The sequence below is a fragment of the Podarcis raffonei genome, chromosome 11 (assembly GCF_027172205.1).
Source record: "Podarcis raffonei isolate rPodRaf1 chromosome 11, rPodRaf1.pri, whole genome shotgun sequence".
Taxonomy (NCBI): domain Eukaryota; kingdom Metazoa; phylum Chordata; class Lepidosauria; order Squamata; family Lacertidae; genus Podarcis; species Podarcis raffonei.
Genome location: NC_070612.1, coordinates 14602906 through 14723468, shown reverse-complemented (window position 1 = coordinate 14723468; position 120563 = coordinate 14602906). Strand labels below are relative to the sequence as shown.

The window sequence follows — 120563 nt, the reverse complement described above, 5'->3', positions numbered from 1 at the left end:
CAACATTTATGAGGGCCAGAGAATCTCCATCCCTACAAACCGCCCAGATCCTTGGCCTCATAAGCCTTCCTGAACTTTCAGGCCTGCCATTCAGGCTTGTCCCTTGGCGCCCAGTCAGGTAAACAAACCACCTTAGCTTGACATTCATGGTTTGTTTCTCTGTAAGGAGCCAGGATTCATTAAGCCAGCAACAAAGTTTGGGTTGTTAGGGACAAACCAACCGCGATCCCTAGTTCTGACATCGCACCAAGCGGCATCCGGCTGGTCCACAATATGACATATTAAGCCAGGGTTCTTGGCTTATCATCATGGTCAAACTTGGCCTTTGTACGAAGGGAAAGCTTTTATTTTTTCCCTTGGAAAGCATAACCTGTCAAGAAATCGCTGTGGCTTGGGGCGGGGGGAAGCTACATTGAGACAGCATTGATTGTGTGTGTGTATTGTGGTTCAACGAGTACAAATGTCTCTTCATAACTTCTGGATGAGACTCTGGGAAGCGCTGCATCCATATAACAGCTTGGACCTGAGGAGTGACTCCTCTTTTCTGGCCCAGGAACCACATTCAGCCTTGGCCAATCCTTTGGGGTCTGCATATCAGCAGTGGGTGTGGCGAGCCACCCACTCTACCTGGAAGACAGGTAAGGCACACAGGCCCCCCCGATCTGTGAAGATGAGCTGAGATGTGGGGATTATCACACCACATCATACATTCTATGATTTATTTTTGCTGCTGCCAAATCAAATTCATAGGTGGTGGTTGGAGCGTAAAACATCACTGGGAGGGGGCGGTTCTTGATCAGGCCTGCAAAATGGGGGCTAGCCACCCCCATCCCAGCTCCTATAAGCTGAGGCTAGTTTCAGCTGGAGACCTTCAGTAATCAAGTTGTGCAGGCAATGTTTTTATATCTATGTGCATAAGCACTGATGGTTGTGCAGTTCTACACACAAAAGGTGCAGAGCAGAGTATGTGCAAATCAATGGGAAATTCTGTGCTTTGCTCAGTATGGGTAATTGCAAACTGATGTCAGAGAATGTGTGAATCGATCAGAGGTGTCTTTTTACATTGCTCAGTTGATACACATAACTTGTGTGCAAATTTTGTATGCTACTTGGGGAATTATTCTAGGGGAGAATGTGAATGTTACCTGGTGAGCATTGTCCGTTTTGCATATTCTCCACGGCTGTGCTATGCTTGGTACCAATGTGATCTGGACATGGTAAAATAAAAATCCACTATTGATGACCTCTGCATATTCTGCACACCTCTGGTTATGTGTACAGCCATTGGCATTCGCAAACCTACATTTCTGAAGTTGGGTTAACCACAGTGTGTGTGCATGGAACACATTGGAATGGATGTGTCAGTTTGAAAAAAGCAAAGGTTCTGACCTTCTTTTTACTCCTTTGCCTAGTCCTCAGACCTTAGTTGGCACAAAAGAGTCTTTGAGAAAGAGTATTCTTGCAGAGTATTGCTGCTTTTATTCTTAAAAAGTCTTCTCCAACCACGACCGACAGCTTTTACACACACCAAACGCAACCAGCTTTCTACCATTCAACCAAACCAGGCCACTTACCCACAGCAGGTGCCGTTTGTCCTCCAATGGTAACTGCTCTACTCCAGAAAGCTGCCCTGTTGAATCTAGACTATTGTGAGGAGCGAGTGCTCTTACCATTTCCCTCCGTTGCTCCTGTGTGAGGAGCCTTGTCTCTTTTAAACCAGCGTTCTTGTCTTCACGGAGGGCTTCCTTCTCTTTGAACAAGCGGGAATATGAGGCCGTTCTTCAGAGCTGCGTTATAGATCTGCTTATCGCTTTCTAGCTGTCAAGCCACTGTGGTTTTTGTGGTATTTCTATGGATGCAAATTGATCTGGATTTAATTCATGTTGTCAATTAAACTCCAAATGATCTATTAGAGCGTTTTTTCTTTTTCAAATGGTGGTGAACACGCAAGACTGCTGGTGGCAAGTTTCTACTGCTGGTTCTTGGCAGGCAGAAGATTATGAATTTCCTTGAGTCAAATAAATAAAATGTTGGACTCTCTGTCTCTCTCTGTTTTTTTTTAAAGAGTAAGTATGGATAGGGTAAGGATGCAGGTGGCGCTGTGGGTTAAACCACAGAGCCCAGGACTTGCTAATCAGAAGGTTAGCGGTTCGAATCCCTGTGACGGGGTGAGCTCCCGTTGCTCGGTCCCTGCTCCTGCCAACCTAGCAGTTCGAAAGCACGTCAAAGTGCAAGTAGATAAATAGGTACCGCTCTGGTGGGAAGGTAAACGGTGTTTCCGTGCGCTGCTCTGGTTTGCCAGAAGTGGCTTAGTCATGCTAGCCACATAACCCAGAAGCTGTACGCCGGCTCCCTCGGCCAGTAAAGTGAGATGAGCGCCGCAACCCCAGCGTTGGTCACGACTGGACCTAATGGTCAGGGGTCCCTTTACCTTTTATGGATAGGGTGAGGAAGTACGTTTTATGCTGTGGGATACGATTAGGAAACTAATCCTGCTCCCACATCAGTAACTAGTTTTGCTTTAGAACCAGGATGGGAAAACGCTGCCTCTCCCAGATGTTTGACTTCAACTCCCATTATATGCTCTCCAGGCCTGAGGAAGAAATGGGATGAAGGGTGACTGAAACCCACAAATCAACTCACCAGCCTAATCTTGTTCATAGTTGCCACAGCCCAGACCTGTAAGCCTGGAATGCTCTCCCGAGACAGACAGATGCCAACCATGTCGTAACTGTAGACATGAGCAAGCTTCGGTTCTGGGTGGTGGGAATTTTTATGTATATAGGATGATAAAGTTCCGTAAAGCTTCACATTGATCATAATTTATAAAGCACACATCTTTGCAAGGAAAAGCTAAAACAACAACAAATATATTATTTACACCTCACTCTGGGTGGCTGCCAACAGAATATTAAAAACACAATAGAACATCAAACATTAAAAACTTCCCTAAACTGGGCTGCCTTCAGATGTCTTATAAAAATCAGATAGTTGTTTATTTCCTTGACATCTGATGGGAGAGCGTTCCACAGGGCAGGCGCCACTACCGAGAAGGCCCTCTGCCTGGTTCCCTGTAACCTCACTTCTCGCAGTGAGGGAACCTCCAGAAGGCCGTCGGATCTGGACTTCAGCGTCAGGGCTGAATGATGGGGGTGGAGACGCTCCTTCAGGTATAGTATTTGATATAGGGAAGTTGTGGACTTTCCTTGCTTGGAGGTTTTTAAGCAGAGGTTGGGTGGCCATCTCTCATGGATGCTTTAGCTGAGATTCCTGCATTGCAGGGTGCTTATCTAGATGACTCTTGAGGTCCCTTCCAACTCTGCAATTCTATGATTGTAGTAAAATCTCAAGTGCTTTACAAGATGTTTTTAAATTATCAATAAAAAACAAAAAAAATAAAAGAGATTAAAACTCATCAATAGGGATAGGCTTGCCCAAACAAAGCAAGCAATAAAGGCACCTGCCTAATGTCAATAGGGAGTTTCAAAGTGCAAGTACTGCCACACCAAAAAGACTTGATTTCTTACATCTGCAGAATGAGCATTGTGTAGAATCTGTAACTGATGGAATGGACGCGTGTGGGATAAGTTGATCCCACAAGTAAACTGGTCCCTAGCCACTAAGGGCTTTATATATACGTACCAATACTTACACCTTAACCTTGGCTGGGATGCGGGTGGCGCTGTGGGTTAAACCACAGAGCCTAGGATCAGAAGGTCGGTGGTTCGAATCCCCATGACAGGGTGAGCTCCCGTTGCTCGGTCCCTGCTCCTGCCAACCTAGCGGTTCGAAAGCACGTCAAAGTGCAAGTAGATAAATAGGTACCGCTCCGGCGGGAAGGTAAACGGCGTTTTGGTGCGTTGCTCTGGTTTGCCAGAAGCGGCATAGTCATGCTGGCCACATGACCTGGAAGCTGTAAGCCGGCTCCCTCGGCCAGCAAAGCCAGATGAGCGCCGCAACCCCAGAATCATTGGCGACTGGACCTAATGGTCAGGGGTCCCTTTACCTTTACCAAACCTTCGCTTGCTAACAAGCCAGAAGTGCAGAAAAGATGATGGCAATGCAGAACACACAAAACCAAAGGACTGCACTCTTTCGTTCTACCTCTTCCTCAAACCCCAACAGACAGCGCTTGGACGCTCATGCAGATTGCTTGGCTGTCGGCTGAGAATCTGCCCAGACGTGAAAACTGAAGTCTTAAGTTTTGTGGGAATGTTATAATGGCTATAAAAATTGATTGGGGTTTTTATCTCCGTACCAAAGAAGGGAGGAAGAATTAGCTGGCATTAACGATGAGGCATCGTGTTTTATCCCACGGTAGCAGGAGGTATTTAAAATTCAATTTTTATGTATCCTTAACCTCAAGTGGGATAATTACCCCAACCTGTTTGGTTTGCTTTTTGCTGTTAGCCCATAATGTAGATAACAATTTTCCAGCTTCTGGCAGGCAGATGATGATGGGGAGAGAAACACGGGTGGTTTTTGATTAGCAGGGAGTGTATAATTAGCGCAGATGCTTTCTTTTGCCACATCTATTTGGCTGACGTCTTTTCGGTAGCCTTAGTTTATAATTGTTTATATTTGCACCTGAAAAGGATGGCAAAGCAAATCCTTGAGTGCACTGTACGAATTGCCCAGCCTAATCACTAAATCTCTTAAACTTACTCCATTGTAAGGCAATATCAGGGTATTACAGCTTTATTTGATAGTAGGCTGAAGGCGCATCAGTTTTGAGGCTGCGTGGGAAAGCGAAGCTCTGCTAGCTGTAGAGTGGAACAGAAAGTACAGATAGGAATGGCCATTGTCTTGGATGACTTTAAAGGGGTACTGGAAAAATTTGTGGAGCATAGAGCTGGCAATGGTTATTAATCACAATGGCTATTTACCCCTGGTATCAAAGACAATAGCTGACTGCCAGCTGCTAGGGTACCCAAGCAGGAGAATATTACTGGCACTTGTGCCCTGGATGTAGGCTTCTCACAGGCGATTGGCAAGTGAGGGAACAAAATGCTGGACTAGACAGACCTTTGTTCTGATCCGGCTGGGCTCCTCCTCTTCTTTTTATATACATTTTTATTGATTTTTTAACATATCAGTTCCAACAGTCATACAACATATCTTCTCATCTTATACAATGTTTTAGACTTCTGTCAACACATCTGATGATTTTCCGTTCTTTATCACTTATTCTGCATTTCTTAATTTCTATATTACATTTAATTGTCCTTAACTAATAATTCTTTTCATTGTCTTGTAATATTTCAAATAATCCACCTTACAAAACTTATTGCAGTCTACTAGCGTAATCTGTTCATCACAATTACTTTTCAAATAGTTCATATATTTACTCCAGTCCTCTAATAATCTCTGATCCTGCAGGTTTCGAATCCTGCCTGTTAATTTATCTAATTCTGCATAGTCCATCAACTTCATCCTCTATTCTTCTTTCGTCGGTAATTCTTCTTGCTTCCATTTTTGTGCCAATAATATTCTTGCTGCTGTCGTTGCACCAGCTGGGCTCTTCTTATGCGTTCTTTGCCAGTTTAAAGGCACATGGATAGAGTCTGCCTAATAGCAGCGCAAGCTTTTGTCGTGCTGGTTTATTGAACTCACTCAACCTTAGGTTTTTGCTTCTAGAAACTGGTGCGTCATCATCAATATCATTGAAAAAGACCTGGTGTAAAAACCAGTCATATACACATAGAAAATGTGCAGCGTGACATGCAACTTTGATGCAAGTGATGTCTTCACTCATTTATTAAAGCACAAATAGCGAAGCCGCATGGGTTGCCTTCACTGCTTGTCTTTGCTTGGGAAAAGCAGGCTGAACTTCTGATGCTATGTCGTTTTCCAAACGTCAAAGGCAAAACAAGTGTGTGTTTTTGCAATGCGCTGAAAGATCCTTGTTGAAGGATGCAAGCACAAGCAAGGACATAAAACCATTGGCTTCTGGCAGAACCATCAACAGCCTGTAAGACCCCAATTGGGGCAGCTGCTCCCCCAACATCCCTGCAGCTGCTAAAGACCCATAGGAGCCAACTCCTAGGGGCTTAGGTCCTTTGGCCTCCCCAATAAAATATGTGAGGGGGCCACTGTGGCGATCACAGAGGGTCCCCAAACATTTCACCATCTATTGATCCCTGTGCCACCACTTTATTTCTCGCTGCCACCACCCAGGACTTACCTGGTACAATACTGAGTCCAGTCAGGGTTAAATTGGAACATAAACTTCTGTTTATTTATTGCAGTTTAACAAGCGTGTGGTTTAGTGGTTAAGAGCGGTAGTCTCGTAATCTGGGGAACCGGGTTCGTGTCTCCGCTCCTCCACATGCAGCTGCTGGGTGACCTTGGGCCAGTCACACTTCTTTGAAGTCTCTCAGCCCCACTCACCTCACAGAGTGTTTGTTGTGGGGGAGGAAGGGAAAGGAGAATGTTAGCCGCTTTGAGACTCCTTAAAGGGAGTGAAAGGCGGGATATCAAATGCAAACTCTTCTTCTTCTTCTTCTTCTTTCATAAACAGTATCGGTCCATTACAATCATTGGGTGCCTATCCAGACCTACAACTTCCGCTACCTGCTCTCACTCACTAAACCACCTCTCAGATATTTACTTGTCTTCCTAGCCCCTAACTGTTCCTGACTCAGCTTATTTCTTGACACTAACTCAACCTACCCACAGACTCACTCCCACTCCAACCAACCTCCCAACGAACTCCTCCCTTCGCCCCTCCCAGAGCTGGTTTTATAGTCCCTCTGACTCCACCCCCCAGGTTCTGATTGGGTAACCCGTTTAACTATTTCACCTCCAGCACTCTCATATATTAACGTCATAGCCACCCCCCCAAGATGATGGGCATTGCCATTCAAATGGCGCGTGTGCACCATGTCATGTGATCGATTATGCAGGGTGGGGCGCCCCTGGCCTCCCCCCCATATTTTATTCAAGTTGCCCCAGACCAAGGGCCACATATCCCATTGGCTCCCAGTTGGCCTGAGAGGACTCTTGACTACTCTGCATTTTATATCTTAGTGTTTTAAAATTTTAAGGCACCCTGGGTTCTGTGAACTGCCCTGTCGCCTCTGGGTATAGGGCCGGTATATAAAGTCAATAAATAATAATAATAAATAAGGAAAACAGTGAGCCTCAAAAACCTCACTTACACCCATCTGAAGCTGAATATTACGTGGAGGAGATTAGCAAAAGGTGGGCAAGCTATTATTTGCAGAAGCTTACCCTCCTCCGTTACTCTGTGAGAAACACCTAACGTGCTCCTGCAGAGCACCCTTTGGAAACGACGGCCCCACACAATTTCCCATTCCCTTATCAAAAATCAGCTGAAACCCAAGGACAGCATTAACAAAGAGCTTTTTTAAAAAAAAGAAGAGGAGAGGATGGCAAGAGGAGGAGGGGGAAGGGAGAGCAGGCAATTTGACCTTGTCTCAAATGAAAACCCACCCACAACTGTTAATTTATTTGGTTATCTATTAACAGTCTCTAGGCAGCTTAGTTTTTACGTTTAAAATTAAGTGCTTGATTGATTATTTTCTGGAACAGTGATGGGATGTTGTTCTATACTTAAGCCAATCCATTAGTGAGCTCTCATTACTGATCTCTGGCATGTGTGTGTGTGTTTATGTAGAAAAGGCATGGAGGGTGAAGGGAAGACCAGGGTGAGCTCAGATTCAAGATGCTGTATGGATTTGATTAGCCATTAAATGCAGGTCCAACGTGAATGTATTGCTGTATACATGCATGTGTGTACATACGGAAGACCACGCACATGACCCTGTGATCCTCATTCATGGCTGCATACAATCACAGCAAATTAACCATAAAATGCTTCTTAAGGGCAGAAGATAAGGACCTGGCCTTTCAGGCCAAAAAGGCTTTCTGCCCCTGCCCTAGGAGAAACCCAGCTGTAGGTCTGTATTAAGAGCCATGCCACAGAACTGCATGAATTTCTGTTTAATAAACCTCTTACATTACCAAGACCTATAGGGAGTCTGAATCTGTAGGCTAGAATCAACAGGCTGCATATCTGTTATTACCAGGGTTGTGAACCTCTTTATATAGTAGCCTTCTTAATCGTTTCTTCAGATTTACAGTGGGACCTCGGTTTACGAACTGAATCCGTTCCAGAAGTCCATTCTTAAACTGAATCCGTTCTTAAACCTAGGTGCGCTTTCCCTAATGAGGCCTCCTGCTGCCGGTGCGCTTCCACCGTTCAGCTTCCGTTCGTAGACCGAGGTAACGTTCACAAACCGGGACAGTACTTCCAGTTTTGCAGAGTTTGTAAACCGAATAGTTCGTAAACAAGACTGTTTGTAAACCGAGGTACTACTGTACTAGTTAATTTTGGTTTATCTGTTATTATCAAGCTTTTGGCGTGACATTTGGGTCTCTGCATTGTTGTTTTTTCAAAAGGTCGTGTATATACTTCCTGAGGAGTATTTAGATTTCTGACTAATTTAATTCTTCTGTTATAAAAGGCTCGGTAGGCCTATGGGCTAGAGAGCTGGGCGTGCCAATGACAGAGATCCCTTTGCATTAGAAGAAGAAACTGTTTTTAAACTACATACCCACACAGCCACACCCCTGCAACAAATTGTCTTCACATTCAGTTTCTGCTTGAATCTAACATTTCTGGGCCATTTCAAATTTCCACAGAGCTTATTTTTTCTTGCTGGTAAAAAAAGATTCTCAGCAAATGTTTAAGACCCACTCTCCTGATTAAGTGACAAAAATTCAGTATCAAGCCTTAAAAGTTTGCTGAAAATTATGCTCTTCCCAATGCCCTCGGAAAGGAAATCTAGAATGGTAGTATATTTAATTCCCCTGCAAGAGTTCAGGGAAGAAAAATCTTAACATTTTGAAACTCTAAATATTATGATTAGACCATGTTTACCGCTCTATGGTGGTTCCTTTTATACCTATTTTTTTCCCTTTGCCAACCAACGCATAGCAGATGAATCAGCTGAAGGGAGATATAGGTACTTCTGGTCACTAAGGCCACCTGAGCCTCACATGACGATTCTGGATCCAGGAGTACACCCAAACTTCAAATGTGGAGTAGTCTGGGTGTTCTGAAAGTGTACGTAGGAATAAGCCATCACTATTATTTCCTTAATCCATGTGTAGTGAAATTTGCTTAACTGCAGACTGAATTGTCTCACGATGTTGTATGTAAGTCCTTCCGTTCCATCCATAGGCCGAACCAACGTATAGAGGAAAGTGGAAGGTACAATTCACATTTGGTTTGTGATTCAGCTGAGAGAATTACTGGGCAATGCTAATTGCATTAATTAAAGATAAACAGGGTTTGAGCTTTCTGTTGATCCTAAAATGGGGGTTTATTACGAAGCTATTAAATCCAGTCAGGTCAGTGTGGTGGGTAATGGAGTGTTGAATCTTCCACCATGCATGCCCATATGGGGAAAAAAATATGGACGTAACAGTTCTCAAACTGTATTATAATCAGAGAAGGGTGACAAGTGAGAAGTCTGTAGAAAAAAAGGATTTGATTTGCTCAATATGGAGATGAGAAGAACAGTTGATAGTAGCGGTCAGTCATTTTCTTGACATCATAAATTGCTTCCTTTACTCTTGCCGTAAATTATGGACAAGGCTAACCGCATTAGTTAAAGGTACAACAAACTGGATATGTGTTGTCTGTTGGTCTTGAAACTAAACTAAACGAATCCTAAACGATTTAGGCCTCAACCCTATGACCACTGGCCTGGGACGAAGACCTATTGGGGCTTACATTCATTGTGTTGTTGGTCAGCTAGTTGTCCAGCCTCACAAAAGCCACTAGATTCATCTGGGAGGAAGCAGGCAAGAGATCCTTTAAACAAGAATGCTCTGAGATGCTTCGCCTTGTCACAGCTCTGAATCTGGCAGCTTCCCCCTTTATTGCAGGGAAGAGTGAATAGTGGACCCGTCTGGCTGTCACAGGCCTAATCATGTCAATTCTTCCCACTCATCACATCACAGGCTGATTGGAAAATGCTTGCCCGCTGCTAAGAAAACACCCCACTTAGTCTTATTGCATCCAGAGAAATCTCAAGGTGCTACAATACCCGAGTTGCAAAAACCCAACCTGCACGGTGCCCCTCCACTGTGGTACAATATGCAATGGTCAATTTGTTGACTTAAAATGGCACCTTCCTCACCCTACCTAATGGTAGAGGCTCAGCTCTGGAATTCTCCTTTCTCCGCTGACAAAGTACAAAGTAATCCCTTCCAGAAGTCCGTTCTTAAACCAAAACCGTTCTTAAACCGAGGCGTGCTTTCCCTAATGAGGCCTCCCGCCGCCGGTGCCCTTCCACCGTTCAGATTCTGTTCTTTGACTGAGGTAAAGTTCTCAAACCGGGACACTACTTCCGGTTTTGCAGAGTTCATAAACCGAATCATTCATAAACAGGACTGTTCTTAAACCGAGCTACCACTGTATTTCTGTAATATTTATTGGAACAGGATGATGAAAGGGATGACTTAAAACAACAAGGAATGACGCCTGGGTAATCTCATTCACGGAAGGCCAACATTAATATCCTTCCAGCGCCAGGTGAAGACCTACTCTTTCTTCCAGGCAACAGAGAGAACGTTTCCTTCCACCGCTGAGCATCTTTCTCCCCATCAAACCACAGCGAGGAAAGGCTTGCAAATTAATCGTGCTTGTCAGTCACAGCTTGGAGAGCCTTCCCCGCTGTCCCACGCCACCAATTTGCTTTTGCACCTCACCGAGTTGGCTCGGAGGGTCGTCCTCCCCAGCTCTGTTGCAGCTCCCTCTCCCCTTGCGACACCTCGCCCCACACCTCCCTCCCCCGGTCCCCAATACACAAGGCGAATTTAGATTCAGGAGCGAATGCCGGAGAGAGAGAGAGCGTCATTTAATTTGTACGCCGTGCCCTGATTGAATGGCATTCTTTATTGTGACCGCGCAGAGATGGATCGTCTCTCAGGGCTTCGCAGTCTTTTATCCTCTGGAGTTCAGAGGTTACATCAAAAACTGCCTGCCTGCTGCCTGAGGTGACCTATGAACCGCAAAGGCCAGGAGGTCATGAGGCCAGTGAAGAAGGCAAAGGCACCGAGAGTGTCATCCCCATTGTTCTCGAAGGAGAAGAGTTTAAGGCTGCACCACATGGCTCACACTGGGTGGAATAACGAGAAATGGCACCCACAACTGCCTTGTGATTAAGAACTGGCGTTGAGCCTTGGGGGTCACTCTCGCACCCCGCATATATTCTTATAAGCATCCCATTTTAATAAGAATGTTCGTTCTTTTCTGTCATGCTTTTCGTATCTGTCTAAAGCCAATAACACAACATTTAATTTTTTTATCTGCTTCGCACATGTACAGAAACGGTTCGCCGAGGTGGTTAACTCTCTAGGGTGCTTTTCTCCTTTTTTGGTCAGGACTGTCCAGAGCTTGATGATAATAAAGGAGCCATCACTCCCCGTCAGAGCGATTTTTATGTTCTTTTAAGGATGGTACACAAAAGCAGGGAAAGAAACGAAACTCTTTTAGCAATTAAATAATAGTAGTAGTAGTACAAGGAATTCGGTGGCACCATAAAGAGCAACAAATTTATTGCAGCATAAAGTTTTGCAGGCCAAACCCCACAATATACTTGTAGGCCTTTAAGATGCCACCATGGCGTTAGTTTTGCTACAACTGACTAGCATGGCTGCCCGCCAGGAATCTTACGAATTAATCCTCTGCCTCGTGTCTCAGGAAGAGTTCTGCCACCAATTTTGTTTTCCCAGCCACAAGTGATGGATTCCCACAGAATACACGTTGTTATGTACTGAGCTGAATCCTAGAACAATAGGATCCAGAATGCAGCAGTCTGATTGGTCCGCAGGGGCCACCCAATCCAGCTCCAGGTGGAAGTGAATCAGCAACCTGATTGGCCTGCATGAGCAGCCAATGAGGCTTCTGGAGGAGGTGAATCCGCAACCTGATTGGCCTACAGGAGCAGCCTGGAATTAGCCAATCATGCAGGGCCCAATGTGTAAATAATGTATATATAGCTGGACATTTTGGGGAAAGTTTCATTCATTGCTACTATGAGCTGAATAAAGAGCATGAAATTCACACTCGACTTTGAGTATATTTCACACGTGTTGCTTCAAACAGACATTTTCTTCGTTCTCTTTACTTTCTCATGGTTCCCTACCCCCTCCCCTTCCCAGTCGCTTGATATAAACTAGATCTCAGCAGCTTCCATGCCTATGTATGTGGCCACACTGCATTACCTGCCTGATTCTTACAAATGCATAAACACTTTGGCTAGGATCCATTTTGTGATGTTTGCTGGAGCCAACCTCAAAAGCATCCTTCCTTGAAATACTTTGATCTCTCTCTCTCTCTCTCTCTCTCTCTCTCTCTCTCTCCCTCTCCCTCTCCCTCTCTCTCTCTCTCTCTCCGTCAGGGTAAGTAATGGCTGTATGAGAATTTTTCAAAAGAAAAATAGTGCTGATTTGCAATGTTTTTCTTCAATTTCCTGAACAGATAATATACATAGCATTTATTTCGTGCTTTACTATGAGCTTTTTAAATTGCAGCAACTTTAATAGATACTACTGCAGCTGGAATTACCATGGCTGCTGGCACCAGACTCGGCCTCCAATGGATCTTTGTTAGAGGATTTAAAGTACATTCATTCCAAATACAGGGACTTAAAAGAGTCCTATATGGTGGTTGTTGTTTTTTATATCACTACCTCCCTGACTTGGAAGTGGTTAATTTGTACACCTGCTTCCTTCCTTCCTTACATTGCTTTCCTTGGATGTGATATCTTCTTTCCCAGGGAACTTCATCCTGATTCTCCATTACCGTGGTAGACGCAAGCTAACTATCATTTATTTCTTTATTAAATATCTAGCCTGCCATTCCTCTCAAAGGAGCCCAGGGTGGCAAACAACAAGTGATGAAAACGAGAAAAACATCCCTTAAAACAATTCCAGTGCAGATGCAGACTGGGAAAGAGGAAGTTCTTCAGTAGGCACTGAAAGGATAACAGCAATGGTGGTTGTTGTTGGCATCCATCTTTCTTGAGAGACAATGGAGTGCGCCTCCAGGGGTGAAGTCAAACCTCTGTGTTAGAAGCACCAAAGTGACCTCCCCGGGGTGCAAGCCTGGAGAAATATACTCGGAGTCGAGAGTGAATTTCATGCTCTTTATTCAGCTCATAGTGGTGAGGAGGAATGGAAGTTCCCCCAGAATGTCTGCTTTATATACATTATTTACTTAATGGGCCCCACATGATTGGCTAATTCCAGGATTCACCTGTAGGCCAATCAGGTTGTGGATTCACTTCCACCTGGAGCTGGATTGGGTGGCTCCTGTGGACCAATCAGACTGCTGCATTCTGGACCCTATTGTTCGAGGACCAATCAGACTGCTGCATTCTGGATCCTATTGTTCTAGGACCAATCAGACTGCTGCATTCTGAATCCTATTCAACTCAGTACATAACACCTGGGCAGTGTGTATGGAGGTTTTGGGGGTGCCCAGATTACAAGACCCGCCCCTCTCAGCCTTGCTGATGTGGTCCAAAGGAAAGCAGAGCAAGACGTTTGGCTGCAGGAGTTGCCAGAAGGAGGCATATAAGGCTTTTTTCAACCATCTTAGGGACGGGTTTGTGTAGGGTTTACTTCTTAGCCTTTTCTTCTCCCATAGATATCCCAAAATAAGCAGTGCCTATCTAAGGAGGAGATACCATAGTGTGGATGTCACACCTACATTGTGCGGAACCTGCAGAGCTCAGTGATCAATTTGGTATATAAGGGATGAGCAATCTTTTTAGGCAACTAAAAACAGATCGACACTACGCCTCTCAAGCATATTCAGTGCACGTTTAAGGCACATGACTCCCCCCAGAGAATCCTGGGATATATTCTTTGAACTGGAGAATCCTTGACTCAGCTTAGTCTTCTAAGCACTACACTAACAGACCCTCCAAGTGCCCCTATTTTCCAGAGACGTCCCTGATTTAGAGAAGCCACCCTGGTTTCTGATTTGAGCCCAGAATGTCCCACTTTCCCTTAGAACGTCCCTATTTTCATCGGAGAATTGTTGGAGGGTATGGAGTTACCTGACCCCCGACCCATCTGAAGGCAATCCTGTATAGGGAAGTTTTTTTAAAAAATGTTTAATGTTTTATTATGTTTTTATATATGTTGGAAGCTGCCCAGAGTGGCTGGGGCAACCCAGTAAGATGTGTGGGGTATAAATAGTAAAACTATCATTATGGAATGGGACGGCTCTATTTTTATCGGAAAAATGTTGGAGGGTGTGCACTAAACTAAAGTAACAAAACACACCAACATTTCTCCTTCTCTTGTACAGTGGTACTTCGGGTTAAGTACTTAATTCGTTCCGGAGGTCCATTCTTAACCTGAAAATGTTCTTAACCTGAAGCACCACTTTAGCTAATGGGGCCTCCTGCTGCTGCCGTGCTGCCGGAGCACGATTTCTGTTCTCATCCAGAAGCAAAGTTCTTAACCTGAAGCACTATTTCTGGGTTAGCAGAGTCTGTAACCTGAAGCGTATGTAACCCGAGGTACCACTGTATATTATCAGAGCAAATGTTTCCAGTTTACACAATCTGAACCTTTGGTTCTCACCCACTCAATTTTCCTGGGTAACTGGGCTGTTCCTTAGCGAGTACTGAGGTGCTTTTTACTATCCTCCCACCCACCCACATATTGATTATGCCCCTGCCCCCCACCATCAGCGCTGATGTGATATTCCCTCCCTGACCAAAGATCTTATGAGGTTCATTAGGCCCAAACAGATATTCCTAAAAGCTCTTTTAAGAGCTATTTGTCTTACAAGTAATGGGGAGAATGAAGTAGGGTTGCAGTAGAAGGAGGGAGAGAGAAACTACCCTCACTGCTCAAGCAATGGACTAAAAAGCTTTTTAAAAAAGTGTCATAATAGTAACTATTACGGCTTTTTAAAAACACAACACAGCCACCCCCAAGAGGATTGAAAGCAACCCAAGCTTCAAAACACAGCGAGATGTCATTAGAGGGGGGAGGGACGACTCTCTCAACATCGGTTTCTCATTTTTCTATTCATAAATTCTGTTCTTCGAACCTCCCTACCAGTTTGCTAAGTAGTAATATATTTTTTTAAGTTGTTGTGAAAGCTCATCAGCATTTTAGTGCAAATCACTCTAGATGTAGACATTTTCGCATGGAATTTTCCCTAATACAACACCTCTTTTTTTTGCATGTTATATTTTCACTAATATATGCATTCCTCTCGTGTACACATTTTGCGTGCGTCATTTGGTTGGAGGATATCATCAAATCTGGGAAAGCGCAAAGTTTGAAAGATAAACGCAGTTTGTTTTGCGTATTGTTTCAGGGTATATGAAATAAGGAATTTGCACTGCAGTGCAAACTGAACCAAACGTTTACCCCATCCCTAATTCGAGGTGAGAAAATCTACTTGGAATAAGAGCAGCACTACGCTCTGTGCCTGGCTAGCATCTCAATACACAGCAAAATAAAACAACTACCAGATAAAGTGAATCCAAACACATTTAGTGGAAGGACTTTGAAGGACTGTGCCCCCCGGTGCTCCCAGAGATTTTTATGGACGCCTTGGGTGTTCAGAATTTCCCAGTAAGCCAGGCCTCAGCGGAGTACAAGGGAAGTGTCTCATTGTCTCACTACAAAAATACATTACAAAAAATTAACTTCTGCTGATTTATGCCAAGGCTTCAAAGATCTCTTCGGAAATGCACGTGGAGGCACATTTACACTCCCCAGAGGTCCGGAAAACCTTATACAGCAGCAGAAAAGCAAAATACGTGAGTGAAGCTGAAAGCTTAAGAGCAGCGAGTGCACAGCCGTGTCTGAAAAGAGCCATTATAAATAGAAATCTCTCCTCAAACAATATCCCCTGGCGGTCGTGATAGTGCACCTAACTCTGTGCCAAAAGCGCTTTGAAACGCATGAGTTTGACCAAACTGCGGGAGGCAGTGGAAGGCAGAAGTGCCTGGCGTGCTCTGGTCCATGGGGTCACGAAGAGTCGGACACGACTAAACGACTAAACAACAAAGAATGTGTCCTTTTATTTAAAATGCACCTCTGGGTTATTTGTGGGGCCTGCCTGGTGTTTTTACATGAGTAGAATGTGTGCTTTTTTAAAAAATGCATCTCTGAGTTTTTTGTGGGGCATAGGAATTCGTTCATTCCCCCCCTAAAAAATGTAGTTTGGCCCCCCACCAGGTCCGAGGGACAGTGGACCGTCCCCCTGCTGAAAAAGTTTGCTGACCCCTGACTATTGTGTATTGTAGTCGCCCACTCTGCCTTCTGTTGGCTTCTGAAACAGGCAGTGATGTGCAACAATCTGTTGCCCTTTGCGTTTTTGAGTGGACTTGCATAGGATTGCACTGTTACATTTAGGCAGTTATAGATTTTTCGGGCACTGCAATCTCGCGCAGCCCTGAAAGAAGCGCATCTTTTTCCCCCTGTGGCACCCCAAAATGCATGTTTTGAGGGACCATGCTTTCAAAGAGCACACCCCCTCAAAACAGAATGCCCCATCATTGGAAGAGTTGAGGGGTATGCGCTTGCATACCATGTTGTAGATGTGTCACACTTGGTGTCGAGTAGGAGGCTAAGTGGACCATGATTAACCATCATCATTAAAGGATGAGGTGCTGGAAAGAACACTATGGACCACAGATGACTGAGCTTACTCACAGAAAGGAACTCAGAGTTGTTCATCAAAGATGAAACTTTCCTTTAATGTTGAGTCATGGTGAACACACATTTCAGGACTGTGATGTATGCAGAAAAGGCCAAGATATCTCTGAAACAGAGGCAGAAGACGATGAAGGCAGACTGCTTTCTGACATGGCACACAGAACAATGTGAAACTTTAATAGGATCACACAGAATGGTACTTTGTGTGCCTTTTAAAATTGCTCAGGACATCCAACTGCTCAAAAAATGACAGCCAGACTTTTGCCTAGTGCTAGATGATGAGAGCATATTATTCTGAGTTTGTTCAAGCATCCAGCATCTAGCATCACCTGGGCTTGGTTCAAAACTTCAATATTGGCCTTCAAAAATGGTCAAGGTGTTGGTTTACCTCAGGCATTACCCACTTGCTTCTATAGCAACAGCCGGTCCTGCCATTAGGCAGAGTGAGGTGGTTGCCTCAGCAAATTTTGGGTGTCACGAAAAAACAGAAAATCATTCGTTTAAAATGTATTATTGCATTTCTATTGCTAGTAAGCAGGGCAGTTGCTCAAGTACCCTCGTAACTTGACTATCTTTGGCGCTATGTACTGGAGTGCAGATGGTGCCATTTGCTATTCTGCCTCAGGCAGTAAAAATTATTAGACTGGCCCTGCTGCCTGGACTTTAATGTTTCCAGAATCTCTGCTCTCTTTGTGCCCTCATTATAGGTGGCTAAGCGAGTGAGTAGATAAGACAGAGCCTGCTTGATAGAGACTTTGGACTGCCCTCCCTGTGGGGTTCTCACTTGGTTCCATCCTTCCCTGTTCTCTCTTAGAAATACATTGCTTGAACTGATTTTATTTTTAATTCACAGGCTGTCAATGTCTAGGTCTGCTCCTGCTTTAAATGACTGCTATATTAATTGGTGGGTTTAATATTGCCTGTTGTATTTCTGTTTTCTTTTCTGAGTTGCTCTAGGTGTTAATCTGAATAGAAAAGTGGGGTGGAAGTATGATTGAATAATAATCTGCCTCTCAGTTTCCTCACTGAGAATGCGGTTCTCACAATGATATAGGAACATGGGAAGCTGTCTTATACTGGGTTAGAGCACTGGTCCACCTAGATTAGGACTGCCTGCACTGGTTGGCAGTGGCTCTCCAGGTTTTCAGGCGGAGAATCTCCCCCAGCTGGGGATTGGGACCACCTGCATTCATAGCAACTGAGCTACAGCTTCCCATTATAAACCTTTGAGTCCTTCTAGGCCATGCACTTATGCTTACAGGGATCTTGCCTAGAATATCTGTTTCTCTCTTTTTTTATATAAATAATTTTTATTAACTGACCAATCAAATCAAATCAAATCACATAAATTCCGAATTACAAAGCCGAATTTTAAATTTTTTGTTGGGGGGACCCATATTTCAAGTTCCGAAGGGGATTCCAATCATCTTCTTGCTGCTGCGTTAATATCCACAAATCTGTCCAAATAATGTTCATAATTCTATCCAGTCCTATCTTGCTGTTCTCACATCTCATCTTGTTCGTATATTTTTCTTTTTTTCTTTTTGATCTCTTCTGATAATCTCCTTAAGCAGGTAAACACCAGTTATAATCCTGTGCGAATTTTCCGTTCGTCCAATCATCATGTCGAGATGGTTTCCATATATCATCACTTTCATAAATAAAAGCACTCTTTCCATCATCAGTCTCGCAAATCTGTCGCCTTCTTTAGTTTCTCTGAGGAGGCTCACCCACAATATGAAAACAAATCTATTCCTCCTCCCAGACATAAGTCTTTCGACAGAACTTGCCAAAATGGCGACGCTATTTTTTGCTGTGTCATTCCAAAGCTCTTATACTTTCCACGGTCTCCTTAAAACATGCTTTGGTTCGAAAATTATCTCCACACAGTCTTAAATCCTCAGCTTAAGTCATTTAAACGGCATTTCTGACTTGTGACTTGTGGGGGGGGGGGATTCTTGGTTAATCACATAGAGAAAAGAAAGGAAAGTCCCCCCCCCATCCAGTCCCATTGCCGAACATACCAAGCCTTGGTGTGTCTTCTCATAATTTATTCCTGTTCCTCCGACCCGTCTTGTTTCTCAGAGATCTCTTCGGTTAGCAGTCTTTACTCCCCATTCTTCCTTGAAATATGTGCATTAGCTTCCTCCTAATTGTTTCTTTTGAAGTTGCTGCAGCTAGAGGCGCGAATCAGAGACAGCGTCCAGGAGCGCCGAAGTTCGCACAAGGGCTTTCTGCCTAGTGCCCCCATCCCCTCAAATTCGGGGGTGGTATAGGGCACAGCAGGCAAGGGCAGTCCCCCCCACATGCTTGGGGGGGGGCGGGAGGCTGTTTACTCCCATCACAGCCTCTTAATTACCTCATGTGGGTCAGAGAGATGTTGTCAGCCATCTTCCGATGCGCCCCTAGTGGCCCCCTTTAGAATACCTGTTTCTCGATAGATAGAGATAAGGATTGATTAAATAGACAGATAGATATAGATTGGTTAGATTTCCTTGAAGGTTGAACCAAAACAGTTGCGCAGAACAGAATTGTAGAGTCAAAAGGGACCTTGAGTGTCGTCTCGTCCAACCCTCCAGAGCATGTTCAACTCAGAAGTAAGCATGCTCACCTGAAACCTCTTATTTGAGAAAAACACATGATGCTGGCTGCCTTGTACCCCTGAACTATGGGGCCTTCCCTGGAAGATGGACCTGCCCCCTCTGTTTTCAACAAGTGGAACTCAGCCAGTTCTTGGCATGTTTATGTGGGAGATAAAGGGGAAGGCATTGCCAAGACTACCACCGTTCTCATTTCCTGTGCTGAAAACACGTGGGCACCAGCAAGCACACCCTTATATGAGAAGGGCCTCTGAGATACGTTGTTTTCTTGCCATCGGTTGGTTCAGCACACTCAAAACGTGCTATGCTCCTTCGTTGCGTTTGTCATAAAGTGGTAATTTTCCCACATGGCAACGTAATGGAACAAGAGGAGTAATGGACCTTTCAGAGCTCTCTCAGTCGTTCACTCCCCCCCTCCCCTTCCTCCCCTCTCCCCCCCTCCCCTTCCTCCCCTCTCCACCCCTCCCCTGTCATTTTTAAGGATGATGCACAATGTGTGAACGCCACCCACAAGTGAGGCCTAATTACGTTTCTTAAGTGAGCATGTTGCATTTCGGAGGAAGTCTTAAACGAGCACTTATGCAGTAATGCTCCAGAGTCCGCCGCTGCAGATTTTAAGGCCCACTATGTATCCTGGAGGCTGTGCTGAGCTGGTCGCGGACTACTCCCACAAGTACTTTTAGCACAGAGTTATTAGACCATTATGGCCGACGATTGTCTTTTACTGCCTTGGATCTCGTCTGTTGTCAGACGTGAGGAAAGTGATGTGTAATCCGATCCAAAAGGCTCTTGTTTGTTTTAATCTACTGTTTTAATATATTATGGCTTCCTGCCATTATAGCTTCTCCAAGAGATGGACCCTGGAGTAATTGGGAATGGTTTCTATATAGGCCGAAACGTATAGCTTCCCGCCCCTCCCCCTCTCGTTCCCTACCCACCCCCCACTCCAAATGGCCATGTACCATAAGAAGGAACACTCCTCTTGCTCTCTTGTAGCTCTTACGCAGAGCAGGAGATGGAAAGGCATGTGGTGGATGCTTGTAATGGGCTGTGTGGGTTAAAAGAGCCCCCCACACATTATTGCGTAATGCATTATGGCTGTGGGCCTCAGGTCTTCCTTAGGCTTCTCCCAGCCGTGATCTGAATGTGTCTTGGTTAACATGACTCTGTTCCAGTTGTAGTGGATCAGGACCAGACAAACGCCATTTTAGGCCAGTACTCTGAGGCGAGGAGGTCACGGATTGCTTACTCTGCTTTTTTTTTGTAATCCCCACCCCTATCTTTGAAATGCACTGTCAAGTTGCGGACGACTCTGGGGTTTTCGGTGCTCATCTCGCTTTACTGGACGAGGGAGCCGGCGTACAGCCAGCATGTGGCCAGCATGACTAAGCCACTTCTGGCAAAACCAGAGCAGCGCACGGAAACGCCGTTTACCTTCCCACTGGAGCGGTACCTATTTATCTACTTGCACTTTGATGTGCTTTCGAACTGCTAGGTGGGCAGGAGCAGGGACCGAGCAACGGGAGCTCACCCCGTCATGGGGATTTGAGCCGCGACCTTCCGATCAACAAGCCCTAGGCTCAGTGGTTTAGACCACAGCGTACATTCGGGCAAATAACATGCAGTAATGCAACGTCTTAGGGGAATGTTCTTTGCAGAAATGCATGCATTAGGCCAGATTGCGTACAAAAATGTGTATATTAGCATAAATTCACACTAAAACGCTGATGCTTTTTCACGAAGCAAACTGAACTTTTGCGTTAGGCCGGCACCTTCACTGTACTCTTTTCAGAACCTGCTAAAAACGTTTTTGTTTAGAGAAGGCTACCCATATACGTGGAACGTTGGTGTGACTTTTAATCTGTTTCGAGTCTATCTCAGGTTTTCATTTTTTAAAAAACGTTTTAAAAAGTTGCTTCTAACTGTTTTTACTGCTAAATTTATAGCTTTATTTTTTTTGTAAACCACTTTGAGGTATTGCTTTACAATGAAGCCGTATATAAATTTTATGAAGTAATTAAAATGTGAATAAGCTGAAGACTGCAAAAGCGAGAGAATGGGAGAAACCGGAACTTGACATATCTGTCCATTCCTTGTCTTGGTGCAGCCATGTTTTCCCACATCACCCTTGTTGTGTCTCCTGGTACATTCCTGCAGTTCTGCGCTGCCTCATGATAGAGACCAGGCTGTACGGTTCCTTTTTCCCTACTGCACAGTTTCTCAAAATGGAGAGTGCTCAGAATATGAAGGGGCAACTATGGAGAGCACCCAACCTTACTTCGCCCAAGATTTGGCTTTAGGGCTGGTACCAGGTTTAGGAATACCCAGTTTATTTATGTAATGTCATTTAATTTATGAATCACCAAGCCAAAACCAAGCCAAACCTCATCATCTCCCTTTCTCCTGATACCAAATTCTAGACACGTCATCAAAACTCTGTGTTTGTGCTGCATTTGCATGGAATATGCAGCCCTACCTTTGAGGGATAGTGTGGTAAATCAATTAATAATAATAATAATAATAATAATAATAATAATAATCGTAGTACTTTGAAATAACTAATCACTCCTCTGAATACATATTTCCGTATAGGTGTTTAATAATTTGCGCTGTTGTTTTTTCTCTGTTCAAGGTCAGAATTGTTTCTCGTTTCTTTAAAATAAAATAAGAGAGAGAGAGAAAGCGGTTTAACTTGAAATAATCATGCAAGATCTTCTCGGGTCAAAAAGCAGGGAGGGCAAGTTCATAAGAATAGACTGATTGCACGAAGTGAAGTTAATCTGGCTGGCACAGAATGTAAAATGTTAATGGAGAATGGAGTATAAATGTCATGACCTTAAACTGATAGAAACAACCGTATGACAGAAATGTAATTTTTGTCTTAGAAGGCTTTTTAAAATATATTTTATTGATGTTTGCCGGCCAAGAGGGAAAGGCATTTCCTGTGTGGTAAATGAATGCTTTTCTCCTCACAACTCCTTGCGGTGTTAGTGAAAATTATACTTGCAGTCCCCTGAGCTGCACCTTGATTTTAAAGAATACAGAGAGAAGAATTTGAGTGAGATTATAAGGTGGCACTGATGTTTGCTTTTTTGGTAGGAAAACATGGTTGGGAGGCGAGAGGAATGACAGAGGGATATAAAATTATGAACGATGGGAAGAGTGGGGGAAATTCTCACTGCCGCACACATCCTCCACTATAGGACAAAATCGGCAATACAATCGGGATGGGGATCTCCACATGACACATAATTAAATTATGGAACAATGTAGGAACATAGGCAGCAGGCTAATACAGAGTCAGACCCATTGGTCCATCTAACTAGCCTCCAGTCTTCTGGTCAAACTTGGCCGCCATTTTGAGCATTGTGACACCAGAGGATTGACTGGTGGGCAGCCCCGTCTACCTGCCAAATTTGGATGCTAATCAGGATTTAGCCCATGAAGCCTAAAAGGTTGTCTGGTTATCTCAGTCCCCTTGGAATTGCTAGGGATTCGACAGTTGGGAGAGATCCAGTCCTCTCCTGGAGCACGTTTGGTGAAATTGCCTCCTAATTTTGCTACCTGAATTGGCTGCAGAATTTCGGGTGTACTTATTCCCCCCTAGAGTTCCACCCAGTACCTCCTTGCCACCCATCCCTGACAGGTGTTTAGACCTGCAGAGCTTGGGAAATGGTGGATCTTCTGTCACGGATTCTGCTTCCTTTACTAAAGCTCTCCAAGAGCGGAGCTTAAATCATCCGGGGCGTGTGGAAATAATCACACAAAAAGCGTTTCACATCCATCGGCTTTTAAATACATACATTGTGGGGAGACTAATTAGACTCCAAAGTCTTCGTCCTAAGTGGTTTATAATGACAACCAATCTAAAGAAGCCTATAAACATCCCAGAAAGATTTCCTGTCCAATCTCTTGTCTCCCTGCTGGCAAAGAAGATAATATATTTTGTGTAGGGTGGCTGCACATTCCCATGCTCTGGAGAAAAGAAGTGCAGCTCTTCACAGTGTGCTGCTGTTACCAGATACACAGATGTTTTCTGTGGATGTTTGTTTGTTCCACTTTAGCGATAAACAGCGAGATTTCCTGGGGAAAGCAGCAGAATGAAAGAAAAAGCTCTCAGACTCATGTCCAAAAATCAGAGGACAAGTGTTAGAGTGGGCGAGCCCTTCGTCATGTTCACTAATGTCAGTGGGTCTACTCTAAGGTTACCAGATTTTTTTCAATGAATCTGGTGACACTTCAACTTCCTACTAAATAGATGGATTTTGTCAGGGGACTGTCCCCGGGAAATGGGGACATCTGGTAACCTTAGTCTTGCTGTTGTTTAGTCGTTTAGTCGTGTTCGACTCTTCATGACCCCATGGACCAGAGCACGCCAGGCACTCCTGTCTTCCACTGCCTCCCGCAGTTTGGTCAAACTCATGCTGGTAGCATCGAGAACACTATCTAACCATCTCGTCCTCTGTCGTCCCCTTCTCCTTGTGCCCTCAATCTTCCCCAACATCAGGGTCTTTTCCAGGGAGTCTTCTCTTCTCATGAGGTGGCCAAAGTATTGGAGCCTCAGCTTCAGGATCTGTCCTTCCAGTGAGCACTCAGGGCTGATTTCCTTGAGAATGGATAGGTCTGATCTTCTTGCAGTCCATGGGACTCTCAAGAGTCTCCTCCAGCACCATTAACCTTAGTCTACTCTGACTAAATCTTAGTTGAATGCCACTCATTTTGTTGCCTGACTTGTAACAACAAGCGGCACCTCTGCCTGCTAAGGTGCGTATTATTATACTCTCCTTCCTTGGAAGTTATGAAGTAGAAGTTGGACGGCCATCTGCCATGGATACCTTAGCTGAGATTCCTGCATGTTTAGTCTCCATGGGGCTGTTTTTGGAGCTCCGTTTTAAAACTTTGTGTGCTTCTGGAAACTGTGGGGCTCCCCTGAGGATGAAGACACAATCCCAAAACGGTTTGCTCATCTGAAGCTGAATTTGATGTCTTCTCCGCACAGCTAGCAAAGGCCATTTTATTTAGAAACTGAGACAGGACATTTGTTCATCTAGTTGGAAGATGAGAATGGCTACCAGCCACAATGGCTACGTCCTGCCTCTTCTGTTGGAGGTAGTAAGTCTCTGAATGCCTGCTGCTTGGAATTGCAGAGTGAGGAAGAGTGCTACTGCACTCAGCTTCTGCCTGCAGGTTTCTCATGGGCTCCTGTCTTACTCAAGTCAATTGTATTGCTTGTGTTTTGAGTGCAAGAGACATCTTTGTACTATCAAAGTACAGTGGTACCTTGGGTTACAAATTTAATTCTTTCCGGAGGTCCGTTCTTAATCTGAAACCGTTCTTAACCTGAGGTACCACTTTAGCTAATGGGGCCTCCCGCTGCCACCACACGATTTCTGTTCTCATCCTGAAGTAAAGTTCTTAACCCGAGGTACTACTTCCGGGTTAGGGGAGTCTGTAACCTGAAGCGTCTGTAACCCAAGGTACCACTGTATGGCTATTGTTTTGGGAAAAGGGAGGTTCATCCCAGTTTCTTGTGTATTTTGTGTTTTTTTATCTTTCCATATGAACCTACCCATCATCTTCTGAGGCCCTCCTTCGTGTGCCTCCTCCTTGTGAGGTCCAGAGGGCGGCAACACGAGAACGGGGCCTTCTCTGCAGTGGCTCCCCATCTGTGGAATGCTCTCTCCAAGGAAGTTTGCCTGGTGCCTTCATTATATACCTTTAGGCGCCCGGCAAAAATGTTCCTTTATAACTAGGCCTTTGGTTGATCTAATTTACATCCTACGCCCTTTTAAAATGTGTTTTGTGTGGGGAAGGGAAGCTATTGGGTTGTTGTTTTTCTTTTTATTATGTATTTTGTGGTTTTATATCTTGATTTTGTTTTGTGAACTGCCCTGAGGACCCCCCCCCCCCGGGTATAGGGCGGTATATAAATTCAATAAATAAAATAAATAAATAATAAACAAATTTGGTTGTTTTGTGTTGTGAACAGCCCTGAGATCTGCGGGTATAGGAAAGTACAGTGGTACCTCGGGTTAAGAACTTAATTTGTTCTGGAGGTCCCTTCTTAACCTGAAACTGTTCTTAACCTGAGGTACCGCTTTAGTTAATGGGGCCTCCTGCTGCCGCCGCACGATTTCTGTTCTCATCCTGAGGTAAAGTTCTTAACCCGAGGTACTATTTCTGGGTTAGTGGAGTCTGTAACCTGAAGCGTCTGTAACCCGAGGTACCATTGTATACAAATTTTAACGATGACAACAACAATCCGGTTAGTCCTGTGAGAACAGGATGCTGGACTAGATGGGCACCTGACCTGATTCAACAGTGTTTTCTCATGTTTTTATGCTCATTATTGCCCACACTCATTGGCAGACAAGAGACTCTGCCAGTCCCTGGAGATGCCAGGAATTAGACCCGAAACCTTCTGCAGGCCAATCAGAACCTCTACCAACTAAGCTGGCTTTAATGTGAGCGTGTGTGCCTCTGCCTCTGTGCTTTATTGATTCTGCTGGCTTGTTTGTTTTTTATTAATTCCGCTTAGTTTTTGTTTTTATTGCTCTTCTGTGTTTAATTTATGTTTGTTTTTCTTTGATATTGCTCTGGCGACTGGGAGTTTTGTTAAACGGAAGGGCGGCACAGAGATGCCTTAACGTAAACAAGTAAAATAAAATAAAAGCAGTTTGCCTTAAATCTGGGGGCTCCGTTTAGCTTTCTTGGATGAGAGGTTGGCGGATAAATTGGCCTCTTTAAAAGCTAGCGAAGCCGGTCAATGCAATAAAGGAATTGCATCTTGAGTGTGAAGAAGCGATTCCTTTTGTCCATCTTGAATGGGCTGCTAATCAGCCCGAACAATTGTAGATCTGGGCTGGGGATCCTGTGGTCCTTCAGACATTGTTGGAGTCCAGCAGCCAGCACTGCTACTGGCTAGAGATGGTGGGAGTTATAGTCTAACTATAATAATTATGGGACGCAGGTGGCGCTGTGGGTAAAACCTCAGCGCCTAGGACTTGCCGATTGCATGGTCGGCGGTTCGAATCCCCGCGGCGGGGTGCTCTCCCATCGTTCGGTCCCAGCGCCTGCCAACCTAGCAGTTCAAAAGCACCCCCGGGTGCAAGTAGATAAATAGGGACCGCTTACCAGCGGGAAGGTAAACGGCGTTCCATGTGCTGCGCTGGCTCGCCAGATGCAGCTTGTCATGCTGGCCACGTGACCCGGAAGTGTCTCCGGACAGCGCTGGCCCCCGGCCTCTTGAGTGAGATGGGCGCACAACCCCAGAGTCTGTCAAGACTGGCCCGTACGGGCAGGGGTACCTTTACCTTTACCCTTTATAATAATAATAATAATAATAAGAAGAAGAAGAAGTTATTATTTATACCCCGCCCATCTGGCTGGGCTTCCCCAGCCACTCTGGGCGGCTTCCAAAAAAATATTAAAATACTGTAATACACCAAACATTAAAAGCTTCCCTAAACAGGGCTGCCTTCAGATGTCTTCTAAAAGTCTGGTAGTTGTTGTTCTCTTTGACATCTGGTGGGAGAGCGTTCCACAGGGAGGGCGCCACTACCAAGAAGGCCCTCTGCCTGGTTCCCTGTAACTTGGCTTCTCACAGTGAGGGAACCGCCAGAAGGCCCTCAGCGCTGGACCTCAGTGTCCGGGTAGAATGATGGGGGTGGAGATGCTCCTTCAGATATACTGGACCGAGGCTGTTTACTAACACCATCTGGAAAGCCAAAGCTGGTAGAATGGACTCTACTGCTTCAGAGTACAAGTCACATTATTGAATGCTTTGCTGTGTTATAAAATACACACAAACTTCCTGTACCTAGCAAAGCGGGGTGAACACCCTGGCCTGCAACATTTCTCCAGTATATGCTTAAAAAAAATACATTGGAGTTTTTGTTTGTGTCCATAAGACAGCAATACAAGTGACACCTGCAGTCTGGAATAGTACATTCCACTCTACCCCCCTCCCCTCCCAAATTATCACCTTATCCTGCTGCATGTATAAACCCGGCCTAATATTGTTCCCAGTGGGGTGGTTGTTGGAATGAATGGAAATGTTCAGAAAGGATGTTGTCAATCAAGCCGCACAATGCAGGGCAGGGTAATTAATACAGTGAATTGATCCCATCAGTTAATTGCCACTTCAGATCCTCTTAATGGCCATTTGGTTTGCTCCAGTCACCCACTCCAGAAAAATATGAAGTGGTTTCTTAGATTTAGTCAAGTGGCTCAGAGTCAGAAGTGACAATTGGTTGCAGCCAGTTGAACTGCCATCCATCTCCGCGGTCTGTGCTGCTTAACACCAGGTCAAGCGAAATATAGGCTCTGTAAGTATCCAAAGTCTACAAAACTGAACTCACAAACGCAAGGGCAACAACAGATGGGTCCTTCTGGTTGCTGGACTAGTAGAATGTCACTTATGCGTTGCCAGAAGAAGAGGAAATGTCACTCCAAAAATGGGGACACAGAAGATGGAGCAAACCTTTATGGGAAGACATGCAGAATGGTTGCCCAGCTGAGGTGGAGTTGCTATGTTAGCTTCCCAGCAGATCGGGTCCTCCCTTAAAGAGGGCACGTGTTGCCGTGAGACCTGGCAACCAAACCCTGTGTTGTGGGTGGGTACTATTGGCTAGCCACAACACCCAATTGGTAGGTCCTTCGATGCAGGGTTTAATCAAGCTAATGGGGCGCAGTCCAAATGGTTCGAGGGACCTATTTATGCCCATGCACGTGACCCAGAGCTTCCTCTTTCGGTGCATGCATAGGAACACCCGCCCACCTCTCCCTACTTTTAGGGTTATGCTCTTGACCTTGCTATGCCGCCATGTCTCGTCTGTCATTGGGACAGGGAGACGGCAGGAATTTCCTCACTTGGCTGATTGGCTGGTGCCATTTGGGTTTCGCCTGCCGCGTATCAAATCGTCACAACTTGTAAGGTTGTGGATAGGCTCTGGTTCAGGTGATAGGGATGGGAGAACGCTCTCGCCATCCCTATGTGAAGGGTATTCCATTAAAGGAATCCAGGGACTCGATGGTTTGGTCAACCCTGTGAGGGGGTTGTGCCCGTGCCTGAGTCCAGGGGGACTTCTGGGTGGTGTACATAGCCTGTTCCCAGCTTTCCGCCTATCCGGGTGTTCACCCTAGGCTGACCTATGCTGGTGCCCTGGGTCAGTGCTACCTGCAACGGTGCAGGGAGCTAGTCGAACCAGAGCCTATGAAACCACTCACTTGCTGTAATCAATAAAGTTGTAGCCTAAATTCTGCCAAAAACCAAACCAAAATTTGAGTCATGTGTGAATATTTAAGGGGGAGGTTTAAAGGTCTGAACACGCAAATGGGCAGCTGCTGTTTACCAGGCGGAAGGGGGGGATGAGGCAGTTGAGAGGTCAGCATCATGCAATTGCACCACCAGAGACAATCCTGATGCTCAGCATTGTTCAGGTTCCTCAATGGGCCAAATCTTGTGCCCCTGTAACCAAAGCACCTGGCTGGAGCCCTGCCCCACTGGACCAGGTTTACACAAGTCATCCTCTATGGCTGCTTCTGAGCAAACTGATCTCATCCCATGCCACATGCAAGGAGTTGTCACGCATGTGACCATTGTTCCAAACCTGTGTTTCTCCTAGCCTGATACTGAAGTCTTACTTTCTTCTTCTTAGTTGAAACTGGAACCACCTTTCAAGACGCAAGCCCAGAGTAATGAAGAACAGCCAGCCAGGAGCACAGAACACAATTGTGTCTCTGAGTGAGTACTTTTGGGGTGATTGGAGGGGTGGCTTTTTATTATTCAATTAATTTATTTCTCATGGCCTGCTCGTGTACCCTGGCACACCAGCTTGGGAAGGATGCCTTTAAATATTGCTTCGGCAGGTTAGTATGAGCCGCTGTCAGCCCTGAGACCAGTTGCATCTAATGTCAAAGGGAAATGGACTTAAGGTCCTGTCTATGTATTTGTGTGTGCGCGCTATTTTTCCATTTCAGTTGATAACAGAGGAAATGGCTTCTCTAAACGCTTTAACTTTTTTTTTCCTTTTAAAAGAAGCAGCAACTCTGAGACACAAAGGGAAAGTTCACTCCTAAGTGCTTTCCCTTGTTTGTTGATGCAATTGCATCTGTTCTACTCTGCGTGAGGCCACTCGAGAGACAAATGCTGGACTTTTCCATTCAAAGTAAAATGAAGGTCAACGGAATCCATTGTCAGAAAGCCTTCAACTCTCTTCTAGGTAGCTAAAACACTTTTATTGGGGGGGGAGAGAATTGTGTCTACATTGGATGGTTTCGCTCAACTCTTAAAAGATAACTATCCCAGTTATATTTGGATTCTCCGAAGTGGTTGCCCTTTTATTCCTCTCTCTCTCTCTCTCTCTCTCTCTCTCTCTCTCTCTCTCTCTCTCACACACACACACACACACACACACAGACCTGTTGGACTTAATGATTTAACAGTCTTTCTTTCTAGAGAATCTTGGATTGGGAACTTGTGAGGAAGGTCAAAAGCTACACAATACACTTAGTACATACTGGTGGCATAGACGCCATATTTTTAAACCACATTTAAAGCACTCCCCCCAAGAATTCTGGGAATTGTAGTTTACCTCTCAAATAGCTACAATTTGCAGCACCCTTAACACGCTACAGTACCCTGCAATCTTTGGGGAAAGTGGAATGTGCCTTACATAGGCTTGCAAGATATGGTTTGGATGCAGACTTCGCCTCAGTTTCCCCCCCTCCACTTTGGACTAGACACCCCTTCTGCTCCCTTCCAATTCTACAATTCTATGGTTCTAAGTGTTGCAAATACTGTGTGTGGCAACCCCTGGAATTTTTCATCACTCAGGAAAGTGAGGCAAGCCCTTTGGGAGCAATAATAACAGAAACTCCGTACTGACGCTATTCTCTCTTTTGGCCAGTTTCCCGCTTCATTGGGATGAATTCTGGACTAAGCCACCTTATGCATACATACTCAACCCGGCTGAATTCAATGGGTGTTACTCTCAGGCAGTGCTTTTTTTCTTTAAAAAAATGTTTAGGGGGTACTCTCATTTTCCTACTCATATTGAAATACTGCCCCTCAATGAGGCCAAACTTCGATTCACTAAATGTTATGGGGTACGCGTCCCCCTGCGTCCCCCCCCCCAGGAAAAAAAACCACTGCTCTCAGGCATTTGTGTTCAGAAATGCAGCCTTATACAGTGGACCCTCCGGATACGAGTTAAATTTGTTCCGGGGGTCCGTCCACAACCCGAAAAGTCTGTAGGCTGAGGTGCTGCTTCTGTTTGCCGTGTTCGTAACCCGAAAATTACGTATCCGGAGTGGTATGTAACTAGAGGGTCCACTGTAGAATTGTGGGTTGCATCCAAACCAAGTTAGCTGAACTTAATTCCCATTGAAATCAGTTGGGTTGAGTTAGTCCTGACGTAATTCCTGTTCTGCTGGCTTCAATGGGAAGTAACTTTGCCTGAATGCAGGCCTATGTTCATTCCCACCAGCTCGGCTTTGTAGCTTTCTAAAAAGAGTTTGGATTTGATATCCCACTTTATCACTACCCGAAGGAGTCTCAAAGCGGCTAACATTCTCCTTTCTCTTCCTCCCCCACAACAAACACTCTGTGAGGTGAATGAAGCTGAGAGACTTCAGAGAAGTGTGACTAGCCCAAGGTCACCCAGCAGCTGCATGTGGAGGAGCGGGGAAGCGAACCCGGTTCACCAGATTACAAGTCTACTGCTCTTAACCACTAACAACATTTGGGCATAACTCAGTGTCTACAATGATTGGCAGAGGCTATGCAGGGTTTCAGGCAATCGCTCCCTTTTTGTCTTGTGCAAGGGGATGCAACAAAATAAAAGTAAAGTAAAATAAAAAATAAAAAAAGAGTAGGCATTCTTCATTTATTCAACTTTGACAAACCATACGTGTTTTTCTCTTTATTTTCACATCAAGAACTATAAATTAAGACTTTGACACATATACAGTAATTTGTTATTAAGGTAAAGGATGTCTGTTGGCACAAATAATTGAGTAAAAACCATTTAATAATAAAATAACATTCATTCTGTAGCTACTTTTATTTGTCTTGAACACTCGATTTAACATATCACCTTCACAAAAGAAAAAAAAAACAAAAACAAAAACAAAAACAAAAACCCAAGACATATAATGGCATTATAAAATATACCTTAAATTACAAGTATTCTTGGCAAAACTTAGTAAGCTGGACCACCCGCTGTTTGGCGAAACAGCAGCTGGCATTGCCATTCTCTCACATACCCCTTATTTCCTTTGGATCGAAAGAAAAAAATAAAATAAATGCATTTGAGTGTTATGCAAACATTACAACAAACGGCTGCATTTTGGATAACTATGGTTTGTGAATCTGTTAGCATGACTGGAATTCACTTGAAACAGATATTTGGTTCGGCTTATTGCGGAAGAACATATAAAGCTTTTGGGAAGTTTTTTTTCTTTTTCTTTTTAAACACTATTACAATCATTAACTGTCTTACAAAAAAACCTATTTAAAATCCTTGTATCCAGTACCATCTTTGGCAGATAAATAGGAAAACAAAAATAAACAGACTATAGTACAAAGCTTTCGTTTATCACAATCTACTTTTATAAGGCCAAATAAAAATATGTTCCTTTGCACTAATGTAAAGCACACGTCCAATATATTCTTAATGACAAAAGACATAGAAACACACTACGGATGTTAATGTTGGACGTCGTCTTGTATAGCAGACTGCCGTTTCCCACACACGGCCTATTTCCTAAGTGGCACTCTCCTAAACATAGTAAAGTGTACTTAGCAGTTTTTTTGGCTTTATGGTGTGGCCGGGTGGATGGGTTGAGGCAGAAAGTTTGCAAATGGGACCAGTAATGAACCCAAAGGAGATCCGGTGTGCTAATGGCAAGCCAGTTCTGCCACATACTATGGTTTTGGTTTTGTTTTAATTTGGTCAAGGCTGTTTCAAGTATTGTGTGCTACCCTTGACAGGAGAGTGTGCTGCTGGGATTGGGCCAAAAGGAATTCCCCTCATAGCCTGAGAGTGCACCCCATCGTTCTTGTTAAACCACAAGGATTCTGCAAAGCACTCTTGCAAGGAGCTGGCCGAGACAGATGCAAGAACGCGTGCTTGACATCCGATAATGGCAGGCCCAAGGTCTACCCTGCCTTTGAGGTTGGTTCCAAAATGCTGGGCCAGATCTCGTGGGTGTCCAATTTTTGCGTTCGTGGTTGGAATCAGCGAAGGTGCCCCAACCAAGGACCAAAATCTATTGCTGCCCACCCTCCTTAGCAAAATGCTTCTGAAAGCACCGAGTCAGAATACAGCGCACAGCATTCTTGACCTGTCTCCAAAATATACCTTCGTAAATATAAGCCGTGGCACCCTACTTTGTCCTGTAAAGAAGGCTATCCCCATTTTCTTTCTTTCTCTCTTTTTTTGGTGAGGTACAAAACAAAACGGACAAACACCCTTCGGACACACTTGAAAAGTGAAATACAGTTGCATAGGCAAGGTAGATGAGTAGCTATTATAACCGTGTTGGGTGTGTGTTTTTTATTGAATTTTTTTTAAAGGCTGAACTACCAAAAGAGCCTGTTGTCAGTCACGGCAGACAACAAGACTTGAACAGACCCTGCTAATTCCGGTGGGGTTTGGCCCATGCCAAACATTGACCACCTTGTATACACCCCAAGAGAAACAACCACTGAACCATCAGTTTGGTGTTCATTTGCAGCAGAGCTAAGGGGGAAGTCGCTGCTCTTTCTTCTTCACCTTCTCAGAATCGCTATATAAATTTGCTATAATATTTCATGTATTGCTGGAGATTTATTTTATTTTATTTTTTAACCATAAAGCCAAAGGAACTCCTTTTGTATTGGAAAACAATGCACAGCTGACTCATATTTCCAATTAAGAGGTGTCAAAGTACCCACATATAAATGACATTTGTCTTAGAAACAGGGAACTGCCGACTGGCCAATCTTTCTTGTTAACATTATAATTTGAATCTAATTTGGACTGGGTGTGGGGTTTTTTTCTCTCCCCAATGTGCACTGATCTAAATGCATATTAGAACGGAAATACCTTCACTTTGCAAACCAATATTTCAACTGTATGAGACAGAACTGTGCACATTTTTCACAGTCTAAATGCAATGTATACACAAACTGTTTCACAACCGCTAACGGATAACAGGCTCTCATGCATAAATAAATTTCATCAAATGAAAGGGAAACATCTATTTCCAAATGAAAAAGAAATTGCTATTAAGAACCACAATGCATTACACTGCTAAGTTTTTTTTCTTTTGCCTCATGCATCAAAATTATAGCACTGAAATTATAGCAGTTGCTAATTATAATACTACACCGTTAACACAGAACAATTAATTGTTCAGACCAAGTAGCACAAATGTAGAAAATAAATCATACTTTTTTTTCTTCTTCAACAGAGCAAATTAACACAGATTGTTTCTTCAGCAAAATATGAAAAACTGTAAACTTTGGGCTCATTCTGCAACTTTTCCCAATCCAGAATAAATAAAAATCCAAAGGGAAGAAAGACGGACATACAACTTTAAGCGCACCTTTTTTTTCCTGTCTATTACAAAAGCACAACCTAAAACGTATAAAGCTTTTTTTTTATTTCTTTTAAATCACAGTTACCAAAATGAAACAAGTGAATAATTTATTACATACGCTATAATAACATTACTCTAAACACTATCATCTATGAGGTATATCTGAGAAAATTCGGTAAGGAATTGAGCGGTCTGCGTTGCCAACATGCCCATGGTTATATTTTAAAGCTTTGGAACCATGAAGAAAGAGAGAAGAGAGGAAGAGAAGGAGGGGAAAGGAGGAGGAGAAGAAGAAGAAGAAGAAGAAGAAGAAGAAGAAGAAGAAAAGGACCTTTGGTATTATTATTACAAGTCATGTTCTTTGCAGGGTTGCATTGCAAAGCACCACAGTACAATAAGCCCACCAGTTACAATATGGCGGCCCAGTTGACGCTGAGGTATTCACAGGAAGAATTAAAAAAAAAGCACAGAGAGGTCTAGACTGGCAAAATCGTTGCTTTGGTTCAAGCAAGGCACTCATCCTGTGGTAAGTTCACACTTTGCACGTGAAGCATGAGTCTGATAGGAAATGTGGTTTGCCATCAAAGGGCCCTGCCAATTTTGCATCATTTTCTGTGTCCAGGCTCTGGGACTTCCTTCGACGTTCCCTTGCAGGGCGAGAGGTCGACGGAGGGCCCGGCCGGGAAGGGCTCAACACAAAGGATCAATCATTGTCTTCCACACATGGAAGGCATCCTGAGAATTATTATAGCTCTATGTTGAAGGCATATCGCCATACGCAATGTAGAAAACTTTACACAATAGGAGTCAAGAAACTGGTGGCGGTGGGGGGGGGTGAAGTACGTCATATGGAGGGGATGGGAGGAAGGAGGGGAAAGGAAGGATGCGAAGGCAAAAAGGAATCTGTGACAGGATTGGGGTTTTGTTGTGTTGAACTGACAAAGGGCACAGTTTGCACGTCAAAAAATCTATGCCAATCTGCTAAAACCTTGTTGGAAAAAAGCAAAGTGGAGGATGGAAGAGGAACCATAGTTATTATTATTAATTACATTTGTATACAATATTGTCTCATTTTACTTTTTGTATATTTTAATCTGCTGTAAGATGTCTTGGATCTTTCTTAGAAATAGGCATTAATTATAATAATAATAATAATAATAATAATAATAATAATAATAATAATAATTAAACCTAGGCCTCATCTGCGCTATACATTAATATACTATTATAAACAGCCATGGCTTACCCCCCCCTTTTGCCTCACAGGGCTATTGTTTCCAGGGTGGGGTTGATTGTTAAACAAAATCTGGGAATAGGTAAAATGAGCTTTGCAAATTTTTAAGCTGGGAAATGGCAGAATAGCGCTGGTTTAAGCAGTATTCTAAGAAGCAGGGTTTTCCCCCCCTGGGACAGTGAGTTCCTGCTTCAGATGTTCTTTTTGGGGAGGCCAAATTGGTGATGGCTGGGAAAGGACCTTCTCCTGCCTCATTTTTATGGAATTCTGAGCCCAGGGAAAACCTGGAAGCAAGTTCTCCTCAGAGTTTGTGAGGAACTTCTAAAAGCAAATTTCACAAGGTCTTTTGAATATTTTGGAGTACAGGAAGTTGCCTTATACTGAGGCAGGCCATTGCTCCATTTACCATTTAAACTATACTGATTTAATCTGCCTGTGGTTTGCTTTTTCAAAAAATAATAATAATAATCAAAAGATGCATATTTGTGATTTTTTGTTTACTCTCTCTTCTTATCCCTTTAAACTGGATTTCTAGCAGAGGACCGTCCTGAAATAAATGACTATGTATTGTAAACTAAGACACACAGACAACCTGAGTATGCCAGAATCAAATGGTGTCAACAAATCTTGGGTGAAGTCCCTCAGATATTTCCAACAAGTATTTAGCAGATAGCAGAAGGAGAAACAACAACGGCTGAGGTAATTTCCTAGGAACAACAAGAATAGCAATAAAATATGACTCATGTTCAACACTTTTGCCTTCTTTACTTTGTAGATCCCACAGCTTGATCTCAAACACATCTACCCTGATCCTTGTGCAGAAGCTTGCATGAGAATCAAGCTCTTCAGTGAAGTGGGCCGTTCCTTGCATTCAAAGAGATGCCTTGTTGAGCTTCTGCTGAAGGTGAAACATGGAGGTGCTGCTGATGGTGAACCCTGGAAGCTTGTGTATGCAGAGAAGCCCACATGGCTGGAGCTCCACCTCCAAAAAGCCACAAGCCGGAAGAACACTGGGCAAACTGAAGGTAATAAAATGCATAGGTTGATGGTCCAGCCACAGTTGCTCTGAAGTAAGCACCACTGGTGTTAGTTGGATTTACTTCCAAGGAAGGGTATACTTTAGGGCATCCTTCACCAACCTGCCCACCCTCCCAATGTTTTGGAATACAGTTCCCATCATTCCCGGCCATCTGGGGATGATGGGAATCGTAGTCCAAAACATTGGGAGGATGTTGGGTTAGGCAAAGCCTGCTTTAAGAGTATGATTTGGTACGTTTAGCACATTCATCTCTTTGACCCGGATCCTAAACACACCTGCTTGGAGATTGCATTGTTCTCAGTGGAACTTACATCCAAGGATGTGAATCTATAATCACAGTCTTACACAGAGTCTGAATGCTCCCCTCAAGTGAGTCCCCTTAAAACTGGTGCACTTGCTGCATGTCTGTGAACAAACCAAGCTAAATTATGCTGTGTCAGACCATTGGTCTGGTCCAGCTAGCTAGTAGTGGGCAACATTTTTGATCTCCAAGAGCTGCATTCTCTCAGGAGTTAAGCTGCTACCAGCTGTTACCCATCAATTGTAATCCACAGTAATAGTTGTAGTGTATCTCATGCTTCCTTCAGCAGTGATACATTATTTAATTTTAACGGGCGATGGCAGTGGTTGAACCTGCGCCCTTCTGGGTGCATAGCCTGAGTCCTAGCACCAAGCGACTGTCTCTCCCCATCGGTCCCAGGCCATAGTCCCAATCAAGTTGTAGTCATGGGCAACTAGATCCAGTAAACTTAACTAGATTCCAGAAAGGGACTCACATTCCCATTCAGTTGGCTAAGGCCACTCCAGCATTCCACCCAACATTTCTCTGATGAAAACAGGGAAGTCCTATTCCACAATAATAATTTTACTATTTATACCCTCGCCCATCTGACTGTGTTGCTCCAGCCACTCTGGGCGGCTTCCAACATATATAAAAACATAATAAAACTTTTTTTTTTAAACCTTCCCTATACAGGGCTACTTTCAGATGTCTTCTAAAGATTCTGTAGCAGCTTATCTCCTTGGCTTGGAGGTCACGTAACTCCATACCATCCAACATTTATCTGATGAAAATGGGGGTGTCCTAAGGAAAATGCGGGACATTCAGAAACTGGGACGGCTTCTGTAAATCAGGGACTGTCCCTGGAAAACAGGGGTACTTGGAGAGTCCGCTCCAGAGAGCGCGATGCTAGATTTTGTACATCTTTCTGATTCATTCCAGAAAGGGATGCACGCTGCCATCCTTCAGTGTAGCAAGCCTGAGCGTCATGATGCAAAAATTGCTGGGCAATTCCATCAGCTACAACACCCCTCTCTTTTCTGCATGTGGATCATTCTTGCTGTAAGAAGGCAACTGTGCCTGAGATCAAGCCGTGGGTCTCATTTTTTTTGGAGGCGGTGGGTAGGGACTGGGGCAGGGGGAAGAGGGGGTGGCGGAAGGATAAAACACAGAAAATGACTTTGTCAGAATTAGCAGTTCCCTCTGATAACGGTGTTTGTCGGGACAGAGGACAGGGCATCTGAGTTGCAGCTGTACATACTGGATGTAAAGGAGGAAAAGTTAAAACTATAAAGAGCACAAGCAAAATGCAGACCGCACAGAGAAAGAAATCTTTGGTATCTTTGGTATCATCAACACGATTAAAATTACAAATGGAAAAAGTCAGTGAGGTAGCCTCTTTGGTTCTCACTAGAAATAGAAAGTTTTTTTTTTCCTTTTTCAGTTTTTTTTTAATCCTTTTAATTTTTATTTTTTTTACACACACACAAAGTTCATTCTTGGAAGCAGCTACTTTAAGGGTTTCTCTCTTTTTAGGTTTTTTTTATTCGTTTATTATTATTATTATTATTATTTTTTGCTTGTTGTTATTTTATATTTTTTCCCCCAGCTTAAGTTTTTAAAAAGCCACAAAGTTCAGGCAAAGTGTTGCAGTGTCTTGGTTTTTTTTTTCTTTAAAAAATCCCCTGTTGTTCCTGAATGCATGGTTTAGACAAAATATTCCTTGCTTGTCCAAAAAGAGAAAAGGAAAAAGAAAAAAATCATCACTCTGTTGTTCTGACAGCAAATAAGTTGTAGTGCTTTAAGTTGATTTCATAAAAAAAATAAAAATATAAACTATACAAGGGCACCTGCAGTAGATGCTGAATAAGTTAAATAAATAAGTTATATTATGAAGGCTCTTATGTGCCATAATAATAATAATTAAAAAGGTATCCCTCACTGTTTGTTTTGGTTTCATTATTTTGAGTGAGGTGAGGAGGAATTAAATTAAATAACTTAAGGGTCAATCATTTTATAAAACCATTGAGATTGATTATAAGAAATAAAGCATGCTCCAGTTTAGGGAGAGGGGTTGGGGACAATTTAATATTTTTGGTACCTTGTTCCCCCCCCGCCATGTCTGTAACAGAACTTTACTAATACTCCCTCCCTCCCTCCCCATTAAATTTATGTGCTAACCTCAGATTTGCATCTAGGATGCACTACGATTCTAGGATTGATAAATAAGAGCGGGGGGGGGGAGCAAATTAAGTCTAACAAAAAGGCCCAACCCAGCAGAAAAGGCTCTTGCACACGACCCATTGAAATCTGCGGCAGTAGCATGCGTCCATGCTCCTGCACAACTTTGGTTCATTTCAGTGGGACATGTTTGGGAGCACATCCAAGTGGGCTGCGACCAAAATAACCAGCAACGTCATCAAAATAATCACAAAGGGTAATCAACAGAAGCGAGACCCTACTGTTTTAGCTCCAGCTAAAGTTGCATCCGAAAATCCAAGATGGCGCCCTGGCTCCATTGGAACCAACAGAAGCTTTGGTCGGAATGAAAATTTAAGTGGAGCTAAGGCTTTCGGCTTAGGTTTTGATCTCATCAAAGTAAATCTTATGATCGATAACCACCAATATAGCCCCAACATTATCAGGAAAGAAATAAAGGCTTTGAAGATGACTGGCGTAACTTTTAAACAATAGCAAAAATAAGAATTCCCATAATAAATATAGAGTAGGCCAAGCATAATCTATATAAAAAAAAATCACAAAATACTTAAATATGGTGACAAGCAAGAAAAACATCAGAATTTTTGTTCCCCCATAGCTATGTCATTGCCACTTCTCCTCTTTTTTTTGGGTAAAAAAAAAAGGAGGTTGCTATTCCCGTAAGTCGGTCTGAGCTTTACGTTTTGCTGGTTTTTGTCCTCCATAGGTCTTTGGATTTAGCTTTAGTTAAGAGAGATCCAGTATAAAGCTATTCAACCGAAGTAATCAAGCACATTCTTTGTTCCTCCACAGATGATTAAACAATATCCAAGGTTTCTTGAAAGTTGAATTCATCTTGGATGTGCCCATGAAAAAAAAACTCCAAGTATAAAAGGTAAGGAAGATGTTGGGATACTATATCGCTACTATTTGGTGGAGCAGAACACACAAAATGAGCAGTACTCAATGCATTTATACAGAAGTTTAAGCCAAGACATTAAAAAAAAATTAAAATCTTAACAATGGCTGCCATGTCTCCAAGATGCCCTTGTCATTCGATGAATGGCAGGTGGCAAAGTTACATAAATGTTTACCAACAGTGCAACTGCAACAAAGGAAATATGGCTGGGACAAGTCAAAATAAGACCACAAGAGGTTAGGAACAGAAGCGGCTGTTCGTAATAGGAACAGAGACACTGGATAACTTCAGAGAAGGAAGAATGTGTGTTATACGTTGAGTAGAAATCACCGGCTAAACTGTTGGCAGCCGTTGGTGGAGCTACAAATGGCATGTCAAACATTAACCACTTTCTTTCGTATTCATATAATTAAAACAGAATATGCGTCTCATGCCTGAGTAGATATACCAGATGACAGGATTTGATAGTCTGAGATTATCCCTTTTCACCAGTATGACCATTATGCCAGAAATGCTGTCAGAGTTCTTTTTAGAGTAAGACCGCAGGTAAGTCTGAATGTGTGTGTCTATATATGTATATATCCATGTGCAATGGGTACACACACACACACGGGAACACATCATTGTGGATAAGGTATAGTTTATCAACACTTGGGCACTCCAGTCCTAGCAAAGCACAACCTTAGCAACCTTAATTGTGTGCAATGAATCTGCTCTCCACATGACTCTTTCTCCTTATCCCTAGGGATTCCTGCTCTGGAGCTTTGCCTTCCAGGGCTTGCCATGTGTGTGTGTGTGTGTGTGTGTGTGTGTACATATGTGCACACACACATAATGCCAGTGCTGACCTCAGGAATGCAGTTCAGTGCTGATAAATACTTTTGATGTTTCAGACTATGTGGGAAAACCCAATGAGATACATGCATGCTCCACTATTCTGAGTTTTAATCTCTCTCTCTCTCTCTCAAACCTGGAGTAAATGGAAGACCTAATGTGTGATGATAAACAAAAGTCACATCTCTGACTTGCCCCCAGGTAGCAGGGGGCTAAGGATCTCTAAAGGAAGTTTCTCTGTACTTTCCCAAACTACCCTTCATGGGATTTTTAGGGGAAGCCCACTATAAATTTGTAATGTAGGTATGCCTTACTGCAGGGATGGGGAGCCTCAGTTTTGCTGGATGAGGGTGGTGGGTTTCTCACAATAGCTGCAGGGCCACAAGTTTCCCATTCCTGATATTGCTTTGCCAGTGCAATCCTATACACACCTACTCCAAAGTAAGTCTCACTGAGTTAAATGGCACTTTCTCCCAAGTAGGCGAATGTAGGATTGCAGCCTAAACCTTTTGCCTTGTAAAATATTTTCACGCGGATTTTGCTTGGGTAGAAAGGGAGGTCCTAGTTAAGAAGAACATAGTCAAAATGCAGAGCTCTTGCATCAAGTGTATCGTTTGTACTGAGCTGTTGCTCAGTGCAATACCAGCAATTATCCTGAGCCCTGGTGCCTCTAAGTGCTTGGATAAAACTGAATTCCACTCCCCTTAACATGCAAAATCTGTGTCTTCCGCATTTCTTGTTTTTAACCTAGATTTCCTGTTGTTGTTGACTGTGACTTCTTTGCCTGCATATAAGAGAAATGGAGTATGGAGTCTTTCATGACTTGTGACTCGCATAGATTACAAGCCTCTTTGGACAGCAATCTTAGCACTGAGATGTTTATAATGTTGTCTAGCCTTTCCAATAGATAACTGAGTGCTTTCTGCCCATTGCTTGTCTGTATGGTATGGCTGCAATTGGATTTTGTCCGCATCTTTGACAGAGTATGGCGGGATTTGTTCTAATACTGCCTCAGTGGGTGTTTCTAGCTCAGAGTTTTCCAAACTTGGGTCTCCAGATGTTTTGGGACTACATTTCCCATCATCCCTGACCTGCTAGCTAGGGATGATGGGAGTTGTAGTCCAAAAACAGCTGGAGGGCCAAGCCTGGGAAACCCTGTTCTGGCTCAAGGAATAGGGGAGCACTTAGTTTATCCCTGCCTTACCAGAGTTATGTGTGTGTACTGTCATGCCAGTGCATGGGGGGGGGGGCAGGTAAATTTGGAGGGAATTCCCCCCCCCCACTTTGCTTGATTGTTTATAACACCAATGCAAAATACTCTTTGGACAAAGGCAGACTTCTGCAATTTAGGAAATCCCTCCTGTTGCAGCCGTTTTCACTGATGCAAAGACTCTGCAAGTGACTGAGCATAATGTGGCCTTTTCCCTGTAGCATCTATGGCAGTCATCCCCAAACTCAGCCCTCCAGATGTTTTGGGACTACAACTCCCATCATCCCTAGCTAACAAGACCAGTGGTCAGGGATGATGGGAACTGTAGTCCCAAAACATCTGGAGGTTCAAGCCTGATCTATGGTCTCAATTGACAGGATTGGAGCGCTGGCCATGCTTCCTAAAAAAATGATCCAGAAACATCTTCTGCAGTCCAGAGTGTGTCTGATGGTGTGAGCACCTGGATATTAAAAAAAAAATAGTTCCCCACATTCACCAACAACTGGAAAAAGGCAATATAAATGGATTCAATCTGTGTCACTCTAGGGTTCCTGAGAAGTCTTATCAGGGCTTCCTGGATACCTAAGAGCAGCCAGCATGGCAGACAAGCATTCCGAGAAAGACAGCTTGCTTATCGCTGCTAATGTTTCCCTGCAATGTACACACAGCCACAGGGGAAGGGGCGGCTGTAATATAGGGCACATTCTCAGTTCATGTAGGGCAAGAGTGAGGCCTGACAGTCTTGGCCAGTGCTTGAACTGACTGTGCTGCCTAGGAAGTCCCCCAGAATCACCCATCTCTCCCTGGCAAGCAAAGGAAAAACAGAGAGCAGTATTTGAAGAGGTTGGAAATGGCCTTTTGCTCTTCAGCTGAAGTACCATGTTCATCCCAATAAGAGACTGTTAGACGTCTGAGACATATGAGCAAATCAAATGCAAGAATGAATCAACAGCATTGCATAAGTGAACATTCTTGAATAGAACATGACCCAAGATGCAAAGTGTGTATCTTATTTTGGAGGGATGGGCCACATCTGCTGATGCCTGCATCTGACCATACCCGGACTTTCACATGCACCTCGTGATCTTTTTCATTTGCACAAGAGGCTTTGCAAAACTCACTCAGTGTTGATGTTCTGTGACCATTGAGAAGCCACCGTGGCAATGGTTAGACCTCAAGCCAGGCTTTCAGTTTCTGCCATGGAAATTCTTAAAACAATTGGAAGGGGAAATTTAGGTTTTTGGCTCCAAGACTTTTAGGGCCAACACTCCCTTCTGATAAAAGCAAAATCCACCTCTCACACCAAAGCACTTTGGAATGAATTTTGGATGCTTTTCCTTTATATCTTCAGGTTAGGGTTTGAAAAGACGTTTCACCTTGAACTCTTTCTCATGGAAGAATCCAAGTTTGTTCTACAGGTGAAACAGTTCCAAATTCTTTCTTACAATGAAGTTAATCATAATTATGATGTTATTGTTATAGTGATGGATCTGAGCTGAGAGCTTAGTCCAGAATTGTTAAAGGGGGGGAGGAGTTTTGCTACCAAAGTCTAGCAATACTAGCAACAATTTTAATGGGTGTGGATGATACCTGCAAGTCAACATCGCCAGCTCCTCATCTGGCTTAAGGTATTGATTCCCAAACAGCAAATCAACACCCCGCAGAGGAGCTGGAGGTGCCTTAAGGGTGGTTCCCCTTTGAAGTGGGATGACTGGAGGTGGATTTTGCATATAGCGGTTATGAAAATTTCATTACTAGCTCGAATTAACAGAACACAGGCTCTCAATGGAGACAGAATACCATTGGTGGGTCCGCAATATTTTAAAAGTCACCAAGAATAGTGTTTCTCAACCAGGGTGGTGGTGTGTTATTACTTAATATGCTTTCAATATTCTGGGTTCTCCAAAGGAAGGATTATCACTCCACTCACATTGATGACTGAAAAGGGTAGAGTCATGTCCTGAGTTCAGAGAGGGAGTTCTCCCAGGAAGAGTGAATGTATATGAATCTGAGGGAAGAAGCTGTATACCATGGATGAATCAGAGCTGTATACTGTGTGAGCAGGAGCTAGGCATAGGATTGTTTGGGCCTGCTTGGTGGTGTGGGGACCAAAGAGCTAGAAGGTCTATGATTTTCTGATTTGAGAAACACTGGTCTGGTGGGAGAATCTGGACCTGAGTGGTCAAGACTTAATGGCCATGTGCAGGACACGGGATAGTGAAGTTAAACTGCCCAAAGATCTGACAAAGAACTAACTATTCACTGTCTGGATTATATGTGTCAGGCTCCTTTCCAACAGTATGGGATTCCTCAAGTATGAAACAAGAACACATACCATTCATTTGCATTCACAAAAGTTGTCCTCTGACCCCTGTCTCCTAGGTTATCATTTAAAAATCACATAACATATGCAACCCCACGGAGCCAAAATTATCATTTAAAGAGTAAGATGCTTCTCCACTCCACACACGCACAACATCGGGTTGGAGAAGATCCATTAGCTTAGTATCCCAACATCTTATACTTGGAGCCCATGGAATCCTTTGGAAGATTCCACGTGAGAGCAGAAATTGGAAAAAAAAGAAAAGAACTTTTCAATATTAAAAAGAAAAATATCATCCTTTTTGTGTGTTTGTTTTTTGTTGCTCAAAAGAAACAGAATCAATTTACCTTTGCACAGATCAATCGTGCTATACGCATATTAGCTGTGCAAGGGGGGGAAGAATGAACTGAACTAAAAGTCGTGAGAAATCCTCATCTTTGGTATTGTAGCTGTCGAGGTCTCGGTTGCTCTGTTCCTTGTTCTTTTGAAAAAACTGCATAGGCACAAATTAAAGACAATCTTCAACTTTAAGATTACTGAGTTGTCAAAATGAAGCAGCAATCCCCACAGGCTTTTCCATTCGTTTCCTTTCTTGTCAACCCTTTCTCTGAACTCTGCTTCCTAAAAATGTCCCAAGATGTCTGTCAAAACACAGTGTGTTAGCATTGGTTTGTTTCCTGACGTGCTTCCTTGGTTTGGTTTTTTTTTATTTTTTATTTAAATTATTATTCATTTCTTTATTTTTTCCCCCCCTAAATGGAACAGTTTGTTGCAGAAGAAGTAGGTGCAGAAAAAGTTTCTTTGGTTTCGATTAAGTAGTACATAAAAGAGTCTCAAGTGTCTTTAAAGGATCGTTACAGCATTTGGCTTGCTTTTGAACACTCAAGTGGTGTTCCGAGGAATGGGGGGCTATTCACTGGTGAATATGCACATTGAGTGACCATAGCAATTCTGATGAGAAAGATGGCGCGTCTTGTGTGTGGGTGTCCTTAGGTGAACACTGTACCCTAGTGAGATTAAAAGTTATCTTTGATGCTTCACTTGAGAACACTGTCTCTTTCAGCTCACTGGACAGGTGAACTGGAATAGAGCCGTACATTGACTGGTGTTTACTTCTAACATATTCAAAACCTGACTACACTGATGACAAGGACAATGGTGATGACGATGAGGTTGGAAAATGGCAAGTTATAATGGTCTTTGGCTTGCAATATCCTGCATCTTTGGTGTGTTGCATTCTTACATGAAGTAATGAGTGGGATGCTTTTTATCCATGGAAGAGACTTGGAGTAAGTGCTCCAGTGGTCAGTGACGTTATGAAGGCATTGGCTTTATTTTCCTGCCTGGAAACACCAACTAACTCAAACACAGAATGGATGTGGCCAATAATAATAATAATTAAATAAATAAGTGAAGGGATGAAATTGGATGTCTCATAACTGTTTAGGACATATTCACCATTAGTGGTTTTTTTAAAATATAAAATAAAGTCTAGAGCATTTCAAGTGTTGCATTTGCTCTATCTGTGGTAGCATCTTAATCTGGCTTCCTGAGTGTGTGTCTGCACTATGTACAAATAGAAATTGTGAAGACCTGCAAAAGTGTGCTTGAAACCAATGTGTTCGCTAACACCCCCTAACTCCGAGCACGTCTTGTAAGAACAGGCAAAGAGTCCAGAGCTGTTCCTGTTTTCTGGTGTCTTTGTGCTTGATAGTTTGGGTTCAAGGGAACCGAATCGTACTGATCCAAGACCTTATCTCCATTGACATTCCCCCCCCCCCGTAAGAGAAAGCAAGTCGGATAGTTCTGAAAATGTTTAACGTAACAATGCCTGAGTTTCTAAAATAACCCCCCCGTGTTCTTAGGTCTAGATTAAGTTTGTGCTCAGTACTTGTATGTTTCAATGCTTGTGAGCTTTGGTATAGTAGTGTGGAGAAACTAAGCATGTTGGAAACAAAATAGGTCCGGTGTCTTTGGATTTCCTTTGGTGAACAAATCTTAGCAAAGTTGGTGCTGTCTTGTTGACCGATTCCTTGGCCCTCGAAGCTGATGAATATTTTCAGCTTCCGTTGGCTCTGCCATGATAACCCTGGATTAATTTGGGTCATGCATGACCTACTTATGTTTCAGACATGCTTAGTCTTGCCTTTTAATGTATTTTTGACCTGCACTTTTTTTTTAAAAAAAGAAAACCCTAAAAACCATTGAAATAAAATTAAAATGCCCTGTGTTGTAAATCAGTATTACTGTTCTAAGAGGATTGTGCTTTCAAATCACCAGTGAAGGGCCCCAGTAAGAATCCATTCCTTTCCATATATATATTAGTTGAGTTGTGCCCAATTTAGATTCTGATTTTCGATCATGCTTTGGTACAAGTGGTGGAGGTTGAGGAGGGTCCCCCGGTGCTCAAATCATCCTGCCATTTCTCGAGGCTCCGCCTCCTAGCATTCATGAAGAAGTTACTGACAGTGGTAAGTTCCAAGCCCAGCTGCTGAGAGATGGTGATCTGCATTTCTTTGGACGGACGTTTGTTCTCTTTGAAGATGGCAAAAAGTGTTCTGCGTTGGAGATCAGTGAAAACCAGACGAGATTTCTTCTGGGAGTTGTTCCTATCTTTGTTTGGTTCTTGTTCTTTGCGTTTGCACGCTTAGGAAAGAGAAACAGAGAGAGGAGAGAGAAAGGAGAAGAGAATCAATGCATGCATAAGTACCAGTCAACTGAGCAGGTGATACATTGAAAACATTGATGAAGCTGTAGAGTAGATGTAAACTGTTCAACTTTTATTGTGCAAATTGCAGAAACGTCAATATCCAACCTGCCCAGGCCCATCTTTTCTGACTGGGAGTGACTAATGCAGGCGAAGTGCATAGTAAAAACCATCTCCGTTAATACACAGTGTGTAATTAACCAGGTTGGCATTAGCATATAGGCAGACTATCAGGGCTCTGCCCCTAGGAATGGAGGAGAAACTGTTCACGTTTCAAAGGGAACCTACCCTATCCTGTACTTTCCAAAACAATACACAAATAGCCATTCTTTGAAATTTGCACTCCTCTGAATTTTGCAGCAGTGAATTCTCCAGCCAAGTAATGTGTAAAGGTAAAGGGACCCCTGGCCATTAGGTGCAGTCGTGGCCGACTCTGGGGTTGTGGCACTCATCTCGCTTTATTGGCCAAGGGAGCCGGCATACAGCTTCCGGGTCATGTGGCCAGCATGACTAAGCCGCTTCTGGAGAACCAGAGCAGCGCATGGAATCGCCGTTTACCTTCCCGCCGGAGCGGTACCTATTTATCTACATGCATTTTGACGTGCTTTCGAACTGCTAGGTTGGCAGGAGAGGTAATGTGTTCAAGAAGCATATCAAAATAACAAACAAAAGTGAATTGTTTTAGGGGAAACTGCATTGCACAAATGTGTATATTAGGCAAATTTGAGGAATCGCACAATTTCAGTTTCTCATTTTTCCGGCCTCAAATTCAGTTATCCAGATTTGCACATTAGTTTGTGGTTGTTTGGTTTTTGCTTTTTTTAAAAAAGTCATTGTGAAAATTCAACAGCATTTTAATGTACCTTGGTTTGCAAACAGTCTGGTTCGCATACATTTTGGATTACAAACACGTCAAACCCGGTAGTGCATGTCCTGGTTTGTAAACTTTTTTTGGGATTACAACCCATTTTTTTTTGGATTACGACAAAAAAAAATTGGAAGCCTCATTGGCGAAAGCGCGCCTTGGGTTACAACCTGTTTTGGTTTACAAACGGACCTACGGAATGGATTATGGTAAGCCAAGGTACCACTGTATTTTTTCCCTAATGTGCCCCTTCTTATCCCATTTCCCCTAATGTAATGCATTCTACACGTCCTTTTCACCAATATGTGCATGTCTCCCCACACTTCTCCCCAGTATGTGAATTTTGTACACATTACTTGGCTGGAGAGCTGCATTGCAAAATTGGGAGAAGTGTGAATTTTGAAGGGCGGCTGCATTTCAGTTTTGTGTATTGATTCAGAAAGTGCGAATTTAAAAGGTCCACCTTTACATGTGAGCCAAATCAAAATTCCTCCTTCCGAACAAGCTTTTTTCATCTTCCATGTGACAGCCCTTAAGATATTTTGTGCCTGTAACCTCTCAGTCTCCTCTTTCCCAGACTAAACATACCCAACTCCCTCAACCATTCCTTATAAGACTTGGTTTCCAGACCCTTAACCATCTTGGTTGCCTTCCTCTGCACATGTTCCAGTTTGTCAATATCCTATTTAAATTGTGGAGCCTAAAGTTGGACACTGTACTCCAGGTTGGGTCTGACCAAGGCAGTATAGAGTGGGACTATTACACCCCTTGATCTGGCCCCTGTACTTCCATTGATGCATCCTAAAATACCATTAGCCTTTAAAATTAAATTTATATACTGCCCTCATTATATACTGTAACATAAAAACACATAACATATAAAGACATAAAAACACATGCAAACAAAAACAATAACTCAACCTGCCCCCCAACACATTTAAAAGTGTGTTAAATCCCAATCACTAATTTCTATGGACAGATTCACATCTTCCTCACAATCCTAAATAAAAGCTGGGCATTCACAGATTCATGGAAACGAACACGGAGAAATCTATGTTCAAAACAAAGTGAAAAGCAGGTCTTACAATGGATTGTGTTAATCCCTTGGGAAGAATTACCGCAGACACAGTTAAATCATTGTATTTCCAAAAGATATAGCTATTAGTGTTGGCTTACACTACTGATTCCTTCCTCCGCCCCCAAAATTAAGAGACCTGATTATCTGAACGCTGTAGGATATATTCCCCAATGGAAGCATTTCGCTCTTTTCCTACAAGGTCTCTTCAGGAGACATGCTTCTCTGCCTGATTCCTACAGCTGTGGGTTTGCTGTCCCTCAAATCCAGCCCTGTGTTAGGCTGCAATCCTAACGCCACTTACTCAGGAGTAAGCCCCACTGAATTCAACAGGTAAAAGTAAAAGGTAAATGATCCCTGGACGGTTAAGTCCAGTCAAATGGGGTTGCGGCGCTCATCTCGCTTTCAGGCCGAGGGAGCAGATGTTTGTCCACAGACAGCTTTCTGGGTCATGTGGCCAGCATGACTACACCGCTTCTGGCGCAACGGGACACCGTGACGGAAACCAGAGTGCACAGAAACACTGTTTACCTTCCCACCACAGTGGTACCTATTTATCTGCTTGCACTGGCATGCTTTCAAACTGCTAGGTTGGCAGGAGCTGGGGCAGAGCGACGGGAGCTCACTTTGTTGCAGGGATTCGAACTGCCGACCTTCTGATTGGCAAGCCCAAGAGGCTCAGCGTCACCCGCGTCCCTATTCAACAGGACTTACTTGTGACTTGCTGTGGTTAGAATTGGCAGCCTCGGGGCTCCTCCAGATGATCTGTTTATTGGGCATTCATGCAGATTTGCAAGCAGAAAGCTTATGCAGAGATTAGACTATGTCTGGTAATTACTGAGCGTTTATTCTGATTTGTTTGCAGAGCAGTTGCATGACAATGAGAAGCGGCTATCCTGATTTGCTTGCAAGGTGTTCGTACGCCTTCCCGTTCATCATTCATTCATCATTTTTCTAAGCTAAAAAAAGCATGCTTTTTAAATAGTGGTGAATCTGTTGCACTAGAGCCCCAGAGCACTTCAAAGTGCTTTAATTGCACAAACCTAGTATGTTCTCCAATCCCTCCTACAAAATAGCGACGGTTCGGAGGCAGCCCTAGTCCATAATCTGGTAGGCAAAGTATAGCATATTCTTGAAGAAAGTGAAAACGGCTGTGAAATGAATCCAGAACAAATAACTCTTTTAGCATAGCGGGTCAGGCAATCTTGACCTAATATTTTATATCTACTCCCATGAACTCTACAGTACTATATTTCCTGCTCTCCTCGGCAGTACTATGCTGAGTAAATGCAACATTAATCTGCTAAGTTAATGCACATGGTTGGAGACAAAGCTGAGCCAACATAATTCTCCTCCCCTCCTTGTTTTGAGCGTGGAAAAGCCTTGCCAAATGCACATTTGCAGAACTGAAGTTCCCTGGATGAAATGTGGAAAGCCCCTGTGGAACATCTACACTAGGCATGGCCAAACTTGATCCTCCAAATGTTTTGGGACTACAGTTCCCATCATCCCTGACCACTGGTCCTCTTAGCTAGGGATGATGGGAGTTGTAGTCCCAAAACAGCTGGAGGGCCAAGTTTGGCCTTTCTGATCTACATGTATTTCAAAACCAAACCAAACCAAACCAAACAAAGCCCTTTGAGAAACTGTTTAGGTTCAGTTTAGACACTAGCAGAGCACACCAAACCTCCTTTACACATGGCTGGGGATGGTTTGGATTGGGTGAAAAGCATTCTTCTGTTGGGTCTCGGTGTCAGCCTTCTGACATCACTGGGCATGCTGCTGCCTTTTATACACATGCGTGCTTCCGTTCCCACATGATTAATCCATGAAAATGGCAGGAAAGAACTGTCTGCTGGAATGCCACCCCAAATCGTGCCCCATGGTATGGTGTGTGACAACTGTGGGGAAATTACACCGTGGAACTCCTACAACATTCTGGCTTAACGAAGTTGCAAACATTTCTTTTTCTTCTCTGGAAGCAATCATCGTGAAAATGAGTGCAACACATCTGCTAGATTTCAAGGAGTGGCTTTTCTGCGAAATATCACATAAAATGCAGGAAACATCAGGTGTGGAAACACTGGGGAAATTGAATGAATGCTGTCTGAATGCAGCCTTAGGCTGCTTGTTGAAAGGGTAAACTCTTCAGCAGCTGCCCAAAAGACAACAGATAGCGTCTTTCTAATATTAAAGGGGAGGGAATTCCAAGGGCAGTAGATGCCACAAGACTAAAGGCCTGGTTCCTATATTTTATGGAATGAACCTTCTGATAAGATCTGCAGGATCCCCCTGCAGTGACTGATTGGGCATATAAGGGGCTGGATCAGGTGGAGGAAGCATGTCTGCAGCAAGTGTTTAGATGCAGGATTCCTCACCCAGATAAAAACGGGCCCAAGGCAGATTGTTTCTACATTATTATTATTATTATTATTATTATTATTATTATTATTATTATTATTATTATACATGCTCACCCTAACTGGATAGGAATAACATGCCCATCAACAATTCCAATTTCACCATCCTGGCTTCTGATTGGATGTCCTATTTTTGATGCCAAGCTCTCATGTGAGTCAGCTGGCTCCTCATATGCATCCTCATCCCTTGATAAGACTCAGTTCTATGACTTTTATGACTCCAGCCCTTAGGAATAACAACAGCAACAACGACAATAAGTGGAATAGTAATAGTACTAGTAGTAATAATAATGGTAACTACTAGTACTAGTGGGACGGGGATGGCGCTGTGGGTTAAACCACAGAGCCTAGGACTTGCCGATCAGAAGGTCGTCGGTTTGAATCCCTGCGACGGGGTGAGCTCCCGATGCTTGGTCCCTGCTCCTGCCAACCTAGCAGTTCGAAAGCACGTCAAGGTGCAAGTAGATAAATAGGTACCGCTCCGGCGGGAAGGTAAGCGGCGTTTCCGTGCGCTGCTCTGATTCGCCAGAAGTGGCTTAGTCATGCTGGCCACATGACCCGGAAGCTGTACGCTGGCTCCCTCGGCCAGTAAAGCGAGATGAGCGCCGCAACCCCAGAGTCGGCCACGACTGGAGACCTAAGGGTCAGGGGTCCCTCTACCTTTACTAGGGCTAGTAGTAACAACTAGTAGTAGTAACAACTACTAGCAACTACTACTACTAGCACCTAGCAACTACTACTAGCCAGGGGCAGAGGAAGGGGGGTGCAGTAGGGGCAGTCTACCCCAGGTGTCACCAGTGGGGGGGGTGACAAAATGCTGGGCGGCACTTACCACGGGGCCTGCAGCGTGCCCGAGCCATGCGTCTCCGCACTCCGCGCTGCCCCAAACAGTCCCCATGCCGCCTCCCCCTCAGCTGTAAGGCGGCTGAGTGGAAGGAGGCAGGCAGACTCTTTGGAGGCCCCACGGAGCGTCCTCCCCCAGCTGGCCCCACCCCTGGGAGCAGGGCACACGTGCTGCCCCAGGTGCCCGATCGGCTTGCTCCACAGCTGCTACTAGCAACTACTAGTAGTAGTATCAGTAGTACGAATAGCCCTGCACACTTAAGAGAGTTTCTGTTCACATTATCCCAAACTTCTTTTCTGCCTTGGGAAGGAGAAAGATGAGAGAGAGAAGGTAACAAGCTGCTCAGGAAGCTTGCAACCTTTCCCTTTTCCAAAATACTCATTCTCTACTGGAACAAATCGCTGCTGATAATCAGTAATGTGACATCAGCAGCCATCAAGCCAAACTCTGCCCTCATCTCATGCTTAGTTGCAGTCAGTGCAGGACAAAGCAAAGTCAGGGGCTGGAAGCAAATGGTCAAGAATGAGTGTATGCAGAGAGAAGCAGGAGCCAGCAGTCCCTAGCACCATTATAATGATGGCTTGTATTTGTGGCCTCATTTTGAGACACATTCCTACAAACGGGTGTTACTACTAAGTCACTATCATCACAAATGTTATTTCAGTTACCCTTACAGTTACCCTTGTAAAGTAAGCCAGTCTATTGTTATTCTCATGTAAGCATACCAATACCTGCCTTTGTCTTTCTGGAATCTACTGGATTTTTCAGTGTATAAGATGCCCCCTTTTTTTGGGGGGGGGAATTGCCGCCATTCCCTCTCCCACCTGACCACCACTGCAAATCGCACGCCTCGACGACCAATTGTCTGCCCACTTGCTGCCGTCAGCCGCCAATCGCCCGCCATATTGCCGCAGCAGCAGCCAATCGCAAGCAGGCCTTGCCACAGCCACCAATCACACACACAATTGCCGCAGCAGCAGCCAATCGTCAGCAGGCCTTGCCACAGCCACCAATCACCCGCCCAATCGCCAATCGGATTCTCCAATTCGCGAATGCCACCAATCGTCCGTTCCTCACCTACACTATCTGTGTATAAGACGACACCCTAAAAAAACATCGTCTCTTATACATGGAAAAATAAGGTATTTTCACTGTCAACTCAGGCTTCAAACATGTGAAGTCCTACTGAAGGCAAGAGTACCTCTGAGCATATGAAGAGCACTTTGCCTGCACCACTGAGCAATTACACCTCCAAGATGAGCAGTAAGGACATCCTAAATGACAATGTTGTGGCTTTTATCAAGTTTCATTCTTATTTTATTTTACTTACAGTGGGACTGCCTTATAAAGTTCTTGGAGCAGTCCACAAGAAGAAATAAAACAACCTAAAAGTCACAAAACCCACACAGAGTTGGAAGGGACTCAAAGGGTCGTCTAGTCAAAAACCCCAACCCTCAACAAATGGCAGCAGCAATATGCTCTTTTGCTAAGAATAAAAATGGTTCATGTCTAAAACGGATTTAAAAGGCCTGGGGAAATAAAAAAAGTATTCACCAGACACCTGAAAGTGCCAGATGAGCCTGATATTGCAAAATGAGGGGCCACCACTGAAAAAGACCTTGCTCCATTGCCGTTGTTCCTAGTTGTACTTTTCATGAGGCAGGAGCTAAGAGAGGCTTTTTTAAAGGTTCTAATACCCCCCCCCCCAAATCTTAAACTGTGTATGTGGAATAATTACTGGTTTAATAGGGTCGTATGAGATTTCTTCCCCAACCTCAACACTCCCCCCCCCCATTTCTTTTTGCTTCACTTAGGTTATTTATTTATGATGCCTGTCTCCAATATGGTCCCGCAAAAAGCCAAGAGAAGTTACGGAATATGATCAGGAGCTCTTACCTTTTCACTGTAGTTCCTAAAAGGTTTTTTGGGAGGTTATTTTATCACATCACTAATTCATGGCCTTATCCTTCTCAGTAGTGAACAATAAATAATGCAAAGGTTGAATGCGTCTCGATGCGATTCGGTAAATACTTTCCTCCAGCTGTTAAGTTTGCTCTGGAAAAGGAATTGTGGGGGCGTCTTCTCTGCCCTCCTCATCTCCCCTTGCCCCAATCACTGAATTTGAAATCACATCTCATGGCTGCAAAAAAACCCCAGCACCACACTACACACCAGAAATACATGTTTGGCTAAGTGTGTGACATTTGCACAAGGAATCTTGAGGGTTTGTTTCCGGGCAGACTGTAGAGTGCGCTGGGATTGAGGCAGGAATGTTTGAGGATAGAAGCACAATAAATTACCTCGCGATGAGCCTAACACACATAGTATTGTCCACACTGACTGAAGAAGAAGAGTTTGGATTTGATATCCCGCCTTTCACTCCCTTTCAGGAGTCTCAAAGCGGCTAACATTCTCCTTTCCCTTCCTCCCCCACAACAAACACTCTGTGAGGTGAGTGGGGCTGAGAGACTTCAAAGAAGTGTGACTAGCCCAAGGTCACCCAGCAGCTGCATGTGGAGGAGCGGAGACGCGAACCCGATTCACCAGATTACGAGTCTACCGCTCTTAACCACTACACTACACTGGCTCTGACTGACAGCAGCTCTCCAAAGTTTCAGGCAGGAGTCTTCCCAGCACTACCAGGAGATGCTAGAGGAATGAACCTGCAACCTTCTGATGTATACATGGTATATTACACCAGTACAGATAGCAAAAATGTACAAAACCGGGTCAAACATATGTTGGAAATGTAAAGAGAAAGAAGGGATTTTTTATCATATGTGGTGGGAATGTAAAGGTAAAGGTCAAGGGACCCCTGACCATTAGGTCCAGTCGTGGCCGACTGGGGTTGCGGCGCTCATCTCGCTTTACTGGCCGAGGGAGCCAGCGTACAGCTTCCGGGTCATGTGGCCAGCATGACTAAGCCACTTCTGGTGAACCAGAGCAGTGCACAGAAACGCCGTTTACCTTCCCGCCGGAGCGGTACCTATTTATCTACTTGCACTTTGACGTGCTTTCGAACTGCTAGGTTGGCAGGAGCAGGGACCGAGCAACGGGAGCTCACCCCGTCGTGAGGATTCGAACCGCCGACCTTCTGATCGGCAAGTCCTAGGCTCTGTGGTTTCACCCACAGCGCCACCTGCATCCCGGTGGGAATGTAGAGAAGTTAATTTTTTGGGGGAAATGATATATAATGAATTGAAAAAAAATGTTTAAAATGACATTTGTAAAAAAACCCAGAAGTATTTCTGTTAGGGATTGTAGGACAAGACCTGCCAAGAAAAACAAAGAACTTATTTATGTATGCTACAACAGCGGCAAGAGTCTTGATAGCACAAGGATGGAAGAATGAGGAAATCCCAACGAAAGAACAGTGGCAAGAAAAATTGATGAGCGACGCAGAGTTGGCTAAATTGACATACAAATTGTGGGACAAGGACAACTGTGACTTTAAGGAAGAATGGGAGCTTTTCACAATTTATCTAAAAAGACAACAAAATGAATTGGACTCCATGGCAGGTTTTGAATAAACATACACAAATTTATTAGTTGATAACATGGTAGATAGATAATGTAAGGATATGTAACTTTATAACATGCAGAGAATAATAGGTGCTGAGAAATCAGAGAGAGATGGTGAGGGAAGCCTCGGGGGGGGGGAGGGAGGGTTTGAAAGGGGAGTGGGAAAAAGGGGGAGAAATAATGAATATGATATGTTTTGATAATTTGTTATGTTGAAATTGTTAATAAAAACTTTTTTAAAAAAACAAGAACCTGCAACCTTCTGCATGTTGCAAAGGAGATGTTCTGCCATTGAGCTATGGCCCTTCCCTGTATTATTGCAGACAGCTCTGAGTGCAGACAACCATCGTCCCAAGGCATAACTTGCTGCAGTATACACATAGCCACTTTGCATGCCCGTCCCCCTTTATGCTCCCTCCTATTAAATGGGGAGGATGGTTATTTTTATATGTGTATCACACAGCTGCATTTGACTGGGGTTTGAAGATGCTGACAAGCATTTACCAAGTATTAAAATGTACTGCAATGGACATAGCCCTATCAGCTTCCTTCCTTCCTCATAATATTTTTAGATTGTGGTTTCATAACAACTTTGCCATTCAAATCATTTTAAAAGCATTTTGGGCAGGATTCAACTAATGAGTCCTGCTAAGCAGAAGTGGGGCTGTCCCCTGCTCTCTTCTCCCCATACGCCCCACAAAATTATCTTGGGAGAACCCCCAGAATGTTGTGCAGGGGGAGGACAGGGGAGATTGTCCCGTCCGGCAAAGTAAAATGCTTGCACTGATAGAACGATTGCCGTAGCGCTACATTTAATTCCTCCATTTATATGTTTTTAGATATTTTAAATTGTTTTTATCATTACAGTGGTACCTCCGGTTACGAACTTAATTTGTTCTGGAGGTCTGTTCTTAAGCCGAAACTGTTCTTAACATGAGGCACACTTTTGCTAATGGTGTCTCCCGTTGCTGTGTTGCTGCCGATGCACGACTTCCGCTTCTGGGCTAAGTTTGCAACTACAGTGGTACCTCGGGTTAAGTACTTAATTCATTCCGGAGGTCCGTTCTTAACCTGAAACTGTTCTTAACCTGAAGCACCACTTTAGTTAATGGGACCTCCTGCTGCTGCCGTGCAATTTCTGTTCTCATCCTGAAGCAAAGTTCTTATCCCGAGGTACTATTTCTGGGTTAGCGGAGTCTGTAACCTGAAGCGTCTGTAACCTGAAGTACCACTGTAGAGGAATCTACTTCCGGGTTAGCAGAGCTCGTTACCCGAAGCATTCATAAGGAGGACGGTACGTAACCCAAGGTTCCACTGAACGCACATTCACCCAGAAATCCACATGTGCCCATGGATCTAAACAGGTTGGCAATTCCTGCTTTAAGCACTCTTGAGTGTGTGTGGACCAGTCCTACACTGGCTTCCAAGCACAATTCAAAGTGTTGGTGCTGACCTGTAAAGCCTTTTTCGGACTTGGTCCTGCATAACTCCATCGTTTAGCCCAGACACTGAGGTCCAGCTCCAATGGTCTTCTGGCTGTTCCCTCACTGCAAGAAGTGACCTTACAGGGAACCAGGTAGAGGGTCTTCTTGGTAGTGGCACCTGCCCTGTGGATTGCCCTCCCATCAGATGTCAAGGAGATAAATAACTATACAACTTTTAGAAGACATCTGAAGGCAGTCCTGTATCAGGAGATTTTTAATGGTTGATGTTTTATTATGTTTTTATATGTGTTGGAAGCTGCCCAGAGTGGCTTAGTCAACCCAGCCAGGTGTGTGGGGTATAATCATAATCATAGGTAAAGGTAAAGGGACCCCTGAGCTTTAGGTCCAGTCATGGACGACTCTGGGGTTGCGGCGCTCATCTCACTTTACTGGCCGAGGGAGCCGGCGTACAGCTTCTGGGTTATGTGGCTAGCATGACTAAGCCACTTCTGGCAAACCAGAGCAGCGCACGGAAACGCCGCTTACCTTCCCGCCGGAGCGGTACCTATTTATCTACTTGCACTTTGATGTGCTTTCGAACTGCTAGGTTGGCAGGAGCAGGGACCGAGCAACGGGAGATCACTCCGTTGTGGGGATTCGAACTGCCGACCTTCTGATCGGCAAGTCCTAGGCTCTGTGGTTTAGATTAAATTAATCTTTTGTAATTTGTGGGTTAAAGGGCCAGCTCTACCATAGCACCAAGTGAAGCGAGTTGCTTAGAGTAACATCATTTGGGTACATTTCAACCAGGGCAGCCACAGTTGTTAAATCCCTGTTCCAAGGAAGCACGCCAAATGAAGGAGACAGATGGAGGTGGGCATTGATGTGTGAAAGGATTGGCCTTTCTATGGAGGGGGGGTGGGCAAGGGGCATGGCTTGGCGCTTTGGTTCAGGAAGCAAAATGTCTTGGACTATCACTGCTGAGCTGAGCTGTCTCTGGGATGGATTGTCTTGAGGCTGTCCCTGGAAGGGAATAAGGAAATGTCAGCTACTTGCCAGGGAAATTTGGAAAACGTTGTTGAGGAAATCTCCGAAAGGCTCGGAGGGACGCTCTGGTGAGGCACTCAGCAAAATCATTAGCATTCACGGCCAGAGAAAGAAGCTGCCATTGCATCAGGTGATTTCTCAGAAGCAAAAGCCTCGAGAGATAGAAAAAATAGAGAGGAAAAGTCATGTCAAACAAGAACATTTTTAGTTCTTACCAGACATCTAACAATGCAGACTCTGGTAACTAGAGGACAAGAGACCGGCTGCGAAGATGAGTGATGATATGGAGAGCCCACTGCCAGGAGAATTGAGACAGAATCTGGTATGTTCCCCCAAACTTGCAACATATGCATTCTGCATATTGAGCCATTTTTGCAGGCTGGGAAGATTTTGGAAAGCTTGCACAACCTTGTTAACTGGCATAATGTGTGTGTGCCTCTGCATGTGTATAAGGCAGAATTGGCTGTCGAGATTAGTCTCTGTTCAGAGTGGCAGGCGTTGCTTCTTGCAGACCTTCTGTGGGACCTTGTTTGTGACCTACCCCACCTGCTAACTCAAGGCCTTTTAGGGAGAGAAGGGGACTGAGAAACCTGCAATCCTTCCACAGAAGCAGCTAGAGTTTCACGCCAGGAAGTACAGGTCCCATTTTGCATTTCTCAGAAAAGCTGCAAGTGTGTTGAATGGCTTCTGCAATCTGCTTTGACCTAAAATTTGGATCTGAGAACTCTGCTGGCCAGATTTGGGTTTGACCCAAATGTTCCAAGCAAAAACCTTAATCTGACTCATCTGGGCTTCTTTACAAGCAGCACAGACCCTACCATTAGGCAGAGTGAAGCAGCCACAACTTTGGGTGTCATAAAAGAGCAGCAAATTGTTAGTAACTTCACTTTCTTTTTGTATTTTTGCTGCCAGAGAGAGAGAGAGAGAGATGCAACATTTTGTGCAACCCTATCATGTCTTCAAAAAAACGAAGATCATGGCCACTGGGCCCATTACCTCCTGGCAAATAGAAGGAGAAGAAATGGAGGCAGTGAGAGATTTTACCTTCTTGGGATCCATGATCACTGCAGATGGCAACAGCAGTCACAAAATTAAAAGACACCTGCTTCTTGGGAGAAAAGCAATGACAAACCTAGGCAGCATCTTAAAAAGCAGAGACATCACCTTGCCAACAAAGGTCCGTATAGTTAAAGCTATGGTTTTCCCAGTAGTGATGTATGGAAGTGAGAGCTGGACCATAAAGAAGGCTGAAGAATTGATGCTTTTGAATTATGGTGCTGGATGAGACTCTTGAGAGTCCCATGGACTGCAAGAAGATCAAACCTATCCATTCTTAAGGAAATCAGCCCTGAGTGCTCATTGGAAGGACAGATCCTGAAGCTGAGGCTCCAGTACTTCGGCCACCTCATGAGAAGAGAAGACTCCCTGGAAAAGACCCTGATATTGGGAAAGATGGAGGGCACAAGGAGAAGGGGACGACAGAGGATGAGATGGTTGGACAGTGTTCTCGAAGCTACCAACATGAGTTTGACCAAACTGCGGGAGGCGGTGGAAGACAGGAGTGCCTGGCGTGCTCTGGTCCATGGGGTCACGAAGAGTCGGACATGACTAAACGACTAAACAACAATAAATCATGTCTTCTCTAACTTGCATTCCTCTAAACCGAAAAGTCCCAGATGCTGCAACTTTTCCACATAGGGGAGTTTTTTTTAATCCCACAGAGTCATTTTGGCTTCCCTTTTCTGAACCTTTTCCAACTCTACAATATCCTTTTTGAGGTGAGACGGTCAGAACTACACACACTGCTCCAAATGCATTTGTGTTCTCATATTATTTCACATCACTTCTAATTTATTTTTTAAATTTCTTCATCCTTAGGCTAGTTCGCACACGATGAAGTGCTGTGCAGTGCCCTCCCAGCTGAAATATGAGATGCCCCATCAACACTGGCATTCCGCTGGCTCCTGAAAGCAAACTTTTTAAGGCAAGCATTCTCCTGGTTTTATTGTTGTAACTGGTCCTTTTATCTGTTTAAACTGCTGTCCTTTCAGATTGTGTGTTTTATTATACGCTTTAATGTTTCAATACTCCAGTGGAATTGTTATTGCATATTTTAATTATAGGTATAAAATGCTCAGGTGCCATTTTGGCACATAAGGCACAGCAATAGATTTGGGTACATTTCAACCAGGGCAGCCGCAGTTGTTAAATCCCTGTTCAGTGCACTTGAATGGCAGGCACTGAAAAGTGCTGGGTTGATCTGAAACTTCTACCTGTGGCCTATTCGTCATGCCAGGAGACCTGAACTTGTGGTCCTCCTTACGCCACTGGACTACAACGCCCATCATTCCTGGCCAACATCAGCTGGCAGGAGCTGATGGGAGCTGTAGTACAACAACACCTAAAGAGTTTCCCACGCCTGATGCAAGCCATCACTTGATGCTGCAGTCATCAGGTGATGTACATGCATTTGTCAATGAGCCCCAAGATTTCTCACTCTTGTTGTAAGCCATCACTTGATGTTGTAGTCAGCAAGTCATGCACACGAGCAAGTCAATGGCAAACACCCCCGTTGACTGAGAGGCGTGACAGCAGGTTTGCCAGGGATGCAGGAGGAAGCAGCTGCATATCTCTTTGCAGCAAGTCAGGGTGACTGTGTTCAACTAATTGTGCAATCCATTTCTTAACTCTGAGCAAAGCATCATAATGTCCCCTTGGATGCATTATGGAGAAGTGATCAGATCTGTAATGAGGAAGAGTGATTAATGAATCACTCTATATGTATGAACTGGAAAGCTAGTTCAATTAGCGTGAGATCCTTAATGAAACAGGCTTGCAAGCCTGCCCGATGCAGAATACTAAAAATATTCGCACTTAATGCTGACATTAAAAGTGTTAGCATTTTAGTTGATCCTGTTGCAAGATTAATGGAGGGCAGGGAAGTTCAGGCTTTCTTAAGCTATCTGTTGGAGCTGTCTGAAGCTGGAGCTGCTTACACATGCAATTCCCCTGATCCAGTAAAAGGAAATCCCTGCATGGAAACCGGGGCATCATTTAAGGAGGACAGAGGGGAAGCAGGGCCCTCCCTTCCCCTTGTTTCTGATGTGATCATTCCTCAGCAGCATGGATATTTCACTGGTTCGACACATTAAGTGGCTATCTCTACAAACAATTAAATGGGCACATATCCTTGGTGCAAGGGGTAGCTGTGGTGACTTTTGGTTCATCACCTTTCAACCAATTATTATGAAGCTTTAAAAAGCAACAATAGCAAGTGCTTTTAAAAGACACCACTTTTGCTCTCCCCATTTATTTTTTTAAGCACTCTCTCTCTCACACACACTAAAACAACATTATACACCTTTTTGTTTCTTTGTTAACAAGCTCACATCTTATACAATTTCCTACTTCTTTCACAGGTCATGTCTCAAGTTTGCATTCAAGCTGCCAAGTTCCAATATGCTCAGAAAGTCGCAGTCTGCTTTTGGTGAATTTACCACTGGGTGAGTCGGTGTTACCTACAGCCCACATTATTTGGAGATCAGGGGCCTTTCCAGAGCCGGATCTGTACCACAGCCAATGATCTATTAGTGCTGTTGTCAAGAGCTATGTTGCGGCCCTCTAGTTTCTCGCATCAAGAAACACAAGAAGGGCCTTTACTCTAGCCAGAAGCTTGCTCTTGCTGGTTTTGGAAGGAGCATTTGGAAAAGTCCCGTATGCTCAGAGACTTTGCGCCTGCCCATTAGGGGAAATAGCAAGCCCCAAGCATTTATTTTTTAGATGTCCCTTTTATGACGAGATACGCAGAGATACCATTGACCCTCAGCTGGAGAGGCTTGCTAACCTTTCGAATAAGTCTACACTCAATTTTCTCCTCTTAGGCAAAGACCACAAGACAACCTGGATGGTTGCCAGATTCTGTGTGCAGATTTGTGGGCGCAGACCACCCCCTGAAACAAAGTAGTTCACTAGGAAAACAATCAAAGTCGCCCTCCATGGTGGCAGGGCCAATTTGTATGGTAGCCCAAATTTTAGGTCTTTATGTGTACAGTGGTACCTCTGGTTGCGAACGGGATCCGTTCCGGATCTGCAACATGAGCAGAATGCAACCTGCGTGTGATTCGCCGCTTCTGCGCATGACATCATTTTGCGCATCTGCGCATGCACGAGCTGCAAAACCCAAAAGTAACCCTTTCCGGTACTTCCGGGTCACCGCGGGACGCAACCTGAAAACGCTCAACCTGAAGCAAACGTAACATGAGGTATGACTGTATATGCGTTTATCTCTTATGTGTATATGCGTTTATGTCACTGCCAAAGAAAACCAGGGTTTGCCATGCTTCATAGAATTGTAGAGTTGGAAGCGACCCCCCCCCCTCCAAGTGTCCTCTACTCTAGCCCCCTGCAATGCAGGAATCAGGGGCAGGGAACCAAGGGCCATGTTCCTTTGTGTGCATCCTTCCACAGCGGGTTGGGGGCATATGCCAGTGGTGAGCAAGGCCAGAGGCAGAAGCGGGAAGAACGAGAGAGGTAACTCTGAACTTTGCATAGAAGGCTACACAAAAGCCAGAGGTGTTCTACATGACCTCCTACCCCAAATATGCGTCATCCATCCAGACAAACAAGAAGCATTATCACCATCCAGGGGCTCTTTCCAGCCAGGCAGAAGAATATAGAGAGGGCATGAACCAGGGCCAATAAGAGGGATGGTCTAAGCAGAGTCCTGAAGGCCAGGCAGAAGTTCTCCACCCATCTCACCCTTTATTCTTGAGTGCATCCCACAACAGGCTGTCGGGGATTGGCAGGACTCTGCAGAGAGTGTGCCAAAAGGAAGGGACCAGGGGAGTGACTCAGGAGAGGGGACCAGTGATTTGTAGGGTGTGATGCCACTCACAAGGCAGGAGCCAGGGAAGTCCAAGGAAGGCACACAGGGATGGGTCAGTAGATTCCCCACCTTCCCCTGCACCACTGTCCCATAGAATTCTGGAGGTGAAAAAGCAGGATTCAGATTTCAAAATAAATACATACAATTAAGCAAGTCAAGGCATAATTTTGGGAAACTGAAGATAGAAAAGTCATCACACAGAGCATGTTCAAGGGCAGAGGAAGGGGGGCGGTGGGGGCAGTCTGCCCCGGGTGTCACCACTGAGGGGGTTGACAAAATGCCCGGCAGCATTCACCGTGGGGCCTGCAGCGCGCCCGAGCCACACGTCTCTCCTGGGAGTGACGCGGTGGCTTGGGTGCCCGCCATAGCTGTCAACGTTTCCCCCTTTTAAAGGGAAATTCCCTTATTCTGAATAGGATTCCTTGCAAGAAAGGAATCACATAAGCCTCAATGCAATTTATAAGCATACATAAGCCTCAATGCAATTTATAAGCATACAACTAAAAACAACTAAGATAGAAACACCCAGGGCAGAGACCTAGGAATGAAGCGCTCATCGGGTTGGTTCGCACATCACTTAAAACCACAGTTATGCCTAACTATGATTTACAAGCGAATGTGCAGCACACAGGTGCACAGGGGAAAAGCCACAGCCTCTTCCCTCTTCCCTTCTTTGCTAGCAGGAGTTAAGCCATGGTTTGGCTCAGCATGATGTCCAAACCCAGGTTTATGGTTTGCCTCTCTCCAAACAAAACACAGGCTGTAACCAAGGCTAGCTCACCAGTCCTGGAGAGAGGCAAAGCACAACCCCAGGCTTGGATAGAATGCCAAGCAAAACCATGGTTTTAGCTCTTGGTAGCAGCAAAAGCGGGGGGGGGGGGACAGCAAAGTGGCTGCAATTTTCTCCCCGTGAACCAGCATGCTGTGTGTTCACCTTAAAACCATAGTTAAGCTTAAAGTGTAGTTTAAAGTGGCGTGCGAACAAAGCCAGTGTGATCGCAGCAGTTTGTGAAGTGCTTTGCCCATCTGGTGTTCCTGCTGGTGCATTTCCACCATGCTGACCTCCCCACCACCTCAGCCCCCCTTTTCCCTCCTGGGAAGAAGAAGAGGAAGAGGAGAAGGAGGAGGAAGAGGAAGAGGAAGAGGAGGAGTTTAGATTTGATATCCTGCTTTATCACTACCCTAAGGAGTCTCAAAGCAGCTAACAATCTCCTTTCCCTTCCTCCCCCACAACAAACACTCTGTGAGGCAAGTGAGGCTGAGAGACTTCAGAGAAGTGTGACTGGCCCAAGGTCACCCAGCAGCTGCATGTGGAGGAGTGGGGAATTGAACCCGGTTCACCAGATTACGAGACTACCGCTCTTAACCACTACACCACACTGGAAAGCAACAGTAACCCATTCACTGGAATGCTATCACAGCAACACCCTCCACCCAGCGAACCGCTTTTGAAGTGCAGCCATATGCCTAAAACCCATCAACCCTCAACGGGATCATATCCATAGCCAATACATTCCTAAGTCACTCTGCATTTTTTGCAAGGGAAAGGCTTGCATATTGGTTTATTATGTGTTGTTTTCTGCGTGTGCAGAGTGCATCTAGCTCAGCCGAGTTATCTGCCCAATGGAACTAAAAAAGAAGAAGAAGAAGCAGTTTCTCAATTTGATTTCAAACAGACCTCAATGTGAAGAGAAATTCAATTACGCCCGTAATGCTGAACACAATGAAATGACTGTCAAAAAGGGGCTTCCAAAGGTTTAAAATGTTTTCCTTTTTTCCTCTAATTTAGTTACAGCAACCTCTTGTATATCTGTGTTAGTACAATCTCTTAAAAAGTAGGCCCCAGAAATCAATTTGATTACCTCTCTGAATTAAGTATGCACAAATGAGAGCAATTGAGATCGATATAAATTAGGTTAAGTACTCCGCTGTGTACAAAACCATTATGTAACAGGGAACAATTGGAATGAAGACACAAATAAACATAGCGTAAGGGGGGAGGCTAGGACGGTAAACATATTTATCTGCTTATTTCCGCCAGGTAGTTGCCCATTAAGCCTGCCTGTTATTTTTAACCTTAGGAATACCCTCTAAAGACACTTTACACATCACTGTAAAACAGGCATTCGGAAGCCGTTAGTCAAGCCAGCAGTCCTCCTACCGGCATAGACGTTTCCCATCCCTGGTGGGTGCTGGAACTTCAAGCTGATTTGGTGACCACTGGGAGACAGTAAGCCCAGTTCAGACATTGCCCTAGGGAGAGTGGTTGCCATGCCAAAGTCAGCTCAAGTTGCACTGGTGACAAGAGAGGTTTCCTACCATATGGGCCACCCAGATTGCATAGGTACACCAGCGCCAGGGATGTAAGAAAGCATTGTTTTCCCATTCCACCACATGCAGCGCTGTTTCTAGTGCACTGCAGTTCATCTGCCACCCAATACTACATCATTCGTCTCACTGTCCACTGTGGTGAAATTACATAGGTTACACTATTTACCGTATTTTTTGCTCTACAGGACACACTTTCCCCCCTCCAAAAATTAAGGGGAAATGTGTGTGCATCCTATGGAGCGAATGCAGGCTCCTTGGCTTCAGCGAAAGCAACGCGAAGCCTCCAGAGCGCTCCCTCTGCGCTTCGGAGGCTTCGCATTGCTTTCGCTGAAGCCTGGAGAGCGAGAGGGGTCGGTGCGCACCGACCCCTCTCACTCTCCAGGCTTCAGGGATAGCTGCCTGAAGCCTTCGGAGCGCAGCGCAAGTTCCTGCTGCGCTCCGCAGGCTTCAGGTTCCTTTCGCTGAAGCCAGGAGAGCAAGACTCTCCTGGCTTCAGCAGAGAGGGAGAGCTGCGCAGCGCCCCTTCAGCCAAGCGGGAGGAGAAATGGAAGGGGCTCCGTTTCTCCTGCCGCTTTGCTGAAGGGGCGCTGAGGGGGAGAATTTTTTTCGCTTGTTCTCCCCCTCTAAAATAAGGTGCGTCCTATAGTCCGGTGCGTCCTATAGAGCGAAAAATACAGGAATTGCATAAATTACATTGTTGTTACTTTACGCCATTCCATTTGTACCAATGCAGACAAGGAAAGTGAATGCCAATGGGGTGGAACATAATTAAGTAACATTTACAGACCGAAAGCAGAAGCAACAGCGAATAGCAATCTTATTCACTGGGTTGATTTCAGTTCTGGGCATGGGATGAATATGCAAACACCGACCCTTCCCACTCCTGCTTCCATTTCCACTGGAATTTTCCAACATCTCCAAGTGGTGTGGGTGTGTGAAGTTAGCCACAAATATTTCATCCAGTCATTCTTTCATTATTAAAATGCATATTCCATCTTTCTTGGTGAAACACCCACCAAAGGCAGCTTATAAGAGCGAACTCAGGTGGCAAGTGCCGACTAAAAAAGAAGCCCAAACTGGACAACAGAGAAATTAAGGAGTGGCATCAGCATACTCATGGTTTTCAAAATATAGACTGAGCATGCTCAGTAGTCTAGCTTTGGTATGCTGGGTGTTCATAGGCAAAGAGAAATGGAAAACCAGGTGGGAGTTGCCATGGTTTGGCTGGCTGGAACCCTGATCAGGAGCACGCACCTTACATACCCTTCAACATTTTTCTGATGAAAATAGGGACGTCAACAACAACAACAACAACATTTTAAAAAACTTCCCTATCCAGGGCTCTCTTCAGATGTCTTGTAAATGTTATACAGCTACTTATCTCCTCAGTTCGTGGGGCTCATAACTCCGTACCCTCCAACATTTCTCTGATGAAAATAGGGATGTCCTAAAGAAAAGTGGGACATTCCAGGATCAAATTAGAAACTGGGATGGCTTCTGTAAAATAGGGACTGTCCCTGGAAAAGAGGGACACTTGGAGGAGCTGTTCTTAGGAGGCAAAAATGTATCACAGTGTTTTGTTGCAGCAACCTCCTTTGTGTACCTTATGCAAGATAACAGAATGAGATAAAATATAATGAAAGCATAAACCAGTCTCACTAGACAAGGCTACGTGGAGCAATATCCATACATCTGAATGACCTACAATATTATGGGGAACATCATACTCTTCTACTTCCCAGTAGGGTTGCCTACTGGGCAACTTTTGGGGGGGGCAAAGTTGTTGAGCTTTTTTTAATTTTTGGCAAAACTTGTTGAGCTTTTTGTGCAAAATTGCAGAAATAAAAAATTCTCCTACCAGGTCCACTGCCCTGCTATTCCCTACTGATCTAGGCCTTTACACCTCATTACTGTATGCTAGTTTTTTGGGGATTTTTACACTGCAATCGCCTCTCTCCCTCCCCATTGCCCCCTGAGGTATAGTAATCTGAGTGCTGTGCTAGGACATGGGGGACCAGAGGTCAGATCCACACCTGGCTATGAAGCTCACTGGGTGAATTTCATCCAGTCCCTGTCTCTCAGTCTGCCTCGCAGTGTTGTGAGGATAACCCATGTACCATTTATGCCATCTTGAACTCCTTGTGGGTAACATGGGGTATAAATGCAATGCTAAATAAAATAGAGGGCATTGCTGGTTCAGGTGTCTAATTTCAAGCAAGACTGCAGAGGTGCCAGCCAGATGCTGCTCCCCATCTGTCTTATAGGAAACTGTGTTGTGCTACATCTGAAGATTTGCCAGTTTAGTCCAAGGGTGGGGAAGCTGCAGTTCTGCAAAGGATGGACTCCACCTTCCATTAGCTCTGGCCAGCGGTGGCAGACCTACATTTTTTGGGCCCTGAAGCTTGAACTGTTATGGGGGTCCCTTTGCAACCAGCAACGAGGTCTGAGTAACCACTGTTATCTCCTTCAGCTGTGTTAAGATAACCACTGTTATCTTCTTCAGTGGGGTTGTTCCACAACAGATCACCACAATTTTTGGGTGGGGAAACACACCTCAAATTTTGATTAAAATTGCTATACTGAATTACCGTATTTTTTTGCTCTATAAGACTCACTTTTTCTCTCCTAAAAAGTAAGGGGAAATGTGTGTGCGTCTTATGGAGTGAATGCAGGCTGTGCAGCTATCCCAGAAGCCAGAACAGCAAGAGGGATCACTGTGCAGCGAACCCTCTTGCTATTCTGGCTTCTGAGATTCAGAATATTTTTTTCCTTGTTTTCCTCCTCCAAAAACTAGGTGCGCCTTGTGGTCTGGTGCATCTTATAGAGCGAAAAATACGGTATCTCATATTATGTGAAGCACATTCTACAAAATACACCTTTTCTGATTTTTCTAGCAATCTATTCACATACTGTTTCATCCTATGAGAGTTTCCTTGCAATACCATTTTCTAGAGGCAATAGGAATAAAGAATTTAAGCACTCTTGCCATGACATTCCACTTTTACAACGTATGTGCTACTGACTCTCAAACTTCGGGATTGTTGACATATATACAACAAGAAATTAAACAATTTGAGACATGCAACCCAAATTGGGTCTACTGGACCTAATGTTTTCTTAAGCAATGTAGATGAAAGTCGCTTCTGGAGCCCTTTCTGATTAGGAGCCTTGAAGCTTGAGCTTCATTCGTTTCATAGTAGATCTGCCCCTGCTGGCCAACAGGGCCAATGGTCAGGGATTATGGGAGCTGGAGTCCAGCCACATCTGTCAGGAACTCAGGAAGCTACCAAATGGTCCATCAAGCTCAGTTGTGCCTACATTGAGTAGCAGAGGCTTTCTAAGGTGTCTTCTCCTAGCCGGAAGGGATACACAGGAAGTTGTCTTGAACTGAGTCTGACCATTGGTCCAAATAGCTCAAAACTGTCTATGCCGATGGGCAGCGATTTTCCAGGACTTCAGACAGGGATCTTTCCTACTTAGAGGTGTAAGGAATTGAATCAAAGATCGTCTGCATGCAACGCATGTGCTCTAACTACGAGGAGCTTAGTTAGATGTCCCTTTCTGAACTGCTGAAGAGCCATTCCCAGCCAGCTGCCCTCCAGATGGTTTGGACCACAACTCCCAGCAAGCATGAATGGACCATAAATGGAAGCTGCAGTCGAAATATTCCACAGGGAACCAGGTTTGCAAAGACGGTTGTAAGTTAAGGCCCTGAATCCAAAACAACATTCACTGTTCCTGAGATGAAGGTTATCTGGTGCCATTCTGAACATGCTCAAAAGAAGTGAGAGGAAAGAGTAGATTAAGCTTCTTCTTCCATTCCCATTCTGGAGTGTCCAAAGCTGTTCTCAAATAATAATAATAATAATAATAATAATAATAATAATAATAATAATAATAATAAAAAAATTTATTTATATCCTGCCCTCCCCAGCCGAAGCCGGGCTCAGGGTGGCTAACAACAATAAAATAGTACAACATTCTAAAATCATTTCATTATAAAATTAATTCAACTCAAATTGATGGCAAACATTAGGCTAATGTTCTGTGAAGATTGCCAAAGGAGGGAGTCAGGCTGTGCCCTGACCAAAGGCCTGGTGGAACAGCTCTGTCTTGCAGGCCCTGCGGAAAGATGTCAGGTCCTGCAGGGCCCTAGTCTCTTGTGACAGAGCGTTCCACCAGATTGGAACCACAGCCGAGAAAGCCCTGGCTCTAGTTGAGGCCAGCGTAACCTCTCTGTGGCCTGGGACCTTCAGGATATTTTTGTTTGAAGACTGTAAGTTCCTCTGTGGGACATACCAGGAGAGGCGGTCCCGTAGGTACGAGGGTTCTAGGCCGTATAGGGCTTTAAAGGTTAAAACCAGCACCTTAAACCTGATCCTGTACCCCACCGGGAGCCAGTGCAGCTGGTATAGCACTGAGCAAAATGCTCTGTGCAGCTATGGAGCAACTTGGGTTGCCCAAAATGCCCTATCTGTCTTTTCTCTCTCTCTCCTCGACACAATGTGCACATCACCACTGGCCTGATGTTCTCGCTACCTCATATTTTCACACCCCAGCAGCTTGATTCTGCATCTCTCACCATCTATCAACTGCCCGTCATTCTTCTTACAGTTTAAATCAATGAAAAGTCTGGTTGACTATCAAATGAGAGTGCAATGCCAGACACTCTTCACATGCAAATCTCTGCCAGAGATCAATTGGAGATCTGAAAGCAGCGGGGGTGGAGGAGTGGGGTGGGGGTGGGGGGTCAACCTGGCAGGAACAGGCTTAGACAAAAGACCCTTCACTTCGACACACAAACCTGTTCTGCTTTCAGGACTTGAATGGTATTCCCTTCTGTCAGAGCAGCGCTGAACATGGATCTTTCTTTCTTTCTTTTTTTGACAAAAGGGTGAGCTAACATCTGTCTGGAGACCCACATCATGTGTATGAACATGATTTCAGTCGATATTACCTTTTGCAGAAGATGCTAAGAATGTTGTTGTTGTTATTATTACATATCTCCTAGTACGTTTCTGGGCACAATTCAAAGTGTTGGTGCTGACACTTTAAAGCCTTAAATGGCCTCGGCCCAGTATACCTGAAGGAGCGTCTCCACCACCATCGTTCAGCCCAGACACTGAGGTCCAGCACCGAGGGCCTTCTGGCGGTTCCTTTGCTGCAAGAAGCCGAGTTACAGGGAACCAGGCAGAGGGCCTTCTCAGTAGAGGCGCCTGCCCTGTGGAACGCCCTCCCATCAGATGTCAAGGAAATAAACAACTACAGTCGTAGCTTGGTTCTCAGACAGAATGTGTTCCGGGAATCTGTTCGACTCCCAGAACAGTTTGAAAACCAAGGTGCGGCTTCTGATTGGCTGCAGGAGCATCCTGCAGTCAATTGAAAGCCATGGAAGCCGAGCCAGATGTTTGGCTTCTGAAAATCATTCAAAAACCAGAACACTCATTTCCGGGTTTCAGTGGTTTGGGAGCTGATTTGTTCGGGAGCCAAGGTGTTTGAGATCCAAGGTACGACTGTATCTGAATTTTAGAAGACATCTGAAGGCAGCTCTGTTTAGGAAAGTTTTTAATGTTTGATGTTTTATCGTGTTTTTAATATTCTGCTGGGAGCCGCCCAAAGTGGCTGGGGAAACCCAGCCAGATGGGCGAGGTAATAATAATAATAATAATAATAATAATAATAATAATAATAATTATTATTTTCCTGCCCCCTCTACAGCTCCTGGATTCCCTTGAGGTGCAAGACGGAGTGGGATGATTAAAGCACTTTCAGGGATGGGATTCCAAGAGCCACTGTGCCCAGTGATGTTTTTGACTTCTTGTCAAATGTCCCGCTTTTCCTTAGGACGTCCCTACTTTCATTGGAGAAATGTTGGAGGGTATGCTGATTATGTTCCGATCCACACATTAGTCTAAGGAACTTGGGTCAGTTTAAATCGCTTTGAATCAGAATGGCAAAGAACTGATTTCTCAAGCATTCGTGGTTGCATCCAATACAGTGGTACCTCGGGTTACAAACTCCGCTAACCCGGAAGTAGTACCTTGGGTTGAGAACTTTGCCCCAGGAGGAGAACAGAAATTGTGTGCCGGCAGTGCGGCGGCAGCGGGAGGCCCCATTAGCAAAAGCGCGCCTCAGGTTAAGTACGGTTTTGGGTTAAGAATGGACCTCCGGAACAAATTAAGTTTGTAACCCGAGGTGCCACTGTAGCAGCTTTGCAGTTATAAAGTATAATTCTACTTTCCCAAGATGGGGGGGGGGATCCCATTTCCTCCTGACCATACTGCTCTGAAGGGCTCCCCAACCCCCCAGGATAAGCTGTTCAGGGTGTATTTGGAGAGGTGGAGGTCCTGCAGTGGGGAAGTGGAGCTGATGGAAATTAAACATAAGATAGAACTAAAGATGAGCAAATCTATTTCAGTTTCTTATTTCACTTCCTCCCTATTAGTTTGCACAGGCTTTTTTTTCTCCATAAAAGTCCTCATAAATGCATTTGTTTTTGTACACATTAAGTGGCTGGTGAACTGCACTGCAAAATAGGGAGAGGTGAACATTTCGAGTTTCAGTTAGCATGTTGTTTTGGAAACTGTGAATTAGGTAGGTTTGCCTTTACAGGTTACAGACTCCGCTAACCCAGAAATAGTACCTCGGGTTAAGAACTTTGCTTCAGGATGAGAACAGAAATCGTGCTCCGGCGGCGCAGCAGCAGCAGGAGGCCCCATTAGCTAAAGTGGTGCTTCAGGTTAAGAACAGTTTCAGGTTAAGAACGGACCTCCAGAATGAATTAAGTACTTAACCCGAGGTACGACTGTAAATGTGAACTCAGCTGATTTCCTAAACAGATCCCCCCCCAATGTCTTCTCCCTGATAGGCAAGGTCCCAGGGTACAGCCTCAAAGCAAATGAAGCTATCACCTTGATCCAGCTAAGCGGGTCTGGATCCAGTCAGTGCCTGGATATGTGACCCTGGGGATGTTTTACCCTGTGCAAGGCCAAAATTTGACATCCTCTCCAGTCTCGCCCCAGCCTATAAAAGATGAGTAAGTGATGGCCTTTAAGAATGAGGTGTGAGGCTCTGGCAGTGTCCTGAAGCCCTTCTTCCTCTTTCCCAATGCCCGGTAAGTTAATGCCCAGCTTTAGGAAGGAGGTAGGAGGACTCTAGGACCCTGCCAGGCAAGTGCTTACTAGGCTTTGAGAAGATGCCCTCCTTGGCTGCATGTCAACTGTGGGTGAACCAGTGGCGCTGCCCTAAAACCACCTCCGGTGTGACTTCCTGGGTCCATAATTGAAGAAAAGATAGGATATACATGAAAAAAGCCGATAAAATTACTCTCCACCTGCAGAAAGCATCATATGATTCCATACCCTGCAACACTTCACCGATGAAAACAGGTATGTCCTATTCCATAATAATAATAATGATAATAATGATAATAATAATTTTATTATTTGTAATCTGATAGGGTTGCCCCAGTCACTCTGGGCGACTTTCAAAATATATAAAAACATAATAAAACATTAAACATTTTTTTAAAAACCTTCCCTATACAGGGCTGCCTTCAGATGTCTTCTAAAGATTGTATAGTTACTTATCTCCTTGGCTCGGGGGTCGTATAACTCCATACCCTCTAACATTTCTCCGATGGAAATAGTGATGTCCTGAAGAAAAGTGGGACATTCCAGGATCAAATGAGAAACTGGAAGGGCTTCTGTAAATCTGGGACTGTCCCTGGAAAACAGGGACACTTGGAGGGTCTGTGATTCTCTGTGTTGCTAGTTGTGATTGACTGAATATACACAAAGTGTGCAGTGACTAAATATTATCCATTTGTTAAACACAGGAACTGGCTGGTTGCAACTGTTGTGAGGACAGGAGAGCCAGTGGGTTTTTCATCGCCCTTTTGTCCTTTCCTTCTTGCCCTCTTCTCTTTGCAAAGGATGTTGCCTCAACTCAGGGGACTCTTATTTCCATCTCTTTTAGGAGGTGCATTTCTTCAGATACCTTTGGCCTGCCTGCTGCCCATGTGCACCCCTGTGCAATATGGAGAATGAGGTGAGAGAATTCCTTGTTTTCCCAGTGCCAGAGGGTTTGTTTTTAATATTTTTAAAAAACTATGTTGAGAAGGTGTTAATATGGCATTTGTTCCAGTGAAACCAAATAAACATGAAACACGAAAACTTGCGAAACCTGTTGAAATTGCAAAAAAAAAAGGAAAGGAAAAAGGATCCCAATCCTGAGCACACGTTTACGAGTGGCAGGGCCTAGCATCAGTGCCCACATCAGCATAAAGAAGAACACCACTAAAAAACTAAGGAAACAGAAAGTCCCAACCAAAGAAGAATGGATAACTAAGATGATGGAATACAGTGGTACCTTGGTTCTCAAACACCTTGGTACTCAAAGAACTTGGAACCCAAACACTGCAAACCCGGAACTAAGTGTGAACTTTTTCCGGAAGCTGAAGGTACTCCATTTTGAGTGTTATGCTTCCGATTTGAGTGCCACACTTACGTTTTGAGTGTTACGCTGAGTTCTGCCTGTTTTTGCTATTTATTTTGTGTTTTTGTGGCTCTTTTTTGTTTTTGTGACTGTGTGGAACCCAGTTCAGCTACTGATTGATTGATTGATTGTGTAACTGCAGTACATTGTTTATTGCTTTCATTTTATGGAACAATAGTCTCATTAGATAGTAAAATTCATGTTAAATTGCTGTTTTAGGGGTTGTTTTTAAAAGTCTGGAACGGATTAATCCATTTTTCATTGCTTTCTATGGGAAAGTGTGCTTTGGTTTTGGAACGCTTTGGTTTTGGAACAGACTTCTGGAATGGATTAAGTTTGAGGACCAAGGTACGCCGAAATGGCAAAGATGACAGTGAAGATCAGACACCAAGATGATAACAAAATTTTAGTCAAGAGTGGAAAAAATACCTTAAAGACCACTGTAGATACTTAAAAACATTAGCAGGATTGTTATAACACTTACAATGTAATATGACTTAAAGTAAAAAAGGAGATAAAGTGTATTAGAAAAATGTAATTAGATGCAATAAAAATAGGGGGAAATTGGAAACCAGGGGGTGGGGTGGGGTGGGGTGGGGTAAGTCCGAGGGATCTAAGTAATCCCAGAAGTGCAGAAACTGAAAATGATGTGAATGTATAAAAATATTGTTAAAAAATGAAAATGATTTTTAAAAACAAAACAAAACAAAGGAAGCAAAAAGGGGAGGCCTCAGTATGCTCCTGAAAATGACTTTCTAACAAATAATAACCATTATAAAACAAGAAAATACCCCATGTGTTTCAGTTGTTGACATCCTTCTAAGATTAATGTTCTCCTATCAAGGCAATGTCACTAGGACTTCCCACAATGCCCAAATGGAATATTGCTCTGAAGCATTATGGGAAATTCCTAAGAGCAGGTGAATTACAATACTAGCAGCTGCCCACCACCCCATAAATCCAGGGCAGGAGGGTGGTAGAGCCCCAGTCCCACACAGGTCAACATCAAGAGATCCCAAGAGGATGGTCAGGCCCCAGCGGCTGCCCAGGAATGCCAAGTGTTGATGCCAGACCTACAGCCGAAAGCCCATTTCTTCACTGGGGGTTTGAACAGGCTGCGTGCAATGCAACCCAGAGCTACATAACATAATATTTAGAAAACCTTGCGTGGCAGATGTGCCTTCTGCACCTTGCATGGTTCACAAACAGCTCCAAAAGTCTGTTCCCAATCCTGGAAGACACCCAAGTCTTGAACAACTAAAACAAAACCAGATATATCGCTTTGTTCAAACCGCCTGTTTTAATGGCTAAGATATAGGGCAGCCTTTGCCAAGATGGTGCCCCCAGATGCTCTGGACTACAACCCCCATCAGCCCAGATGCTGGGAGTTGTAGTCTAGAGCATCTGGAGGACACCAGTTTTGGCAAAGACGGAAATAAACTTTCTTCAGAGCACAAGACGGTACCAAGTGTATTTTATATCTGCTTTCCAATTAAGTCTACAGAGCTGCCAAGCCCAAAACACCTTGTCTGTTCCTTCATTATTACATGTACCCATCATTAGTGATACAACATCATCTGGGAGAGGGAAGTCACCCAAGACTTTTTGCTGCCTGAGTCAAAGGCCAAGGTGCTCCTGCCTTTTCATGTGTGGAATTCAACTTCATTGGCATCTGAACCTTACTTCAAACTAGCAGCAGAACAGAGTCTGAAACTATACCTGGTTAGTTTAGAGCAGGTCCAGGGAAGCCTTTTCAGCCCTAGGGATGTGTTCCTTAGTGGACAACCTGACTTAGAATCGACTCTGAGGGCCATCCCCCTGCAATGCAGGAATTCCAGCTAAAGCATCCATCCAACCTCTGCTTAAAAACCTCTAAGGAAGGAGATTTGCAAGATTTTAGGTGGAGGACATTCCCAGCCCTACCTGCAGATGTTGGGAATTGAACCTCATACCTTTTACTTGCAAAGCAGATTCTCTTCCTCTACGTTTCTTAAATTTCATTGCCTTTTGGTTGTATGGTTTACTTAATAACACACAAAAATACCCCTAGGTATGAAAGACACCTGGATAAGTGGATTCCACTCCATGAAAGCTTTTGTCACAATTATAGTCTTTAAGAAGGTGCGGAACTCTTGCCTGGCTTTGGCCAGAGCACCTACAACGATGGTTTGATTGCTGGGCTCAGGTAAGACATCAGATCCACTGTGGTTTGCACTAATCAGACTTAAGAACTGAATGCCATGGTTTGCGTACAGCAGGAAAACTGTGAAGCAGAGCTGTTTGCTTTGGTTTAGCTACGCCAAAACCACCCATCCCATTGCTTAAAAACATAGACAGCCCAACGACGACTCAAAACCAAAAGTGGGAGTGCTGTGTAAATAACGTTGCAACGGTTATTGTGGCATACACAGACATACACATGGGCACACAATGATACTCTTAACCGCTCCCCCTTGCAGTTTAACCTTGAACATCTCCAAAAGCAGGAATTTGGACCTTGCTAAATCTTGTTGCAACGCACCGAAAATAAACATAACTTTGTTCCTAAACTATTAGTAATGTTTGGCATGGAGTTGCCTGGCTCCCATTCTTAGGCATGATGCTGCACCAGCTTTTCCTGTCAGCAGGGGTGAGGGACCGGTGGACAAATCAACCCATTTCAATTTCTCATTTTGCGAACTTTCAGTTTCCCCCATTTCTGCATCCATTTGTAACATTTTCTCTTACAAATTCCGACAAAGATCCATATACATTCTTGCACAGAATGCACAAATCGTAAGTGCAGCTTTGCACACATCTGGGTCTACTAGAATGTAGCTTCACACATTATTTTCACTAATGCATGCATCCTTGCGCACACTTTTTGGCTGAAGAAATGCATCACAAAATTTGGAGGAGTGCAATACTCACAGGATGACTGCATATCGGTTTGCTTGTTGACTCGGGAAATATGAATCAGGTAGGTTTGCATGAACCTGCAACCTGAACACATTTCTTTCTCCCCCATCTCTACCTGTGCCCTGCCCTCCCTGATGCTGCCAGACCATGCCTTTCATAATCTCTATTGGCCAAGCTGGCTGCAGGTTGATGAGAATCCAGATAACTTGCAGGGCCACAAATTCCCCTTTCCTGATCTATTGAGATGCACTTTAAAAGCACATGGTTCAGCAGCTAGGATCCATATTCAACTTATGCAAGCATTTTGCTCATCAACCTTGAGGGCAGGGAAAATGCAGAAAGACAGCAATGTTTGTAGATTGCAGAAGAGGGTCTTGCTGCCTTTGACTCTTTCGGTGGACTATCATTGTTTATACAGTAGGCCTACTTGACCCTTGACCCCTGGCTTCTGCAAATAGCCAACAAATGAGAAACAGGTTAATGACACTTGCTGGAATCCCTAATTGCATAAACAAAAGGCTTGCTCCATTCTAATAGAAACACTTTTTATTATTCATCGGTCTGAGTATCCCCCTGCCTGCCCTCTCTCTCCAGGTTCTGCCTCTCCTCTGCACGTCAGTCGTTCCAGTATACCAATTTATCCAGTGGCAAAAGAAAAACCTGCTTCTTATTCATAGAGTCATAGAACTGTAGAATTGGAAGGGAGCACAATGGTCTAGTCCAACCCCCTGCAATGCAGGAATATTTTGCCCAATGTGGGGTTCAAACCCACAAGAATAAGTAGTATTTTACAAACAAAATAAAAAACAAAATTTTATAACCAAGTAGTGTGAGCCTGTCTTACCACTTCCATTTCTGTAAACAGAATTCATTCTGGCACTGCCCCAGAAATGCAGCTGTTTGCCTACCCTGGATTTGATACAGCACCTCTGTCTCATTTTTTTTTATTTGCTTTGCAGGAGCACACAGACCCTAGGAACCTGGCTTTGTGGGCAATTAATCTGAACCACATTTGAACTCTGGCCTTTGAACTCTTCAGAATGGTGATTTTGCTCAGCTTTCCCCAACCTGGTGTCCTCCAGCTACTTTGGACTACAATTCCCATCAGCCCCAGGACTGTTGCTCTTCTGTTCCTGGTTGAACTGGTTTTGCTGGGTTTTAAAACAAAAAAACACCAGCCCTGTTAACCAGACAGCAGAACCATTTCCTGACAATTTCATCCCTCCCACTTCCTTGCTTGCTTCTTGTCCAACTAAAGGACCTTTGGCCTAACAAGGCAAGGGTGCCTCTGCAAAGCCAAAGCTGGAGCCAGCTTAACGTTTCCTTCCATGAGAATTACCCCAGAATGATTTCCAGAATATGTTGCATCAACTAAAAAGCCGTGCAGTTTGTGGAAAGATCCCAAAACAGGAAGAGGTGGCAGGGGTCTAGGATCTTCTGGCGAAGGCTAGCTCAGTGGCTTGCCTGTCACGGGCTACTGGGAGAGCCACTGGCTTCCACTGGCTGTGCTGCCCTGTTCATAAGGGTTTCTGTTTGTCATTGGCTTTGCTGCTCTGAATCTGGTCTGAGAAGCATGTCTTCAGCATCATTGGCTACCCGTCCCAGTTTGGTGTCATCTGCAAATCCGATGAGCATCCTCTCAGTACCTTCCTCCAAGTTGTTTATACAGATGTTGAACAACAAGTGGCCCAGGACAGAACACTTGTCACTTTTTTTCCAGGATGATGAGGAACTATTAGTGAGCACTCTTTGGGTTCGGTCAGTCAACCAGCTACAAATCAGCCAAAATCAGTTAACTCGTCCAGCCAGGGGCGTCTTACCCATAGAGGCTAGTGGCGCGGAGCGCCAGGGCACCAAGTTCTGGAGGGCACCAGGGAAGAGGCAGAGGCTGGACGTGGTGCCAGCTCACCGCCCTTACCCTTCTCCACCATGCTGCGCCAAAGCAGCGCCATACCCAGAGCCTCTGTCTGCCATGGCCACCGCGGCAAGAAGCAGCCAGTTGAGCTGGGAGGCACCGCATTCAGCCTCCGTCTCTTCCCCGCTGGAGGAGCCGCCCAAACTGGGGAAACTGGGGGTGGAGGAAGCTTTGCACCGCGGCACTGGATATGCTTAAGATGGCCCCGCGTCCAGCCCATGTTGGCTCTTAGTAATCACAGCATCCTTTTCTATGTGCTCACAGGCCAACTGTTTAATTATCTGTTCCTAAAATATTTTTCCCTCAGACACTGCTCACCACCATCATCACCATCCCTGCTCATGAGATCAGCTGAGAGATTCTAAAAATGCACAACAGCCCTATGCAGATGTTTCACTCAGGTCCCAACCCATAAGTGCGCCTGAGCCGAGTAACCCCCCTCCCCACGACAGGACATGCCATCCAGCCCCACCTCCTCACATCTGGACATTCATAGAGAAGGAGACTAGATGCGTACGTGCGAAGCCTCCTTCCTTGCAGACATTTGCAATGTAGGCCCAGGTGCCAGGATTGGGTGGGGGAATAGTTGGTGCATGTGAACACAGGAACTCGAAAGAGAGCGTAATCCAGAATGCCTTGTTGTGTAAATAGCCTGAGGCAACCTTCTTCAACCTTGGATCTTCAGATATTGTTGGACATCGATGCCTATCATTCCTGACCATTGGCAAAGATGGTGCTGATGGGAGCTGGTGACCAACAACAGCAAGACCCAAGATTGAGTAACTCTGGCCTGAAGTATGTTCAGATAATCCAAGTTCTGATAAAACCATAGGGATGTAGGGAGCTGCCAAATCAGACCATTGATCCATCTAGCTCTGTACTGACTGGCAGTGGCTCCCTGGATTTAAGGCGGAGAGTAATTTCCAGCCCTATCGGGAGTTGGTGTTGCTGTTTAAATCTGTATACCGCCCTTCATCTAAAGATCACAGGGCAGTTCACACCATAAAAATACGAACCGAGAACCCAAAATACATAATAAATACAAAAACAAACCAATAATTCCCCTCCCACAAACCTGGGACCAGTGTGGGTGTGAGGCCTGGAAGCAGGAGTGCCAACTAGAATTAAATATTAAGGGGGGGCAGGCCTTAGCCTCAAGGTCGTAGGTTTGAGCCCCACGTTGGGCAAAAGATTCCTGCAAGTCTATGACTTCAATTCCCATCAGCCTTGGTTAGTGGCTGCAGGTGAGCTAATTCTAGAGCCAGGGCAAAACACATTATGTTTATTCTTGCTTCTTCTTTTTTCCCCATGCCTTTTGTGACACAACTTGCTGCATTTTTGATAGCAGCCGGCCATTGCACGGGCATCTTCGGGGAGCTTCTGCTAATAATTCCGAGATCTTCGGCGGAAGTAGCTCGCTTTCCATTTCGTCCGCTTGTTTAATACCATCCGCTGTTACCCAGACGAAACCACTTAAAAGAATGTTGCAGGCACATAAAGGATAAATCTATCGAATGGGTGTGTTGGGTGGCGGGAGTGGGGGGGGAAGGGTGCCTTTTAACTATGCGGTTTCCTTAAAGGGAAAGATTGGATCAATAGGATCAATAGAAAAGGTTTCCCTGGCTCTGCATAAAGCATGCACACACATACACACACACAACGGGCGGAAGCCTTCTTTTCTCGATGGTTTAACTTCCCTCCCTGACAAATGCAAATCAATGGATGTGTGTTTACAACAGATTCTGCTAACAGACTGGACTTGGGGGATGCCATCACTTAAGCCAATGGAAAGAAAGAAAGAAAGAAAGAAAGAAAGAAAGAAAGAAAGAAAGGAAAGAAAGAAAAGACCCAGCAAAGACAATGGTGCTGGACAGCTGCCAAAAGACCCCTGGGTCACGGCCAATTTACATAAAATGGAAAACATTGAAGGTGCCCTTACGTTTAACATGGAAATAGGCTCTGGGGATTCGGCAGCAACGATGCAGGCTAAACACTGCACAGGCCTCCCGACCCATCTTCAAAACCTTAGGCAGGCAACAGAGTCAAATTGGATTTAGAAAAAGATGCTTGCAATAATTTATGCAACGCCATCAATGTACACAGAACTTTACAGAGCAGCCAAAGCAGTCAGGGGAGCCCTGCATCCACAGCACCAGTAAATGAAGAATATGCCGTGTGGTGTCAGTGGTGGGGACCTTATAATTTTGCATACATTACCACCCCCCCCAGCCTCTTTATCACCTCTGCACACAACAGAACATAGCTCCCCATGAACCACCACACGGCAGAGTAAGAAAACAGGAGATGCCGGATTTTCAAATAGACGCCTGGTGCCACGTACTAATTGTGTATTGCAATCTATTTCCCACTGCATTTAGTAACTCTTCTTTGCATCTTATCAGGACTGCAAGTTTCAGTCCAGAATTACAGCTAAGATGGGGACAGAGGTAGAACTTTTGTCTGTGCATTCTCAAAAGCCTACAGTGAGGGCCGAGAAAATTACAGTGGTCTAGGACAGGATGGGGAACATGTGGCTCTCATAGAATCATAGAATTGTAGGTTGGAAAGGATTCCCAACCCTCAGCAATGCAGGAATCACAGCTAAAGAATCCCTGACAGATGGCCATTGAACCTATGTGCAAAAACCTCCAAGGGCTTCCAAGGCAGACCATTCAACTGTTGAACAGCTCTTGCTATCAGAATTTTTTTCTTGCTGTTTAGTCGGAATCTCCTTTCTTGCAGCTTAAGTCCATTGGTTCAGGTTCTACCCTCTGAAGCAATAGAAAATAAGCTTGCTCCATCTTAAATGTGACAGCCCTTTCAGATCCTTTTCCTGGGCTACAGCTCTGTCTCTGCATCATCATTTGTTCTATTATAACCAAGTTGAGTGCTGCTTTCCTTTTGGGTGAAGACACAGGCAAAATAGGCACTGAGCATTTCCGCCTTCTGTCTGTCACCCAAGAGCATTTCTCTGTCTTCTCCATGCAGAGGACCTATTGCTTCCTTGTTCCTCTTCTTGCTTCAAACATAAAGATAAGGTAAAGGGACCCCTGACCATAACATCCAGTCGTGGACGACTTTGGGGTTGCGGCACTCATCGCTTTACTGGCCAAGGGAGCCGGCGTACAGCTGGTCATGTGGCCAGCATGACTAAGCCGCTTCTGGAGAACCAGAGCAGCGCACGAAAATGCCGTTTACCTTCCCGCCAGAGCGGTACCTATTTATCTACTTGCACTTTGACATGCTTTCAAACTGCTAGGTTGGCAGGAGCAGGGACCAAGCAACGGGAGCTTATCCCGTAGCGGGGATTCGAACCGCCGACCTTCTGATCAGCAAACCCTAGGCTCTGTGGTTTAACCCACAGCACCACCCGCGTCCCGCTTCAAACATAGCTTGGGAGAAAGCCATTTTAAACTTCTCTCACAAGCCTGAGCTTGTTCAGAGTTTCACCGCACCTGACCTTCTCTCTGAAGGTGCTGGTCACTCATTTATACTCTTCCTTTTGATTTGCCCCTTCTTCCATTTCTTATACATTCCCCTTTAAAACCACAGCTCTTCCGAAAGCTCCTTGCACAGCTACGCCAGTCTCTTTAGATTCCTTCTACTTTTCTTTCTTGTTGAAATAAAATACGGCAACCCTGCCCCCAAATCCATATGGTGAGAACTTGCAAGCATTATGGTCCGGGCAGAGACGGAGGAAGGGGGCTGCGGTGGGGCGGTCCGCCCCAGGTGTCACCACTGAGGGGAGTGACAAAATGCTGGGCAGCACTCACCGCGGGGCCTGCAGCACGCCCGAGCCACACCTCTCTCCTGGGAGTGACATGGTGGCTTGGGCAACTGCAGGCTCCGTGCTGCCCAAATGGTCCTCTCGCTGCCTCCCCCTCAGCTGTAGGGTGGCTGAGTGGGAGGAGGCAGGGAGCATCCTACCCTGGCTGGCCTCATCCCCGTGGACAGCTGGCCCAACCCTGGGCACAGGGTACGCACACCGCCCCAGGTGCCTGATTGACTTGCTCCACTGCTAGGTCCAGGGCGGAGATCAGTCATCAACGGGAACCACGCCCAGTGGCATCCCTGTGGCAAGCATAATGCATGCCCCATAATAATAATAATAATAGTAATAATAAATTTTATTTATACCCCACCCTCCCCAGCCGGGCTCAGGGTGGCTAACACCAGTAAAATTACAGTAAAATCATAATAGGGGAAAAACCCCCAATTTAAAATACAGGTTAAAATGCAATTTAAAATGCAGCAGTCTTTAACATCAGCAGCCAGGAGTGCTTCAGCCCTGTTTTTGAGTCTGTTTGAAACTTAAAACCTCAATTTCTGAATAGGGCTATGTTTAAAACTTGTTTGAGTCTCTGCCCTGTTTTTGAGTTTGTTTGAAACTTCAAACCTTAATTTTGTATTACTATTGCTTGGTCCTTTTAAATAGGGAAGCATTTTCAGCCCTGCTCTTGAACTTGTTTGATATCACTTAAAATCTTATAATTTCTTTATTTCCTTCTGAGGAAACTGATTAGTTCAGTGAAATGAGTTTTGTAGCTGGCATCTCATAAAGTCTTTGTTTAATTCTAGTTTATTTTTTGATTATTGTTATTCTATAGTCGATTACTTCTCGTTTCAGGAATTTTCACGGTAATTTTGTTTTGTTTTGTGTAGTTTAAAAGTAGCCCATAGATCAAAACCATAAGGGGAGGGAAACATAAGGGTCCGACTGAGTCCAAACCAAAGGCCAGGTGGAACAGCTCTGTCTTGCAGGTCCTGCGGAAAGATGTCCAGTCCTGCAGGGCCCTAGTCTCTTGTGACAGAGTGTTCCACCAAGTCGGGGCCAGTACGGAAAAGGCCACAGGGTCCCCTTGGCAGGTTTCATCCACTCACCCTACTTTTCAAACCCAGCAGCTGGTGTATCTAGAGCGTCCAACCTGATGGAAGGAGAATGACATTGACGAGACGCAAGCAGCGGTCAGCAATCTGGCTGTCCAGGATAACATGCCAGTCAGGTCTTGCAAGAAAAGCTCCCGCCATGTAAATGGATCCTTAATTATTAAACAGACCTTATCCTGCTGTGTTTGGCTGAACAAGATTCCCAGTGGTTCAACCAGAGTGGGGATTTTCTGCCTTAGGCTGTCTGCACATCAATACCCTTTGTCACATTTTATTTTGCCCCTCACTGCATTTTCCACTCATAGTATACAACCCCGCTCCCCTAGGGTGGTGGTGCTGCCTTTATTTATTCCCCCGATGTTGTTTGACTTTATTTCACCCACCCACCCACTGATCGGCTCCTGCTGAAAAGGGGGCATTTGCTCTCTTGTATTATTATTTTCAGTGTGCGCTGGTTCAAAGTCTTCTTAACGTTAAGAATATTCCTTCGGAAGTCATTTTTAATTTCTTGTTTTACAGGTTTTACAATTGTTCACATCATTGGATGTTAGTTATAAGAATTGTGTTGCTTCATATATTGCTACTGTCTGTTTGTCAATTTGTAGTTTGTTTATTTGATTGTATGTTTGTCTGTTGGTTTGGTTTGCTTTCCTGGAATAAATGTATCTATTTTAAAACAATAAAGATATACACATTGGAGGGGGGGGAAGAGAATATTCCTTTGTGAAAACTTACTAGGTAATTCGTTAGTCAATGGGTGCTCATTTTCCCTGGACATTTCCAGGAGTTTATTTCCCATTTTGATTTTATTCCCAGAAAAGAATATCTCTTGAGCTTCTCAGCACACAAAACAATGGATGATGCTGTTGCATTGTGGGACGAGGAAGTATAATGTGCCAAAAGTGGGAAGCAGAACCAAGGATTTTGATTTTTAAGGCTGTAAGCACCAGGAGCGGATGGAAGGATCTGTCAATTCCGGTGCTCTCAGTCTCTCATCCTATAAATCAGTTCAGTTCTCCACATTCTGCAGCGATTTGCAATTATAAAAAAAAAAAAACTACATGAAAATCCACCAGCATTTTAGCATGAATTTATCATACTAGACACATATTTATACACAGTTTTGACTGGTGTACTGTACACATTTTTGCAAGCAATTCCCCCCAAACATAATGCATTCCAATGTTATTTTTTACTGTGATATATTAATTTTTATGGGCACATTCCTCTAATATATGCATTTTTGTAAACATTGTCTGGAGAACTGCTTTGCAAAATTCCGGTAAGTGAGTTTCAAAGGATAGCTGTGTTTTGGACAGATATTGTTTTCATTTTAAACACCTAGAATGCAAAGGCTGAGAGAGATTCTGGTCTAGGTTGTTTGGAGGAGATGTTCTAGGAAGAATATATATATATACCATTTGTCCTCTACCAAATGTCTTTAATTATTCGTTCCTCTTAATGTAACTTTGCTCCATCCTGATTTCATATGATTAGTACTTACGACATGCTCCAAAGTCAATACTGGCTATATACATTTAAATTATTCTCTTCCTGAAGGAGAATGTGTATGTATATTCGATTACTGGAGCCAAAGTCCAAATGTGATTAAATTACGGTCGAGGTATGCTTATAACCCCGACAAAGCCAACCTGTTTCTATGAGAATAATTCATCTTTAAAATGATACAGTGCAGCAAGGGATGAATGCTAATATTTCCCCTGCCTATATTAGTATTTTGGCCTATGGCTCCAGTGCCTGGGGGAAATGCTACTATTGAATGCAGTAATATTTGGCTCAGCTTGTGCATGTTGTATTTTATGAAACATTAGAGGGTTTGCAGGACTTCCGTTAGATCATCATTTGGAACCACCCCCCTTTGTGCTCTTCTGTAATTACCACAATCATAATTATAAGTTAAAAAGGTAAAGGTAAAGGACCCCTGGATGGTTAAGTCCAGGCAAAGGCGACTATGGGGTTGTGGCACTCATTGCACTTTCAGGCGGAGGGAGCCGGCGTTTGTCCACAGACAGCTTTCCAGGTCATGTGGCCAGCATGACTAAATTGCTTCTGGCACAACGGGACACTGTGATGGAAACCAGAGCGCACAGAAACGCTGTTTACCTTCCTGCTGCAGTGGTACCTATTTATCTACTTGCACAGGCATGCTTTCGAACTGCTAGGTTGGCAGGAGCTGGGACAGAGCAACGGGAGCTCACCCCGCTGCGGGTATTTGAACCGCTGACCTTCCGATCAGCAAGCCCAAGAGGCTCAGTGGTTTAGACCACAGCACCACCCACCATAATTATATATGCTGCTGGCATCTGTCTGTCTAATGAGATAACAGAGGAGTGTGCCTTTGAGGGTGAAATCAAAGGCCTGCTGTGGTTGTAGAGACCAATGCAGGAGAGACATGCTTTATTGCAGCATGGGCAGATGAAGGCATCCAGTTGTGCTGTTGCAGATGCACCAAGGCGTTTCTTCTTTCTGTGCTCCTCCCAGCAGTGATTCCTCCTCTTGTCACTGCTGTGGATACACAACGTGACTGACTTGTCTCCAGGCACTGCAGTTGTCTGCAAGGGATTCCCACATGGCGGGTTTGATTCATGTGATAGAAGGTGGGCGTGACCTAACCTGTCCAGGTAACAAAAGGACGAGTCATGCAGCAACCTTTCTCTTTTTGACGTTCTTCTTCATTTGACCAGCTTTTAGCTAGGACTGCTCTGCTAGCTCTCAGCTAGCAGAAGCACTGGGATTATTCCCCCATATGGGGTAGATCCCCATGTACATATTTGTAACTAAGTCTGCCTTCAGGAATCCAACTGTAAACTGATGTAAGTAAACCTCTTTTATTGACTTTGAATAAGATTGTGGCGTCTTTGTTCTTTTTAAGAGGGATTAAAATGAATTTACCAGGAACATACAATTCAATCTGAAGACAGACTGAACTGTATAATAGTGAGAGGCTCACACGAGCCTGCAACCACCTATCTGCTGTTCATGTAAAAGGGAAATGTAACTCTGCTAAGTAAAGGAATTTGCCAGCGCAAGTTAGGAAGGATATTCAACATATCCTCTCCTGCTACCCTGAACATTCCAACAATGTCACGTTTGCAGACATCTTTGTAACACAGAGTTGGTCTGCCAACTCGCCTGGTGCCTGAAGCCAGCTCCCCATAGAGCACATCCTTGAGTGTCCTGCCATCTTCCATTCTGCGGACATGGCCAAGCCAGTGTAGATATAACTGAGACAGGAGTGTGAACATGCTGGGAATGAGGGCTTGGGAGAGCACATCTCTGAGACTCTGTCCTGCCGTGTGATGCCCAAAATCTTCCTGAAACAGCATATGTGCAAGGCATTGAGACATTGCTCCTGGCGGTTGTAAGTTGCCCATGACTGACTCACTTCCATAAAGCAGTGTGCTCAACACGCAAGCCTCGGAGACCTTCATCTTGGTATTGGACATTAGCATCACATTTTCCCACACCCTTTGGGAGAAATGAGCCATTGCCTAGCTGCCTTGCCAATGCATTTCAAAAGAATCTGAGCAGACATTCTGCTGTCAGAGGCAAAGGATAAAATAGTGCCTCAGTCCATGGATGAAAGCTGCCAGAGTGGCAGATGAATCGTACTTCAACCCTGGCTGCAGCAATATCCTCTACTGCACCTGAGGGCAATGGAGTGATGGTGAAGGTCAGGCTACATGACTCAGATGGGGCACCTGCCTCACTCTTCCTAATGATACGGCCATCCCTGAAGTTTGAAGGAAAGCCCTGCCATTGTAATGTGAAACATGACCAATAGCATTTCTTTTACACACTCTCTATCCTCTCCCACACCCCCACCAGTAGGAAATACCTCGGGTTTTTTTCAAAGTGAGATGTTTTGAATGCAGAACTTGCTTCTGGACTTTTGACCAACCAAACCTAGCCACTGAGGCTCCAGAATTTGGGGCCAACTAATGGAGATGCTAGCTTTGAAACGGGCCCATCCAATGTTTTCTTAATTCCTAAAGGCAAATGGTGTGGAGAATGGAATATCAGGACAGTACTATATCCATCTCTGAGCACCATATTTTAAGGAGGACATTGACTGAGAAGAGCGGCCAAGATGAAATGGCAAAAGGTTTGGAAGCAGACCGGTGAGGAACAGTTGAAGTAGCTTGGCATGTCTGGAGAAGCAAAGATTAAGGAGAGGCCTAACAGCTAACTTCAATCGTCTGAAGGGCTGTCATGCAGAAAATGGAGTCAACTTCTCCCCTTTTACTGCAGAGGGCAGGAGCTAGAACTAATGGATGGAAATTGCAAGGAAGCACTGTTTGGCTGAACACTGGAGAAACTTTCTAACTGTAAAAGCTGTCCAATGATGAAAGAAATTGCCTTGGGAGGTAGTGGGCTGTGTTTCAGTGAAGGTATTGAAGTAGAGGATGGATGGCCAAATCTTGGGGATAGTTGTACTCTGCATTTAAATCCTGCACCAAGGTGAGACTTGTGCAATCCTACAGCAATCTTCCTTAATGATAGCCACTTAAGTGAAGCACTTATTAGGCGTTTTGGAAGAGACGATGGGCACAGTATCCCCAGTGAGGGTACCTTGCTTGTTTCCTGCAAGGTTCTCACAGCCAATGTGTCCTTCATCTGTACTGAGAAACACAGGAAGCTAAATCAGACCATTGGGTCCATCTGGCTCTGCATTGTCTGCAATGACTGGTGGCAGTTCTCGAGTCCTGCCTAGACATCCCTGAATTTGATTCCAGGACCTTCTGCATGCAGAGCACCACCACTGAGCCACAAGGTCCTTTCCCAACAGATCACCGGCGCATTGAAATGTCTCTAACAAGATCTTTACCTAAATTTATCTAAAGCCCTGCCATACCACATCTGTGGCCTTGGATTCCATGAATTAACTCACCTGCCAGGTGAAGAAGTATATCTCAGATATATAATATTCCTCCAGTGCTCGTTTCACTTTCTCCCTCTCTTTCTCTCCCCCACTCCCCCTAGGCAACCCTTTTCTCTCCCCGTTCCTTTATCTTCATCCTTTATCACACTGCCTGTGATTTGGTGCCTACAGACATCAAATGCATTTTTGATAATAAAAGTAGACTGAATAAAAGTAAAGACTGAAAAGTAAAAGTAAGACTGAATAAAAGATGTTATTATAGTGCACTACAGGGGTCGTCGGCCTTTTTAGACTCACAGACACATTCTGATTTTTGAGGGAGCGCTGTGGACACCATCTCTCCCCACCCAATTACTTTTTGCCCCACCCTCGATCAGACCAGCTACCCACTAAGAGACAGAGAGCACACATGGACACCTCTCTTTTCCAAAGGAAAATGTCAGGTGCATTATAATCTGAGCCTTGAAAGGCACATAGAGCTGAAAGAGGAAGTGAGAAAGAGTGCCGCTCTTGCAACTTCCTCTCTGAGCTCTATGTGTTTTTCAAGGGAGGGAAAGGGAATGTGTTCAGATGCTTTATGGATGCCAGGGGAAGACCTCCTGAGCGCTACTGCATTCATGGGCACTCCCCGTGTATTGTAAGATGGGACCTATGGACTTTCAAGGGACTGATGTGATGTCTCCACCATTCACACATGCATTTCCCATAAATAACCCACACCACAGCGTACCACAGACTGAGGGCTGCAGTAATGCAAGGCATTGAATTTGGCATTGCAAGTGGCTCCAGATTACTAAACCCACATACTAGGCTTTGGGTACTGTAAGGAGGGGACCACAGTCTTAGGCAAAGGCTCAGTGGTAGAGCAGCTGCTTTGAATGCCGAAGGTCCCTTGATTCAGTCTCTTGCATCTCCAGTTAAACAAGGATCTCTCTCTCAGGCAGCGGATGATGTGAAAAGCCTCTGCCATCCAGAGTGGACAATATTGGGCTAGAGGTCAAAGGCAGCCTTCAGTGTGCTATACCATTAAGGGGAAAAGGAAATGTGTTCCCATTAACCTCCTGCATCCCTGGGGACTGATTAGGACAACCAATGGCAGGGCAAGGATGGGAATTGACTTGATGTTCCACGGCATATTTTGCTAACATCTATTCATATCTCCATAGAGACAGCCACGTCTCACTGTGCCTCATGCCTTAGTAGGGTTGGGTGAATATGTCAATTCTGGATTCTCGTTTTTCCAATCTTAGGTTCACTTCTCCACATTTCCACATCAGGAAATTTATCAGCATTTTGGAGTAGACTTTTTTTCTAATGTACACACTTTTGCAAAGCGATTTTCTCCAACATAATGCAGTTTTGTTTGCTATTGTCACTGGTGTGTATGTAGGTATATGTATATTTATATGCATACTTTAGCCTAGTTGTGCATTTTTGTACTGGAAGGCTGCACTGCAAAATTTGGAGAAGCACCAATTTTGAAAGATGCCTTTGTTTCAGTTTGGAATATGAAAAGTGGGTAAGTCTGCCATTCAATGAGAACCGAATCCGATTTCACCCCCTATCCCTACCTTAAAACAGTAGGAAAAAATAGTTTGTGTGCTCAGCGTTCTCATTGGTGCTGTTGCAATTTATGGATCACACTTGCCATCTGAAATATCTGGAGAGCATCAGGATGGTGCTTAATTTTCTCCAGATATCTTCTTGGCACAACATGAACATGTGAACATGTGAACATGCTACATGCTGCATGTTCATATGGCATTGCTGTTCTGGGCTTCCCACTTTCCTGGCAGGAGACCTGGGTGAGTGTAGGTGAGTCAAGGACAACACTATAGAGTTTACTTTCTGTTGGATGAGAAGGCATTAGGAGAACATAGTGGAAGCAAACAGACTCTTGTTGTAGGCAGCACATGTGCTAATAATCCTGCACGTATCTGATTCCAGTGTAACATTTCCAACTCTCTGTGACGAAACTTTTTCTAGCTATTTCTCGGTCCCTTTCTGAAACTCTGGTGAGTGTGACATCCCAAAGAGAGATTCCAGACCATTAAGGACCATTAAGTTCATTTTCTTAAGTCATCCATCACCCATTAGTTGCACTGAAAACAGCAGGATCTAAGTGCATTGAACAGTCTGGTTTCCACACATTATTTTGTAAATTCTTGAGGCATTTGCCTTAGGGCAGACAAGGAACATCATAAGTATTGCCGAAAACAGCAAGACCTCACTTGAGTTTCCTCCTCTGCCCTTAACATACAGTTATCGAAATGCGTGTTTGTCACCACTATAGCAAGTGGTCCTCCTCCTGCTGCAGCTGCCATGACAACTGATAATATAGAATGAGGGGGTCCCATGAAATGGATGCTGCTAAAAACCAAGGAAGGGTTTTAACTATGTGCAGAGAGCTAAACAAATCTCTTGTGTAATAGAGGGAGCTTCTTATCTCCCCATTAGAAGTAAGAAATACTGCATGTGGTGTTTTTTTAAAAAAATAAAACAACAAAGCAAATCACTGCTGAGATATGAGCAATCAAGAGATTTTACTACAATTTAGAAGAGATATTATATCACTCCTGATGAGATTTCCCCCTGTCTTACTCACGGGTTCAAAGAGAGTTTGTGTTACTAATTTACTTTTCCTAAGCAAGTGCGCTCTGATGGAAATCCTACAATGAGACTCCCTCCCTCTAGTAAGTGTGCTTAAGGCTGTAGATTTTTAAAGATGTTCTCGGGTCCTAATCATTGCACAGGGCATCACATCGTCGTAGCATTGGAAGGGACTGCAAAAATCATCTAGCTCAGCCCTCTGCTGAAGCAGGAAATCTACTAATATTACAGGTCCCTGATAGGTGGAGACGCCACAACTAAGGCAGCCTGTTCCGCAGTCAAACTTGCACTGTGGAACCGCTACCACTATGACAACTACATTCATATCCCAGCTTCTCCAAGGGGCACAAAGTAACAACCATGGTTCTCCCCCTTTTCATTTTGTCCTCGCAGCAACCCAAGAGACCAGGTTTAGGCAGAGAGAAAAGGGCTCTCTCAGCCTAACAGTTGGGCATCATTATGGCCACCAACTTAAGGTAAAGGTAAAGGGACCCCTGACCATTAGGTCCAGTCGTGGCCAACTCTGGGGTTGCAGTGCTCATCTCGCTTTATTGGCCGAGGGAGCCGGCGTACAGCTTCTGGGTCATGTGGCCAGCATGACTAAGCCGCTTCTGGCGAACCAGAGCAGTGCATGGAAACACCGTTTACCTACCTGCTGGAGTGGTACCTATTTATCTACTTGCACTTTGGCATGCTTTAAAACTGCAAGGTTGGCAGGAGCAGGGACCGAGCAACGGGAGCTCACCCCATCACGGGGATTTGAACCGCTGACCTTCTGATCGACAAGTCCTAGGCTCTGTGGTTTAACCCATAGCGCAACCTGCGTCCCTGGCCACCAACTTTAAAAGATGATTGGACAAATTCATGGAGGATAAAACTCTGGACGGCTACTAAACCTGATGGCTGCGTTCTCCTTCCACTTTTGCAGACTAATGCTTCTGAATACCAGTTGCTGGAAGCCACAGGAGGGGAGAATGCTGTTAAACTGAGGTCTTGCTTGAAGACTTCCCATGGCCATCTAATTGGTCCATAGGAGCCAACTCCTAGGGGTTGAGGTCCCTTTGGTCCCCCCAATAAAATATGTGAGAGGAGTCCATGGCCCCCAAAGCTGATAGGCATTGCCATTCAAATGATGTGCGTGCACCTTGTCTTGTGATAGGTTATTTGGGGCAGGGCTTACCTGTCCCCCTGCCCAATATTTTATTCAAGTTGGCATCCTTGGGTTGGCCAAAGTGATGTTGGACTAAATAGGCTGCTGGCCTGATCCAGAAGAATGTTCACTCTCATGACTGGTCCAAAGTCACCCAGTGAGCCTTATGGGGGTTAAGGTTTGAACCCTGGTCACCCAGATCCTAGTCCAGTACTCTAAACACTGTGCCACAAACCTATAGTCAAAAATTCCTTCCTTTCCAATTGGTTTGGATGCAAAAGAGAAGGCAGATGTGCTTCCACCATCCATGTTGGGCAAAAGATTCTTGCATCGCAGGGAATTGGGGCTAGATGACTCTTGTGGTCCCTACAGCTCTATGATTCAATGTGTCAGTCCTTCTTATAACTCAAGTGGCTTGTTTTTTTAAAAAATAACTGCATATAAACAATTCCATAGGTTAACTCCAAGCTATGTGAAGAATAGCTTGCCAACAAAGGTCCGTATAGTTAAAGCCATGGTTTTCCCAGTAGTGATGTATGGAAGTGAGAGCTGGACCATAAAGAAGGCTGATCGCCGAAGAATTGATGCTTTTGAATTATGGTGCTGGAGGAGACTCTTGAGAGTCCCATGGACTGCAAGAAGATCAAACCTATCCATTCTGAAGGAAATCAGCCCTGAGTGCTCACTGGAAGGACAGATCCGGATAAGCTGAGGCTCCAATACTTTGGCCACCTCATGAGAAGAGAAGACTCCCTGGAAAAGACCCTGATGTTGGGAAAGATGGAGGGCACAAGGAGAAGGGGACGACAGAGGACGAGATGGTTGGATAGTGTTCTTGAAGCTACCAGCATGAGTTTGACCAAACTGCGGGAGGCAGTGAAAGACAGGAGTGCCTGGAGTGTTCTGGTCCATGGGGTCACGAAGAGTCAGACACGACTAAACGACTAAACAACAACAATGTGAAGAAGTACCTCCTTTTAGCAGAACCCCAATGCAATTTATCCAACACTGTTATTAGGTTGTGTTATTCCGGCGTTATCTGCCCTAAAAGGTAAAGGTAAAGGTACCCCTAAGCCACCCCAAACGGCGGCACCATCAGAAGGGCAGAGCAGAAATCTCTATATAAATAAATGGGAAATAAGCAGTGTGCTTACGTTTCCACCAAAAGGCCTTTTCAACACCCTTCCCTGCCCCATGTTTGCTTATGAATAAGAGCCTCTGGGACTTATTCTCTCGCTTGAAGCCTTAGCAACTGGTGTGGCGACCGATTTTCAAAATCCAAGCCCGCAGCTCGGGGCTGTGTGGATCCAGAAAGCAAACAGAAACAAAGGCTGGAAAGCTGAATGCTTAACTGGGCTCGGTCACGTCACGTGACAACCTCCCCCCCCACCCCCCAAAAAAATCAATTCCTAAGGGCAGTATGAAATTTACAAAAGCTCTCGCTCGCTCTGCTCCTCTTTCTCAACCTATTTGACCTTCCAAAGGGTTGCGGGGCCGGAGGGGCTAACGGGGGGGGGCGGGGGGTAGGGGAACGGGCTTGCTACCGTCCTCTTGGTAAAGCAGCGCACTGCAATTCTTAAGCAGCAATTAGGAGATAACGGCGGTTGCATTTAGGAGGAGGCGGAATGTAGAAAGTAAGCGGCACGTTGGACTGGAAATCTCTAGCCTTATTCTCTTAATATACACCCGCGCAGTTTGCATTTAACTTATTTAAGCAACTAAAGCACTCCGAGGACGGGCTGGTTGTGTCCATACATTTGCTTGCTAAAATGAGACCCAGCCCCCTTGGACCCCTTGGAAGCCGAGATGTGTCCCCAATAAAGGTTGTGGTGATGCGGTTTTTAGTGAACTGCGCTCTGTGCATGCCCTGAGACTCTCTTCCCTTCGTGCGGGTGGGGGGGATGAGCCCCTCTGCATCAGCACCAAGCCTTAGTTTAGGGATCGGAGCGGCTTGTTGGCAAATAAGAGTGACCGACTCCCCATAGCTTCCGGCTTTTGCAGGCGGGGGCCTCTTCTATTAATTCTTTCAGTCTTTATTTAGGTAGGTATTTAAATTTGTGGTGCGACCTCAAACGCACAAACCGAGAGTTGCATTCCATTGAAGCGATTTGATAGGGATTTGTTAAGAAGACCAGGGTGAACGTGATTCCCATGCATTGGGAATCACTTTTCAATACATCCCATGCATTGAAAGCACGTTTCTTTACCCACACCCCAAAAAATGAAGAATCGTGGGAACTTTAGTTTACCTCTCACTGAGCTACAATTCCCAGCACCCTTAAGAAAATATACTTCCAATGATTATTTTGGGGGGAGGGGAGAGGATGGGACCGCAGGATTTCTTTAAATCTGCACACAGAGTTCAATGGGGCTTACTCCCAAGTAAGCGTCCTTAGGAAAGTTGCCTTTGTACAGTCCAAACACACCAGATCAAGCAGGAAGTCACCACCTAAGGAAAGATTTTATTATATTCACCCGGTGAGGTTTAACATCCTGATCCTAGGTGCTTTTACTCAGAAGTAAACCTCATTGATTCCCATGGAATTTGTTCCCATTGAATAAAGTGACAATTGCGTTCCGGTGGGTGCTGCTGAGGTCTGAAACCTGCCTTAAAGACCACTGAAATCAATTCAGTTAAAGCGCAAGAAAGAGTTGAGGTCTTTGTACACGGCGTTTACTTGAAGGTAAGCCCCGCTGAGCCTAGTGGGATTTACTTCCGAGCATCATCGGACTAAAAAACACCGAACAGCCTAATCTTAGGCTTATTTACGCAGAAGTAGGTCTCCTTGTGCGCATAGGATTGCGGCTTCAGTCGATTAACTGTATGCGTTTTCAACGCAGGTCAATTAATAAATAGATCTGCCTGTGGAAAAAGCAACAGTTTCGAAGGAAATGGCATATTTTGGGTGGGTGAGTTTTTATTTTATTTTCAGGATGCTCAGATCTGTCACAACCAGCACCATTTTAGAAGGGGCGTTCCCTCAAAACCCCCCCCCCATTTTGATGGCTTGTTTTATTGAGTATTGTGTAAACCGCTTGGTGGCAAATAAATAAATAGATGCGCAGGAAATTTTAAAAAAGGGGGAGGTCTCCTCTGAGTTGACACTTTGCCATCTGCAATTTTATTTCCACTTAAAATTCTTTAAAGGGGAAGGGGAATCGGTTGCTCGATTAAGCGAGTGATGCTTTTTAAGAGACCGAGAGGTTTTTAATGAACGCATCTAAGCGATTGATCATCGGGGTCACAACTTTGCAGCCCCTGCTTCCGAGTCAAACATTCATAGGATCGGGATGAGCATAGATTGGTGGACTTGCAAGGAAAAATAGAACTGTAGCGATATATACATATTTCTGCATCTCAGCGTTTGGGCTGGAAATGGGTAACCGAGAAATGGCTCACGGATTCTGCTCCCTATTTTGCCTTGCCTGCCACCGTTCACTGTGCTTGGATTTCAGGTGCGATCCAGAAGGCAGCTAAGCCAACAGCCACCGTTCAAAACATGTGAACTTAGAAACCTGTTGCACTGAAACCAAGCAGATTTATTTCCAAGGAAACCGGTTGGCGATTGAGGCGCTGGATTTTGTAAAGGCAAACCACACCCGGATTGACGAAATTCCCATCGACTGCCCATCCACTTCAAAGGGACTAGCGCCTTAACTCTGTCTCCCGGTTAAGAGAAAGCCCAAACGAATGAAAGCAACAAGACTGCAATTCTAGGCGCCCGAAATAGGTCCTTGGTCAATGCAGGGAGGCTTGCTTCCGAGTAAGCGGCGGCAAATACTTCCAAGTAGGCGGGTGGGTTTGAGATCGGATTGTAAAATGATGGGGGGGGGGCCTTTGGAGCAGTGTTTTCCAAAATTGGGTCTCCAGCTGTTTTTGGACTACAGTTCCTATAATCCCTGACCACAGGTCCTGCTAACTAGTCCAAAAATAACCTAAGTTTGGGAAACACTGTTTTGGAAAAAGGAACCAATTCGGGTTCGGCGCAGGCGCTTAATTCGGAGTGAGCGCTCTCTTCGTCTCTCTCCCTCTTTCCTTGCCGTCCACATTGTCAGTTCCAGCTTCTGTCTCTCCTTCTCTCCTCCCACCCCCACCAACGGCCCAGACTTCGGGGAAAGAGTGGTGGGCGATGCCCGGGGCTGGGGAAGGGGCGAGCGGAAGCCAGACAAGAAAACTCACCCAGACTGGGAAAGGCAGAGGAGGGGAGGGGGGGCGATGCCCCGGGGGGGGAGGTAGGGAAGCCAGAGGGGAGGGAGGCGGCCAGCCCGAGCCAGACGAGAAACCCACCCAGGCTGGGAAAGTCGGGGGAGGGGGGCACGCGGGGGGGGGTGCTGGGTGAGGGGGGGGGCGGCAGCCTTTGATGCCTCTGCTGGGAAAGGCGCGCGCCGCCAGCTCGCAGTTCCTGGAAAGGCGCCGGCTCGAGTTGCCGGGCCAATCAATGGCGAGTCGGGCGCGCACGCTCTGCCGTCGTTGGCAGCATTAATGCGCTTTTAATCTTCGCAACATTATCAGCATCGATCCGGCTCCATATACACATCGGCTCGAGAAAGTGACACAACCACAGGGGCGAGCGAGAAGGCAGGCGGGAATAAATAGAAACAAATAGAGGGGAGGGGGAGGGGGGGAAGCAAGAGCCGCCAAGTACAGAGGGAAGGAAGGGGGGGGGTCTGCAATGGCCCTGCGCCAAATCGAACACCTCCGTTGGTTTGTTGACAAGGTGCTCGCTCGTCTACAGTTGCTTCGCCCATGCAAAAGCTGCCTGAGAGACCTGGCCGCCAGGCTGCTCGCCTAGGTAGCCTCCTGCTGCCTGCTCAGACTGGCAGCGCTGGAGTAGCGGCCAGTAGGCAAGCGAAGCAGGAGCACCAAAAGGAAGGAAGGATGGATCTCTCTTGGAAATAAATTTGCAATCAGAAAAGCTAGGAACAAAACTGTTTTAATAACTGTATGCATATAAGTTTTCTACGTTTCCGAGCACAATTCAAAGTGTTGGTGCTGACCCTTAAAGCCCTAAATGGCCTCGGCCCATTATATCCGAAGGAGCGTCTCCACCTCCATCGTTCTGCCTGGACACTGAGGTCCAACGCCGAGGGCCTTCTGGTGGTTCCCTCATTGCAAGAAGCAAAGCTACAGGGAACCAGGCAGAGGGCCTTCTCGGTAGTGGCACCCGCCCTGTGGAACGCCCTCCCACCAGATGTCAAAGAGAACTACCAAACTTTTAGAAGACATCTGAAGGCAGCCCTGTTTAGGGAAGCTTTTAATGTTTAATAGGTTATTGTATTTTAGTGTTCTGTTGGAAGCCGCCTAGAGTGGCTGGGGAAACCCAGCCAGATGGGCGGAGTATAAATAATAAATTATTATTATTATTGTGTCACTTTTAAAAACAATATTTTCTTTTACTGTCTAGTGTTCTTTTTGTTTTGAATGGCACCATAACCTTTCCCCTGTTTATGACCTCTAAAGGTCTTAATCCAGCCTGCAGACTGGCACACACAAAGATCAGAGGACAGGTCCCAGGCATAGAGGTCTTTCACATCACCAGGCTATTCCCAACTATAGAAGGCAAGGACTGAACCCAGGACCTTAGTGCTCTATCACTGAGTTACACTCTCCTCTCCTAGCTCCTGACTCAAGGCTTAGGTCTGCCAAAGCACTGGGAATGTGGAGAATCAGAATAAATGGTGAGCATGACCCACCTGGTCTCATTGACTCCAAAGGCAGAATTAAAAACACACTTCTAAAAATATCAGCCAATAAAATCAATGAAGTGCTGCCCCATTTGGTACACATGTACTAGGAAGTTCATAATGGTGCATCCTTAGGAGGCTTAACTTTGGCTGGATTGATGAATCATCAAATCCCAGAATTTCAGAGTTGGAAGGGATCCCAAGGGTCATCTAGTCCAACCCCCTGCAATGCAGGAATCTCAACATGAAGTGTCACAAAGCATGCTGGTCAGTACACAGTCCAAAGCTGGAGCTAACCTTTTATTAGCACAGGAGTTCATCCCTTGTGGGTCTTCCTCCAGGAAATCAGTTACTGGGACTGAAGGTCCCTCCCATCCCCACAGCTGTCTATATCTCCTTTTTTCCAAGCAATCGGAGACTATGCCTACATAGGGGCAGCCAATCTCTCCTCCGCCCTTTGCATGCCTCTCCTGGTTCTGGGATACAGTGGGGAGAGGAGATTGTCACAGCCGGAGGGAGAGATACCCATGATTCTTCACCGGCCTGAATAATCTCTGCCTCTCGCTCTCCTCCCACTCGCCAGCTTCAGCTTCTGATTCTTGAATTCTCTCTGCCACAGACTCTCCCAGCGCACCACCTGGTCTTCTCCCTCTGACTACTCATTGTCAACCCACCACCACTCGCCAGGCTCCTTTGATGGTTCCCCAGTTGGTTCTTCCCACCATTCCTCTGCGTCCAACCAGTCCAGGACAGTGTCCCCCATCCAATTTGAAAGCATGCTTAGCTTTGCAAATGTGCTAGCAGTTTTATTGCTGCACCAATAGCAAAGCAATCAAACGTTCATAGGTGTTAGGTATGTTCCATTAAATTTTCAACCCGGTCTTGTGCATGCTTACTCAGATCTAGGAGGGTTTCTTAGTCAATAAGGCTGCAACCCTGCGCACCAGCTATGGCTATTCTGTGGTTGGACTTCCATCCGTCCCAGTCCTTCCCATTCATGCTCTGGTATTTTTAGACGGCTTTCATTAAGTGCCCAAATTAAGTGCTTCTATTTGTCCTTAAGGGACGCAGGTGGTGCTGTGGGTTAAACCACAGAGCCCAGGGCTTGCCGATCAGAAGGTCGGCGGTTCAAATCCCCGTGATGGGGTGAGCTCCCGTTGCTTGGTCCCTGCTCCTGCCAACCTAGCAGTTCAAAAGCACATCAAAATGCAAGTAGATAAATAGGTACCACTCTGGCGGGAAAGTAAACGGCGTTTCTGTGCACTGCTCTGGTTTACCAGAAGCAGCTTAGTCATGCTGGCCACATGACCTGGAAGCTGTACGCCGGCTCCCTCGTCCAATAAAGCGAGATGAGCGCCACAACCCCAGAGTCAGCCACGACTGGACCTAATGGTCAGGGGTCCCTTTACCCCTTTACCTTTATTTGTCCTTTCTAGGATCCTGTGGGATGGGTCATTGCTGTTATCCCCCCACCCCATGCTGCTGCAAGCCAAGATCTAACAGCTTGCCTAAGGCCAGGTACTATAATGAGTTCAGCTTGGCCTACAGAACTGAAAGTGGTTTATAGCTTCTAAACAGCATCCGGAAAAAGCAGGCAAGAACAGGAGCCAATACAAACACTCTTGGCTGGGTCAGGTTAAGTTATACAAAAGCAAAGTCCTACCGCAACCAGCCAGATTTACTTCCAGATAAGATGTTTCCCACTGGGGAAATAACATACTTAAAACATGCAATTAGCATCGCAAGAAGACACACTCATATGAAATTGCTTTAGACCACTGGCCCATCTTGCCCAGCACTGCGTACACTGTCTGGCAGCAGCTCTCCAGGTTTCTGGACTGGGAATCATTCCCAGCCATATCAGGAGTTGCCGGGGATTGAACCTGGGACCTTCTGCATGCAAAGCGGCTGCTCTACCACTGAGCTATGGCCCTTCCCTGCACAGCTGGATCACAGGGGCCTTCTGTGTACAGATGTGCTCTGCCACCGACCTATGGCCTGCATTCAGACAACAGCTTTTCCTGGAAACATGTATGGAGCAATTCGCTGGGGCCTCATTTTCCAGTTCCCACATGCCCCTCTGCAATTACAAGAGCCACCTATGAACAGACTGTGGGGACAGAAGTGGCAGTCATGATGAAGGATGAAACTGGCATGGACAAGGATGGGGTGGTTGTTTTTTGGCCATTTGCTTTAGAGGTGAAGTTTGGTAATTTTAGACTTTGGACCAAATGGTCTTAACAGGGCCTCTGTCCTCTAAAGAGAACCGTGTGTATCACTTCACTAATACAGTGGTACCTCGGGTTAAGTACTTAATTCGTTCCGGAGGTCCATTCTTAACCTGAAATTGTTCTTAACCTGAAGCACCACTGTAGCTAATGGGGCCTCCCACTGCCGCCGCGCCGCTGGAGCACAATTTCTGTTCTCATCCTGAAGCAAAGTTCTTAACCCGAGGTACTATTTCTGGGTTAGTGGAGTCTGTAACCTGAAGCGTATGGAACCCGAGGTACCACTGTATCAAACTGCCATAAGGCAGCCCTCCTGGTCATTCGTTTGAGTATAATATAGTAATGCATGCAGATACTTCAAACCAGTAAATTTATGTTGAGGGACAAAGGCCCAGGGAATAAAGCAAACACAAGAATGACAGACTGGGCAGTTATGTTAGTGCAATGCCTTTGAGTTGCACAATGAAACTTCCTCCTCCCTCTTCTCCCCACACTGCCCTGTCCCCTCTAGATCTGCTCTGTGTTTCTCCTCAGTCCTCTGGAGCAGAGGGGGCACTGAGGGCACAAGGGTGGGATAGTGTGGTTGTATACCACACTAAAGAATGTGGAAGAAGGGCCTGAATTCCTCTAAAAAGGAAACATGGAGAGCAGTGAGTGCATAATATTCTTCAAATATCTCAAGGGCTGCCACATGGGAGATGGAGCAAGCTTGTTTTCTCCCGCTCTGGAGGGTAGGACTCGAACCAATGGCTTCAAGTTACAAGAAAGGAAATTCCGACTTAACATCAGGAGGAACTTTCTGAAATTAAGAGCTGTTTGACAGTGGAATGGTCTCCTTCAGGAGGTGGTGGACTCTCCATCCTTGGAGGTTTTTAAGCAGAGGTTGGATGGTCACCTGTCATAGATACTTTAATTGAGATTCCTTGAGAGGATTCCTTGTGATCCCTTCCAACTCTCTGATTCTATGACTCTATGGTTCATAGCACATGGATCAAGAACTGAAAGCCTTTTGGTCAGATGAGACCCCCACCAATTTATTACCCAACTTTCCAACATTCAGTCCAGAGGGTGAGGGGAACAGTCGAACTGAACATAGAAAGCTGCTTCCTATGAAGTCAGACCATTGGCCCATCTAGTTCAGTACTGCCTGCATGGACTGGCAGGAGCTCTTGCTTCCAGATACTCTAGCACTGAGCTCCATCCTTTCATTTGGCCATGGGACTTGGAGTAACTCAAGGCACAGGGATTGGGGTGGGGGGAAGCCTCTGGGGCCCAAGCTGTTGTTGGGTTCCATCTCCCATCAGCCCCAGCTGGAATGGCCAGTGGGCAGGGAGCTGTAGCCCAAGAACACCTGGTTCCATACCACTCAATTAGGTCGTCTGTCCCCTCTGGTTTTATGAGACTGGAGACTGCCTTATCTGGATGCTTTGGAGTAAAATAAGCACAATAGCTGCTTTCTTTCCCCTGCAATGCACTGTTGCCCTCCTCCAGACACATTTGGCAGATGTCCTTTAAACTGAAGGACCCAGGACTGGAGACAGATCTCCAAACAAGGAGGTGTCTAACCAAAGCAGAATGAAGCAGTGCCATTACTGCTTGGGATCTGAGACTTCTGCTCATGCAGTGAATGACAGAGTTTAGGCAGTGCATAAACTTACTTCCATAGAACTGCATAAACTTACTTCCATAGAGCCACTTCATTCATATTCCTTTTAAGGAAGTTACATGGGCACTGCTATAGGTTAGTGATAAGGTCTGCTCCTACTACATGTGTCTTGATTGCTTTTTTGTACATGGGGTGTAGAGTAGAGTCCTTACCTGTTAAAGGTAAAGGGACCCCTGACCATTAGGCCCAGTCACGGACAACTCTGGGGTTGCGGCGCTCATCTCACTTTACTGGCCGAAAGAGCCAGCATACAGCTTCCGGGTCGTGTAGCCAGCATGACTAAGCCTCTTCTGGAGAACCAGAGCAATGCATGGAAACGACGTTTACCTTCCCGCTGGAGCGGTACCTATTTATCTACTTGCACTGTGTGCTTTCGAACTGCTAGGTTGGCAGGAGCTGGGACCGAGCAATGGTAGCTCACCCCGTTGTGGGGATTCGAACCGCCGACATTCCAATCGGCAAGCCCTAGGCTCAGTGGTTTAGACCACAGCGCCACCCGAGTCCTTACCTGTTACATGTGCTTAAATCTCTTCCATTTAAAGCAACTGAGGATTAAATGTGCTTAGATTTGTCTGGGCTGAGCCCCACACCTTGAAATCATTCATGTTGTGGTTCCAGTGTAAAATTTGGTGGCATGTAAGGGGTTCAATGAGGACATGAATTTAGAACAAGCCAAGTGACACTATTTTATTTGAAAGAAAATTCATATTAAAGCAAACGTCACACACACACACACACACACACACACTGCTTCTTGAGCCACACAACGACTCATCTAGATAGTTCATTACTGCTCCCATTTTACAGATGGGCAAGTCAAAAGAACAACTTGCCCAAACCTATAAACAACAACAGGCCCAGTCCTGACTAACAAGTTCCTGAATTAGAATTTGAATCTAGAACACCCGTTTTTCTCTTGAACCACATTCTCTTGAGCTTAGGATGCTTATATTTTTAGGACGAATTTTATGGAAGCAATATGTCGTGACTTATCATAACACAGGAGTGTAACATAAAGCTTTTTTTTTAAAAGAAAACAAATTAGGCTATTGGTTCTTCTAAGCCTACTGCTGCCTGTGGCTTTCCAAGATCTCAGGGATAAGTTGTTCTGAGTCTTACCACACTTCTGACCTTTCTAAGTGAACGTGCCAAGAATAAAAATTCAGACTTCCTGTATGTAAAATACCTGCTAAGTTATGGCTCCTCCGTAGTTCTGTGCACATACGTGGCATGGCATAGCCTGTCGCAGAAACATACCAGAGACTCAAGAGACTGCATTTCAGAAAGTATTCACAGTGGTAGGCAAGACAGAATAATACATACACATATGATTTGGTTATAGTGCCTGGAGACAGACAGATAGGTCATGCATTCATAGCCGTGACCAGAGGAGAAACTTCATCTGCCCCAGCTGCAACAACACATGTCTCTCCTGTATCAGTCTCTGCAGCCACAGCAAACGCTGCAACCTTCCAACAGTTTGACTTCACCCCCAAAAGGAAGACACTTTTCCATTGCCTCCAAAGAAAGACGGATAACAACATCCAGTAAATCAAAACTTTTTCAATTAGCTAAAAAGTTGGTAACATAAGGACAGCGAGCTTTAATCAGTCTGATCATTAGATTAATCAACCAAGCCTTTATAGACCAGTTCTAAGCATATTTAGTCAGAAGTAAGCCTTAAGTGTCATAGTTTCCCTGCAAGTGAGTGTGCTTGGATTGGACCCTAGTTGATTGATTGGGAATGGGCTAATTTTAAAGGGTGAGGCCAATTTTTGAGTTGGTGTGTCTGTTTATCCCTCCATACACCTTTTTCAAAATTCTGCTGTGTTACTGCAACAAGCAAAGGAAATTATAACATTACAGTGGTACCTCGGGTTACATACACTTCAGGTTACATACGCTTCAGGTTACAGACTCCGCCAACCCAGAAATAGGACCCCGGGTTAAGAACTTCGCTTCAGGATGAGAACAGAAATTGTGCTCTGGCGGCGCGGCGGCAGCAGGAGGCCCCATTAGCTAAAGTGATGCTTCAGGTTAAGAACAGTTTCAGGTTAAGTACAGACCTCCGGAACGAATTAAGTACTTAACCCAAGGTACCATGTACTGTAAATATGTCCATGGTACCAACAATGGGAAGCAGATTTCGTTTCTCAAGGCTGCAACCCTGCACACACTTACCTAAGAGTAATTCCTATTGAAATTGGTGGAGTTTAGTTGAGTAGATGTGCATAGATTGCCCTGTAAATTGCAAGTTATTCAAGGTCTGAAAAACAACCACATATTCCATTTTTTGTAGTATGTAAGTTATTTAAATTTTATTCAACGAATTGGTTAAAAAGGCAGATTATTAATACATGATCGTTATCGTGTATGCACGTGTTTCAAACACAGCAGTGGCTAAGTATCATTATTCCACTTGTGACCGGGAATTTTCTAACACCAATTGATTGGGTTGTTATTATGACCAAGAACGCACATAAGCATTCCAGTCACTCAAAAACTGTCAGAATGTTACAGTCCCCCGTCCAGCTTCTGTAAGGGAAGAAGAAATTGTTAGTCTGGCTAGAAGTAAAACCTGCCATACACTCCAGGGACAGAGGTGGCTTTGTGTGCTAGGCTGGAGGAAAATGGAGGAAAAAGGTGTGGGACAGAATTTTGCATCTTGATTTGGGTCAAATGATTCTTGGCTGCTTATTCTCTACTGCTGCATATTCCGTAATGTATCTGTGCATGCAAATATTTTGCCCACCAATATCTATGAATAAAAAGAGATTGCATTGTGACAACCTGTCTAAAATATAAAACATAGTATTGAATGTTATGGTATTGCAAGATGGTTTGTTTTGGAAGAGGGGAAACTGTGTGTTTTGTTATAAAGGCTTTGATATGAGTAGGTGCTCCAAAACTGTTCTCTCTCTCATAATGTTTTCGTTATTTATATCTGCATGTTGCAGTGACAGGCTACAGAATAAACAGAGAGGGATGTGTAAACAAACCCAGGCAAATTTTAGAAGGTACTGATTGAAATTGCTAAAAAGGGTGGGAATATGAATGCATAAAGCAAAATACATGTAATATACATACAGGCACCAATCAGAGATATTGCATACACACTGCTGAACTTAAAAAGCCCGCCACGAAGCAGTGCTTTATACTTTATATATAAATACTGACACAGCTCTCTGTCTCCCCACAAACCATATTGCACAAACCATAGAATTAAAGACTGCATAAACCATAGCATTCAAAATCCCTCAAACCATAGCATTCAAAACTTATGTTCTGTATTTTGGACAGGTCTCACCACCTTCTGAGTCTAGAGATAGAATCTATATGTGATAAATAAAAATGAATGGATTGGTCAATTTCTATTTCTCATTTCTTCAGCCTTAAGGTCACTTCTCCCCATTTCCATATCCCTTTGCAATTTTTAAAATTATCATCTTTAGAAATTGGTTGCATGAACACTTGCGCACATTTTTGTATGCAACCTTGTCTAATATAGATCTTTTTGCTAGTAGTTTCCACTTAGATACACACCCATTGTTTCTGTATGTTATTTTTGTGAATATAGGCATTTTTTGTGCAATCTCCCCATAATATGTACAATTTTGTATGCACTTTTGGATACTGAGCTGCATTGCTAAGTTTGGGTGAGTACAAATATTGAAGAAAATATGTATTTCAGTTTGTTCGGCAAGTGTTCATTCCATAGGCATGACCAAACAAATGTCTTTCCCAGCCCTGGTGATTAGTACTGATGATCTGTTCGACAATGGCAATATGACTTAGTATTTATCCCCCTCCTTCTGCACAACACACTATTTCATTCACAGGATCCAAAATGATTATTTGATTGCAGAATATTCTTTCCACATGCGCATCACCATTTTTACACCAGGATAGCACAACACATGTGCACATTGTGATGAATAAATTTGTTTTTAAAAGATTAGCCAAAACGTGCAGTATTCAACTAACAGAATGGTTTGCATTACATTATTCTTGGGTTATTATTGCTGACACTGTATTCTTCCGGCATTGGTATATTATAATAGCACTCTGCTTCTAAACATATTGCTGAACTATAACTCTTACTCATGCTCAAGTTCACTGGTTTTAAATATGCTCCAAACTCTCTTGGGTTGTGTACATTGATACAAGTTTAAGGAGTATTTAAGGATAATTAAAAATTGGTCAGAAATAAGTATCAATGAATTTAACAGGGCTGACTCCAAAGCAAGTCTGTTTAGGTCTGTATCCTTAGTACAGGGTGAATTTCACAATAATTTAATGGGTGTTTTGGTCACTGGTTTTGGTAGTGTGTGCATTGCAGTTTAGATTGGGGGTGGGGGAATAATTCAATCAGGTTGCAGGAATCAGGTATATATTATTGGGAGTAAGCCTATTTTGTAACTATCATGCACAACGTATGAACATAATCCACTGGTAGGTGGTCCTGTGAAAGCTCCATAGAAATAAGTCAGAGCTGTGTAAGGGGTGTGTAATTCTTTCAGTGGTGATTAGGCCGAAGTCATTCCCCATTTCCCTGACCTATTACAGCTGTATTCAGTAATCTGTATGGTTCATAATGAATATGCTTGCACCACTCTTGTGCAGTTCCCAGTCTGCACTGGAGAAAATCCCAGTCTGCTCTGCCTCTCCTCTCTTATATAATATATACTGTACACCCCATATTCAGAGGCCAAAGACTCTTCAGCCAGCTCATGGCATGAAATCGCAAGGCAACACAAAAATTGCAATTAAAGCAAGCAAGCAAAACAAATGAATGAATAAAGCAAATAGCAGAGATCTATAAACAAGCATGTGTTCAACGAAGCAGACACAGGGCTGATTCAGCCACTGTTAAGCACTCTCAGATCCCATTGATTCCTATGTGCGATACTGAAGCACACAAAGGCGCACTCTCTCTCTCTCTCACCGATTTCAGTGAGACTTCAGAGGTGCTTAATTGCCACTATAATTGTGCCCTCTATTACTCCACGATCTGCATATCCCACAATTAACCACCCTTAAATCATCTGCCAATGCCCTTATTCCTTTGGCATTAGGGTGGCTTGGAACATCTGGCAGATGTCAAAATTCCATTGTTTTTTGTTTTGTTTTCCCTCCATGAGTGTGCTTGCTTACCCTAGCCACAAATTTTCATTTAACATGTCTTTAGGACAGCAAGGGAAATCTGAAACCTAAAACGCTCACACAAATAAATGCTGTTGGTTTTTTTTAAAGGAGGGAAATGTTCTGTACGAAATAGGTGTCTTCTGGGAAGGGAGGCGCGGCGGCGGAGGACAGAGTCCTCCTGTTTGCAAACAGAAACATTTGCATTGATCTGAGTGGGAACCTGACCATGTGCTCCTGTGCCAATTAGGCGCACATCTGATGCTCTGGAATTGCGCAACGGCCATTGCGCATTCAGAACTCGCCATAACAAGAGGAGAAAATGTCAGCCGGGGGCTGAAGGTCTCTCTCTCTCCCCCCCCCCACTCCACCCCCTCAATCCTCCCCAGAGGGAGGCGGGGAGGGCAAATGAGGGAATGGTAATTAAAGGAACACCGGGTGTTAATCGAAACGATAGCTTCCTGATAGCACTAATATTAGCCGTTCGAGGAAAATGTGGGCGTTCATTAATAACTAGCGCCGCACAGCAATGGAAAAGGAATATATATGCGTGGAGCAAATAAAATCCCTCGGAATGTCTCCCGCTTGCACTGCTGGCCAGCCAGCGAAATGTGTGCATGTGTTATATGCCTAGATACACACAGATACACAAATATAATCAGTTATAGTGATTATCTGGCCTCTCTCCCCCTCTGTCCCTCCCTCCCTCCCTCTTCCTGTTATGTTTCTTCCTCTTAATTGAAAATCGTTAAATTTAGGGGTGGGGAGGGGGCGCCGAGGAAGTGGATGGAGAGAGTGGCGGGGCGACTTTTGCATAAGTGATATTTATCGCAAAGGTGAAAACAATTAACTAGCGTGTTCAGAGCTTCTGCCAGCGATGGCAGGCCGGCCTGGCGATGGTTACGCGCGGCTACCACTACCAGCCCAGCCCAGAAAAGGCTGTTAGGAGAAACGTCTGCCTTCTGTATCTCTCTCTTTCTCTCTCTCTGTGTGGATAAATTTTAATGGTAAAATTCGAACCAGTGAAACCCGTCGGCTCTTCCTGCTGCTTCTTTTTCGACTGGCTGCCTATTATTATTATTATTATTATTATTATTATTATTATTATTATTATTATTATTGCAGGCTGCTTTCTGCCTGAGCAAAGAGCCTAAACAGACATTAAATATGTAAAGAAATCACCCCGGCACAGCGGCCCATCTCGCCCTGTGGGGCTTGAGCATGAATTTTTAATAGCTCAGAGAGAGAGATGGAGAGACTATACCAAGTCACCTTCCATCATCACTCAAACGCGGCTCTTGAAATTGACCAGACCTTCCCCCACCCCTCTGCCCAGGTCGCTGCTGTTGCAGCTGTGAAACTGAGTGGACCAAACGGTGGGTTGTCACTCCCTTGAAATGCGCAGAAACCTCCATCCTCGGTTTGCTGCCAAGGCTCCAGTTCTGTGACTCCCCAACCCAAACCGGAGTGCGCTTCGCAATCCACCCCCCACCCCCCAAGCATTCCCCATTTCCCCCGGCTCTCCATAAGCACCCAGATTTAGTTTAATAATTCATAGAAAGAGGGCTTTTGTTCTTTTTCTCTGCGCACGTCCCCCGCGCTTTTGCTGGTGTCTGCAGCTACGCGTAAAGTCCATGGTAATATCTCCTTCCCTCCGTTGGCTCCTTCGAGCAATGCCAGCAACTTCTCCAACAGACAAGCTGCGGTGGTGAATATGGCAATATTGGCCATCCCCGCACCGTGGAGAACTCCTTAGGCTGCGTTGCAACAAGTGTGCCAGGGCTACTCGGAATAAAACGGCGGATCAACATCCAAAACGGAGCCGGAGCGCATCTACACGCGGTTTTTCAAAAGGTGCAACCCGCATACTGTTGAAAGTAAGAAGGGAACGAGATTGTGGCTGTACTAGAAACCTTATCAAACAATCAAGTTTTTCCTCCTCTTTAACTGACTCCTAGCCGCACCTGCTGGAAGGAAAGCTCATTGATTTCAATGGGCCCTACTTTCGCGTAGCGCATTCAGAGGGGAGCTGCAAGGAAGCAGCCTAAGAGCACAAGCCTCTATATGTTTACTCGGAAGTAAGTGTCGCTGTGGAGTTAAAAGTGCAACCTAAATGGGATCGCGACGCCAAAAATGTTCATAATAGTATCTTAGCCTACTGATATTTAATAGGCAGGACAGGAAAGTATTTCCCACCTATTGTCACTCTTGCACCTCTGATTTTGGATTATAATCGGGCAGCTTTGAAGGTCAGCATATTTTTTAATGCTTTGAAATATGAACTTCTAGACGCAAGATGTGCGTACGGTCCCATTGGAATCCATAGAATTTACTTCCAAAGAAGGGCGTTGAGGACTTGAATCCTAAAAAGCAAGAGACTTGGGGGTGCATTCCAGCGCTCCCCCCCATCCTGAAATTCCTTCGGCTCTGCGTAAATCAGAAAAATCAGAAAGAAATATGGGACCCCCTCAGCACCCCAATCTAAAATAACGCCGCGTAAAACCAAGAGGAAAACACCACCGTAATACCCTCTCTGCCCCCCTCCCTTCGTTCCCAACGCGTTGCTTTATTACCGCAAACAACCTTGCTATTAAAAGGGGGAATACCATGCAAAAGGCGGGTCGATAGACCAATTCAGACGGTTCTCACGTTAATTATCATCAGTAAGACCCAATGAGAAAGGGGAGGGGGGCCGAGAGGGAGGGAAGGAGCGGGTGGAAGCGGAGCTCATCTTTGGAGACGAGGTGTTCACAAACTGTCTTGTTAGGGAAAGAGTGACGTGACAACACACACACACACACGAACAAAGGATGTAGCCACACACCCAGCCTCGCCAGGAAAGCAAAACATTCACACACTCAATTTCCTCTCCTGCCTTAGTTTCCCACGAGCTGGTAACGCGGCTCATAATTAAGAGAGGAGGAATGCTAATTATTAAGAAATCGCCGGAGACGCGTCAGGGGGAAAAAAACCCACTCCCCACCCTCCTAGCGCCCCCTCCCCAAAGAAGGGGGGTTTGAAATCTCCTGCAAAGGATCGATCAGTCCTTTGGTATATCTATAGTAAAAGGCGAGGGTAATTTTGGAGATGGGGTGGGAAATTGGGGTGGGGTGAGAAGAATTTGGAAGCGAAGTCATCTCTGGGGGGGGGGGAGGTATCCCTGTGTAGTAGTTTTCTCCTCTGCTAATCAATACCAGCCAACGATTAATTGCAACAGACCAGAATCAATCAAACTACAGGTGAATGAGGCAATTGTCAAGGATAGAGGAGGAGGAGGGATTCCTCTTATTAAACGCGGTTGTAAACATTGGACGGGGGCGTTAGACTGTGTGAGAATGTTTAAATATGCCCAGCTGGAGCAAGCCTAGGAAACAATAGATCTCAATGTACCAGAAATCAACACGCTCCTCTGTGACTCTAGCCTTGGGCATCTAACTACCTTGTGATGAAGGGTGATGAAAGGATGAGAGGCGAATCCCCGCGCAGGGTTATCTTTCCATACCCGAGGCTGCACTGCAAAATAGCTGTCAAAACCATGGTGCAGTCAGTTCCCCCTTCTGATGCATACATTATATGGGATGGAAATATATATATTTATACACATTACCTTCTGGCGTCTCCTAGTTTCAGACCATTCAGCGTGATTTGCATAGTAAGATCTGCCGACCCTGCCCACCTTTATCCAGGTGATTCATTTGTCAACAATCCGTACTGTAATATTTTTTCATTACGCACAAATGGACGAAATTCCTTGCCATCTTTAGAACAATAGAAGGGGTAGAAGGCTTCCCTTAGCTGCCACTAGAGGGCGCCCGCAAACAACTCGGCACACATCAAAAGAACAATATACCAAAAAAATGTGATTGTTCTCTCTCCTTCCCCCTCCCCCCACGCTCAAATATATCCAATCTGTTCTGCAGAAAATAGCGCCCTTTCCCCTGCTTCCTTCCCTCCCTCCCTCCCTCCCAAAAGAGTCCCCAAGCTTTCTGATGCGTTCATCTGGTAGCTTTCAATCTCAGCGCCTCATTTTTCGCAGAGCGAACCCGGGTTTTAATTCCCCATTTCCACTCATGATGACTTTTAAATGATACACACACATATCTGAAGGGAAAGGTGTGTGTGGGGGGGGGGGTAGACGAGGATGGAAGATTTCCACCTCGACACAACCACACACGCTTTTATTTATCTTTCAGACACCTTAGCAGACTCCAAAAAGAAAGGCTTTGGTTTTGTGCTCCATTTCTAATGTAATAAATAGACGAAAGAATTCACAAACAGCACTCAGAGATTGGAACTGAGAAAGGCACTGTCCTTTCCCAAAGCTGGGATAGTCAACGTGGCGCTCGCCAGATGCTTTTTGCACTCCCCTTAGCCCCAGACAGCATGGTCAGCGGGTCAGCAATGAAGTCCAGCATCACCTGAGGAAGGGGCACTAGGTTGGCGACCCCTGTTTCACAGCATACACAAAGCTGTAGCTGTCTTCTCCCGCGCCCGCTCCCCGCGCATCCTAAAAGCTGCTCAGGGGAGAAGAGCTGCTCCCTTTTCTCCATCTTCCAGGGAACTTTCCTGAGAGAGAAGGGGCACAACACAACAACAACACAACCCTCTCCAAAGAAGATGTCTAATTTTGGAGCATTCCTGCCCGGAAGATGGAAACCTCGGGGATTGTTTATAGGTGTCGCCATCCAGAAGTACCACAGAGACCCAAACCGAGACCACCGAATAAATAATAATAATAATAATAATAATAATAATAATAATAATAATAAGGCGGCAAGGGCGCGGAGGGAAGTGGGGAGAAGAGCAAAGGGCCTGGGCATTGTCTCGCGAGCATCCTCTCCCGAAAACCAAGGCGGCTGGTTCTTGGGACAACCCATCAGCCAAGTTCAAAAGCCTGTGCAGCACTCAGGCCCTACACACACACACACACACACACACACACACACACACACACACGTAGGCGAAGTAACCTCTCTCCCTAGCCTCCAACCTGTTTTGACCCGAGGACCAACAGACTTGGCCGCTGACTCCCTGGGAGAGCGAATATTCTGGTGACCCCCCGTGACACAAGGAAAGACCCGGGGAGAGCGAGAGGGACGGGTGGGAAGGCTTACCAGCAAGTCTTAAGGCTGACATCCTCTGGAACTCGGGTTCCTGCAGCCATTTCCACATTCTCCTGAAGGTCTCCCTGCCCGATTTCAGTTTACTCCAAGGTTTAGGGTTCCTTAGAAGGTCTGAAAGGGTCCCCTGAGAACGGCACAGCACCCTCTGGGCGAAAATGGCCTGGGGGATGCTGTAGCGCTTCAGCTCGGCCGTGATTCTCTGCGCCACTTCTTTGGTGTTGATCTCTTCCAGCTGCCCGGAGTTGTTGACCTGGGTTCCCGAGGAAGAAGACGGGGGTCTCTCCCTGCCGGAGGCCAAGACCGGCCCGTGAGACTGAGGGTGGCCTCCGGGGTGGCTGGGGTGGTGCATCCCGTTGAGGTGAGACATCATAGGCGCCGGAGGGGTGCCCAGGCCCCGCGACAGGTGCTGCTCCCCGCGGGCCAGCATGGCAGTGTGCGCGTCGAAGTTAGGGCTCAGCATTTTCTCGTGGCCCGCGGGGCCGTAGCTCTGCAGGCCCTGCTGGGTGTTGTGGATGGAGCCCAGCCCGTTGCCCAGAGGGCTGCCGCCCAAGGGGGACAAGCTCTGGCCCATGCCGGGCATCTCCTTGTAAGGGCTGTAGAGGTTGTTCATGGCCGGGAGGCCCCTCTCGTCGCGCATGAGGGTGAAGCTGCCGCTCACGTTGCCCGACAGGCGCTGGTGGTGGTGGTGGTGCGCGTGCGGGTGGTGGTGCGGGTGGTGGTGGTGGTGGTGCGGGTGGTGATGCGCGTGCGGGTGGTGGAACTTATCCGACACGGTGGAGATGGGGGGCAAGGGCTGCAGCGGCGTCAGCGTGGTGTAGGTGCTGGTCATGCTCATGCCCGGAGGAGACGAGTCGCACGGCATGCTCATGGCGTGGTGCAACGGGATGGACAGCTCCGCGCGGTAGTCCCCCGCGCCGTCCAGCAACGAGGCCATGCTGGTCACCATGGCTGAACGCGACGAGGCGGACGCCAAGTCCTGGTGGGAAGGCGGCGGCGGAGGGCCTGGAGGCGGCGGCGGCGGCGGCGGCGGGTGGACCCGGAGCGATCCGGCGCTCCGGCTGCTGGGGTGGTGGTGGGGGCTGGGGCTGCCCATCAGCTCCTGCTCATGGCTCGAGGGCCCGTGCAAGGGGCCCAGCGTCTCCATTGTCATCTCCGGGTTCATGGCGCAGCTGTCCAGCTCTTTGGTTAGGCATCGATAGGAGGTGCACGCAGTCTTCATTCAGTCCATGGAGAGGGGTGGTCGGCACCAGGGGGCTTCGCGGGGCTGGGTGCAGAGGGGGAAGGCAGGCAGGCAGACGGAGCTCCGGGGGTCGCTTGGCTCTGGGGAAGGGGAGGAGGTGGGGGGGATCAAAAGCTCCAGCCGCGGCGCTTCGCCAGAGGAAAATGCTGGATGCTGCTGCTGCTGCTGACGCTCCTGCTGTGTTGGGTTTTCCTTTCTTTTTTTGGACGGGGGGGGGTGTCGATATAAGGCCTCTCAGTTGTGTGCGTGTGTGAATTGTGTGGTGAGTGCGTGTGGGGGGGCGGGAGGGGAGCCGAGAGAGAGAGAAGGGGGGTGGGGGAGAGAAAGAGAGAGAGAGAGAAGGGAGGGCAGCCACCAGCCTCTCCGTCAGCCTGGCCAGCGCCGCTGCAGCCGCCTCGCCATGTCCGAGCCCTTTCCTGCTCTTACGTCGTCTGTTTGGGTAGCTGGAGCTGTCCAGAGTTGCGATCGAGGCTCGCCTCCCATCAACCTAGCCCAGCCCCGGGGAAAAGGCGGGCTCTGCGGACGGATGGACGAGGGGATCGCCCACTCAGGACGCCTCGTCGAGCCAGCCGGCTCAAGGTCTGCGGGAGCCCGGCCAATGGCAGAGGCGAGGAGGAGGAGCGACGCGCCGGGAGGCTTCAAGCTTGCCTGAAGATTCCCAGGCACTGGAATCAAACGCCAAGGAGAGAGGCAGAGAGAGAGAATGAAAGAGAGAGAGAATTTAAAGATGCAGCGTCCTGCTGCCTTGGGTATCGAGACGGAGCTGGCCAGCCCTGCTTTTCTCTTTCTCTCTCTCCGCGCCCAGGCGCAAGCAGGGCGCACGGCGCGCACAAAGGGAACGCGGGAGAGGGAGCTTCTGAAGATGGGGGGGAGAGGAGAGCCACGCCCGGGAGCTGCCTCCCTTCTCGGAAATAAAAATAAAATAACGGGGTACCGCCAAGGCAGTAATCAGAGGCGGTTAAGTGGGTACCTAAAAGGGGTGGCGATGCCCGGCAGAAATCTCTTTTCCAGCTCTCCTTTCTGTTAGGCACAGGCACCAGCTAGTCAACGTTAAAGGCTACAACACACACACACACAAAGACACACACATAAATGTCTATGTAGCGCCCCACTGTTAGTGATTGCCCCCCCCCCGCATTTTCATGGTCGGTCTTTATTTAGGGAGCCCGTCCACCGCCAACCCAGGTATCCAGGGCTGCAACGCCTCTGCGCGCCTGGCTGAAAGCGAGCCTCCCTGGAGTCCTGGGGGGTTTCTTTCGAGTAAGACAGCCAGAGGATCCGGCTCTTCGTCACCAAACACCCAGCCCCCTCCCCAAGCATTGCCTTTCTACACCAGCTCAAAGTCCGTCAAAGGTGATGTTCTGGTGTTTTATTTTTTACTGGGAATATTTGGGCTGGCTTTGCTGGATGGCTGGTTTTTAGAAAAAAATAAAAATCGTCAATAATAATAAATGCATAAAACCGACTGTCTCTTGGGGAGGAAGAGAACAGAGCTTGTGATCCTAGCCGATCGCCTTTGGATCCGGAGAATCTTTCAGCCTTCTTTCTCCCCTCACCCCGCGCCTCCTTCCTGGAGCGCCACAGAACTTAGCCAAACTTGGCTTCATTATGCAGCAGCCACGCTCATTAGCGGCGGGTTGATCTTCGCTGAGGAGCGTGGCGGCCGAGGCTGCAGCTCCCCGCGAGGTAGACGGCAGCGGCGGCGCCTGCCTCGTTGCAACCACAAACAACAACAAGGGGTGTGTGTGTGAATATGCATAATATATGCGCTATTTATGGAGAGGGGATGGCCCTTTATGGAGATCTCGGCAGTCCCAAGAATGCCTCTAGCTGGGCTGTTTCGCCATCCCAGTCTCCTCCTCCTCCTCGCCTCTTTCCAAAAAGAGGCTTCGGTGGAAGTCTGCGCCGAATGAGCCCTGCAATTATGGACTATGAAACTGGCATTTCGATCCTTAAGCTGTTAGGGCGCATGGAGCTTAAGCAGACTGACGCAAGGAATAGAGAGGTCTCTGCCCCGAGGGCACGAAGCGTTAAATTTACAAATTTTCCAGGTTGCCTTTTTGCGCGCGCATATGCAAGTGTCGCAATCCTATGCATGCACACCGGCTCCTGAACGCGTCGGAGCTGCGCACTTACATCGACGTGTATTGCAAGGGCAATCCAGTTGCGAAGCCAACGGCCAAGATTCGGCCGCCGCTAAGCGGCCGCTGCTAAAACGCCCATTGATTTCAATGGGAAAGTTCAGCGCCTGCAATGGGGACTTACAAGGCATTTAATTTAGGCTGGATCGTGGCCAATGCACTTAGCTGTCCTTGGAAGCAAGAGCCTTGATTTTAGTGGAGCTCAGTTCCACACACACCCTCCTTCGGATGGCAAGCTTATAAAAAGCACGGTTTCCTCGAATGTAAACCTCACTAATGTGAGAAAATCCAAGGAGACGCTTGGCTGTCTTGTGTTAGGGACCCCCAACATGGCAGAAGCTTTGCAGTAGCTGTGCCTTCAGGAACCTTAATGAGATTTCGTGTGTGTGTGTGTGTGTGTGTGTGAGAGAGAGAGAGAGAGAGAGAGAGAGAGAGAGAGAGAGAGAGAGTCAAAACAAATGCCAAAGGCCTGCTCTTGAACACCCTCAAGTTTAATTAGCAGATAATAAAGAAAATACAAATTTATGGTGATTATGATTATTACAAACCTGTGCTTTTGGTGGTTATTTTCCAAACAGCTCACAATAACCAGAAAGACAGAGACTTCGGAAGATTAACCCCAAGGGATGCAGTTGGCCCGATTCATATCAAGACATGGAACCTTTACCTTAGGGAGAATTTGCTTGGGAGTAAATAAGCTAAGTTCGATAGAGCTTCCTCCTCTGGTCACTTCGCCCAGGGTTGCAAGGAGGAAATTTACTTCGTGCAAGCAAATCCTTTACAGATTTACTTTGGAGTAAGCCCTAATAAGCTCGTGGGTTGCCTTTCTGAGTGCAAATATGTCTAAGATCCCCCTGCACGTTCTACACCGAACTTTTTTTATATAAAAAAATTACCTTCCAATGTACATTCACTTGCGAGTAAGCCACATTGAACTCAGTTTTTGAGTAAGCATGCCTTCAAACAAGAGAAATAAAAGGCCATTGAAAGGACCGAGACTCAAACATAAATGAAGACTGCAGTCCTATACTGTATACCTACTGTAAGGCCCATTGGACGCAGTCGGACTTACTTCTGAGTAAACATATAGGATGGCGCTTGCAAGCTGACCCAAGGGAAGTGTTCCTGTAGATCACCCACATCACGTAAAATTGATGTCTAAGGAACTTACTCCCGAGTAAGGAGTCTATCTTGAAAGGGGCCCATCCCCCAGCTCCAAATCACACACCCCCAAATTCAGAAATTGAGGGCTTCCGCTGAATTGGGTTGGGCCAGTTCCGGACCTGAGAGGATGCAGCCCTAAGCGTGCTTATTCGGAAGTAAACCCTATCCAGCTCGGCTAGCTGGCGTCGTCGCAGTGGGATCCTATGCATGTTTCCTCCCTCACTGGACATGGCGAGGGTTACTCCCTAGCAAGGCTGCTTGCAGTCACATCCCACGCGCATTGATCCACCAGTTAAGACCCCATTCAGTGCCCTGGGATTTTTGCTCCAGTCGCGATGCTTATTTAGGATTTCAGCTTGGGGGTCCTCCCAGAGCCCTTGCCTGCCCGCCCACTAGTACGCATCCATCCCTCGCATTTTCTGTGCCAGCCTCCTTGCACTAGCCAGCCGCCGAGAGAGAGAGAACGAGAGAGCGCGCAGCCCCTTCCAGAAGTAACAGCTTCTCCAAGGGGGGGGGCGAGAGAGCAGGTTGAGGCTGCGCAGATGTTGCCTTTGTTTAAAGAGACAGTAATTAAGGGCAGGAGGGACATAAGTTTGAAAAGCGTGACCTATTTTCTTTTGATCAGCTGTCAAAAGAAGAGCGGGGGGTCTCTTAAGACAGTCCCTTCCAACCACTTCCAGCTGTTAGAGAAAACTTGGCTCGGAAAACAATGGTGGGTTGCGGGGGGGGGCGCGGAGAAAGAGAAGCCCCACTTAAAAAAAACACTTGAGAAAAGCTTGCAAAATAAATCTTTGGACCAGTGACATGGACTTGTGGGGCTTTTGGGGGGGGACACGGAGGGCTGGAATAGTAGCGCCCCTCCCCCAAATCTCGAGGACGCTTGAGACCCTCATGCTAAAACAAAAAACAGGACTTCGAACGAGACGTGATTACTCAAAAGTTATAATAATAATAATAATAATAATAATAATAATAATAATGGCCACTGAACTCAATAGTATTTCATTGGGATTGTCATTTGAATGGGACTTGCCCCTAAGTAAGGTTTGAGTATGGGAAAGGGCGGATTACTCGTAAGTAAAGCCCTTAGTATGAGTACATATGGCCTGAGCCCAAGCGTGTTTATTCTGAAGTAAACCCTGCGTGGATTGGGACCGTCTCCCACGTAAATTCGCTGGAAATGGAAGCCATAGGCTGCAATCCTATGCACGCTTACTTAGGAGGCGGCTCCACTGAACCCAACGAGGTTAATTCCTGAGTAAACATGCCTAGGATCAAGACTACAAGGACCTGAAATTGATTCAGTATTGGCCTCGGGAGCGGTAAATTCTCAAACCACTCACTTCTGGAGTAGTCCTCTTGAATGTAGGCTAACAACGGTAGTGATAGGAGTAATGAAGATGATGATAAGTGGATAATTTGAGGATAGAGAGGTTCAGTCGCTTTCAGAATTGAAGCCCTACGTGGGTGCAAGAGTCCTAGACAGCGGTGGGAAGGAAAGTCCCAGCTTCTCAGGTAAAGCAACAAGGTTAACTCAATAGACGTTGGGGTATCAGTCCTTCCGGATAGCCTTTTTAAAATTTCTGTGGTATTAGATGATCAAATAGGATTAGCCTTGCAAACAAACAAACACATTATATTTTGTGCTAAAATAAATCTCTCTAATATTACCTGTATCTTGATGTGGGTAGTATAGCCCCTTCCATAATATAATAATAATAATAATAATAATAATAATAATAATAATAATAATAGGGATTAAATTGAAGGAAGTCACTTTGAGATGCAACCTTTCTGAGTTGGGTTCAGGGAGACAGGAGTCCAGTTCCTCACCCAATCATCCTGCTGCATTTTTAAATTGTTGGTGGAACACCGTCTCTCAGCCCAGTCTACCTCACACGGTTATTATGAGGATAAACAGAGGGTGGAAAGGGGACTTCTCCAAGGAGCGAGGAAAGAATAGAAACGTCACCATAAACATTTTTAGTTAGGGAATGTGTATTAATTTATGGGCACACATCTACATTTCTTGCAAAAAAAATATTTCTAGATTATTATTTTTTGTTTGGTTTTGGTATGTCACATCAGAATAAAAAGCCATTAGAATTATTTCAGCTCCCTCCCCATTAAAATCTTAATCCTGACAACATAAATCCTCTAAAAAGGGGGTGGGGGGGAACACTTTTGAAACGTGCTCAGTTTGGGGCTTCAGAGGGAGAATCTCCTGTTTGGTAGAAATAGAGAAATCCATCCACGTGTCAGTTTTAAACTAAGAAGGAGGTGTTTTTACAGCTGACTCCAGGGGAGCCAATCGCAATTCCTGGGCGCGAATCCGCTTTGCTCCTGAAAGAAAGCCTCTCTGACTCGCCTCAGAACAGGGGGATCCACCGCACATCGAAACGATTAGCTAGGATTAGCAGCACTCCGCGCTTCTAAACCCGTTTCCCGGAAAGTTAAGTCCAACTGATCTCCAGCCGCCTTACTCGAAAAAGTGCTTCCATTCACACGTGACGCTGCGCTAAATCGGACGAAGCCCCAGCAGATCGCTCCACCTGCTCTTTTGTGCTACTCAGGCCGCAACGCCAATTTACCCGGGAGCAAGCTCCACTGCATTCAATAGGACTTACTTCTAAGTAGGCATGACTTAGACTGCGCTGCCAGCTTCCAATCTCTCAAAATCAGGATCCATCCGTTTGTAAGGCTTGAGGGGGAAGAGAACCCCTATTTGGAGCAAAGCGTAAACATGCGGCACCCAGGAACCCCCAAGGCTGGTTTTTTGAAGATCTCTGCGGCCTTTTTCATCTACATTTTCCTGTAGGGAAAAAGGGGAGCAGTGAGTGCCCCTATTCTCTTAACCTGGGGGGGTGGGCATGGCGGGTTGAGGTTCTCTAGGGTGGGAGAAGATCAACCTGGAAAAATAAACCTGTTTTCTGGCTGCTGAGCTCCCTGGTCACGTGGGCCAGAGTTTAAAGGTGAGGTGTTGCATGTTCCCACCTCCGGATCAATACTCTGCTTTCTGTATGGAATCAGGCAGACAAGCGGCTCTTTGTGTGCTGAATATGCCTTTGACTCGGCTCTGGATTTCCACGCTGAGCGTTTCGAAGGCGAAATGAAAACAGTCTCCAACACCCCTTTTGTAGGGAAAGAGGCACACGACACAGGATTATTTCAGATTAGGATCGTTTCCTATCCAGGGCATTAAATGACTGACAAACACACATAAAACGCCTTGCTCGCAGGAGTCCTGGGAACCTCAGCTGTAAGCGTCACCATATATATATGCCTTTATTATCAGCAATAATCATATTCGTTTAAAAAAAGGAAACATGGTCTTGGATCAGCATAAGTGTTTTGCTTTTTACCGTGCTATTTTAATTTCTCCCCCCCCCAAAAAGCAGTAAATAAGAGTGACTCAGGAATTGCCCCCCCTAATTAATATTTGAGAAAAATTGCACGCACCCCAATGATAGGAGACGTGGGTTTGCAGACAGCTTTTTTTACGCATCCAATAGCAAGCGTGGGGAAGGATATCAAATACTGTTTTGATATCAAATATTCTCAGCGTCTTTCTATAATTGTAAGAGGGATCCTGCATGCTTGTGCCAGAATTTAACCTTTCTCCTCTTCAGTCCTTTATATTAAAAGGTGTGTGTGTGTTCTCCAAATATACTTAACCTTTCTCTCTCTCTCTCTCTCTCTTAAAAAATCTATGTCATCATGACACCAGCGTGCAATATTCGAGGAGCAATCGTGGGCAGATTGAAGTCAAATTTGAGCACTCAAGTCCCATTCATTCCAGTGAGGGAGATTTAACCACCAATTCATCATCCCCCCCCCAATGAAAACAATGAAATGTTTAAACACACACACAATTTAATGCTATTCGATGAATGTGTTGACATACATTGTATATGTTTTTATCTGATAGGCATTCAGGCATCTAGTAGTATTTTTGCTCGCGTCCTGAGCGAGGTTTGTGGAAAGATCACAGGCTGAACCCCACCCCCCGCTTTCTCTCTCTCACACACGTGTGCACGTGTGCAGCACGAATGGCTGTGTCCTCGTGTGCAAAGCCTTCATTCCTGTTGGGAACAACCTAATTGTACACGGTGTGCTTGAGGATTCTCTGTGAAGGTCCATCGGTGCCCTCTGATTTTTTTTAACCCCTTGGTCTCCTTTGAAACAAACTAAATCCTCGGGTACACGTGTTTAAACACGCCGCCCAATAGATACACGCATG

The 120563-nt window shown here is 45.3% G+C and overlaps 1 protein-coding gene across 1 annotated transcript; it reads right to left on the bottom strand.

The window, feature by feature from the left end:
* Nucleotides 1–44232: 44232 nt before the first annotated feature.
* ONECUT2 (one cut homeobox 2) lies at nucleotides 44233–113619 on the bottom strand. Its single transcript, XM_053408910.1, has 2 exons — nucleotides 111770–113619; nucleotides 44233–46601 (listed from the first exon to the last, which is right to left on the bottom strand). Exons 1-2 carry the CDS (start codon nucleotides 112995–112997, stop codon nucleotides 46315–46317), a joined length of 1515 nt encoding a protein of 504 aa, XP_053264885.1. The 5' UTR covers nucleotides 112998–113619; the 3' UTR covers nucleotides 44233–46314.
* Nucleotides 113620–120563: the final 6944 nt, after the last annotated feature.

Bases quoted from the DNA above. Each gene is read 5' to 3' on its own strand.
- ONECUT2 (XM_053408910.1), bottom strand. From the start codon at position 112,997: ATGAAGACTGCGTGCACCTCCTATCGATGCCTAACCAAAGAGCTGGAC. The intron at 46,602-111,769 runs GTAAGCCTTCCC...CTCTTTCCTAAG, and splicing joins GTCAGCCTTAAGACTTGCTG to CGTGCAAACGCAAAGAACAA.